Here is a 144179-nt window from a genome sequence, read left to right as displayed (position 1 = left end):
GCCACAACTTCTTCCAGGCTAAAATCTCTTCCTCTATAATTAACTTCTGAATGCCTCCATAAAATCCTTCAACCTCACCTCCTGCTTCATGATGACATTTCCTATTGATTGGAGCACGTCTCCATCGAGAACCAGAGGTATATTGATGAAGAGATATTGAATCTTATTAATATAACAACTAACTTGATAGCATTAATATACATTATGGATGAAGAGATATTGAATCTTATTATGGACCTTATCCTTGGTGGCTATGAAACGACATCTAACTTAATAGCATTAATTTTGAAGTTTCTAACTAAATGCCCTAAGGCATTGGAGCATTATTAAAAAAACATCAAGGGATATGGTAAATTATGTTGGTTTTAGACAGTTATAGTTATAGTTATATATGCGCTCTTATGATGATGCGATTGGGACTGTAAGTTTTTTTGTCACGTTTATCTGTTTGAAAAATAGATGAAATTATTGGCTTTCATTCCTGATAAATAATTATTTCCTAATTTTATTCTTCCCTGCAGGAACCAAAATTTTGACGCGCTGTGCCAATTATTGCAAAGCCTTTGCTCTCATAGGAGCCTTCTAAACTCCACAAAATTTGAGTTGTAAAGCATAATTGCTCGGTGGAAACAGGATATCGTGCACATTTCTTCCTCCTTCCCATTGTTTTGTCGTCAAATAAATCATTTGACGAACGAAACAATGGAGTGGAGGTAGAAATATGCATGATACCTTGACTCTCATGCATCAAGCAATTACGCTTTATAATCAAGTTTTGTGTAGTTTTGAACGCTCCTATGAGAGCAAAGCTTTCAAAAAAAATGGGACAGCACGTCTCAATTGCGACACATGTTGGTCTCAATTGCGACCAATATTCGTCGCAATTGAGACACCAAATTGGCACCTTTTACGTCGCAAGTATAGCACTGGCGTCGAAAGCTAAGGGTTTGTGGTCGGAATTCCGACGAAAAATTGGGCAAGTTTACGTCGGAATTGAGAAAATAACAGTTTAGGTTGACTAGAGAAATCGACGAAATTTGTGTCGATAAATCCACGTTTATGTAGTCGAAATTTCGACACGAAATGAATGTGGCGAAAAACCGACCATATTTGTGCGACGACGACTTTGGTCACTTTAGCGACCTACTCTTGTCGAAATTGAGACCTTTTCGCGTCGCAAATTAGGCCTAAATTTACTAGTGTGGAAAACTCAACCAAAGTTTAAATCTCTGGCATAGACCAGTTTGATTATCAACCAGGTCCTTCATTGATTGCTCCAACCTTTCCAGTCTGGCCTTATTGTGGTTGTGATTCCCTTTCTTCCCAGCATCTTTGGTGGTTTCTTTCCTAGGGGAAGTGATATCCTCCCCTCACTTCTAGCTAGGGTAGCCTCCAGGGTGTCAAAGATATGGGAAGGGCTAAGAGGGCTGGGGGTAGGCTTGTTGTCCTGAGGCAGTCTCTTCTTTCTTGCAGGCTTGACATCACTATCAAAAGAATCAGAGGTGGAATCATGCTTGGGGGGCACTTAAATTTATCTAACTAGAGATGTTTACTAGTTCTCCTAGTGCTCTGTGTACCCTTCCTAGTATCTAAATCTGACTCTATGAGGTTGATTTTCACCTCGGGGTCAATTTTGACTTATGGGCTAGGGGTTTTCTTGAATTTCTTGTGGCTAGGGCCAAGGCCTAGGTCTAAGGAGACTTGGGTGGTGACAAATGCCAAAGGGTTAACCAAGAGAGGAAAATTTTGGGCTAGATGCTAGATATACAGTTTGTTCAAAAGCCCCTAATGGATAAGGTAGAAAGTTTTACCCTCCTCATGTTTCTTCCTAGCCTTATAAATACAATCTTCCAACGAATGCAATAACGTAAATGGGAAAGAAATGTGGTCAAGATTTTTGAAGTGATTCAAAATAGGGAAGTGGTAATAATAAATTACCTGAAAGCGGTCTTCCAAGATGATATACTACGTAATTGCATAATAGATGGCATCCCAAGGTTTAGGGAGGGCTTCCCGTGAAAACCCACCACGCATTCATGTCAGTTCCTCCTTGAGTTTGAAAAAATTTTGCAAACTGGCTTCCTCATTAACCTTAGCCTGCTTCCACCATTTCTTTCCTTCCATAGTAAATTCTTTAACCCTCACAATGGTTTCCTCAAAGATCTCAAATCCCACACCATTAACAGTCACATTTTCATCCTTCCAAGTCTGGAAGAACTGCATCAAGACAATCTCATCATGCTTCACCATACCCTCCATATACGATAAGAGGCCACCTTCCTGCAAGTAAACCACCATCGCCTCACTGCTATGGATACCTTCCTCCACACCCACCGACTCAATGCGATTACTAATGCCCATGCCTTCTCCTAATTCAACCACTAATTTTTTAGACGGCATCGCCTTGTTGCAAGATTGGCAATTACCAAATATAAAATGAAAGGTCTCAATGATAAAAATGAAAAAGCATTGCATAATCATCATAACTCTACAAGGTTTCCTAAAAACAAAAATCCACCCTCTGTGACACATGTCAGTGATCTCTTTCCATCTGTAAACAGCTGGCACCAGCTACAATTTGTGTGAGAATTCAGCAACTTATCATTTTGATCATTAGTAGGTCATTCTCTTTATCTCGCTAAATCCACCCTCTGTGTCCTTTTTTGGTAGTAATCAATACTCATGGCAGTAGAAACATTAATGCATATCATCAGATAATCTTTCCAAACAAACCCTTTATGGAGCACCTTGTCCTCACACCCACGCGAAGAAATGAAAGCTTTCCACTTGTTTTATTTATTCATATAATAATATTGGAAGTTGTTGGAAATATAGGAGTAATTGAGAGGGGGGGTGAATCAGTTACCACTAAAATAAATCCCAGATCCCTTAAATGTTAACAATAAAATTTAAACTAAGAAAACTGATTGTTGTTGTTACTCGGTAAATGCATAGTGTGAATTACTTTTAGCAGATCTTAAAACATTAACAATAATTTATTTGCAAACATAAGAGAAATAACATGAACACATGAAACACCAGGATTTAACGTGGAAACCCAATTTGGAAAAAACCACCAATGTAACTAGTTACTATTTTTCACTCTTTTGAAGTGAGCCCTGTTAGGAGCCTACCCTATTAAAGGTTACAAAACACACGGTTAGGTGTGACCCTGTTAGAGAATTTAACCACCCTGCTAGGAGTAGCCTTGCAAGAGGTCTTAAAATAATTCAATGGAACTGCCACCTTGTTAGAGGATTTACAACTGGTTGTTAAACCAACTCTGTTAAGAGATTTTAGATCACTACTACAATGGTTAGAGAGTAACAATGAAATGACCTGAACATGATGCAACTGAATTGTTGAATCTAGATCTCTTTTCTGCTTAAACTTGATCCTTCCTGATCGAATATTACTTTTCTACTCCACAAGGATACCTGCTTATCCTTCAAGTTCGCTCCCTCTCTTTTCTTCTTAATTCAATCAACACACTTGCACACACACTGGAAATCTCAACTTGACCTTTTATTTATACCTTCCAGATTGTCAAATCGGCCCAAATTCAAATTACAATAACCAATATTCATCACCATAGTCAGCTAGAATCAATACATAAAGTAATTAAGCTTCATATGCCAAAACAAGAAAAATCCTTCGTAAGTCGACCCTGCTCGGTAGAAACTAACTTTAGAATGATTTCCTATGTTAACCAATGGAAGCTCAATTAACACTACGAACTTGCAAAAATCCTTTGGCAACCGAGTGAACTCAGTGAATACTAATTCTATCCAACTTTCCCTTCGTTAACCGAGTGAGCTCGGTTAACACTCTTTTCTTCCTCAATTCCTTTGACACCCGAGTGAGCTCCGTAGACTGCCATCTATTCAAAGTAAACCAGTGAATGCTTGGCAGACAAGGAAAACTATCTTCACTGACCAAGTAAGCTCAATAAGCATTGTCTGTAAATTGATATGACATTTATGTAACATCAAAGACAACACACAATTAATCAATTGTATCCAACAATCTCCCTCTTTGGCATTGATGGCAACACATGTCATAGCACAATGAAATTTTGAGAACAAGATTCCTTTGATAGAAAATTTCTCCCTCTTTGATTTTTCACAAGAACTTCTTCTTTATGTTGTATTCTCCCTTTGCATACCTCCTTTTCAAACTTCTCCCTCTACTAATGCCCATTACTAATGTCAATGCCTTCTAGTTCAACCACTTTTTTTTAGAAAGCATAGCCTTGTTGCAGGTTTAGCAGTTACCAAATATAAAATGAAAAGCCTCAATGATAAAAATGAAAAAGCATTGCATAATCATCATAACTCTACAAGGTTTCCTAAAAACAAAAATCCACCCTCTGTGGCACGTGTGAGTGATCTGTTTCCATCCGTAAACAGCTGGCGCCAGCTATAGTTTGTGTGAGAATTCAACAACTTATCATTTTGATCATTAGTAGATCATTCTCTACATCTCGCTAAATCCACCCTATGTATCCTTTTATGGTAGTAATCGATACTCATGGCAATAGAAACATTAATGCATATCATCAAATAATCTTTCCAAAAAAACCCTTTATGAAGCGCCTTGTCCTCACACCCACTCGGAGAAATGAAAGCTTGCCACTTGTTTTGTTTATTCATATGGCAATATTGAAAGTATGCTCCCTTTCCATCACCACTTGCAATGATGATGACAACAATACGACGTCCTCCCATTCCACTAATCTCATAACACCATGGCCAAATTTGGCCACCTCATCTGCCATGCCATTCCCTTCCTAATATATATGTGTCACTTAAATCTCATGGTAATCTTCCATCAACCTGCAGATTTCATTGATTATGACTTTAATTGACCAGTTGCACTGGCCCTCTCCCTTAGCAACCTTGGTGATAAGTATAGAGTCCCCCTCAATGGCTAGCTTATCGATTCCCTAGGCTCTCACAAATCTCAACCCCCATAGGAGCACCAAAGCTTCAACTTCATTGTTAGAGCCTCCTCCACATTCTCTAGTATAGGCTATTGGATACAATTGATTAATTGTGTGTTGTCTTTGATGTTACACAAATGTCATATCAATTGACAGACAGTGCTTATCGAGCTCACTTGGTCAATGAAGATAGTTTTCCTTGTCTACCGAGCATTCACGAGTTTACTCTAAATAGATCACAATGTCTACCGAGTTCAATCGGGCGTCGAAGGAATTTAGGCAGAAAAGAGCATTAACCAACCTCACTCGATTAACGAAGGGAAAGTTGGATAGAGTTAGTATTCATTGAGTTAACTCGGTTGCAAAAAGATTGCTACAAGTTTGTAATGTTAACTGAGCTTTTGTTGGTTAACACAGGAAATTCTTCCAAAGTTAGTTTCTACCGAGCAAGGTCAACTTATGAAGGATTTTTCTTATTTTGGCATATGAAGCTTAATTACTTTATATATTGATTTTAGCCCACTATGATGATGAATATTGATTATTGTAATTTGAATTTGAGCCGACTTGACAATTTGGAAGGTATAAATAAAAGGTCAAGTTGAGATTTATAGTGTGTGTGCAAGTGTGTTCACTGAATTGAAAAGAAAAGAGAGGGAGCGTACTTTAAGGATAAGCAAGTATCCTTGTGGAGCAAAAAAGTAATATCCAATCAGGAAGGATCAAGTTTAAGCAAAAAAGAGATTTGGATTCGACAATTCAGTTGCATCACAATTAGGTCATTTCATTGTTACTCTCTAACCATTGTAGCAATGATCTAAAATCTCTTAACAGAGTTGGTTTAACAACCAGTTGTAGATCCTATAACAAGGTGGTAATTCCATTGAATTGTTTTAAAACCTCTTGCAAGGCCACTCCCAGTAGGGTGACTAAATCCTCTAATAGGGTCACACCTAACAATGTGTTTTATAACATTTAACAAGGTTGGCTCCTAATAGGGCTCACTTTAGAAGAGTGAAAAATAGTAACTTGTTACATTGGTGATTTTTTTCAAATTGGGTTTCCATGTTAAATCCTGCTATCTCATGTGTTCATGTTATTTCTCTTATGCTTGCAAGTTAATTAGTGATAATGTTTTAAGATTTGCTAAAAGTAATTCACTCTACATTTACCAAGTTACAACAATTTTTGTTTGTTTACCGAGCATCAACAGTAATCAATTTTCTTACTCTAAACTTTACTGTTGACATCTAAAGGATCTGGGATTTATTTTAGTGGTAACTGATTCAACCCCTCTCACTTGCTCCTTCTGTATTTCCAACAATTGGTATCAGAGTTTTTGGTACTTGCTAGAAAGGTTTCAAGGACCTAAGCTAAAGATTATGACATCTTACAAGAGAGAGATTCAAAAGCTAAATAAAGACAACTTTTCAGCATGGCAGGGACTCATGAGACTTCATCTAGCCACCATTAGTGATTCAGGCTGTAAATACCTTGATAAAGAATACAAAACTCCTACTGGTAGGGTAAGTGCAAGAAGTTGGGACTTACTTTTGGGCAAAAAGTGGAAGTGTTTTTCCTATTTTTGAAATTTTTTGTCAATTGATGTTGAAATTTAAGGCATTTAGATATTGAATATAAAAAAACTTCAAAAATAAAAAATTTAGTGTTCAGAATCTAGTTTTTGAATATGTAATTTATTTGTATACCCATATGATAGACTATCTTTTGGTATCGATCTTTAAAAACCACTTTTTCAAAATGTTTATTTCAAAACCATACCACTCGTGGACGAACATTATAATTTGACAAAAATAAATGAATTTTCATAAATCCTTTTAACGAGAGTTACCTAATACACCTAAAACTGATGACAACATTTTTTCTTAATTTTGTATTTAATAATTTCTTTTTATTAATTGTCAATTGGCTATAAAGGTAAATTTTAAAACCTCTTGTGTATGGACACTAAAATTTGATCAAAAAAAAAATTTCAAAAATTATTTTTTTTAACCTCAAAAGAATTGTATGTACATTGATGACATAAATTAATTTAAGAAAAAATATAAAATAAAAAAATTATTAAAATTTTAGTAAACTTCACTATTTTACATTTAGGGACCGCCTTTTATTAAAAAAAATGCAAAAATAGCAAATAAAATCATAGCACTATAAAATTTATATTTCTGAAATTAGGACAATGAGATCTCTAATGGGTTTTTGTTTTATAAAAAAATTTGATGGGGAAGACCCTTTAAAAATTATGTCAAGGCATGAATTTGTCAGTTCAATGCCTTAGCCAAATCTTGAGAGGTTAAGGCATAGGCTTGGTCTCACCAAGCCTATCTCGAACCAAAATCCGAGGTAGGAGAAAAAAGTTTCGCCCAATGTTGTAAGAAATGGGTACCTATTATTTGAAATTCAAAAAATAGGTACTTGTTTTGACAAAGTCAAATCGGCATGTAAAATCCCCCCAAAAACAAAATTTTAAATTTTTAGAAACGGGTACTCGTTTTTGAAAAGTAAAAAATAGGTACCCATTTTTTGAAAATATAAAACGAGTACCCGATTTTTAAAAAATTGAATGCCCATTTTTTAAATCTTGGATCGGGCACCCAAACTAAAAACGAGTACTCATTTTTTTAGAAATGGGTACCTGTTTCTAGAAGAGCATGATCTCAATCTGTGGATTTCCGCGAAATTGCAACCCAACTTTGTGCTCTTACCCGATACATTATCTATTGGAGATCTTGCTAAGAAAAAGAACCATAACATCATGATGATTGATATTGCATCTACTCTCAACTATGATGAATTTGATGAAATCAAAGACTGTAAAACTGCTTTTGATATGTGGAACAAGCTAAAGCATATCTATGCTGGTGATGACAATGTAAGGAGAGCCAAAGCAAAAAGCCTTAGAGGATAGTTTCATCAGATGAGAATGAAAGAAGATGAAAATGTTGCCAAATATGTGGAAAGAATCAAAGCTAGTGTCAGTGCAATCAAAGCTTCTAGAGGAGAAATCAATGAAGAAACTATTGTAAGTAAAGTTCTTAGAACTTTGTTTCCAATCTATGCAATCAGAGTGTCTACTATTCAAGAAAAGAGATGTGATTCAAATAGCAAGCTAGGCTTGGATGCCCTAGTAGGAAGATTGATAGCTTTTGAGCTAGACAACTTAAGCTAGGCTTGGATGCCCTAGTAGGAAGATTGATAGCTTTTGAGCTAGACAACTTTGACAATTATGTTCTAGCTTCCAAAAATGGTGAGTCTGCAATTGAAACTAAACTTTCATTCAAAGAAAAAGGTAAGAAAACAAAGGACAATCAATTAGAAAGTGAAGAGGAAATAGAGGAAAGTTCTGATAGTGATCTTGAAGTTGTTGACACTTTACTTGCAAAGAAATATTCTAGAGATAGAGGAAAGTACAAAGGTAAAGTTCCTTTAATCTATTTTTCATGTGAAGAAATTTGTCATATTGCTACCAGGTGTCCAAACAAAGAAAGAAAGGATGAGAAGAAGAGCCACAAGTACAAAGGCAATAAGGAATCCAAAAGTCACAAATCTTTCAAAGACAAAGGTAAGAAGACTTATTTTATGGCTAAAGATTCTGATAACATTGAAGATGAAATAGTGTACATTGTTGTAAAAGATGAATCTGATGAAGAAGAAGATCAGATGGCACTTATCTCTCATGTTGGTAAAAATGATACATTACTAGTACATTTTAGCAAATATGTGATTGTGACTAAAACTTTTAGTCACACCACTAAAACCTTTAGTCATGTGACTAAAACTAATCACATTCTACTATTTCTTTGCAATTTACAGCTATATGTGACTAAATATGTGACTAATTTGATCAACAAGTAAAGTCACAAGATCAATTAAATAGAATGACTAAATAGACTACTAAATATACGACTAAATAATTGACTAGATAATTAGTCGCCTAAGCACAAACTACTAAATAAATTAACAAATAAATGACTAAATAAGTGATTAGGTAATTAGTCATTTAATTTACTTCCTTGAGGGCAACTTCATAAGAAGATTGCATTTGCATTTCAAGCTTGTAGGATTCCCCCATTCTAGCTAGCTTTTTGTGTTGTTTTTTTAAATACTTTCAATACGTATAATCAGAAATATTTCATAAAATCTTTATGAACTTTTGAAATAGCCATATAATTGAATCGGTCACCTGAATGAAACGTCCAATTTCAACATGTGTGTGCAAATGCTTTTTTTTTGTTCATGGAATCTATTTTCAAAATATTAGTGTGTATTTCAAATTTGAGCATTTCATATGAACATTTGAAAAGGCTTAAGTATTCTTTTAAGATCATTATTCACTTAATGAAGGTTAGAACTAATTCATATTTCAAGTATTTTCCTAAAATTGGACAAAGTTGCAACATGACAGTTTTGTCAATTTTTGCAATTTTACACTTTTTGCAAACTTGACAATTTCAATACAACTCTTGGCTTTTATTTATATATATGACCACCTTTGAGGACTACCTTGTTACTGGTTTTGATAATATTATAATAAATTTATTTCTAGTGCTATGTAAATTACACATTATTTGCTTCTAAATGCTTGGTCTTCTTACCCTCATCATAGTTATTAACATTTGTTATTCTCATGGACAGGTATTGAAGAACTTGCATGGGCAATAAATATTTTTTGGATAGGACTTGGAGACTTGTGAAAAGACGGGCAAAGAATTCAAAGGTAATTTGAAATCCAAAACATGCATATTTCATTCTAATTAGGTGGTCTTTTGAACAATCTAGGTTAGGATGTGAAAGGTCTGCTACTGACTCATTTTATATGGCTATTTAAACAAGTCAATTTTATAGGAATATCAACAACTCACAATGAAGATGCAGTAAAAGGGAAGTTATTTGTGACATGCATAAAATACATTTAAGAGATAGCATTACAACCATGGAAGTGATCAAGTTTTTATAATCGATCATGATAGTGATTCATTCCCAAGTGTGTAATTTTAATTTATAGAGACGCTCATAGTCTTCCAAAGATACACTAAAAACAAAAATCATTAGAAAATAGAACCAAGATTTGAGCTTAAATAATTAGAAAACTTGTTCTGATTGAGACATTAAAAAAAACATTAGACATAGAATAGTTTCCTATTGAACCTATATAAGCTCCTCACCAAAGCTATTTTGATTATATTTATAAACTATAAATACGTAAAACACACTAAATATAGTCCAAATCTCTATATAATACAGATTGTGTAAATATATTATTTATTATAATTCTTAATTAATTAATTAAAAATAAAAATCAAATAGTTACAAATTAGAAGAGAATGAATCTTATTTTAATTACTAATAATATAAATTTGAGAGATAAAAATGAATGGCCAAAATGATCTTTCAGTTCTAGCGGGCAAGGAATGCAGGAAAACTAGTATCTTAGCTTCTCGCATTGAAGGATTTAGCAACTATTTGTTTCCACATGCAAGGATTGAGTATTAGCTAATATTTTAGCTTCCCGCTCATGGATTGAAGGGTTTTGGATGGAAGGAAAGAAGCAAAGAAGATTTTTCAAAAAAGAGAAGGACTTCTAGTAGATATTTTACTCAACCTTCATTCCAACTTGTTCCTTGTAGAAATTTAGTTCAAATTTCATTCTACGATCAAACCTATTCCCAACAAGATTTCATTCAAGGTAGTGAACATGTTCTATTTTTTTCTCAAGCACTGGTCTTTTGTTCCTTCTTATTTCTCAAAATGTTATTGGTCTTAGATTAAATGGTTTTATTTATAACAACAAAATTGATGCCCTAAGCGAGCTATACCATGCAATTTCTTTTTGTTTGTGTGTCATTTCTTAATGCGATTATTTGCAGTTTTTCATGTCATTCTTTTATTGATTTCACCATCTTGTGTATGATCATGTATCATGATTACCCCATCTATCATTTTGGAGGAATTAACAGTCAATAACTTATCTTTGAAAGAATCATTAAATATAGCTGCGGGAGACTAGTAATTTAAGTGATATGCATCACTTTTTGGTTTTGAATTGTGGTAGTATAAATTTTGGGGATAACCTAAATTCTTCTATACCCTCTAACTCTCTATTTCATAAGAAATTATATTATATACAAGTTTGAGTCAATGCAATGAAATAGATTGAGTCAAAAGCATCAGCAATCCAAATCCAATGACTAGTCATTCAAATTGTCTTAAGATGACAAAAAATCATTTTGTTAAATTCACTATAACTAAAAAACTAGCCAGAAACATTTGTTGAAGCCTTCACTTAACATAATTTCCTTTCAATTTTTGAATTCCCAATCTTGATTAAAAAATATGTCCTTTTGTTGGGCTCAATCCTACATCAATAATATGTTTTAAATTTGTCTCTTTTTGGAAGTGATGTGGATCATCCCATTTCAACCCAACTCCTAGGTTACTCATTGACCCAAACACCATACAATTTTCTTAGTTTTATGGAATTGAGTCATCTTAAAAAATTAACATCCCTATTCTATTGGGAATTCACTATTAGGATCCACTCTTAATCTAAGGTTCTACTCACACAAGCACCCTTCTATTGTCAAAGAGATGTCTTTCCCATATGCCATCTCATGGAGTGTCATGGTTGTAGGATATGAACAAAATGGGTTATTTAAAAATACCATCAAGGTATTTAAGGAAATGAGATTGGCAAGTTTAAAGCTAAACTCTCCAACTATTGCCAACATCATCCCAGCGTGTGCCAAAATTGGAGATTTGAAACTTGGCATGGACATCCACCAAAACCTTCGCTTGTTTATCAACATGTACTTATGAAGGCTTAGTGGAAGATGGACAAAAATACTTGAATGGCATGAATGAGTCTTCCTACATTATGCCAACCATTGAACATTATATGTGCATGACTAATTTTCTTGGTCATGTTGGCTATCTTGAGGAAACTCTTAACTTTATCATCAAATTGCCAATTAGACTCGAGATGGTTATGTAACATGTGATGCAGAGCCACACCTTGGAAAACTCAAGAGGAATCAGTCACTCAACTGAGTTGCTTCAAGGGGCGTCTACAACCTTCAGGATCACACACGATATATTATAACCACCCATTGTGATTTGAACCAACTGTTCTTATCATTATTATTATTATGAAAACACAACCAGAGATACCTTAGACTCAACTCATAAGACTCCTATAACCATCCACTAGATTCAATAAACAAAACTTTGAAAATAAATCCCCCGAAAAATTTCTTCTTGCTGCCTCCAGATAGACCTGCACTCAGACATGAATAATTTTCGAACCAGAAAAGATTTACTCAATCCAACCGTTGAGATTTGGCGTAACTAGGTTTCAAACAACATATAAATTTTTTAGAGAAATCCAACGGTTCAAACCCGAGATATTGACCACGCATCAGAGTGCATTTTTCTGCAAAACATTGCTTCTTGCTGTCTCTAGATAGACCCGTGAACAGACATGTATAACTTTTGAACCAGACAATATTTTCTCAATCCAACCGTTGATATTTTGCATAACTAGGTTTCAAACAACATATAAAAATTTGAGAGAAATCCAACGGTTCAAACTTGAGATATTGACCCCGCATCAGAGTACATTTTTCTGCAAAACATTGCTTCTTGCTGTCTCTAGATAGGCCTGCACTCAGATATGAATAACTCTTGAACCAAATCAAAACTCTTCAATCGCTTTGGTGAAGATGGGCGTACTTAGGCCTATAATAACATATCTAAAGCTCATGAAAATCCAACGGTGCATTTGGGAGATATTACCCATGCATTGAGACTAATTTTTTGCAAACATATTGAATTCGACCCAAAACTAAAACTTTTTAATCTTCTGCAAACTATCAACTTGTTTCCAGTGAGAAGATAAGAAAAATCCGCTCAAAACTCAGACCATCGAAAACTTGCACAAAGACAAAATGAAAAAAACATTCCATATCTCTCCAAATTCGATTCATGTCTTACATAGCCGACTGGCTCACCCTTAAAACTGACTTTCTTTTTCCTATTAAAGGATGTGAAATGTTTTCTTCTTATTTTAGAAAAGAAGAATGTCTTCTATCCAAAAAAAAGATAAGAATCTGAAACGTTCTTTTCCTACCAATATTAGACAGTCTAAATCAGGAATATTCCAAAAAACTGCCTACTGCCTATTATTGGATTTTGAAAATCATTAAACACTCCACCTACGAATTAAAAACTATTCTAATTTAAGATCCACACACTTGGTCCTAGGTGGCTATATCTGGAGAGCTTATCGAACTGCTACTTTCGGTATGCCACCACATGTAGGATGTTATTACAAACTTCAAAAACTAAAAGCATTTAAAACATAACATTAAATTTCCTATTACATTTTCAACAATGTTGCCTCCTATAGTGTTTCTCTTCTCTGCCACTGCAGCAACATGTTTTCTTGATTCTTGTAGACCACATAATAATATAAAGTTAGGAGCATTAACAACAAACCTTCTCTTTGAGTTGTACCCTAATAATACTACAACTTATGCATTTCTATCAAATATGTATTCAAAAGTTGATAGGTGGGGTAATGCACAAATGGTGAGGAGATTGATGGAAGGTAGAGAAATAAAAAATATACTTGGATGTAGTTGGATTAAAGGCCACAAGATAATACATCTTTTCTATGCAGCAGACAGATTACACCTAGAGATACATGAGATCTATGAAAAAATGCAGAATTTGTCATGGGAGATGAAGGCAGCAAGTAATTTCCACATTCAACACATGTATTGAATGATGTGGAGGAGGAGGAAAAAGAAATCTTTGTCAAAATTTTGTACATCTGTTGTTTGAAGACTTGAAGTGTGTTGTTGTCTAACAAAAATCACATCTTTCCCTCCCATATTTATTCCACTAATAACATGAGTTCCATACTTATCAATGAATTTGAACACAATTAAATGTGTTCAGTGTCTATGTCCTATTTGTTAAGAACTAGAAAATTTTCAATTACATAAATCCCTTAAGAAAGCAAGGACACCCTTGAAGATAAGAAGGCATTCAACAAGCAAGAATAATAAAGTCGGCTAAAAAGCATATAAAAAACATGCATTTTTTCTATTCGGTGGAGTTTTCAAGGAACATTTATTAATTACATTATGTATTGAAATTTGGATAAAAATTAATGAACTTGTTTAGCTTGACTTCTAAACCATCCTAAGTTGAGCAAAGTCATAGCCAGTACATACAATCCAAACTACAAAGAAAGAAAATATGGAAAATAAGCAACGTTAAAATACAAAAAGACACCTCTAAGATTATATATTTCTTACAAACATATGTCAATAAGAGAAATAAGAGGTTGAAACTGTATACATGAAGGCGTTTAAGACTATATTTTCCCTACATCCCTTACACTATGCCTGCACACATGCACCATCACTATGCCTGCACACATGCACCATATCTATATCCTGCTAATGTTAAAATTAATTTAGATTACTTTTGGGACTTTTCAATCCCATACTCTAGTTTTTCAGTGTTTTAGGCTGCTGCAGACAAGGACAAAGTTTTCATCTTTTCAACCTTAAAATCTTCAACACTTTCAAATTTTTATGTATTGCTAGCTTTAATGGAAGATTTGCGATTAAAAACATAATGATGGTGTGTTGAAAAAACATACTTTCCCACACAAGGAAGCACCAAGAGTCACTCCTTACGAAGCCCTCATTTAGAAGATTATATGAATCCAATATTGTATTCAATGGTGAATGCCACAAGAAATTGCTTAGAGGGCACAAGACAAACTATGCATAAAAATAGGCAAGCTCTAGGCATTTTTTGCAAGCCATATTCAACTATTGAGGGCGCATCAAGAGCAATAGAGAAAATGACAATTAGAAGATTATATGAATTCAATATTGTATGCAATTGTGGATGCCACAAGGAATTACATAGAGGGAACAAGACAAATTGTACATAAAATTAGGCAGGCTCTACATTTTTTGAAAGCCACATTCAACTATTGAGGGCGCATTAAGAGAAGTAGAGAAATGGCAATCAAAGATTGCAAAATAGAGAAGCAGAACTAGTGCAGGAACACCAAGGTCACAAGCAGGAGGCAGGACGAGCAATAGGGACACTGATGGATCCCTAGGAGTTGAAGACAAATGGCCTTCAAAGGTCATCAAGACATGTAATAAGGCCAATAGAGCCTCTTGATAATGTTAAAAGCACTAAAAGTGCAAGATTTTGTAAATTGCCTATAATGGCAAAAATGGCCTAAAATGGGCTTAATGGAGTCAATTGGGTTAGTAAGGTTATAGGGTGATAAAGGTTGTCACTAAAACTTTTATAAGTCTAAAGATTAGTTTAAGAGTGTTATGTTGTCGAGTTGACAACTTTTGTTGTCAACTTGACAACTAAATCTTATGTTTTATCATTTTAATGCTAACTGTTGCATATAGTTACAAACAGTTATGAATAGTGCATATGGTTGGACAAACCACATAGTATCACTTAAGTCCCTAATTGAAAGGGTAACTGAGTTCCATGCATCTTGCATTGACCTATCAATGAATGTCATATTAGTAAGGCAAGAAGCTTCATTGACCGGAGGAAAGATGGCACAGGACGGAATGGGTTGCACAGTAAATCAAACTCCAAACCCTAATCTAAGGTTTGCAATCATGGTGTTGGGATAAAAGTTATGCCACGCCAAGAGAGAAAACTATGTTCCTAGCAACATAGCATGTGGAGTGGTTCAGATCATCCACAACAAGTCAAAGGTTGATCTATGCATATATCTACACAGGAAGATAATGGAGAGCATGGGAAAGATAATGAATGATAATCAAGATCAAACCCTATGGTACGAATCCATACTTGTATATATTCTAATCTACCTAGGGAGAGAATTCCATGGATCTCCAAACATCAAGTAGAGTGAAGACCAATCCGTCATGACTCAAAAAGGAGAACTTTATAGGAAACCGGAAGGCAAGGGGAATTCCATGTTGTGGAAGTATTTCAAAGAATCCAAAAGGAAATGAATCAAGGAGAGTGGAAAGCTACAAAGACAAAGTCTATTTTCTGGCGAGCATAGACAAGTGCATTGTGTGCTTAGCTCAATCAAGAACTCTATGGTTGACACTGTTTGAATACAAAGTAAAGGATGAGGAGGCTCGACCCTACATATAAAAGTTAATTGCATCAAAAGAAAGCCCCATTATGTCAAGGTTTGGCACCTACACAAAGATAAGAAACAAGCTTATCTTGGAATAGAAGAAAGCTCAAAAGCCAAATCCATAGAGAGTAACAAGGAGTCATGCACCTAAACCATTCAGAGAAATGTTATTCAAATTGTTAAGCACTGAGGAAATGGAAGAAGAATTAGCAACGAGTCCCCCTCACACAACTCAAGCACTAGAAAGAAGTGAATCATCACCAGATCAACCTGAGGCTCAGGAAACCCAACCTGAAGATAATTCTTTTGAAGCAACTACGATCACTGAAGCCACCAAAGAAGACGAAGCGGAACTCAGCAAGGTATTTTTTAGTGGCTAATATTCATCAATTGACTAATTTTAGAAAATTATAGCTGGTAATTTGGCTAATAATTTAATATTTAATGCAACCTAAATCGTCACATCTTTATAAAATTTAGTTCTAAAATATTTAAAATCGTTTAATACTTTATTTTATAAAAAAAATTAAACTCAAAGATTCACCACAATATTCAATACATGATTATATTTGATTCACCTAAATATTATATATTATTGGAGAAATTAAAAATAAATTCACCATTAATTATCATAATTATTAGTTACTTTAGGCATATATCACCAATTTTTAGTTTTTACTATTGTTTTAAAATATAATGTCACGGTCCTCATAATATTCAACAAGGTAAATAATGTTCAATTTCGATTTACAATATTCCACGGTGATTAATGAACTTCCTATTATTATTGAAATTTGCAAATAGTTTCTACAAAAATTATAATTCCAAAATAATCGCCAATATAAATAATATTTAAAATTTAAAAAATTGAGAGATTCGCCAATAGAAATAATTTTATTTTTCAAAATAATGAAATATTCACCAATATTTTATATCTTTTTCTAGAGGAGGGTTTCTTAAAGTTTACCCTAAGGGGAAGCATCATTGGCACCCAAGAAAGGTAAGAAGAAATACAAACTAGATCCAATAACTGAAATTGTAAATACAATTGTAAAGAAGTGTAATTATACTATTCGTAAGAATAGATTTACAAGATTTTCTAAGGAAAACATGACAAAAGCTATAGGGTTTGTGATGACTAGCTTGAGAATAATAGAAAGAAGGCCATATGATGTTGGGTTGTCATTACCCAAAGATCTATGAAAAATACTAAATGACAAATGCAGCACTAGAACAAAGGATTATAAGAAAATGGTGGAAGATTCTTTAATCAAGATGAGACCAAGGATGAACGAGTCTCAAAAGATGTTCTTAACAGAAGTATATAGAGGAAGATTTAACAACACAAGGAATGTTATAGACCTTATAATCGGTTGAATCAACTAGACTCAAGCAAGCATAAGTCAACATTTGAAGGAGTTCACTCTAGATATTGATTCTTATTTAAAGACAAATCAAGCATCGGGAGGAATAAAGGAACAATCCAGTTCAAAGGTTAAAGAAGCAATCAAGTCCAAGCTAGTAGAGGCAAAAACTAGTACAAGAGTGGAGTCGGAGAGGAAAGCTAAAGAAAGGAGACAAGAAATTCCCAGCCCTCAAAGGGAGGAAGATGTTCCAAAAGAAGAGGAATGGGAAAAGACCAATATAACTCACTAAGAGTCAACTATGCCCAAGGAAACTAAGACAGAAAAGTTTGCACCGAAAGCAAAAAAAGATGAGCAACTAGTAGTTGTCTCACTGGTTACACAAGCTGGTGAGAAAGCCTCAAAGGAGAGAGTCAAGTCGTTGGGAGGCATGACTCAACAGTAGATCGATGAGACAATCAAGACAGTGACCATCTCTATTGACTCATCACCGAAGAAGGATGAAGATGGTAGGGATAAATCACCAAAACTGGTACAAATACCAGAGGATGAACCCACAATGGAGAAGTCCTCGAAAATGGAAGAGGAGCTGGAATCACTATCAAAGAAATGTGAAGAGGTTGAAGAAGAAGAAGAGCCGCAAAGAGAAGATCAAGGTATTACAACCAAACCCGTATCCTTAAGATCAAGAGTGTCTGAAAGCAAGACACATGGACAAGAAAGCAAAAAGAGAGCACCAGGTACATCAAGGGCAATAAGTGGTGAACACTCAAGGAAGAAGATAAGGCCAGCTAGGCACATGACAAGATCATCTTCTTCATCATCGTCATCATCTTCAAGCTTTGAAGATGAAGGAGAATTCTATGAGAAGAATGTTGGAGCAGTTGAAGGCAAGGAGAAACTCGATGCACTCATAGTTGCAAAGAAAGAAATGATTAAAGACATGAGCCTGGAGGAAATCAACGAGTACAAGCAGTACTTAAAGAGACAGAGAGAACTCAAGGAGGAGAGACAAGAAAGAACATTACTAATCACCAAAAACATTATTGCAAAATTAGCCTCAGATGTCCAACATGATCCTAATATGGACCTCATAAACCAACTAAATGTAAAAGATGATCAAGGGAGTGTAGAAGCGCATGTAGAAAAGAAGCTTGAAGCTAAAAGAAAGAATACTTAGCAAAATCTGGTAGAACATAACAAGACCATCCTATAGGAAGCCAAGGACAAACTCAAAGAAAACAAGCTTCAGCACAAATCATGAAGAAGACATATGCTCCATGAGCACTCTTACCGAATCTGGAACAGAAGTTACCGCAAGCTCAATAGGAGCTGCAAACTCTGAAAGATAATTTAAATGCAGTCACTAACTCTGCAACTGACTATCTGCCCAAGACCCAAGGGAAACTAAACATCATTCATCAACTTAAGGATGAGCAGCAAAAAAGAGCCATCAGACTAACAGAAGTACAATGCAAGCTATACCTGATGACATGCACCATCCAAATGCACATTGCAAATCCAGATGCACTAGTCAACAAAGCTCCAGACAACACCTTGAGGGAACTTGAGACACTCTTAGGTGTTATTAAAGTGAAATCATTGCTCTCACAAATCTGAAGGCATCATGGAATATTGCCACCATACAGGGACAATACCAAGACATATTCAGCAACTTGTAGTCACCCTACAGAACCTTTTGTCATTAATGACAAAAAGGAGGAGAATGTACAAAGAAAAAGGTTCAGCACCAGAGGGAGAATGTATTAAGAGGAGAAGAAACAAAAGAAGGAAAGAATAAGGGGAGAATATAGAAAAGGGAAAAATACAAAAAAAAATGAAGCGGCACAAAAGAAAATTCGGACACAAAAGGAGAACAAGAAAAGAAGCAAGAAGACACTGAGACAAAAGAAAAACGAATAAAGTAAGATAGGCACATTGTTAGGAGTTTTTTAAAAACTTGGCCAAGTCCATCTATCAACAACATCTACTTCTACAAGGCAAGGAATGGTACCAAATTTTTCTATCAAACTAACCTCACAAAGCAGAAAGGGGGCATTTGATTGGCACAATGAGTGAACACCAGCCAAACGAAGAAGAAGAAGATGAAGGAAGTTGATAGTTACCGGTCACGAGTTACACTAGTGCACCTACGTTGGCACACTAGGCAATCAGAAATGGATAACAGTTGATCTTAGTCATCAACACAATGAGTCACTAATGATGTGACATAAGGTAAAAGAAAAATAGTGAAAGCAAGCAAGAATGAAAGGCCACCATTGGTTCACGGTAGGACTAGTAGCACTACCAATCTAGAACCCAAGCGTATGGATCACAAGTCTCTTGTGAACGAAGCATGCATGGAATTCAAATTTTGAATTCAAATGAGCAGGATAATCTAGTCATGGGTAATTGTGCCCTGACAATGAAGAAAGGGTATATAAAACTAAATCAGTTGTGGTAGTTGTTGTTGGTTTCTAGCACTACAAGAAAAGAAGGAAAGAACTACGAACAAAAAACTCAAAAAGAAGAAAACCAGCAAGTGTAGCAATTGCAGGCAAAGACGGAAAAATGACAAGTTGTTGCAGACAACCAAGGGAGAGGTGAGAACAAAGCATTCACCAAGCAAGCAAGAAGATAAGTGCATCTTCAAGGATACGAAGCTAAGATCTATACGGAAAGTCAATGCCACACTTGAGGTCAAAACACTTAGTATGCTTTCTTACCATTGAATCTATCCATAAGCTCCTAACAGAGAAAGCTTCACTAGGAAGCTTATTGTAAAATCCTTTAACGAGGTGTCTCTCAAAATGAGATTTGCAAATCCTCTAACAAGGTAGCTTTTACAGGCTTCTATAACCCTAACACATTGTAGGCATTCCTTACAGGATGCGCTCCCAAAAGAAGCACTTGTAGCTTAACAGAGCACACCTTTACATGCATTATAAGGGATAGTGGGTATATTATTCCCACCGTCATTTTCACCCTCTAACCAAGAGTTTCCATGTACAAAAACAATGTTTCATCTTGATGAATGCTTTTGAGTGTGAGCTTACTTGATCTTGGTTTTAGCTATAAAGTGGGTTACATAAAGATTGGTTGAAACAATTAGAGGAACAACCGCTTTTTGGATGGTACCGATTTAGCCTCCCTCTCAATATCAATTGGGACCAACATGATATTGGTTTTGATGTAAGACAAATTACTATCTATTGTGAGAGTTAAGAGTGCTATACGTTTTAGCAAAGAATGATACTTTCCATGTCAGAACACAGCATATTGATGCATTGTATCATTTTGTTCGTGATATGGTGGAAGATGGAAAGGTGAAGTTACAAAAAAATTGGTACTTTGGAGAATGTTGCAGATGCATTAATGAAGCCAATGAGCACTCAGAAGTTCATATGGTGTGTTGGTTCTATGAACCTTGGGGCATTGAGCAAGTGACAAAGTTTTGATTCTTAATAGGTCTTTGACAAGGGGTAGAATCTTACGATAAGCGTGTCTCAACCTTTGAGTCCAAACGCTTTCTTTATTTCTTTCTTTCTTTTAGCCAATTTTAGAAGACCTAAAGTTGAGGAGCTAGTGTCATTAGTTTCTATGTTGAATCTATGTAATGATTATGAGAGTTACTAGGTTGGTGGAAGAGTCATGTGGAGTTAATATTTCGCAGTATATATACATTGGAGTTCACTATTGACAAGTGGTGTAATGTAGGTGTTGCATATGGAATAGTGATCGTTATGGTTGAGATATAAGTTTCTATGTGCAATATGGCATTGGTTTAGCAAGTTGACACCACATACCTCTTTGGTGTTAGAGATGGTTTTGAAAACCATGGGCTCTTTCCACTTGTATTAAGCTCTATAAATATGTATCCCCTTAGTGCATTTTGTATGGTTGTTTTGGATATCATCAAAGGAGTGTTTATGTACCAGATGTTTATAGAACTCTTTGGTGTTGTAATTTCTCTTGATGAGAATTGGCTCAAGGATTGTATTGTAATTGTTGTTGTTGATAATACAATTAGTTTTGGCTTTTGGAGGGTGGGTGCAAGGGTTTTCCCACGTATAACTTGTGTTGTGAGTTTATTTTCTTAAATCTAATTTCAAAAGTGTTTATCTAGTTTGCAATGTTTTAAGGGTTTGTAAGAATTTTTCCAACGTCTTCGATCCTAATAGATTTGGCATTTGGAACTGTTTCTGCACTTAGGCTTCCTTTCACTTTTCTTCAAGGTTACCTTTTGATAGTGGGTGTTGCAGCTCCAAGTGAGTTGGTGCTCATAAAAGTAGATGTTGGAGCTTCTAGTAGGTTGGAACCTACAAAACATTGTAACAAAATAAGCTTATATAAAAAGCACTTATTTGTCATTGCTTTCTCTCGTATTGGGCTTCCACGTAAAATTGTATCATTGTGTTCATAATTGTTTATTTATGTGGTTTAAGGTATTGAGTGGATAAAAGTGTTTAAACGCATTTCTCTAACACTTTGAATGGATATTGTTACTCTTGTAACAAATTCAATGATAAAGCAATACACTGCAGAAAAAAGAAAGGAAAAAAATAACAAAACAAAAAAAAAGAACACTTCAAAACTCAAAATCCCTTTGTTCTGTTGGATGATCTTGATATTATGTATTCAAATTGAAACAACTTTGGACATGTTGCCCACCAATGTAGAACAATTTTCCCTGTGAACCTAGCAAAGAAAGAAGATCATCCTAACGAGAAGGTCTAGCAAAAGAAATAAAAATCATTGTTAGTTCAAATAGCTTGACATGCTCAAAATAAGAAAGATTGGAGGTATGTTGACGATGGATGTTCAAGACGCATGACAGGAGACAAAAGTAAATTGATTCGAACAATCACTAAAATCGGTATGAAATATAGACATTGTGCAGTTAGGAAAATACCCCTATCACCCCACAATCCACAAAGAATACCAGGTACCAAAACTAATAAACTATAGAATGAGATGTCAATGGTGGCTATATTGATAGTTCCAGTGTGATCAAATATGAAACCAACAACAAATATGGATCGAATAGGTAGGAACAATGATCAATATGCATACCAAGTACTTTTGTGGAAGGTCATTTCTATCTGACATCCAAACTCAAAAAATATGAATCAAACAATACCATTTAATAATCATTTTGAATACAACAAAGGAATATAAAGATGCAGCTCAATAAGGCCCCATTTACACTCCAAACAAAATGCACCAAAAGTCAACCAAAAAAAAATCTTTAGTTTTCCACAAACAAAATGATTTTTTCTCAAATTTTTTGTTGTTTTCAATTACAGAACATGAAGAACAAATGCTGAAAATTTCAACCAAATCCGGTGTGTCATCATTTTATTCAATTTTGGTCAAAAGTGCATTTTGTCTGGAGTATAGCCACATCCATTCAATAACGGCAATAAAATGGGATGATGAGTGATGGCGAGAAGAATACACTTTGGTATAACGCATGCTTGCAACACATGAATTGGTCCTTAAATGTTTGCAACGCATGATATTGGTCAAAGGTTTGTCTTGAATGTTTGTATGCTCAAATGAAATAAGGCATGTAGACAAAGGAGTCGAGCAATGCACGACAATAGGTGTTGAAGTTTCTAATATATACATTTATTAAAAAGGGCCTAAGTCCATGTAAAGAAAAGACACATCTATTATTAAATGAAGGTTTGATGTGTTGCAAGTTTATGAAATACTAAAAAAGGTGCATCATAATAAATTAAAGTAAGCCCGATAATTAGGGAGGAGGGTGGGTCTACTAAAGAGGTATCATTATAAACTAAAGATGTTAAAATGTTATTGGATTCTTACATAAATTAAAATGAAAAGTTATTTTGTTTGTAAGAGATGTATACTTCCAAGAGACAAACTCTTATTTGAAAGATATAAATAAAGGGTCATGTACAAGCAAAAAGGCAAGTTTTGTTAGTAAGAGACCTTTGCTTCCAAGAGACAAAACTCTTATTTGAAAGATGTAAATAAAGGATCGTGTACAAGCAAAAAGTCAAGTCAGCACAAAGGTGAAGAGAAAAAAAGTGAAGTGTTATTGGCTGACTTTATAGAGCTAAGAGCTACACAATATCCATCATCAATTGTAAGAGCAACAAAGACAAAGGTGGAAATTGAAGTAGGTGATTTGCTTCAAGGTTGGTGTCTTCTAATAGCAGTTACAATTTCCAATGAGTTGCTGCTCATAAAATTAGAGATAATTAGAGTTGGAGCCTATTAAACATTGTAAAAGAACAAGTTTATATAAAAAGCATTTATTTGTTGTCGTTTTCTCTTGCATTGGATTTCCACATAAAATTGTGTCATTGTGACATTATTTATATTGATTCACCCACACCAACCTTAGAAAACCACTAATGCATTCCATTCAAATTTGGGTAGAAATCACTAAGCCTATGAACTAGGGCTTGACAATTCAAAATGGTTTTCAAGTTATCAACATCCTTAGCAAAATAAAAACTATTTCAAGAGTAGTCTGGAGAGAGATTTTCAGAAGTTTAATTGAATAACAATTGTTATTATTTTGCTTGTAGGCATCAATGTGGTCAGGCCATTTAATCCTCCCTTTTATTAGATAACACCCCATCCTTCTTGACAAATTGTTCAAAGGTCCATGTAAGAAGGCAATCAAACTTTGTCCTCCCAAAAGCAAACGATATCTGTCAAGATGCCTTTAATGCATTCGGAAGAGATTGTAACAGTCACAAAAAATGAAAGGGAAAAGTACAATTTGAGGAAAATTGATGTCATTACCCAATACAAACTAAGGCACACAGCCACTCTTTGCCTGCAATTGACCAATCATAAAGACAAATCCTCAACAGCCTCCAAAAAGGGAGTTGCAATAAAATACGCAATAGCAAAACAGTGGTAAATTGCAAGAATGCAAAAGACAAAAACAAGACACTGGGAAGCATTTCATTGCTTGCAACTTTTCCTTTTGTTTTGGGCTCTCAGCGGTCTTGATGCAATGACATGTGTACAAGTGATGTACATAGATGTCAAAGTTGGCAATCAAACTTGAGCTACCTTGATCGTATCTTCTTAGATCTCTGAGAACTGGTCTTGACCTATAGTTTTAACTTTTTCCCTTTCATTTATATAAATCAATTCCACTGGCACAAAAATTAACATGATTCAATTCTGCAATGCAAATTTGACCCTGTAGGTTTTTCCTTCCATTTACAGAAATAAAATTCACTGGCACAAAAACTAACATGATTCAGTGCAAATTTGACTGTCAGTCTTTCATGTTAAAATTTGAATATGAGCCTGAGCTAACTCCATTCATATTAGATATTACTTGTTGACTTGAACACACAAAGTCTGATTGCACTCCTACAACGTATAAAAAGACATTAACCAGGTTCAGTCCATACATTATATAAACTTAACTCAGTGTCTGCATCATTAGTTACAGACTACACAATGTGTTCATCAAAATGCCAGTTTTCATTGCAGGTTTAGTATCGAGGCAAAAAGATTAGGAGGATCAAGAGTGTGCCAGTAATTTGTGCAATCAAAGGTCAAATACGTCGATGGTGCTTATATTCCATGACATTTTCACATGAAAGTGACAAAAATATAAAAGTAGATCATTTATCAGTCTAGAACAGCAAGCCGATCTGTATCACCTAAAGTACAATCTTCAGCAAATTACTCCATTGCAATTAAAGCTAAGCCCTTGTTCCACCCTTCATCATTTTGATCAAAGTATTTAGTGTAATTGTCTCAACTACATAATCCAGGGTATTTCTCGATTATTGCTATATTTGCTTAATTTATCACAAGATCATGTGATAAACTTTTATCTCCTTTCACTCCAAAGTGACGAGTAGTCTTCAGATTATGGCAAAAAATACTTTAATGAAGATAAGTAGGTCCATAACAGAGAATAACTAGTCAGCCCGACCACTAAAGATTGTTAAAATGATGGAATTGAAGAAAATGAATTGAGCAATTCATTAAGATACATTTAAAAAATGTTCTGGGTCAAATATCATAAGTAGTACCCAAGGGAACTGCTAGTAAGTCATAGATCCTACAAAATTATCCAAATATATAATGAGCCAGTGTGAATATGCAAGACATTTAGGACAACTTAGCCTTCTGGTATGTCTCTCACGTGTATTTACTCTGTAATTTATCCTCTGTAAATCTTGGACATGACAAGTAATACCAACACCCTTATATAACCTTTTTTTGGAGGATGAATGGTTGTGCCATTAAAAATATAAAATCAAAGGATTGTATGGTTTAAAACCTGTACTTCTCAATATAAATGGCTTTGCATTCTTGCACCCAGATCACATTCAGAAGAAAAGACACCTAAAGAACAAAATGGTATATGGGGGAAAGCATTAAGATGAAATACATACATTTATGCTTGATCAATCCAAACAGTTAAATAACTCCTAAATATAACTATTATTTATTTGACTGAAATTAATTTAAGAGTAGAAATTGTAATGTAAGAGAAGAAATCATGATGAGAATTTATGTAGACTTTCTATCACATTCTGACATTAACTGATGAAATAAATAACAAGAGCACAACTATATGCTTCCAATTAGCTTGTAGAAAATACAATTTAAACCATTATATGGTGTAATGTCCCCATCTTTTTAGCATATTAGTGGAGTTCTCAGCCTTTATGTTCTCCGAAGGCTAAGTGGAGAAATAAGGAGAAATTGATTAAATTAATTTCTTATAAAGTCAAAAAAAGAAAAAAAGAAAAAGTGATTTTATATTTAATTAATTTAATTTATTAGAGAGTGCATTAATTATTGGAAGGGGGAAGCTTCTAGTAATTTAATTTTTGAGAAGCACAATTAATTATTGTATTGCAAGAGAGAAGCATCTAGCGAGTGCATTAATTATTGGAAGGGGAAAACTTCTAGTAATTTAATTTCCTAAAAGCACATTAATTATTGGAAGGGAGAAACTTCTAGAGAATGCAATTATTAAATATTTGATTTCCTTCTAGAAGAGTGAAGGAAAAGTATAAATAGAGGTGACAGCTTCATTGTTTATCATCCGATTTTGTAAATTGCATTTGATATCAAGTTGGGAGAAGAAACTAAGGTTTCCGATTTCAGTCAGCGATCAGAGAACGTCAACTCTTCAGTGTTGCAACCATTTGAGGTGCTGAAATATCCATTGAATTTGGTATTTAGGAGAGCTTCAATTCAGGAGTTCTATTTGTGCTTAATTGGAGAAAAGATTTTGGTTGCTACAGTACACATGCACGATGCCGCGCTGCAGTATCTATGTTTGATTCATTTCCATTCTCGGGCATCACTATTATCATTGTACTTCATCAGCATATGATTTTGCTGTGATAATTCAGAATCCAAATTTTGGCATTATTGTAGTCATTGTTTTGCATCTAGTTTCCATGTATTTGCACTAATAATACCAAAAGAATTGCACTTGCATATTAGTTCCTTGTAAGAAGATATTACATTGGTATCAAAGCTTGCTTGCATAGTGTTTGACAAAATGTCGAACAACTATACTAGAGAAGAATCTGGTATTTGTTGAAGTTATAACCAGTTGGGGTTACTACATTGGTATCAGAGCTATTGACCTGCCATCCTGTTGGGTAGATTGGATATTGAATTAGTTAGTTAATCATGTTTACTTCAAGTACCCAGAAGCAGTGGGACAAGAATATGGAGAAGCTTAAACAAAGTTTGAAAAAGTTGGATGAAAATCAAAAAAGGATGAATGAATTTATTTTAGACCCTGCAAAACTAGACAAAGTGGCACGATATATGGTTTCCATTTTTAAGAGGACTACATCACAGAACAAAGAGAAAGAGAGACAAAAGGTCTCTATAGTATCTAGAAGCCTCTATGATGAATTCCCAACAGTTAGTGACCATCATACAGCTGACCTTATGGAGAGCAAAAATCAGACCTTAGAAAACGAATCAGAAAATTCATTTGATGACAATAAATCCCAAGATCATGGTGTAGATGGACACACAATCACCTTGGAAGTGGAAGTGCTTGAAGATATTGTTATATCAGCAGCTTCTACCTCGCCAGTTGAGCCATCCTATGAGGTGCATAGCAACAGAACCCTAGATATTGAAATGTGCATAGATGATAGCATACACGATGTTGCTTATCATATGGTGAGTGACATTGATTCAGCCTCATATTACAGTGCGGATGACAAATTGGAAGATTTGGGTGGAAATGTTGTGTCACAAGGGGATCATCATTTAGCAAGCCAATTGAAGGTTAATGATAGGATGGTTGCTACAATCGTTGAGCATTTTGATGTTGCTCGTCAAATGTTGGCCACCTATGGTTGGAGTACTCCTTTGACAGATGAGCATGGTGATAGTGTTTTTTCCCTTACAGAGATACATGCACTCCGAGAAGTGATTGGAATGATGAAACAAAGTTACCTACAACTACTTGCAGATAGAGATTTTCTTCTCGAGCGGGATTGCATTTGTTATGTTGCATTACAGGGAAAGGAGGAGAAGGTTGCTAAGCTCACTGATGAACTTGAGGTGACTATGGACTTGTTGCAAAGTGCCCAATTGGCCCTTCAAGAGTCACAATTACAGATTGAGAAGCTTACAGAGGAGTTGAGTTTGGCACAATCTCCACCAGCTATAGATATAGTACAGTTACATACAGAGGCAGTTGATAAGGATCTTATATCCATGGGTTGTAGTGGGGATGTGGTTACATCTATCACAGATATAGGTACAAAAGTTTCAGCTAGGATGAGTATCTTGGAAGTATCGAGTTCTCCTGAGGTTAGCACCGTGACAGTTGACACAGGACAATTTACTGGTAGCTCTTGTGTCACAATGGTGGATTCTCCTGAGAGTTGTGTGATAGTACATGATGCTACTTTGTCATCCACACAGGGCATTCGCAGACTGTCATCTGGTTGGGAGTATGGCTCTCATGTTGATTTGTTTTCATCTCCTGGAAGCAAATTTGTCACTTTATTCCATGCAGCTGATTTTGGATGCCAACTTGTTGTTTTTCAGAGTCAGAGGCATCAACTCCTTGATTCAAGTGTTGTTAGTGACGAGCCATTGACAGAGGTTGGCACATTTTACCTTGAATATACAGTGAGGAGTGCCCATCACTTTTCTTTTGACCCACGCACGGAGGACTTGATGATGAATCGATATGGATTGGTTCTAGAATTATACCATCCTGTGTGGGATGAGTATTCACCATCTTTGGAAGATGGGATTAGCGACTACAAGCGTCCGACTCAGCTGTTTGTGGGGGATTACTTGTAGGGACAGCTGTCAGTTATACACCATGTTGATATGTATCCAACAAGGTTTGCTACTCCTATATCACAAAGTTTTCTTATAAGTACATGGTTATAGGACGACTATGGTGTCGGTTGGCATGATGGTTTGGTTAGTTATCAAATCCATGGGAGTTTAGCGGGAGCTGTAGAGAGATGTTGTGTTATAGATACTCCTAGATATTTTTATCGCTATATGGCGAATGGATGTGGGGTTCGGTTGTTTTGGGATCCAGGTGGCGACAGGTTCGACAAGATGTATTGGATGGGTCCCATTGGTTTGCTTCACCACTTCTGGCATGGTGAAGTTGAGGTCAGAGTAGCACAGAGGAAGTCAAAGGGCATTAGAGCGGTGCTTATGCAGAAGAAGTACCCTATTGCTTATGAGAGCAGGGAATTAAGAGGGCCAGAGCGGAGCTTCAGCACATATGAAATGGAGATGTTAGCCATTATGTATGCTTTGGCTAATTTCAGGCAATATTTGGTAGGTAGCAAATTTTGTATCAAAACCGACCACAACAGCCTAAAACACTTTTTGGGGCAGCGAGATCTCAATGATAGGCACTAGAAGTGGGTGAGCAAGTTACAGTCCTATGACTTTGATATTACATATTTTAAAAGGACAAATAATGTAGTTGTTGATGCTTTATCACGTAGGCCTCATTTGAGCTTATTGATAGATATATCGGAGTATTGGAGACACTTGATCCTTGCAGAGTATGTAAAGGATGCGTGGACTGCCGGATTCATAGATGGAACTATTCAGGACAGCAAATACACCCTTGTGAATGAGCTCATCATTTACAAAGGGCGGATATTTTTGGTTCCAAGCTCAACAGTGAGGAGGATGGTTCTAAAATCTTTTCATGATTCACCTATGGCAAGACATCTTGGTTTCTACAAGACGTACCCACAGATTAGAGAGCACTTCACTTGGAAAGGGCTCAAAGCAAAAGTACTTCAATATATTAGGGAGTGTCCCACCTGCCAGCAGAGTAAGCAGGAACATTCCTATCCAGGTGGTTTACTTCAGCCACTTCTGATTCCTGATAGAAAGTGGGAGTGTTTATCTATGGACTTCATCACAAGACTGCCTAGAGCCCAAGGCAAGGACTGCATATATGTGGTTGTGGATCGCCTTACGAAGTTTGCACACTTCTTTCCGATCACTACTACACAGATGGTAGAGTTATTCTTCAAGGAGATATTCAAACTACATGGCTTACCTCGGAGCACTGTGAGTGACAAAGACAACAGGTTTATGAGTCATTTTTGGCAGGAGCTATTCAGGTTGTGTGTGACAAAGCTCACTCCGAGTACTAGCTACCACCCTCAGACAGACAGTCAGACAAAGATAGTGAATAAATGGGTGGAGGGATATCTCAGAAATTATGTAGCAAGGCAACAGAAGGCATGGGTAAAGTGGATTTATCTCTGAGTATTGCTACAATACCACTTATCACATGTCTATTCAGATGTCAACCTTTATAGCCGTATATGGGTATGAGGCACCCAATTTTATGGATCTGCTTCTGAGTGATATTAGAGTGCCCACTGCAGGTGATTTGTTACAAGAGAGTCAAAACATTGTTAAGACTCTCAAGGATAATACCAGAAGAGGACAGAGCAGACTTTTGAGGTTGGAGACATGGTGTATCTTATGTTGCCATCCGGACTTGAAGTTGCTTGAGGACAAGCAATTTCAGGGAGGGCAGACTGTAATGTCCCCATCTTTTTAGCATATTAGTGGAGTTCTTAGCCTTTACGTTCTCCGAAGGCTAAGTGGAGAAATAAGGAGAAATTGATTAAATTAATTTCTTATAAAGTCAAAAAAAGAAAAAAAGAAAAAAAATTGACTTTATATTTAATTTATTTAATTTATTAGAGAGTGCATTAATTATTAGAAGGGGGAAGCTTCTAGTAATTTAATTTTCTAGAAGCACAATTAATTATTGTATTGCAAGAGAGAAGCTTCTAGCGAGTGCATTAATTATTGGAAGGGCAAAACTTCTAGTAATTTAATTTCCTAAAAGCACATTAATTATTAGAAGGGAGAAACTTCTAAAGAATGCAATTATTAAATATTTTATTTCCTTCTAGAAGAGTGAAGGAAAAGTATAAATAGAGGTGAGAACTTCATTGTTTATCATCCGATTTTGTGAATTGCATTTGATATCAAGTTGGGAGAAGAAACTAAGGTTTCCGATTTCAGTCAGCCATTGGAGAACGTCAACTCTTCAGTGTTGCAACCATTTGAGTGGTGAAACATCCATTGAATTTGGTATTTAGAAGAGCTTCAATTTAGGAGTTCTATTTGTGCTTAATTGGAGAAAAGATTTTGGCGGCTACAGTACACATGCACGATGCCGCACTGCAGTATCTATGTTTGATTAATTTCCATTCTCAAGCATCACTATTATCATTGTACTTCATCAGCATATGATTTTGCTATGATAATTCAAAATCTAAATTTTGGCATTACTGTAGTCATTGTTTTGCATCTAGTTTGAATGTATTTGCACTGATAATACCAAAAGAATTGCACTTGCATATTAGTTCCTTGTAAGAGGATATTACATTGGTATCAGAGCTTGCTTGCATAGTGTTTGACAAAATGTCAAACAACTTAACTAGAGAAGAATCTGGTATTTGTTGAAGTTATAACCAGTTGGAGTTACATGTGGTGTCAGCTTGTGCGTAGCATGGTGATGAAGCAATCTTCAAATTGAAGAAAAAGTCTGCAAACAAAGGATCTTGCCCTACACTACGCTGGATGAAAAACATCTATAAAGTGAAAGGTCAAAACTAATTAAAGCATGGGTCCAATTTATCACGCACATGCAAAGAATAAGCAAAACAAACAACAAATAGAATGTCTTTGTCAAACCTCAAATTCATCTTGTATCAATTTATTGGGGAAAATTTTGTAGTGCACCACGAGAGATTCTCCTCTTTGGTCAATAATCATTATCAGTCCATGGTTTGTCGTGGCTTGACCCAGTGGAATTAACGCTTGAAGGAAACCTTCAATCATTTGCGCAGAGGGCAAGCTTGCTCAAATTGCTCCTGCTCTTTCCGGCATAGCTCTAACTTATTAGTATAATAGTACATGCAACCTGAGTAAGCATCTATCTCCTTTGGGCATTTCTCATAAAGATCTTTCACCCTGCAATTAAAAAATCTTATACAGTTAAATGTTTGTCAAATCCATAGGCCATATTACACTCGCAAATACCGAATCCTGGTCCACTAGTACAGAATGAACCAACTTTTATTTTTAATTAAAATTTGGGTTTTAAAGCATGACTTAAATACACCTGAAAATAGAAGTATTATAATACGGCAAAGAAATTATGTAAATAAAGTCAAAAGCACGGTGCAAAGGTAACATTCATGATAACAGTAACTAACTTGCAAGGCACAATAGCAAGAGGACATTATTTTTGGACGGGAAGAGAGGATTGTATCACCCAATAGTTTCATCATTCGGAAAGCAGTGGCCCTAGGTAAAATCAACTCTACTGATCACAATAAAATTAGTCTCTCAGGGCAAAAGTCCCCTATAAAATAATATGAAAAAGCTCTAACTATAAAGATGCAGCAAAGAGACACACTCCACAAGGAAACCTACTAAATTAACATCCTAATAATATAAGACAGCTCTGTTTAACAAGACCACATAGCATCCTTCAATTACATTAGAAAAATGACAATCTTCCAGAAATATTTTTAATATAGTTTAAAAATTTGCAGATAACCAGTAAAGGCGAAACTATTAAGGTAGAAACTGTTGCCATATGTCAGGCCAGTGTTGCAACTGCAAGCTTACCCAGCTGGTATTCAAGCTCCTCCAGTTGATTTTCTACCACAACTTTATCTGTGTCCTTTCAACTACAACTGCTAATTTCTTACATGGGAGACAATAAATTTGTAGATTGGGATGATATAAAATCCTCGTATTTGGCCAGTCATGTATGTGTGCTCTCCTTTATTTCCCCATCCTCCAAACTTCCCAATTGATCATCCATGCTCGGGCAATACCTGATTTTCCTCTAGTGCAATGCCAGTAGCCTCTTTGTAAGAAAAATATTGTCATCAATACTATACAGACAAGAGTTAACTCTGTCAACCCTCTTGTTAAAATGTTACCCTAGTGTTGTCGGGTAAATTATGTTTCAGGAATAGTTAATTGTGTGTTAGGAAGTGTTAGTTACCAAAGGCATTATGTCGCAACCATGGAGTTGCAACCCCTCAAGTACTACTTGTATGCTTGTCATGAACGAGAAAGATATCATCATTATCAATCTCTTGTTTGGTGTTGCAGTTGGATGTACTGTCATATTATGTACTTGAGAAGATATCAATGGAATAACAATCTGGTTTCTTGAACATTATGTTACATTTACTTATGTGTTATGCTTTTCCATTACTTTTGTAGCATGTATTGAAATCGGTTTACCCATGACAGTAAACCTTTGGTCCAATTGCCAACCGAATTTGGGAAGTGATAAAGGTCGTGAATACAGTGAATAAACATGACTTCTTGTTAATGAAAATATCATTACCAACAACAAAGGAGTTACAGAGGCTCTTTGAAGGGAAACATGCCCTAACCACAAACTTCAACATTTTGTTTCAGGCGGTCATCGAAACTTTTGTATGAAGGGAGCCTACAAGGGCGGAAGTTGTCAAAGATAATGTGTGGGACATGTTGAACGTAAGCCCTGCCACGAACAGGTTGTTGCATCACCTTCCCCGTCTGTTAGCAAAAGCATCCCTTGCTCAAACTAACAGATGGGAGGAAATTGAGTGGGAACAACACCAACAACAGATCCTACGAACTTTTGCTGGGAATAACCATCCCATGAACTATAAACCCTTGAGCAAAGAACAGAGAATAAAAAGGACACTGTAAATCTATAATGACAAGGTCACATAGTTGACCCACGTACGGAAACATGAATTGATAAAAGCGTTCCATTTAAACATGATGTTTTATTAGAGAATTTATGCCCAATTTATTGAATAAAGATAGGGATAAGAAGGAAAAATCGGATTCCTTGGAAGCCAAACATGAAGCTCTAATCCTCACACAACAAGTAGAACGTTGTTGGAGGTTAAGGCAGCTTGCCAAAGGACTTCCCTAAGGGGACCACAGAGGTGCCATAGAAGGTGACCATGGGGGTGTTATGGGAGGTGCAACAACTGAAGGGGAACGCACCACAGTTCGTCAGGAACCGGCAAATAAGTAGCAAGGAATTACTCGAGGAAACACGACAAAGGCTAAACTTGATTGGGGGGACATGAGAACAGTTTATAAACCTATCTCGCACACCACAGACACAAGAAACCCAAGGCAGGAGTGAGGTAAGTGAAGCGCGGAGGAAAGGGGGGGAAGTGAGGGAAGTCGAGGACAATGAGGCAAGGAGTGTTGGAAGGACACCGCATGGTGGTCAAAGCAACCCGACGAGATCCAATCCAACCAGTTTGGGAACATAACCATCGGGAGGCAATAGTAGTTAAAACAATCTATCAGAATCTAATCAAACTTGTTCACGCCAAAGAACCAAAGGGAACAGAAACAAGTCTCAAAAACAAAAACTACCAAAATTCACTGGCGACGGGAAAGAGGATCCTGTGAGACACTACTAGACATGCAAAACTATCTAGATGGCAAACGACATTACAAATAAAGATGAGTGGGTCCAATAGTTCCCAATGACCCTACGAGGAGTGGCCATTGATTGGTATTCCGACGTGGATAAGGGAAAAATAAGTTCATGGGACAATTTGAAGAAGGAACTCCAAGTGGAATTCGAACTACTTCGAAATGACAATGAAGTAGTCACAAAAATATATAGTTTGAAGCAACGGAAGAAAGAGTTCGTAAGAGCCTATAATAGATGGCTTAAGGAATTACTAGGAAGGATGGCAACAACTTAGTCGGTCGACGAACTAAAGAAGAGATGGTTTATTGAGAGATTAAATGCCTCCCTTAGGAAGAAGATGAAAATAGTGTCACCTATGTCGTACGCAAACACTTACAACAGCCATGAACCTTGAGAGTGAAAATAAAACATCAAAGAAGAAAAGAAGCAACTCTTCATCTAGAAGTGATGATTCATCTGAAGAGAGCAGGAGTGATGATGAACCCAATAAGAAGGTGCAAGCTCTCTAGAAAGACCTAGAAAGGATGATGCGAGAATTCAAAATGATTGGAAGCGTAAGACGAACTGTAGAGGAGTGTGAGGAGAGTGGCCACACAAAGAGGTCATGCCCAAAGAAATCATTTTGTGACATCTACTAGTGATGGGTCATTCCACTAAGGAATGCCCATGCAATATGAAGACAAGGAGACAATAGGTGCTCTTTCCACAAGAGCAATTGTCTACCTCCGGGGTAGCCAGCCCTAACGAACAGACAAATAATGCATCATCAGGAAAGTTTTGAAACAACCGATCTAGACAAAGAGGAGCTAACGAGAACAAGAGCCGAATACAATACAATTCAAAGGGATGGTTGATGGTCCAATGTCGAGCGTGTAGTCAGTAGGGCCACTTCGCCTTAGACTACCAAAAAGGTAACACACCACAAAAGTTGTGTCGATGATGCAGCCTAAGAGATCACAAAGACACTAACTGTCCGAAGCGGTACATGAACCTCCTTAACATTAAAGAAGAAAAGGTATTTGTCGTCACCTGGAACCAAGTGAAACATGTGGTATATCCTAGTCCCCGTACCTATAAATAGAGGGTACAAGAGGTAAAAGAAGAAATAGAGAAAGCCATGAAAGTAAGGAAGGATACAAACAAGACAGCAAGCACTTCTGAGTGGATAAAAGCAGAAAACAATATACTATGGTAGATGTTACAAATGGAGGTACCAATCAAAATTCAAGACCTCCATACAATGCCTCAATTGAAGATGGCATTATTAAATACTTGTCCCTCATAGCCTAGCACCACTTTTCAATCTAGCATTGTCAATAAACATACGTCCCAAGTGGGTCGGCAATGGACCTTGTGCTATTGGTGGTGAATAATGACAAGCACTGTCATTGAAATGGGCATTTTGGGAGGAAATCTTACAAACACCATAGTCGACAGTGACTTAGCAGTAAATGTCCTTCCAGAAGAGACAGGGAAGAAATTAGGGAAGCCTACCCTGTGGCCCCCAACCTTCAATTTATTGGGTGCAGACCAATACGGAATAAAATCCCTTGGAACACTAATGGCCCAACAAGTAACCGTCCGTGTTGGACTTTGTCGTGATCCCACTCAAAAAAAAAGGATAAGATGCCATTTTGGGTAGGGGATGGCTTGTGATAGCAACGGTAAATCATAATTGGAAGAAGAATACCCTCTCCATGGAAAGTGGCAGAAGAAAGTTTGTCATTGACCTTTGTACACGGATGGTAAGCAAAGAAATTGCATCATCTTCAGAATCTGAGTCCAATGGAGAGCATGCTGAAATGGATGAGGGTAGGAACTGAATGGAACCCAATGAGGAAAGTGTACTAGAACTCGAGGAATGTTTGGAAGATGACGAAAGTCCAATGAACGAACTCTTCCATTGGTGGATGGAAGACTATGAACTTTTTCATAGTTACATGTTGGGGGTGGAAGATATAGAACAAGGGTCGGAGAAGGAAGTGTTTCTACAAGAGTATAGGGAATATAGAGAAGGAGATGCTCATGTAAATGAGAGCCCAGCCCACAAATTTGACGTGGAAGGATAATTAAGTATGAAGAACGATCCCTACAAATTAACAACCGTAGGGATGAAGAAAACTCGCTTAACATATTGGTTGGTAATGAACAGAACCCATTACTAAGGCTGCAGCATTCAAAATATTCATGGAATATAAGAGCATATTCGCCTGGACTTACAAGGACCTTAAGGGTGTACCACCAAAGTTGTGTGTGCATCGTATAACTTTGGTACCTAGAGTTGTACCTATATGGCGAAGACCACACAGGATGAACAAAAATAAGCAGCCAAGGTAGATGAAGAAATTCAAAGCATGCTAGAGGCAAGGTTTATCTTCAAGGTAGAGACAAGTGAATGATAGTAATATCATTAAAGGAGGCAAACCAAATCAGAATTTGTGTCAACTTCACATGCTTAAATGTCATTACCATAAAGGATCCCTTCCTTATCCCATTTACAGACACAATACTCGGAGAAGTTGTCGAACATAAGATCTATTCGTTTATGGACGAATTCTCTAGATATAACCAAATATAACCAAAATCCTACCTGGGGCACATTGGTTATTACAAGCAGTTTATAGATAATTTTGCCCAAATATCCCACCCCATCGACACGCTGACACTGAAAGGGGAACCCTATACTTGGGGTACAACACAAGAGATGTCCTTTCGCGAATTGAAGACCAGACTTCTTGGAGCACCAGTCCTAGCATATCCCAATTGGGATAAAGAATTCCACGTGCATGCGGATGCTTTCAACTTTGCAATCGGTGCAACTCTGGTATAGACAGGGGATCACGACCTGGACCATCCCATCTATTTCGCCAACAGACTATTGTCGAGAGCCAAGAACTATAGCACATTAGAGTGAGAGGCACTTCGAATGGTCTATCGTGTGCAAAAGTTCAAGCACTATCTATTGGCAACACCGTTCACGTTTTACTTGGACCACCAAGCACTAATGTACCTAGTGAACAAACCAAGCATACAAGGGATGAAAAGTAGATGGTTGCTGCTACTTCAAGAATTCACCTTCACCATTATTGTGCGGCCTGGGAAAATTCATGTCATCGCAAATCAACTCTCTTGGATCAAGTCGGGAGAGCTGCCGAAAGGGATTAACGACAATTACCTAGACGAACACCTATTTCATATTACTATTCTTCCAAAGTGGTACAAAAGCATTGGAGAATATCTTTCAACTTCATAGTTTCCAAGAGAGATATCAGCAAGGGAGTGACGGAAGCCAGTACTGAGGAATAGAAAAGTTCAATTGATCAATGGACTCTTGTATAAAATGGCCTCAAACCAAGTGTTAAGGTGGTGTGTTATGGAGGAAAAAGTGCAAAGTATCCTAAGGGAAGTTCAATAAGGCTCAATAGGACATATGGGACCAGATACGACGACACGAAAAGCACTCTTAGCAGGGCTCTGGTGGCCTACCCTGTACAATGATGCCAAGGAGCAGGTGGTCAATTGTGATACTTGTCACAAAGCAAGGAAACAATTAAAATAGATTTTACGCCACTGAATCCATCACAAGCTCAACAATTGTTAGAATGTTGGGGCTTAGACTTAGTGGGACCTCTAAAGACAAGTAGGGCTCAGAGATGCTAGTATGTTGTGGTAGCAACCAAGTATCTAACAAAGTGGATAGAAGCACAGGCACTATCGGATAATTTGGTGGTAAGTGTGGCAAAGTTTATTTATGAACAAATCATTACAGGATATGGTATTCCTATTCAATTGACCAGTGATAAGGGAGGTCAATTTCTCAACAATGTCAATGTCATTTGACAACTCTAACATAATTTAAAATTTTCCATTCCTTGTCAAGTACGTACTATGGAGGAAATGGGGTTGCAAGCTTTGGGTTTAACTATGGAGGAAACTCTGTAGTTAAGCGCGCTCAGGCTGGAGTAGTACTGGGATGGGTGACCTCCCGGGAAGTCCCGGTGCTTCACCCCTGTGAGCATCACCTAGATCCAATGAGTGCTAAGTGTTCCATTTATTCTCGTGAGAGATGGATTCATGTTGAATCACTACTCATGAAACATGGGTCAATGAGTTTGACTCAAAATCACACAGTTAAATCCTGATATTCACATCACAACTTGACTTGCTGTGGAAATTATCTCCTACTTATCAAGTACGTACTACCTACACACCAATGGCCAAGCAAAGGCAAGGGATAAGATCCTGGTGACAGTAATATACAAATCATGTGGAGTAGAGCAAGCTGACCAAGAGAAAAAGCTACCATCTACAATATGGGCATACCGCACAACTTACAAAGTAACAACGAGATAGACCCCCTTCTAGTTGATATTCGGTCAAGAAGTTGTAGTTATAGCAAAATTTATGGTCCCTAGCCTCCAAATAGCGATTGAAACAAGCTTGGAGATATGGAAAGCCTCCAGAAAAGATTATAAACTTAAATAAATTGGACAAACAAAGACTGATGGCACAACGGGCCACAGAGGTAGCACAAAAGGGACACAAGGCATGACACGACAAACATCTTAAATGCGTTTGGTTTACCCAGGTCAAATGGTATTGAAATACAATGGCAGAAATGAGATCAAACCTAGGAAGTTCAAGGTGAAGTGGTTGCGTCCATTTTGCGCACGGGGAGTTGGAGCCAATGGAGTAATCAAATTATGGACGTTAGACAAGAAAGAGATCACAAACACTGTAATGGATCGAAGCTGAAGATTTTTATCATGAGAGAATTGACAATTCAAGAGGTGGTCACTCATGACTGGAAGGGCAAAATAGTTTAGACTTACGCAAAAAAATTTAAAAAATAAATAAAATAATATATTTAACAAGGAAACTCAAAAATCATTGAAAGGCTCCTAAAGGAAGACAATAAAAGTAACTTGAAGACAAGAATGGGCCCACAAGTAAATCCAAAAACCATAGATGAAGGCAAGTTTGAAAATATCAAGGAAAACAAAGAGTCCAACATTCAAATCCATTGCATGGACCATGTGAAGGGAAGAAAAACTTACGTTAAAAGACTGTACGGTCCTAATTTTGTATGAACCTCAAAGACCACCCTACAGTGACACAAAAAGAGCACGTCGACACAATAAGGACCCAAGGTCATATAGTCGGGAGGAATGAGGACATTGTACACTACCATAATATGCGGTCAGAAGAGAAAAATAAAGACACCATACGGTTTGGCCTTCAACCAAACACAATACACAACCTTTACCTTCCGCCAAAACTAAATACAAACACAATCGTACGGCCCGTGGGATAAGTATGCATCATACAGTCAATTGTATATTGTATAGCCTTAAGAAAGAAACAACATCGTGGGGACATTATAAGGAGAAATAATTAATAGAAGATAATTTTACTATGCAAAATAGGAGAGGTAAATCCTACCGTACAGCCTTGCAAACAAAGACTAAGAAAATAAGGGAAGATAATTTCTTTCGAGGTCAATTAAGCTACAAGAAGCACAAAGGGAAGACTGGAATGTCTGGATGCATCAAAACACCATATGTGTGAGTTTGAAAAGACAGCAAAACTTTGAAGCTCAACGCCCAACATCTAAAGGGTTGTACGACACATAAGAGAACGACCCATTCGTGTTGTCAAGGGAAATAGAAAAGAAGGAAACACATACCACTGATAGGAGGCACAAAGAACACCGTACTAGCCATAGAGAAACGGTTAGGAATGTCAAGCTAAAGCATAGCAGTCGGACAGCTGAAATACAATAGCCCTAACGGCTTTCCATTCTTTGCACAAAAAGAAAAACTAAAACCGTTACTATGAAATTAGCAAGTAAACGCACTTGGAGGACTCAGTTGCAAACTAGTGCCTCAAGTTTAAGTAGCAGCATGACAAAGAATGTGCAGGTTCTATCTTCTGGTGCTCAAGTTGCAGGGTGCATTGATTCCAGAAAGAAGGTTAGACAGGAAGTAGCGATGGCACCTGCAGTGTCGGACCATAACCTTCAAAGGCCTGAATGAGTTAGAATGCAGGAAGTGGTGGCAAGAGACGTGAGAGAGTGATCTAATAAACGAAAGATTAAGGTGGGCTTAGGTACAGTGGGCCATTCAAATGTCCATTTTGTATTAAGGATTTCAAGGTCCCCTGCATGCAATGATCGAGATATATGATAGGTACTCGAAAATCGACACAGTCCCCTACTTTGGTTGTGACATCCAGATTTCATTTACAGCCGTGGAATTTACAAGGGTATTCAGCATACCCGGAAAGGGGCACAAGATTGATTTGAAGATTGAGAAAATGAGTCTGGAGGCAAAAGATTTTTAAATATGACTGTTATGTTGGGACAACCTCTCGCAGGCAAAGAAACATTTTATTAGGATGTCTTCCAAAAGAAGAGTGAAGAAGTCCATCAAAGAAGGGCACTCGCAATGACTTATACATGTGGTCAAGAGCAAACTCACAAGAGCGAGTCGTGCCTCGGATATCTCCTTCCCCCAGATATCACTTATGACCAACTTTACGAGTGGTAGGGTGTATGACAAAGCAGGATTATTATTTGAACGCATGCACGAACTTATGACCTTGCAGCACAAAACCTTCTACATGCCACATTATGCTATAGGATGTTCTTGGATGTTACACTTAGATAGACTCTCAAGGACATACTTAAGGTCAGGCCAGGACCTATATTGCTAGGAGAACCTCTCATCATGTAATGGAGCTACTTAGACACACTTGGAGGATAGGTGGCCATGGGCCAGAAGCGGTCCAAGCAGGAAATTGACTCGGGATTGGATCATGCAGACAAAGATAGTGGACGCCAGGCCACATTTGATAGTGAAAGTATCACAAAAGACTGGGATAGCACTCATGTCGACAGAGAGGATGTGGAGAAATAGTTATTGAGCCTCTGATATTATTTGCACGACCTATCCTTTATGCTACTGCACATTTGGCCCCCACCACCAGCACCATTCTATCCCTTCTTTTGGGCAAGTCAGGACACCCATTGATATGACCTCGACTGTAGCAACTACAGAGACAGTCCCTATGGTGATAACTGAGAAGGAGAGGGCCCTGGTTGTGATAGCTGAGACAACCTAGATGGTAGTTGTTGGTGTTCTTGTGGGAAAGGGAGTCATGGAGTCTCGGTCTTCCCCACCCAGAGTTGAAGAGGTCGAGGTTATGGAGATCCCTTAAATGGAAGGCAGCATATCACATGAGCCGTAGGTTAGACTAGAGGTGGTAGGTCAGATATTATGGTGATGGTAGGTATTGCCTTGTTGAGCGAGTCAACGAAGGATAGTGTTGTGGGTATGACGAAGCTAGTGAAGGACAACTCCATTGGAACGGTAACTAGGCAGAGACACTTTGATTGTAGGGTGTGCCAATACCTACTTGATGGAGCAATTCAAGATCACACCAATCACACGAGGTTCTATTCAATCACCTATTAGGAAGACACCTACAAAGGTGATGGAGTAAGATAGTACCGACAGAGGAGAAGTAGTGCACCAACCGTAGGAGTTGATGCATCGAAAGGAGGATGCCATATAGGCGCAATGGAGGAGGGATTACCTGGCATAGAGGAGCAGCCAGCCATAGAGCCACAGAAGGATAGTTAATTCTCTATTTCTTGTTGTACTGACTATGTGGATGAAGTCGCCTCCCAACTATCCTGTGGTAGAACATTTGTATCTACAGCCCGCACTAAATTATGATTCATACTTAGTGCCTCTATTTCCCTAGTTGACATAGAATTAGCAATAGGAGGTGTGGTAGACTTATGCCTTTTGCTTCCAAATTCCTTATAATAGTCCTTATTGGGTGGATATTTTGCAACCGACATTTTTGTGAAAATCTGATCACAAAATAGGATGACCAACCATAGCGTATAAGACAAAGTCTCTCCTACCTTAAAGGGGAGGCTCCCCCTTCTCACTATTCCTTGGATCAACTCAAGGTAAGCAACGAGTTGAGAGATTTGTAAAGGGTGTTACTAATATTCTTTCCTCTTAGCTTTCAGGAATGAATCCACTTACCCGCAAAGCGAGTAATGGCCAACATGAAATCTCTAACTACACTTCTATCTAATAGTTGGAAACGGTAATACCGATAAACCAACACCAACTCAAAGGCTGATTGAAAGTGTATCGGTTTGGCTCTAGGTCCTGTTTTAATCTATTCTATAAGACTAACCTCTACCATTGTAGCACAAAGACTTCCAGAAGTACCGAATTCTAACTATTTTTGTGAATTGAGACAATAATACAAGCTATAGTCAAAGTTGCTAGTTTATGTATTACCAAAACCACTCCTAGTCAAAGCTTCGGCTCCTATTGCTTTTTAACTCACTATGATCTATGATTGAACACACAATAATAAAATGAATCAAAGACAATAGGCACAAATTACAGTCAAGGCTTCTAATTTGCACTATCACAATTGCTTCCAATCAAAGCTTTGAATCCAATTGCTTCTTTTATACACTTTTCTTCCAAATTGGTGTTACACAATTAAAGTTATGCTTACACGATTTCTCCAGAGCTTTGTTGCATACAATAAAAGATGATTTTTACAATGAGGGGGCACTCCTTTATATAGGCAACGAAGATGAGAAAAAGGAGGAAAAAGTGGGAGCAACTCAACCAACTTTGACCTTTTTCTAACAAAACAAGAGAAATTATTGGATTACATGTCATAAGGACATGTAAATCGAACTACATGTAATGACACAATTTCATGTAATACATCCTCTCCAATCTACAAACATGAAAAGGGAAAGAAAGCAAAAAACGGAAAAGGTTGAAACAACCCAAGGATTGTTCCTAAGTGCCTTGAACTTAATGATGACATCACGCACTATAGGAAGATCTGAGATTCCCATTGTCTTTGATATAGCTTCTATTTTGACTGTATCAACATATGCTGATTTTACAACTTTGCAATTTGCCGCAAGAAAATTTTGTAGTCATTTTGCTATGATTTGTACAAAGTGAAACTATTCAGTGTGAGAATCGGAGTTGTTGAAGAGATAGGAAGTGCTAATGTGTTTACTTCCGAGGCAGGAATGGTAGGTGTGAAAATAGTGGAGAATGAATCTACATCATCATCGATGACAACCAGAAAAGGTGTTTCCTAAATGGATGGAACTTGATGGTTTATTGGTCGTGGAGGGGAAATGATCGTAACCTCTCCTTCCTCTTCTTCCTCCTCATCAAGTTCTTCTCCAGATTCCTCCTCAGATTCTTGAGCTTGCACACGTGCTTGTGAGTGGAGGTGATTTAAACCCCTTTCTACCTTTCAATAAAATGGAGGAAGATGCACCATCTTTGCTTGAAATTTCCAATTGGGATTTCCTTCCAGGTGGTCCAAAACTACCATAGTCTACCCCGAGCTTAGTATTGACCCTCTTTAGGCCTTTGATCTTTAACCATTTGTTAGTATTTGCCAAGATGGACTGAAATCTATCAAAGATAGATACACCTTCCTTCTGCTATCAATGTATGAAAAAAGGGCACTACTTGTCAAAACCAGCACGATGGAATTTTGATTCAATAATACTGCCATCATCTTCAATCTAGAGATTGGATGAGATTTCGAGCATGTTAAGATCGATGATTTGTTGCAATGTGATCCTGTTGCAGTCCATCCTCGTGATGTCTAGCTCCGAGTGTCAGTTAATCCATATGTCCTCTATGCAATGGACATGGGTGAATGCTCTTTTGATTATTGAATGCATTCCTCAATAATCAAAATCATACCTAGCTTTGAACTTCTCCTATGTGATAAGCTTAAGTTTTGACTCCATATTTTTCACCTTGTAGATTGAATTGATCACATACTGACCAATCACCGGGGGCTTGGCTGTAGTGATACCAAATCCTGGCCTATGTTGAGTATTATGATACGACTGTACTTCCATGAGCTATCAGGCCAACTCCATCATTATGATTTTATCAATCGCGTATCTCAGTAGAGTTTATGGTTCTCCTTTGAAATAGCCAACTGTGAAATGAATGAAAGTTGGAAACTGCAAAAAGATAGCACCAAATTGATTTAGCCAATTCCAAGCTTCATCTGATACTCTCTTGATTACCAACTATTTATTAAGCCGATAGCTAAAATGTCCAAAAAATGCATCTTGGACTCTTATAGTGGTATTTGTTATGCACCAAGGTGATTTGGTCATAATATTCCCAAACACGAACTTGAAGCCAATCTCCTTTGGTTGAAAGCACTGAGAAAGATCTCATGGATGCAACTATGTAGACCAAGTAGGAGTTCTTGTAAAACAATGTTGAGGTTCCTGTTGGAGTTCTTATTGGTAAAGATCATATCAAGTGGGTTTAAACCTAATAACAGGAAACAAAAAGATAGGGACAAGCCTAAGGATCAGCTAAATCCTATATTCAGCAAGGCTAAATCTTAATTCTGGGCCAACATTAACAGAGTCATCGGGACTCACTTCACTTTAGACTTTGCAAGACCAAGGCGGGCAAACCTCAGGGATTGATCTTGCTAATTTGATACTCTTCTTCAAAGATTAATCCCTACAGCAGAAATGGTCAATATTCTTCTATGATTTGCTGAATAAAATTCTTGGACATAGTAACTAGCTATAACCAAAAACTAAATGCAAATAAGTGATGACCAGCACTCTAGTTCTAAGTACATAAAATGGTAAATATATTTGTTTGTTATGTATTTTCTGCAATCAAGTGAACTATCAGCTTGTTCTTGAACTTTTAATAGACCAGTGTCTTATCCAATGGGATATAAAGTCAAAGATTAGCAAATTTGGACCTTTTTTAATCAACTTGTGATTAAAATTATCAACATTGAACTCTAAATTTCATTCTTACCATATCCTTTTCACAAACCCTAAACCTTATCAATTACAGAAGGCAATTATCTAATTGTTTGAATTAGCAGCAATCAATAAGAGATATACAATTTGTGTAAATTGCATTAAACTTAATGAAACTTGTTCATATCAGTCTCAAGATTATGAATATATGAGAAAGGAGACAAAACTCAAAGGCAATGATATTTAAAGGAAAATCCTACTCTTCAAAATGTTTATAATGCTAATTGAAACTCATAATACAACTCAGAAAACAAGCCACTAGTACCAAATATTCATTTTTTATATTCAAGTATGCAAGAACTGAATTCATTCACATAACTACAGAACAAATGGACGGATTGTACAAATAAAACACGATCTTGAGAAAATTCTACAGATAACCGACCTCTACTACTCATCTTGGAAATCCATGTATAGGATTGCAACAAGTTACAGATGAGAGGAGGACACTTGTCAAAACAAGAATGGATACAAAATGTGGAAAGATGGGAACAAAAAGCTATATAGAACATTCCTCAAAAGATCAATCAAAAAAAGAAAAGTAGTTGAGATAGTAAGTGAACATTTATGTCATGCTTTTTGATTTTTCTCTTCTTTGTCCTTCACTGTCCTGTATGAGAAATATCTCAACCACTTCCTGCCAGCAAGGCTTTAATCTCTCCTATCGCCTCCCAAACATAAATTTCCCTTTTTGTGGGCCACTCTGTTGTTTGACCTCTTGTAAATCCTGAGTGGCTTTGATCCACCTGGCATCCATAATTGCTTTAGATTCAACAATAAATTTATTCAAATCTATTTCTGCCTTAAAAAGGGAATCAATTAATTTATTGTATGGGAAATCAAAAGTATATTCAAAAACTAACATTGTAGCCTCCTGAGTTAAAATGGCACCAAAAGAATTGGACCATTCCTACCAATCTATCATTGTGTTAGTGGCATCCAAAATTGATGGTATACAAGGTTGTACTCCCTGAGATAACACTTTTAATTTTCCTTGTATAATTTGTAATTTACCAATGAAGAAACCAATCAATTCCTTAACTATTTCCAAACCCTCCTTCACTGTGATTATTTTGTCAGGCAAATTTAGCTTCTTAGCAATTAGTACAATGAGCCTCTCCAAGAATTGTGTGTATGGCCCCTAAAGATTAAATGTGGGTGATATCCATGAAAGTGCCTCATTGCAAAATTGCTCAGCACTTTGTAAAGCAATGTAAAAATTATGAGCCTGTTGTGACATATTTTTCAAAATTTCAACCCTATGGCTCATCAAGCTCTTGAGGACAATTGTCCTTATCTCATCTCCTTATTGAGTAGATGGAACATCAATGCTCATTCTCCTTGGTTTTGCTGTATAGTCTTCCCCGAAATCATCTGTTTGTGCTGGGGCTTCAATTGTGTTCCTAGTTGGTTGTTGTTGATCTTCATGTTCCTGTCCTTGTCCTATAGCAACAACTTGCTCTACCTGTACAAGTTGCTCTCTGAGAGATGCAACCTCATTCTCAAGTGCTTGGACCTTAGTCTCAAGCTCTCCAATCTTCTCCCTATATACATGGCTCTTTCTAAGCTCATCCGCATAGAGCTTTCTTACATCAATGTAATCATGTATGGACTTAGAAAGTCTAGTGTCCATCTCCTCTACTTTGGCTTCAATCATAAATGAAAAATGTTTCATGGCCTTAGAAATCTCTGTGACAAAGGTGCCCTGTAGAGTCCATACAATCATATTACCTTGTTCAGTGCTCTGCACATCCATCAATTTTGGTTTATTTGATGTTGGAGCCATACTCCAAACTACCAGAGATTTGGTATCTATGTTAAAACCTGATCCTCTCTGTAATCCATCAGCACCAAATGCTTCATATGAAATGGCATTTTCTTGCCTTCTTATTTGATCAAGCATAAAAGCTTGCTCCAAATCCCCTCCAGGCACTAATAACATAACACTCCTCTGTACAAAATCTCTTGCCTCCTCTAGAGTCATGTTTTCACTCTCAGGATCATAGACTTGTAACTCTACCAGTTCTAGCTTCTACTCATCTAATTCTCCTAGCTTCATCTTCAATACCAGCTCACTCTGTTTTATCTTGTACAGAAAACTTTTGAACTCAGTAGATTTAATGAATTCATCATCTTCTAGGAACTATTGGGCTTGGATGATCCTATCATCCAGCCTTGCTACTGCTAGTTTTATGTCAGTGAGTGTACCCTCAGCAGCATTAATCCTATCTTGGAGGTAGTTCTACCTTAAGTGAGCAAAATACTGACTAGTGCCACGTAAAATTTGCAAAGTCCTTTGTTTCACCTCTGCTGGGTAATGAACAATTTTCTATCTTTTATTTCCTTTTGTGACCCACGATGCTTCATAGACATCATCTTCTTCTATTTCTAGGGTCACATCAGGTTTAGGGTTGTCCGGGCATACCCTCTCTTTCTCTCCTATAGGTCCTTTAGGCATCTTGGCCATAATCTCAACATGGTCAATGACCATCTTCCTAATCCTCTGAGGATAGGGGATATCCATATAGAATCCCATTAATTGGGGATTTTCTCTCTTCATTTCTCTTTCCACCCTCAAGACATCATCTAGCTTTGCTAGCCTATCAGCTGCCTCACCCTCTACAACTACGTTTGGAATAACATCCTCATGGGGTAATTTCTTAGTGCTAGGCAGTACATAATTTCTTATCTCTTTAAGGGTGACCCTCATCCAATTGTCAAAATCATACATTCTATAAGAACCGGTTGACAAATTGTAATGGTGGAGGAAGGCATGTATCTAATCAAGGGCCTCTTTTCCAATTGTAAAATCCCCAACCCTAAAACATCTACACAAGAAAGTGCCCTTATGCACTTTGGGTCCTAGATCTCCCTATTGACCATAAGCAATTGCCATATGAATTCTATTATACCCAACCTACGGGGGATAAACTTTGGTAATATATGGGGTGGTTGAGGACAACCATAGACCAGAGTAACGAGAATCGCCATAAAATCGCCTGAATCGGCGATTCGGCGATTAGATTCAGCAATGGTGATTTTTTTGGAGTCGGAAATCGCCATTGCCGATTTCTTCAGGTGAATCGCCTGAATCGCCGATTCAGGCGATTCAGACAAAAAATCGCATGAATCGCCTAGAAAAATCGGCAGGAATCGCCCGCGGCCAATAAAGTATAGAGTTGTAAAATTTTAAAAAATTGCTTGGTTTTTTTACTTTGTTTTTGACCATTTCTCTTTGTTATAACCCTAAAGGGCCTTCTATTTATTTAACATGAGTAGAAGAGAGGAAAAGTGAGAGAGAAGAAGAGAAAAGAAAAGCCATAGGTTTCTAACCGGCAAGAAGAAAGAGCACAAAAGAGATCAGCAATCCATTTGTGGAGGCCATCAATTGCATTGGGAGCATTAGGGAGCCAATCTCAACACTCCTCAACTCATTTGCAAGAGGTAAGTGCTCTTTTTTTTTTTGCATGTTAGTGTATTATGCATTTTTTGTTAAATTTTTATAGTTTTCAAGATTTTTAGTTTAGATCTTGAATGTTCTTTATTTTTACTAAGTTGCAAACTAGGGTTTGTTGTTTTGTAGCTTTTATTAGCTTCAAACTTTGATATTTTACATATAAATTTTTATTGCAGCAGCCTTTGCTTTCATTTTTTGCAAATTCGCAATGGGTAGAAAAGATGAATGTTCATGAGCCCATCTTACATGCGGGAGATATGGCTCGGCAGTCCTCTAGGACCTACATTAGACGCCTTGCTACTAGGCAGACTGGATACTCAGAGGCTGAGGCTGAGGCTGCAGCCGAGCTTCAGGATGATGTTGAGGATGATGATGATGACTATGAGTCTGAGGCTTGAGCTGGAGCCTTGTTTTTATATTTTGTTTACAGATATTGATACTGAATCATTGATAGACATATGTTTCAAACTTTCATGGATCTTCATCTTAGATTCTTACATACATTTATGATTTGATGTCTTATGGATCATCTTACATACATTCTATGATTTAAATCATTGTGATCATTTGATTTCTATTTACTTCAGCTAGCCTACAATTTACATTTTAGATAACATAGTTACATATGTGATGGATTTTATGTTCCATGTTTATGTATGTTAAGTTTTAACTTCTATTTGATGATGTTATAGTGTGTTTAAGTTATATTCAATAAAGGGTGCATGAAATAAGTTTTAAATTGTTAAAATCTTTAAATTTAAAGGGTTTTTTCAAATTTGCCGATTCACGATTCAATTCGGCCTTGCCGATTCCGATCCAATTCCGATTCTTGTTACTTTGCCATAGACTCATTAAAGAAAAAGTTGGAAATAAGAAAATGTCCCCCCAATTATGGTCTAACCTTCTACCCTCAGGAAGCAGGGCTGGTCTCAAAAGGCTTTTTAAAATCTTAGGTGCCCTAAAGTAACCTAGATCTAACATTCTCATTATTACAGCACTAAAATTATTAAAGAATGAAACAAAATCAGAAAAATGATAATTACTTTCCCATACTCGTGTCCACAACTAAACTGGTTGATCTCCATTTGCGTCAGAAGTATGATCGATGAAATCAAAACTCACATATCCTACATTCTTGTAGAGGATCAGGTGCATCAGCAGTGAATAGTGATGGAACTTGAAATCTTTTAATTCTCCACTCTGAGCCCAGGCAATGTTTTATTTCATCACCTCCAGAATGTAGTTAACAATCATACTCCCCCCATGGTAGGAGTCTTGCACATCTCTAGCAATTATGAATTCAGCTCCATAGACCATGTCAATTCCATCTTTGCAAATCATCTTGTGGACACCATATACTGTTTTTACAAAGTAATTATTAAATTTGTCCAAAGGCATCATTTTTTCTACCTTCTTAGGGTAATCACCCACATTCTTTAAATCCATGGGAATATGTTGTAGCATAGACTTCCCAGTGTAGGCCTTGGTATTCTCCTCAAACTTCCTCTGCAAATTCTTCAAATCTACAGGTTGGCCCATGGCCCCCTCCAATCCAAAAGCTTCAATGAACAATTCACTATCAAGTGTACAAAGAATAGTTCCATCTTTCCTATGGAAAGATTTGGTGGCCAGATTATAGAAATGAAATAGGGCCTTCATCAAGTCCACGTCCACAAAAACTTCTGGAAATATCAATTTAGCCAAGTTCTTCTTCCATGGATTACATACAGGAATCTTTTTCTCTTTGTTATAGTAGAAATATTTGAAAAGTTCAGAACCAGTGACACCAGGGCATACAACATCTCTACAAAGAGCATATAGGTCAACAAAGGCATGGTCGTCTGCAACATTAGTGTTGGAAGAACCAAGGAAAAGCTTAATCCATTCTTCAACCAACCTATTTGGTTTCCTGTGTTGCGAATTTCCAGCCTTAGAAGTTGAAGTCTCTACAACCCCCGCTTCTAACGATTGAATTTCTTTCACCTCTTTATCAGACATCTTGATAGTATGCTAGTAAAGACAATATGGACTCCGCTCTCAAGATCTGAAAACAATTATCTGTTTAGACTGACAGCTCTGCAACTGCTCAAAATCTCTTTCTCTATAAACGGTGAACTATAATTGACAAATAGGAAAGCCTTTATAACTTAATGCATACAATCAACGTTCATCTTTGCTTTGATTTTCAGCATGCTTGAAACATAAGGTCAACTTATTTTGTCGCCTCAGGGGAGCGTCACCATTACTATCTAGCAATGCACTTTTTGTACCATATTCAAATCTAATTGGTTGAGAAGCTTGCTGTTGTTTCCAGCTCAAAAAAGTGACTACCACGTTTTATGTCAAAATAGGGTCTACGATCTTACGATCATCACTGAAGAAAAGACTCCCCGTATTATCTTATAGATGAAGAAATACTTCCCCGATGTTACGAAACCTTGGAAAAACCCTTATCAAACAATCGAAAGCCATGGCAAAACCCTCTACGATCTTACGACACATTAGTTATTGTGGCATCGGAGATGACTTTTTCTTCCTTTACGATCATACGACAAGCGGCTTATATTGAAACGGCGTAGCATCTTCCCTCAACCCGCTTTACCTTACAATCTTACAATCGCGGTCATCTATCATTTCATAACATCTCTAGTTACCCTTCAAACTCTTACAATACTATGAGAAACCGTTAGCTTTCTCTATTGTAGCATTGTGGGCCTTGTCTTTTACATTTACGATCTTACGATCACGGCTTTTTCGTAGCATCAAAGCATTTTATCTATTAGATCGATATTTTACGATAAACTGTCTATCGTAAAATCGGAGATTGCAATATGCCACATAAAAGTTAATATAAAATTCCTTTCTAGTCCCACTGGTCCAACTAAGCATCCACCTATGTACGTTTCATAGTTTGATCAATCAAAACTGGACAACTGTCGCTTGTCTGACAGCATACTGTCACTTTGCCCTGTCATTTATCACCTTGTGATCCTACGATCATAAGTGCCCGTAACATCGCAACATTAAAACATTACCTTGACAATCTTACAATGCCCATAGCTCCATAACATCGTAGCACCTTCTTTCTCTGTCCCTGATGTCACGATCGCCTCCCTTGTCATAGCATCTCAGAAGAAGAATTGGATACTACTCAAACCGACATACGATCATACGATACAAAGGGAATCATAAGATCGGGGACTTTAACTTTCTCATCCATGATATTACGGCACACCACTTATCTTAAGATCAGGAAATTAAAAACATTTCACCGCGATCCTCCGCTAACCCCTTTGTCGTAACATCGTAGAAGATGATGTGAAAAACAAGTAAGCTCCAACCCAGCTATAAAACCTAGGGTTAGGGCTAGACTTTGATTTTTATGAAGATTTCTTGTAATATAGGATGGAAACAAAACCCTAGGACACCAAATTTCACACTTGGGCCAAAATGAAAAATAATCGAATTAGGGCAAAAACATGCTAGGGTTTTCACAATACTTTTTTTTATATTTTCACCATAAAATTTTGAAATTTAAGCTTAGTGAAAATATGGGCTATCAGTTCCCACATTGAGCAGTTGTTCACAAAGCACGGTATTGATAAGCTCTCCCTAGAAAATAGGTTTTTCATTATGAAAGATTTGGAAAATGAATTTGTACATCCATGGCTCAAAGTCACTGGAATCTTTGAGACAGCATACCCTGCTAAGGAGGGTAATTAAGTCCTTACATTCTGGCTTGAAGTTAGATCTATGAATGGTTTTGGGCCATCTTGAAATATTATTTCTTCTAATTTCTAACCAATATGTATTTATATACTTTTGATAAGTTGCTTTCTTCTCATTCCATAACTCCAAAGACATCTCTTTTGATAGATCTACACACACTGCATTTTGAGGAACTTTAAAGATTTGTTCAATAACCTCTAGGTCAAGGCTAATGATGACCTTACCATCTGCATCCTTGATTGTCTTAATCTTCGAACTGAAATGTCATGCACATCCTAAGATGAATTTTGGTTCCAAGACAGCCATAGGGAAAGTAGACACCAAATAAATGCTACTTTTCTTGATGTGTTTCATTTCTTGGCTTGAAGGAGCTTCGACCCTTTGTAAGAAATCAGCCATATCAATGTGCCCAATTTCTATGTTAAAAACTTGATCCAGAGGTGATGAAACCTGAGATGCAATCACATGGGCTAACTCTTTGTCAAATTGGTACTTCATCTTTCCTTTGGAATTGGTGGATCAAGGCATATCTTCTGCTAGAACATCAAAAATTCCAAAATGCGAACACATCATCAAAGGATATTAATTCCATAAAGATGTTGATTCTTGATTGGCAACAATGGATCTATGAGGGCAATATGCTCAAAGTATGGATTCAAAAGGTCTTATGCAATGGCTTTGAATGGAAATGGTAAGCATATTCAAAGGGCTGAAATGAGATTCAAAGAGATGGAATACATGTGGGTAAAGGACGGGTTCTTATATAAATGATTTGAGAGGTGTAGGCTAAGCACATGGGAATACGTGCAAATGATAACTTTTGGCTTTTAAAGAGTGACCTTTAAACAAAAATCAAGCTCTCCATATGTAATTACATGTAATAGTTGTTTTTGATGTGAACATGCAATTAGGTGTTGTAGTGCCTCTCCCATTTGACTTTTGTAAGTCGTCCTGATGGATGCAACCTTGATGATCTTTTGTTGTGATGGGATCATGAATTGACCCTGAGTGGTCTACACCGTTGAGGTGTTTGGATTTATGTTTCTGTATCAATTGCTTTGTTTATGCTTTTGACTGATCTATAAGATTATGATGTGATTTTTGGTTCACTGAGGTTTGTGCCAGTGGTTACCAGGATCGATGTGGTATCATGAGGTTGTTCCGTGATTACCCTGAGATGTGTGCATAGATTGCACTATGTACTATTACCATGCTACACTGGACTAAGTTCCTATAGCAGTGGTTAGTCATGTTTATGACTGTGTTTGCTTATGCATTTTAAGCACCTTTTTAATGTTGTTTAAGCAATCATTATTAAATGCATTAATGATTAGAAATGGATTGTTCATGTGGGATTATTTGGTTATGTGTTGCAAACATTTACTTTGTTATATTTTTTATCAGAGAGATATCTGTTCTTATGTGATGCTTTATATTTGAGAGGACCTGAGGGTCAGATCTGACACCTTGATTCCAATATCATAGATTTTAGACTACTATGTTGTTCAGTTAATCACATTGCATGACGATGCCATTTTGAGATGACAGTGTGTTTTATGATGATATCTGGTTATCTGGTATTTGGACATACCTCTGATTATGATATGTGATAAATTTAATGCTATGGTTATTTACTTCATTCCTGCGTTGTTATGCTTTATGCGAACATGAGTGATGTAAATAGATTATTTTAATATAATTAATTAAATGGTTAAATTAGGTGATTTAATGCATTTATTGCTTTGGCTATGTTATTATATGCAATTGCACTTGATCGTGTCGTTTAGTGTGCAGGGTTTATATCCCTGGCAGTGGCACATGGAATTAGTGATTCACCCTTTCATATTTTACCAATGTCGTCCTGGTATGGTCGACGTATCCTTAATTAAAGTGTTTAAATTAAACCTTTCGGTGATTATTAAATCCGAACTCATTTGCATTATGTGATTAGACCAGTAAGCGTGTCCGTGCATTTAGAGGTTCGCATTGTCGCGAAAGTTATTAAGGAGATTTATGTGTTTTTGGGTTTTCGAGCTTTTTAATTGATTTAATTTAATTTCTGGCAGCTTTGCCACAGATGAATTCCTATTTATAGGAATAGCCTGTTTTTGTTTGGGTCGATTCGAGGTTTAACTAGGTTGGCTGGTTATTTGCCCTAATCGATTATTCACTCGAAAAGTGAATAAGTATCCAAAGAGGAATTTAATTCCTCACTTCTCACTTTCAAATTGGAAAGTTGGAGAGTAAAACCCAAAATCCTCTTCATAAGGATTTACTGTTTTGTTCGTTGTGGGAGCTACGGGCGTGGGATCGTCGCGAGATTGGGCTCGTCGGATCCAGCTCGGGGAAACCTTGGATTGCCACGATTTTCAGCTACTTTTGCGGGATATTTATTTTATGGTTCAGATTCCCATTTTGCCCTTTTGGCTGTGAGGTAGGGCTTTCCTGTTTTATTGTTTCAACTCCGTTTTTGCTTCTATTTTTAGTAGCCGTTTGTTTGGAGGCTGAGAACTGGTGTTCCCCTCCGTTTCTGTATGCTAGTTCTACTCGGTTGGGTGGGTATGAACATTTCCCTATTTTTTGGGATGAGGGTTTGGGATTTTGCACCGTTATGTTGGCCATTTTTGCATACGGTGTCCGTTTTCATTTCTTTTTGGATTTTTTGGGTTTTTGAACCCAACGGCCAAATGGGTTTTAATTTTGAAGTTTTTCCAAAATTTGGGGTTTTTACCTCGTTTTGCGTGCCACCCTGTTTTCTCGAGTTTTCTTGGCACAATGTGGGTAGTGGACTTGGATGATCCGTTTGGATATCAGTCAGACCACTTTTGCACTTTTATGTTGCATTGGGATGCGTGTTGCATCCGTACTCCCGACTTTGTGTTCGATCGAGTGATTTGTTACCTATCATGGTTTCTTTTGGACCTTTGCTTTTGTTTCATGAACGCTAGGATTCGTGTAGAATCCATACTCTCGAATTGAGGCCGGTTGAGTGAGTTCATGATGTTTGGTCTCATTACATCATTGGGATTTGTGTAGAATCCAAACTCTCAGATTGAGGCCGATTGAGTGATTTCATGATGTATGGTTTTATTGGCTTTGGGATTCGTGTAGAATCCATCCTTCCCGTGTTGCTTTCAGTTGGGTGTTTTCTTTGCATTGTGTTCTCATTCTTGTCCTTGTGTTGTGATCTTCGTGATGGTGGTTCGCCACACACGAGTACGTGCGCGTACATTTGTCAGGTGACTTGCGAGGCTCGATCTTCCGTGGTATTGCTGGAAGTTATGATCATTGGGGTTGGGATGGGAGTATGCATGCCCACGGGCACTTGTCGTAGGATGAGCATGGGTAGGGTAGGGTAGCATATGGAGGGGGCTTCTATCTCGTAGCCTGGTGACCTTAGTCCCATAGGGTTGGCGGAGGATAGGAAGTTTTAAATAAGTGATAACTAAACAAAATGTGTGACTGGTAATAAAACTTAAGATAATAAAATGGTACTTTTGTGTATTGGCCTTTCGTTGAGGGAGTTGAGCTACACGGTGTATTGGCCTTCCGTTGAGGGAGTTGAGCTACACAAATCTGAGCTTGGGCTTTTGGATGCCAAGCGACTCTCCATGATGTTAGTCCCTACATAGTAGCCTATTGAGTGTCTGACCAGGACCTTTACTCCTTGCATTGTCTTAGGTTCGTGGTTCAGCCATCATACGGTCTGGCATGAGTGTTAGCCTTGGATGTTGTGCTTTATGTGTGTTTGTGGTTGGACCTTTATCTCCATCAGCAAGGCGGGTGTGGACCTACGGGTTCCACGTGGTTGGGAGGCGTAGCTACCTTCACCACTGCTAGGGATCGGTGTACACAGACGATCTTTTGTCCTAGTGCGACCGTTGCTGGATGTCTTCACTTGGTACTTCGGGTTCCAGAGTATGCTTTCTTGTGATTTATGCTTTCATTGGAATGCTGGTATATCATGTTTAGATGATGTTATTTTATTTGACACATTCCCCTATTATGATATTTAGCATATGATTAGATGCTGTGAATTGTTGTATTAGCCTATATGTTGCTTATTGTTGTTTAGCATGTGATAGGTGATGTTATCTACTGTAGGATTATCTTATGCTTTTCTACTAGCATGTTAGATTTCCTTATGCTTATTTTGTTGCATGTTTTTAGTAGTGACGTCCCTATTACGACAGTACCGACGATCTAGTCGGTGGCTTGGGATGTTACGCACGGGGGATGGCTAGGACCCACGATGGTCTTATGATGCTATTGACGGTTGGGAGGAACCGCGCACTTAGTTTGGTTGTTCAGTTCACTGCGATGTTTATTTCAGTGTGTTCTTTGCTGCTGTAGTTTAGATGGATAGATGTTCTTCTTTCTGTGTTGTTCTTGCACTCGAGTGTTCATTCCTCGAGCCTTTGTGGATCCGGTAATCCCTGGTGTGGAGGTTCTTTGCTCTACTTTGGTCCTTTTTGCTTCTAGGAGTGTTTTCATGTTTCTATGGGCGACATTTTGTCTGCATTGTGCGACATAAAAACGTATCGCATGCCCATGCAAACTGTGTCATACGATACTGTAAAGTATCGCACGCCTTCTTGAGAAATGTCGTACGACACTGGAAGAATGTCGCACGCCTTCTTGAGAAGTATCGTACGATCCTGTAAAGTATCGCACGCCTTCTTGAGAAATGTCGTATGACACTGGAAGAGTGTCGCACGCCTTAAGGAGAAGTGTCGCCCTCCCTTAGTAAAAAGTGTCGCACGGTTTTTGTAAAAAACCTACACATGCCATTAGCGGGCACTTTTCTTCGTGATCCGAACTTTCTGAGAGTTGTGTTGGATACCCTTTTGGGCATTCTTCGACCCTATGTTGTTGCATTTTGAATTCTGTCGGTTTCTCTTGAACTCCAATTTTCGTGTTTCTGTTTGAGTCTCTTGGGGTTTAAAATAAATCGTTTAAGTATAAGTTTAATTTCTTATACTTAAGATATATTTTAATATATGCGACGAATCTTTTGAGATAGGTTTCAGACCTCTCGGAGATAAGTTATGGATTCTAGGAAATTTCAGGGCTTCAGAAATCCAGACTTAGCCAATTTTCAGGGCTTCAGGATTTCAGGCTTAGCCAAATTTCAGGATTCTGCATTTTACCCCAGCTTGGTGTTTTGTTGATGAGTGGTCGTTTCTTGTGCCCTCATCTTGTTTGTGGTGGTTGTTGGCTTTTGTTCGCGTGTGTCAGTTGGTAGTGGCGTTCGAAGATCTGTTGGTTGTCGGGATTGCGGTGAAGTCTTCCGTTGCGATCTTTGTGATCCTTGTATGATGTTGTCAGGTGCATTCATACTTGTAAAAAAAAAAATTCTTTGCTTGTATTTCATCCTTGTTTCCAAGGATCTTCGAGCGGGGCATTGCAGGTGTGAAGGATGCAAATGCATGTAAATGGGAATGGAGAATGAGATTACATGTAAATGCATACAAAGAGTGAGATGCAATGTGCTTTGGCATGTGATGATGGATGTGAAGTGAAAAGATGCACTTGCATGAAACGGTGGAAAATGGAATGACAGGAGATGATCTCAAAGAACTTGCAACTTCTTGGGAAAGAACTTGCAACTTCTTCGAAAAGAAAAAAAACAAAACAACAAGCAAACAACCAACAAAACTAAACACAAAACAAAGACATGTCTTTGGTCTTTGACTCAAAAATGACAAGAACAAAGTTGCCCTCTTATGCAAATTCGAATTCAAAATTTGGGAAAATTCTAAACACTCAAAAATGGAAGTTCTCATCTTATTTAAAGAAAAATTGCACTTTACATGGCACATCTTGGGACAAATGTACAAGGATGGATGAAATGATGCAATGAAATAGCAAGGAATTGAAAACTTTAACTTACTATGTGATCAAAGAGCCAAATGTGGAGGATTGATAGGTTTGAAGAAAAATTCTCCTGCAAATTCGAATCCACAAACTACTATATTGACTCTTCAACTTTGCAAGTAATGGACATTAATGAGTAATCAATGGGCGTTTTTGCATGGATATGCCAAAAACATGCCCTCCAATCTTTAATACACAAAGCATTTTTTGCAAAATACCAAACTCTCAAATGTTTTTTGCAAAAATGTGGTCACAAGCTGCCATAACATGAGTTGGTTTTGGCATTAGGCAAAAACATGTTAAATGAATAGCAATGTCAAGGATTAAAACCCCAAAACGACTCCATCTTTGACAAAAACGTGATCAAAAATGCCCCAAGTAAGAACCTTTTTTGCAAAACCATGTCTTCAAAACACCATGAAATGTAACGTTTTTTGCATGAGATTCAACATCTAGTGCATGAGAATGCATAAAGGGGCAAAAACAACCTTAGTTTCATGGATTTCAAGTCATGGAATGGACAGATCTGAAGTTTTCTAGCAAAAACGTGATCTCCATATGCATGGACATGGACGTTTTTTGCCCTCTTTTGCAAATCGTTTCTTAAGATGTATTTGCATGTGTTTCAAAGGCAAATCGCACTCTATAGCCTCATTACATAATTTAGAATGCATAGGAATTGGTCTCATATGCAAATCACATTCTTGGAGTGCATTTGCATGTTTTAAAATACATGCATTCAGAGTCTAGATGCAAATCACATTCTAGAAGGGGCATTACATGTTTTAAAACTTGTCAAAACCAAGCATATAGTGCAAAATCGCACTCTCCAAGGGTCATTGCCCATTTTAAAAACAATGCATTTTCATGTCTTTGAGCCTTTAGATGCAAATCGCATTCTAGAAGACCCCATTACATGTTTTATATTACATGAGTTTACATGTTTAAGTATTTCAAAATGACTCTCTAGTGCAAAATTGCATTCACTAGAGGCAATGGGTTGGAAAACATGTATATGCACAACTGTGATCAATTAAGCACATGTCTAATTGATTTTTTAGGAAATATCACTTAATTGGGTCAAAAATAACATTTATACTATAATTGATATATTATGTGCAAATATCATTTCAAAAAGTAATATTTAACTTAGATGTTATAAATAATACATAAAGTAACTCAAAAATAATCAAACTACATAGTTAATGAAGTCACTTAAGTGAAAATTTTAAAAAGCAACTCAACGTGGAAATATTACATAAACTGCTCTATAGTCATGTAAGTGATAAAGTAACTTAATAACTAAATTGCCGGTTCTGATTCGAGTACAGATTCCAGTTCGAGATTCAAGTTTGAGTTTCATTCAAATTTTTTAGCGGTTGGGTTCGGATTCGTTTTGGGTTTGTCTGTCCAAGAATATATGTTTATATGTATATATAGATGCAGCAGCAAATAAGTTATACACCACTATGCTAATATTAGAGCAACATAGCAAAATACACCACCATATTAATGTTCCAGTTCAAAAACAATAATGTCAACATTAATAATCAGCCATCACAATCAAATATCGTCAAAAAAAATCAAGCAAATCATCATCACTCTACCATTGCAAATTAGAAGCACAAAAAGTGATGTTATTGGCCCGTTTAAGGCCAAGGTTGTGATTGTTACCATATTGTAAGCTTCACACATTAATTATCATACTGGATGATTTAACGAAAACAACTTTGGATCAGACTGAATGAAGCCAACAAAGCAGGCATTGGATCTTGATTTAACCATAGCAAAGATCTCTTTAGATTTTCTTCAATCCATATTTTTCTATACATGTAGCCTTTATGCACGAATTATGGTGTATTACATACATTCCATAATAGATGTGTGGCACTTTTATACATCCTGATTTTTCTCAAGTAGCATTTAATTCAAATTAAATATGATTAGTAATTTGAGTCTAATCATGTGCCAATAGTGGCATGTTGTTCTCGTTAAGTTGTTGATTTGTTATCCTTGCCATCAAGGGTCAAATCCAACGGGGATGAGGTCCCCCGTTTGTGGCCTCACTAGTTCATAGCTCTAGGTCAAAGTATTTACCCCTTTAAAAAAAAAAAAAATTGAGTCTAATCATGTGTTTGAGTCTAATTGTGGGTCTAGTTTGGCATTAAAAACTTTTTGAAAAAATAAAGAAAAGGGTGTTTTAAAATTTTCGACCAAATTCTCTGAAATTCTATCCTACTTCTTATGTTGGAAACCAAAGTCGACCAAAAGTCGTCTAAATTCTGCAAGGGTTCCTCTGAGAGAATTCCCAGCAAAATTCAATCTCTATGACATACATTTTACAAAATCTAAGGACCATATTTTTGAGAGAATTGAACCAGGAACTCCTAGGTCCAAGAGAGAATCTGGTAACTTAGCTTAAAAACATAACATAAAGTGAATTTATGTTATATTTTTCAAAATGTGAATGTCAACATTAAAATATAACATGGTATTTTAAATCATGCAATTGCATCTGGAGAGTCCATCTTTTCGGCACTTAAATGGTCATATATTTTGATTGCCAAGTCCGATTAAGCCCTAAGATATACCGAATCAAAGGGAAAACCAAAAGCAATGATTTGAGAAAAAATGAAAGACCAAAAGCAAACAAACACACTCAAAAACAAGAAAAAGGATGACAAAGGCTTCAAAAATCAAGCATAGGCTCAACAAACAGAAAAACTAAAAGGACTTGACAATTATATCAATTGGGGTCAATTGGTTGATCAATGTTGACCAATTAAATAATGAACTAACTCAAAGAAAAAGGAAACTAAGTTGAAAAATTTTCACACTATTACCTTCATTTTGTGGTGACAAAATGTGGTACAATAGTCCTACCATTTACAAGTTGTTATATTTCTATCACATTGTCCGCTCCCTTTGAAGTTTGTCCTTCATCCTCAATGTGTAATTTTGAAGATCCTTGCATGAATAAAGGTAACACTTTGTTTCCTTCACCTATTAACTTGCTTATCACTCCATGCTCTTGATCTATCCATCATTACTCTCATCAAGATCCCCAATTAGTAAGCTCTTCCCTTTGCAACTAATTGGGTGGTTTGATTGACTTGCTCTTTTAATATTTATAATCAAGATGAATAGGATTTTCATCATCCTCAACCTAATCACAAATAGGTAAAACAATAAATTTCCTCATGAAATCAATTGACATCATGGACCACATCTTTCTCTTTATAGCATGGACGTCCATTAGATTTTCCCAATAGTCCTCAATCTCAATCTTGTGCCTATATCTCCTACCCTAGTCCTCAATCTCAATCTTGTGCCTATATCTCCTACCCCTATGAGTGTAGATTCTTTGAAATAGATCAAATTCCCTTCTTCCCTTGTACATTCCAAGTTGATAAAACTATAACTCCACAGTTCTTGTTTCTGGTGCCTGCAATGAAGGACACGACTCAAGCATCTTCCCAAATGTGATAGGGGAAGGCATTACTTGTTTGTGCTTTTCCATTTACATTAAAAGGAACTATGATAATTGTCTAACCACTTTTAGAAAAACCATCTTATTTGTAGGATTCTTACAAAGTTTGAGAGGTTTTGAAGAAAAACCTTGGATCCCAACATAAGTAAAAGTGGGGAATTGAACAATATCCATACTGCTCAATCAATAGTACTGTGTCACAGGATTCGGCGAACTTCATGCATGAAGTTCGAAATTTTCCGAATTTCAGCATAATCTTAAAAATTCGTTTAAATTCGTCCTCTAATTCGTACAGAACCATTGACCAGCTTTTCATTTTAATCGTTCCATAGTTTAAAAAAATGAAGTCTAGCTAGGGCAGTCCATCGATAGAAAAGTGTTCACAGCAAATGATCTAGTATCATGGCGACTATCGAGCTCCTGCCGTCGAATAAATTGTCGCCGAATACCTGCTTATCGCTAGTGTTCAACATTTGACATTTAAGTTTTTGTTTAATGTTTAATTTTATAATTTTGCATTTTGTTTTGTTTTAATTTTTAATTTGTGTCTTATAATTTTTTATTTTTTTTGGTAATATGAAAGAAAATTTATTATTTTTCAAGTATATAATTTTTTTATTAAAATATTAATTTTTTTTTAATAGTTATTTATTGTTTATGTGTAATCTTAAATGTTGTAAATCAAAGTATTTTTTAATTTTTAATTTTTAATTTTGTTTAGAAAAATTAAAATAAAATATCAATATATTTTGAATTTATGTTATAAAATGATAAAGTTAAATTACTATAATTTGTTCTATAAGTTTAATGTTTTAAAAATTATAAACTACTTGTATTTGTATTTATTTTCAAAATGTGATTCTTTTATAAAGATTTCAAATCTATGTTGTAATGTTAAACTATCTTGATAATTTATTGTACATAATTATATTGTTTAAAATACTAAAAAAAAATTATAAAGCGAATTTAAAGTCGATTTTTTTTCGATTTTTTTGGCCTTGTCGAATTTCATCCGAATTTTATAGTCATCGAACTCGAACCTTGTGACTTGGATCAATACTATGACCGCCTTGGATAGTCTCCTATGTAATCCTTCCTTAAGTGTGCTTGCACTATTCATGGTGAAGATGTCATTGACCATCATATAAATTTTTCCCTCATGTAGTTGCAACTTGGGATAGCAATCATATACCTTGCATTGCTCTCTTCCATTTCCAATCATTCTCTTACCTATGAGGATTGGATACTCAATATTTCTTGAAAGCAAATAAATCACAAATGACCTCGTATAAAATTGCTTTGTTTTCCCCAAGTTCTTTAGTTCAGTATCTAAATTTTCACTAATAATCCTTGCCTGCTTGATCCTTACACTCGTTATCTTCTCAATGAAGTAATACGTCCAAGTCTAGAAGAAAGCTCCATGGGGCACTCTTTGATCCTATTCAAAATAAAGATCAAATCACTATAATCATCTTTGAAGTCCATACTTACAAGCTTCTTAGGCAACTTAGAGTGATGTTTCCTCCGTTCATTAATCCAGTTTTTATTGATGATATCCATACAAGTGTTAGGCATCTTGTCATACAATGCCTTAGCTTCTTTCTTAGTGCTAATTTGCATCTTTGGAAAATAAGGAATTGCTAGGATTGAAGAATAACATATAAAGTAAATAGAAAGTAAACTACAGCACAACACAAAAACAATCCAAGAACTTATAACAACATATTTTTGCGTGCAAACCCGGTTAAGAGGAAAACCGCAGTGGGAGTTGTGGCCCACAAAATTACTCTATAGAAGTAATTATCCTAACTAAAAGATTTAGTACAATAATGAACCCTGTTAAAGGTTTATAGAAATGCACAAGGCATTAGGCACTTGCCTGTAGTAGACTGCTCTACTACAATGTTAGGGCTACAACCCAATCTGATACAACAAAATGTGGACAACAACTCAATCATGACCTATAGAGTAGCATTACCTATGCTTGATCAATTCCATTATAGCTCTGCTTTGTATATTGTCCTTCGCATGACAAACTCTACTCTATGCTTCACATAAATCACATTACATATCATATCATCAATCATGTCTTGCATATCCTCCTTCGCAAGGTAAAACTCGCTCTTATATGATCATGACTCAAAAGTATAACTTTCTCAACTTTCCAAATGACGTGTAGAAACCTTTGCTGCAGTCCAACCAAATCATCAAAACAAAGCTTGCTGACAAAGAGTAATTAACTCTGATGTCAGCTCAACCAAAATATATCATTTACCTGAAACTTAACTTTGATTAATCAATCATACTGGTAAATATTTACCGAACTATTGTTCTCATAATAAGAACTTTGTCAACCCAATATTAAAAAATGAATATCTCCTACACACAATCACTTAAAGCACTGCGACCAGCAGAGAAAACATATGCATGTCTATTATCTATGTCTGAAATCGCATCTAATATCTCTGCAAAATGACTCTTATTTGATCTGTTCTTTTCGACTATCCTATAACTCTGCTTCCAGTAAAGTATCAAATCTTCAAATTGGCTAAAGTAGTTGCCATCAGTGACAACCTACAATTCATAACAATCACCCTTGCCAACAGTAATCACAAAAGTATCTCTCACTACCTCCTCATTTTAAAATGCAAACACCTTCCCTTTGGCTCTGATCATTTTTGTGTCCCAATCATAGTTCTTTGCACACTCTACTAGGAATTCATTGCACTAAATAGCTAAAGAAAACATAGCTGCATGATAAACGTAACTCTTCATTGTGCTAACTACTATGCTTGAAGGCAAATGGATCTCTAGTTCCAAATGTTCTTCTCTTTGATCTCTTCACATCGAGGTGCTCTATATTGGTATCTCCAACTTTTCTCCACTTAGAAGCCATTGAAGACAGAAGATAGAATCATTCGGATAATTTTCTTATCAGCATTGTCCTTGCTGCTATCCCTTTTCTTTTCGCCATTGTCCCTGCTTGAAGCACGAAGTTAGTATAATCTTAAAAGGACTTAAACAAAATGATAAATCAGACTTCTAGATCCTTGATTTAATATATGAATTCAATGCAATCACTTCGTAATTCTATCCATAGGAGGATATAAATAAAATACACATTTGGATTAGTATCTTAGGACAACAAAATGATCAAAACTTAGCCATAAAGTGAGACCTCTATCAATAAAGAAAGAATTCTAATTTTCTGAGAACAATTCATGATAAGTCTGAAAACAAGCTAAAATTAGTCCCAAGTCTAACAACTCACTAAATTCATCACACATCATGATCCATGGTTTTCTTTAAATTATGTCTATATTATGAATGAAACCATACTCAAAATCCAATTTTGCCATAAAGACCAACTCAGATTTTATGAGGACAAACGTCCAAATGCCTTCTTCCGGACTATTTTAGCCCTCAAACCTAAATATTTATGCACAGAAGAGCCTTCTAAACATCCAGCAACAATTTCCTTTATAGTTGGCCGATATTTCTTACAAATCACCCCTGCTTTTGGCACTTTCATACTTTAGTCTGAAGACAAAATTTAGGCTTTGGGATGGACTTAGAATAGCCTCTATAAGTCTGCAAAGAAATTTCATTATCCTCAAAAGCAATGAATAAACTTTAAAAGGGTTTGACAAAATTGAACCCTATGGGAAAAAAATCAGACTTGGCCTGAAAACACTAGATTTACTGCCTCTTGCATGCTTCTAAATTGGCCACAAACTTCAGATTTACCTCTCTAAATACCCTGGCTGAGTATTCTGGCTTTGGTCTGCACACTTGAGTTTGAGACCCTCCAATAGCCTTGAAATGGCACCGAAAGGTCTACAATGAGTATTGATTAGCCTTGAGAATCATTTAAAAGTTAAAACTCAGAAATTTTCCAAGAAAATCAAATTTATGGGGGAGTTCTCCGACTTAGTCTAAAAACTCACATATTCAACCCATTTTACGCTTGCAATCAGTCAAAAAAGATGGGTATTTACCTTGTCATTAATCCACAATCAAATTTGGAGTGCTTTGGGGATTTGCAGATTTTATATGAATTTCCCAAAAAATCACCCATTTTTCAGAATTAAATCTGAATACACTTATCTATCAGCCCCTTGACTCCTCCAAATTGGTTATAAAATCTCAGATTTTCACCTCTGAATTCTGCCTACAATGAAACCTGGATGAGTTTGCTTGCTTGCTTGCTTGGGATTTTCCAATAATTTTGCAAAGAATCACACCATACAGGGTAATGTTCAGATTTTGGTCTGAAGATGCCTTACTTGCAGCCCTTCCTTGGCTTTGTATCAGTAACAAAACTCAGAATTTGCCCCCTTCAATGATCCACAATCAAACACAGACAAATTTGATGTTTGTAAAAACTTCTGAAATAGGTTGCCAAAATCAGTGTCCTTCACTTTTCCTTCCTTCAACTTCGATTACTCAGCCAATTCCTTGTTTTCCTCATGGTTGTAGCTTCTCTTTTATAGTGGATTTTAATTGATCTTGCACCCACACAACCAATGTAGAATAAACTTTGCCCTCTTGAAGTTTGTACAACCACATTAAACTGTTTTCTCTTTTATTTAATTGTTTGATTTTGACCCCTTTAGGCAGCTCCCCCAACTTGATCCAGGATAATTGATCAGTGACAGCATGACTTCTTCCTAGTCTCACGATGATTGTGAACATGAACTCTCACAGTAGAAGTAACCATCAGTTCACGTACCCTTGAGTGATCTTGTTCCCAAGGCACATCAAGGCCTAATGGTCCTTATATGTGAGGGGGCATCACCAAAAGGTAGTGGCAAAATTTAAAACTGAGTGCACCATTCCCAATGCCTCTCTGTCAGTCATTTTATAGTTCCCTTCGACTTTTAAGAGTAGGCAGTTGACGAAAAATACTAGGTTGTCTAATCCTTATACACCCACTTGCGTCAATGTAGCACAACATAATTAAAGGGCATCTACATGCACATGAAATTCATTGTTCCAATATGGGTATGCAATGATATGTGCACTCACTAATCTTTAATTTTATTCCTCAAATGCCTTTTTTTGCTCATTTCACCACATGAACAATTGTCATTTCCTTCTTAGCATATCAAGAGGATAGGAAATTTGGGTAAGGTTTTTAATGAACCTTTGATGATAGCCAACATGCCTAACAAATTATTTAACTCTTATTACATCCTCTACGGCAGATTATTTGCCAAGAAATTTGCCTTGTTATACCATAAATATGCACTTTTGGGGGTTTAGTGACAACCTTGCCTTCTAACACGTCTTTATGCATTCACAAAGTGTCATCACGTAAGCTTCTTACCTGTTGTATATCAACTAGTCATTTAGGAATGCCTTAAAATCTCCCACCAACATCTATCCAAAATATGTAGGATTACGCGTTGGAAAATAGCTAGGACATTGAACATGTTGAAGAACATCTTGTTGTAGGCAAACACCCCATCTCCACCACAAAGTTCATCTTCTATTTGTCTTCGTTTAAAATACTTGTTTGAGTAGATCTGAAGAATCCAACCATAAAGAAACATATTTTGTGGCCTAACACCTCCTTGAGTATAGTATCTACTATTGGTGAACAAGAGTGAGAAGGAGTCTTTGATTGCTATTGTATTGAGGCATCTTAAGTCCACACAAATTGTCATCTCATTTGCCTCCTTGATCGTAGTTTTTAAATTTGGCGAAATATCACCAATCTCAAGTTATTTCACTGTACATAGATGTGAGTATCGCCAATTAATTGGCGATAATAGAAAAAATCGAAATTTTTTGGGGCCGGCGATTTAGTCGCCCCAAAAATTGCAAATTTTTTTGTAGATTTTTTCAAAAAAATTGTAGATTAATAGGCGATTAATCGCCTAAAAATCGCGATTTCTTGGAAAAAAATCGCCAGCGCCCCGCAGTCACATAAAGTGACGAAAAAACATATTCTTTTCATTCAATTTTTAAATTGCTTAGGGCATTTTGGACAGGAGAGGATAGACGAGGAGTTCTTGGCAAGCAAGAGGCGGAATCGAGTGCATTTGGAGGCCTTTTGATTCGATTTCTTCATTACTAGGTAAGTGACTTGAATCTTTGTTTTTTATTTTTGCAAGAGATTGTATTCTTTTTTCTTGCATGTAAATGGATAAAAATACATTCCTAATTAGTTAGGAATGCATTTGATGAATGTAAGCAAGATTAAATGCATTCATTTGCATTTTTTTTCCATTCTAGATCGAATTTATGTTAGAAATTTGCACTTTTTTGAAAAATTTGAAACCCTAGCAGCTAGTTTGTTTGAATGTTATTTGGATTTCAATTTATTGGCGTTGTTATTGGAATGTTGCTTGAATTCTTTGTTTAACTGTTAACTTTGATCTTGTTATAATTTATTTATAGTTTTTTTCTTTAAATTTGTATGCGTAAGGCAGCCCGCAACAGTTTTAAATGGCAGACAAATGGCCATTGACTCCATGCCCTTCAGGCTAGATTGGCACCACAGCCAAAGAATGTGAGAGATCAGGCATGGAAATATGCCTACGAAGCACTCGATGAACCAATCAAAGTGATTTGCATTCGATGTGAAAAAGTAATATCCGAGTGCATTTACCGGTTCAAATATCACATCGCAGGGATCTCAAAACATGATACAAATCCTTGTGAGAGTACAACAAAAGAAATAAAAAGTTTGCAAATGCCTTGCTCGCAGCTAGAGAGCAAAAGAGATTGCAAAGAGAGTGGAACAAATTGCATGTCAAGGCAGCCATAGCAGAGACATAAGGCAGTTTCGTTGATGTTCAGGAGGAGGAGGCAGCCATTGAGAGCATGGCCGGCTCTTATCGTGGGCCGCATGTCCGCAAACAGGGTGGTTTTTCTTTCACGAGTTTCGCTCCCACTCCCACTCCTACACCTCCTAGCACTTCTGCACCATCAGGATCAGCAGGTGCTTTTGGGATAGGGAGCTATTTTGTGCCGAGGCACACACCTAGTGCACAACCTTCATTAGAGGCCACTAGATGGAATAAGCAGGTCCATGACCAAGTCGACAATGCACTAGCAGATTTCTGGGTTTTCAACAAGCTTCCTATTAGTGTTGTTGACAGTCCCTATTGGGAGGCTTTGGCCACAGGGTTGACAGTTGCAGGAAAGGGGTACAAGTCCCCTTCTCGTTTTGAGTTGGGTGGCAGGTAAGCGAATAATTTTATTACACTCAATTTCCTTTTAATTTTTAACATTTTACTTAGTTCTAAATTTTAATTAATTTATCTAGAAATTAGAATGTTGATTACTAAAGTCTAAATCAATTTAAAATTACTAAGAATCTAAGACAACTAAATTTTGTTTTTGTAGGCTTATTGGAACTGTTGTTGAGAGGGTCAAAGCATTTGTTGAGGAACAGAAACAAGAATGGACAAAATTTGGTTGCACCATTCTTTCTGACGGGTGGACGGATAGGAAGAGCAAGACCATAGTTAATTTTTTGGTTTGCTGTAATGATAATGTGGTGTTCCTCAAATCAATCGATGCCTCCAACAAGGTAAAAAATGCTCCGACATTGGCATTGATGTTGGAGAAGATGGTCTTAGAGATTGGCATTGAAAATGTGGTGCAAATCATCACAGAAAATGCTGTTGCATATGTATTAGCAGGTAAACCGTAATTTTATGTTGCATGTGCATTGTGAATTTCACAAGAAGAATTTTTAATAGTTTGATATTTTTGAAAAGTTGGAAACTAATTAGTATTTGCTTTTACAACTGGCAAGAAAACTCCTACAGCAAAGGCACCCCACTCTCTCTTCGACCCCGTGTGCAGCACATGTCCTTGACCTTCTTTTGGAGGACATGGGCAAACTTGAGTGGGTCACTCCAATTGTGGAGGATGCAAGGCGGGTGACAAAATATATATACAATCACCCATGGGTCCTTAGCCTGATGAGAGAGCACACTTATGGCAAAGAAATTGTCAGGCCTGCCGTCACAAGGTTTGCAACGATTTTCTTGACATTGCAAAGCATTCTCGATAATTTGGTTTCTTTGAAGCAAATGTTTGTTTCCAAAAAATGGCTTGATTCCACATTTTCAAAGAAAAGTGAAGGAGAGAATGTTGTGCGGATTGTGTTTGATAAATATTTTGCAGATAAGGCTGATGAAATAGTAAAGGTAACTACAAAACTTTAAGTTTTAGTTTACACTTTACAACTTTATAACATACTAAGTTTGTAACTCAAGTAAATAATAATTTTGTAACTTGTCAACTAATTTCAAATTTATATTGCAGGTGTCTGAGCCTTTAGTCAGAATTCTGCGTTTGGTTGATGGAGACCAAACGCCAATGGGTGAACTATATGAGGCCATGCACAAGGCCAAAGAATCTGTAAAAAATTACTACAAGGGGGAAAGCATCAGATATGAACCCATTTGGCAAATCATTGATAGAAGGTGGAATCTCCACCAACCCATTCATGCAGCAAGATATTTCCTCAACCCACGTTTTAGGTATACCGTAAGCTCATTCTTACTCAAATTTAAGTTAACGAAGACTTGAGTTCATTTTGCTTTCGTAGGGTGTTGGGTGTGTACTAAAATTGCAAGACTTATTCGTTTTTGGTTTTTGGTTTTAGGGTTGATGGTACATATGCAGATCCTGATGGAGAGGTCATCAGAGGCCTAAGTGAGTGCGTCCAAAAGATGGTAACCAGCGAGGAAACAAGATATAAAATCATCGCTAAGTAGGAGATCTTCACTTCAGCAGGGGGCAAGGCGTTCTCCACTCCTCTCAGCAAGAGAGCAAGGCTTACACAAACCCCAGGTAATACATTTGCAAACTTGTGAATCTCAAATGCTAAATTAACATTTATGTTTCACTTTTTGTTGTCTATTAGTATTTTCTAACTTGTACAATTTTTGTGATGCAATGGCTTGGTGGACCACTTGGGTTGCAAGCACTCCAAATCTTGCAAAATTTGCTCTCAGAATCCTATCACAGCCTTGCAGCGCATCACATTGTGAGCGCAACTGGAGTTTGTTTGAGGCCATCCACACAAAAAAGAGAAACAGGTTGTCCCAAAAAGAGGATGAATGACATGGTTTATGTGCAATATAATCTTAAATTGCGCATGAAAAGGGCACAACAAGATCCTCTTGGGCCAATCGATTTGGATGAGATAGATCCTTATTATGATTGGACGGCACAGGAGCAACCTCCCTTATTTGCACAGGAGGACATCTCCAATTTGGAGAGGGAGGCCGCGGAGGAGGCTGTGGAGGAGGAAGGGGGCGGAAGTGGATATGACATCGATTTGGATGACATCGAGGAGGGCAATGATGAAGATGATGACATTGAGTTTACTACAGAGGACCTTGACATCTTGCACGCAGTGAATGTGGAGCTACTAACATCTAGTTCTATAGCTACACCATCTCCTGCATTGGCACAGACACAGACACAGACACAGGCACAGACCCTGCGGGGTTCTAATTCTAGAGCTTTACCCTCTCCCGCACTCACTAGTAAAGCGACTAGGAAGAGGAAGATGTAGTCCTGTATTTGACGTTTGTACTTATTTGTAGTCATGTTGATGTGCTTATTTGAACTCTTTACATTTGACACTTTATTTATGAGAATACAACTTCTCATGTGTTGTGAACTTGTTAGTTGTTAGTAATTTATAGCTTGTCACTACTTACTTGTAGTACCGATTAATAACTCTTTTTGCATTGATATATATCTAAACATGATTGTTTCTTATGTATTGTTAGTAATTAAGTCATTAGATGCAAAAAAAAATTGAATTTTGTAAAAAAATCGCATTTTTTAATTAAAATTTAGTGGTTTTTGAGTTCCCAATTTTTTGCCCGATTTTTTGCCGATTTTTCCTGATTAAACTTTTTCAGGCCTAGGCGATTAATCTCCTCAAGCGATTTTTACATCAATGATTTCACAGAGCACAGACCTAAGCGATTAAATCGCACCAAAAACCGGCAACAACCTATCGCAAAAAAAGGTGACATCTATTTCGGAAAATATTGCGGTATACGCCAAACTCGCAGTCAAATATCATTGATAAGTCTTGGGCGGTACATTGTAGGTTTGATATTATGTTAAAAAATATTGGTTGAAAAGTCTTCCACTCATTTGTCTTCCTGATTGTGTCTTCTAAAATAGTCACAAATAGATATGAACACCATTAAGCATATACTACTGATAACATATAGTGAATGCAGAAACCTTTACAATGCAGTGACTCATCCTTCATTTTATCCATTTCCTAGAGAAATTTCTGCTGTAGACTTTTGATAATATCCTCAAGATTGTTAGGCTTTATTTAGGAAAATCTCACTGCTTTTTCATATTTTACTGTGGTTAATAATATCTTTGTTCGGGCAATCCAAGCAATGTATTGCACAATATTAATAGCTGCCTTGAAACTTGTCAAATATCATAACTTAGCTTTCTTGTCATTTCACGTTCATACCATTGACATTGATGATAGTTGTACTGACAATCTTATCCTTGCTAGTGAAGCCCTTTGACATCAATGACAATTCTTCCATCAATCTCCCCCATTGTCATTGATGGCAATACTTCCTGATTCCTTCTCACTCTCCTCATTCCTCTTTCTCTCCCCCTTTGACATCAATGGCAAAGTGATGAACATCATGCTTACATCTGCAAACCTGTCATCAAATGCTTCACCTTGTAAATGTTCTCAAATACTCCCCTTGAGAAGGATTTTTCAATGCTCTCTAGTTCTGCCCTTCTTTGAAGGTTCCATTTACAAACTTCGACATCAATACAGCCAGCTTTCTCTTTTCTTAATGTGGTCAACTTATCTCACTCTTTTCTCCAAGGGTTTGAATACTCTCATAAGTATCCCCCCCTAAACTATGCATCTTCTCTCAACTAGGAGGTGTATGAACTGCAAGTAGCACTTTCATTTGTTTCTTCTTCACTTTTAATTATCTTCTTTCTCCATACTTTTGTAGTTCTTCCCTTCTGATAATTCTTTCTTGAAGTCCATAAGGATTTGCTGTTTTGTTTGTCATTGTCAAATTTCTTTCTCCATATAAAGAAAGATCCTTCTTGTTCTTTGTATAATTCCTCTCAAATTCTATATGAGATTCCACAAACCCATATCTGCAATGTTATGTTAAGTGCCCATTATTATTGCATAAAGTAGAATATGGATTATAATAAATGCTTCTCCATCGATGAGGATTTCTCATTTTTGTTCTGCATTGTCTTGCCTTGTGATCGAAATAGTTGCATGAATAACGATATCTATAGAAGCTGGTTTATATCCTTGCTTTCTGCAATCCCTTTTAAGTTCAACTCCTTTAAATTTCATGGATGAATCGCCATTACTACTTCCTTCCTTGACAAAGCCTTTGAATATACAATCCTGATTGTTTGACTCTCCTTCATAACCTACTCCCATTTTGCTTGAAGATGGTCTTTGGCTGTCAATGATATTAGTCAGAATTTTAGAGCTCTTTTCAAACTTAAGACCAGTACTCAGTTTGATAGTGTTTTCTCTAAATCACTTTTCAACATGATGACTTCATCCTCTAATTTGGCAAAATCCACTGCTTTTGAATTTAACTTCCTCGCATTATCATCCTTCAATTGTTTGGCATCTTCTAATTGTTCTTTCAAATTTTCAATTACTTCACTTGACTCTTTTAGGCCTTCATATAGTTCTTGAATTTGTGATCTTTGTTTTGCATTCTTTTTCTTAAGCTTTTTCTTTTGTTAGTAAGCATAATGAAGTTCTTTCATAATATCAACATCCTCTTCCTCGTTGTGGGCCTCTTCTTCATCTTTTGTATATATTGTAGATCCTTCTTTATGCTTTCCATCATCCAGGACTTCTTTTGTATCGGATTCATTATCTTCTTCTATTATTTCTTTTTCATCATTCACAATATCATTTTCTATTTCCATGTGTTTTTGAAGTGCCGCTTTATCACATTTGTTAGCTTCCATATTATTACAAGTATTTCATTCTATAATATCAATACAATCAACATTGCATATAGAGTCAACTCTTTTTTCAAAGAATTCATTATTGATCACTTCATCTCTAATATTTGATGCATCACTATTAATACTCTTTTTCGAAATTCATTTTCTCTTAATTTCCCTTCCTTTTCCCATTTGTGCTCGAAGGAACTACCTTCAAGCTATTAAGCTTTATATAAGGAACCCGCTATGATACCAACTGAAGAGCACACAATTATATTGAGAAGGGGGGTGAATCAGTATAATAAAAACTTTGCCAATTTAAAAAATTTATCCAAACAATTGTTTTAATAACTTTAAATGCTGAAATAAAAAATTATGCATATGAAAACAAAGAGACAAAGATATACATCGAAACCCAATGCAAGAGAAAACCATGACAAATAAATATTTTATATTAACTTATTCTTTTACAATGTTTTGTAGGCTCCAACCTACTAGAGGCTCCAACCCCTATGTTTATGAGTACCAACTAACTGGAAACTCCAACTCCCACGCTTCACCGACTCCGACCTACTGGAAGCACCAACCTCCACTACGTTCTTCGTAAGCACCACGAAGAATTGTTTTTATAACTTTGAATGCTGAAATAAAAAATTATGCACATGAAAACAAAGCCACAAAGATTTACGTTGAAACCCAATGCAGGAGAAAACCACGACAAATAAATGCTTTATATTAACTTGTTCTTATACAATGATTTGTAGCCTCCAACCTCTATGTTTATGAGCATCAACTCATTGGAAGCTCCGACTCCCACAATCCATACACTCTGACCTACTAGAAGCACCAACCCTCACTGCATTCTTCATGAGCACCAACCCACTGCACACAAACTGTTTTTCCACCTTAACTTAGTTGCTTGCTTCAACTAATGATGGATACATTCTTAGCCTCTTCAAACATTTGTTCCATAACTCTGCTTGTGCATACTTCTTTTAGTCTGCTATATTCTTTTCTTTAAGGCTATACATTTTACCCTCTTATCTCATGCTTTCCATATATATATAAAATTTTATTTTATTTCTTTCTCAAATACTTCAATTACACTCTCTCAATTGAAATATATCAGATAATAAATCTGCATATTTATATTTATATTCAGCACTTCTACATATTTCTTCACCGTTACATAGATTCATTTACTTTGCTGCACCGATCTGCCCTACACTCTTCTTCTTGCACCTTATGTCTTAAAAATATACTTCAACATATATATATATATATATATATAAAATTTCAACAAGCATACCTCTTTACTTGAACGGTCATATCCTTCCAATGACGTGGCCTTTCCATTTTAATGAGTTACTTAGAACAATATTAGTTAGGGACTTATTATAACTATTTGTCTTAAGTGGCACCAAACTTTTTGGGGTTTATTCAAATAATTTTACTATTGCATATCAAGAAAACAAAAAGAGTTTTACACGGTATGTCCCAATTGTTAGCACTAGCCAACCAACCAAAAAAGATAATAAAACTAGCCCTTGGGCTGACATGGAAAGTTTAAAGGACTAGCATGTTGCTTATACAATAAAACATAAGGATCACTCTTCCTCCTCTTCACTTGACTCTGAGGTAGTAAACCTCACAATAGAAGGCATAAATGGCATAGGTGTATCCTCTCTTTCCGCTGCTTGTGTCCTCTAGTTACCTTCCCTTTGGATCTTCTGCAAGTGCTGCATCAAAGGCACATTGAAGTCGTCCTCAAGGGTGTTGCTTTCTTTCTCCTTCATGGTAGTAAACCCATACTAGAGATCATTCTTAGTCAGCAGTCCTTCACCTTTCACCATGAATTTCCGAAATTGTTCCTCCTTCAATTTGAAGATGGTTGTTACCTACACAACAATGTCAGCCCTTGTGAATCTCCTCAGAGACTCAGTAAGAATTCTTTCAGTTACGTTATTATTCCTAAATTTCCATAGACACCAAAGTATAAATGAAGAGAGAATAAACCTAAACACATTCAGATTATTGTTGCCACAACACATTTTACCATATATAATGTTCTCAATATTTAAATTGGCATCAAATACAAAACCAAACATATACAAGATATCCTGGGCCGGCAAAAGGGCATTGGAAGAATACATGAGCAATAGATTCAGGATGAGCACAAACAGCACAAATATTGGGTTCCCCTCCTCGCTTAGTGAAGGGCAACTTATGCAGAAATAATCTCTAGAGAAAGCAAACAGTTTTAGGCTCAATAAGCCTAGCCCAAAGATGGATAAGGATTTTTTTCCAATCATTATGGGCAAGGGAGAGATTCCATCTCGAATTAAGATGATCAACGATAGCAGTGTTGGAGGTAAAGACTGAATAGACATACTTGGACTTAACAAGGTGCAAGGGAGAGGAGTCGGGTCGTTTCAATTGGAACGAGCAAGAGTCACTAGAGCAACAGCCCCTTTTGACCCCTAAAGCATCGAGAGCATTTATAATCATAGAGAAAGTTTTCCTTTGGGATTCTTGCTAGGAGTATTTGGACTTAAGCTCTATCCAATCTATAACATTACCATTGCACAAAATGTCTTTAAAGGTCTTTATACCAGCTTTGGCCCATTTCTTTGTTGAGCAACCCTATACCAGGGCTAGAGAACTAGTAGTGCTTTTCAGGTTCCACCAAATTGAACTATTGCCACACCAGATGTTACCATCCTTTGTTCTCTGAATAGTACCTAGCAGGAGTCTCACTTTAGCCCAACTTTTCCAAATTGCTTTGAAAACATTGGATCCCCCAACCGCTGTTTTACATTCCAGAACTAAAAAATCTAATACATTCAGATTATTCCAGAACTTTACTCCACACAGATAACCTCTATTCAAATTATGTCTGATACGAATTTTCCAAGGTTCATCCCCTTGTGTAGCTTTAGCAATCCATTTCACAGCTAAGGCTATGCCTTGAGCTCTCAAGTCTTTCAATCGAAGACCCCCTAATTCCTTACTTTTTGTACACACCAGTCCCACCTGATAGCATGAGTCTTAACAATACCCTTCCCATCAGACCAAAGAAAGTCTCAGATGATATTTTGCAGAAGTACAAATTGATTAACATTAAAGAGCCATGCTCATGAGAAGTAAATAGAATAGGAGGAGAGAATCTTCTGATAGACCTACACTCTTCCTACCAAGGATAGAAACATAGTGTTCCATTTGTGAAGTTTGCCACAAATTTTCTCTCTGACCCAATTCCACATGTCATTAATATTGGGGTTGATGGCAAAGGGAATTCCAAGATATTTAACTACCTGGTTAGGGCCTCCCCAACTTATTAAATATTTTCTGCACCACGAAGGAGGATTTGGGTCCCAGCCCAAAAGGATGGACTTAGAAATTGATATTTTGCTTTCAAAGGCTATACAAAATAGATCCATTTTAATCATCGGGTATTTCATATTAGCCTCATCAAGTTTGAATAAAATTGTTGTCATCTACAAATTGGATATTTGATATCTTAATCCCATTTGGTAGGAGGGGGTATAAAACCTGAGACAGAGAATTATCCCTTAGTAACTAGTGTAAGGCTTTTGCAGCTATTACAAAGAGTGTTGGGGCAAGGGGGCATCCCTGCCTGATGCACCTTGAAAGTTCAAAGCATTTTGATCTCATACTATTTACCTCTATGGATGCATTAGCATCTTTCAAGAGAATTTCCACCATTGCTTCTTTGTAAAGTAGAATAGCTAGGACAGGGCAATGACAAGAGAGAGCTCTGCAACTAAAGATCCGTAGAGCTCTCGTTACTCTCCCCCATATAGGCATTGATGGCCTCGACCTCGCCAGGGATCAAGAAATCTAATCGTCTGAGGCTATTAATTTCGGCTGCTTTCAAAAATCACAATGTGAAGGAGAATCACAGCCAACCAATTACCCAACCTCGTGCCTTGGATTGTCATAGAGAACAAAGGGAAGGCGCAGAGAAGTCTATCGATGGAGGAGGCAAAGCGTCATTCAAGCAAGCGCTTCAAGGAATCCCCCCTATCCCAGATGGCGCAAAATTTATTAAAGGATTCTCTTCCTCACCCGCTCAACCCGTTGATCAAGGAGATGGAGGTAAGGAAAATTCTTCACGCTGTATCATTGTTAAGCCTAATGACCAAATGGTAGTAGAGTTAGATAAAGAACATTGTTATTTTCTTTGTTGGTATGGATCCCATTAAGTTGCCTTCAAGAAATTACCTCAAAGACTAGTTTCATAGGGTTTGGGGTCACAAATTAGGCCACCATTTTTCTTTTTGTCAAATGGTTCAGAGAGGGTTATTGTGATTTTTTGTAACCTTGATTCCCAAAAAGCCGTCCTGGATTTTGGAAAGTAGGCAATGTAGAGTTTAGGTCTCTGGCATGGTCCCTAGCATTTACGTAAAAATCGCCTGAGGAGATTAATCGCCTAGGCCTGAAAAAGCTTAATCGGGAAAAATCAGGAAAAATCGGCAAAAAATCGGGAACTCAAAAACCACTAAATTCTAATAAAAAAACGCAATTTTTTTACAAAATTCAATGTTTTTTTGCATCTAATGACTTAATTACTGACAATACATAAGAAACAATCATGTTTAGATATATATCAATGCAAAAAGAGTTATTAATCGGTAAATTACTAACAAGTAAGTAGTGACAAGCTGTAAATTACTAACAACTAACAAGTTCACAAAACATAAGAAGTTGTATTCTCATAAATAAAGTGTCAAATGTAAAGAGTTCAAATAAGCACATCAACATGACTACAAATAAGTACAAATGTCAAATACAGGACTACATCTTCCTCTTCCCAGTCGCTTTACTAGCGAGTGTGAGAGAGGGTAAAGCTCTAGAACTGGAACCCCACAGGGTCTGTGCCTGTGCCTGTGTCTGTGCCTGTGCCAATGCAGGAGATGGTGTAGCTATAGAACTAGATGTCGGTAGCTCCACATTCGCTGCAGGCAAGATGTCAAGGTCCTTTGAAGTAAACTCAATGTTATCATCTTCATCATCGCCCTCCTCGATGTCATCCAAATCGATGTCATATCCACTTCCGCCCCCTTCCTCCTCCACAGCCTCCCTCTCCAAATTGGAGATGTCCTCCTGTGTAAATAAGGAAGGTTGCTCCTATGCCGTCCAATCATAATAAGGATCTATCTCATCCAAATCGATTGGCCCAAGAGGATCTTGTTGTGCCCTTTTCATGCGCAATTTAAGATTATATTGCACATAGACCATGTCATTCATCCTCTTTTGGGATAACCTGTTTCTCTTTTTTGTGTGGATGGCCTCAAACAAACTCCAGTTGCGCTCACAATGTGATGCGCTGCAAGGCTGTGATAGGATTCTGAGAGCAAATTTTGCAAGATTTGGAGTGCTTGCACCCCAAGTGGTCCACCAAGCCACTGCATCACAAAAATTGTACAAGTTAGAAAATACTAATAGACAACAAAAAGTGAAACATAAATGTTAATTTAGCATTTGAGATTCACAAGTTTGCAAATGTATTACCTGGGGTTTGTGTAAGCCTTGCTCTCTTGTAGAGAGGAGTGGAGAACGCCTTGCCCCCTGCTGAAGTGAAGATCTCCTACTCAGCGATGATTTTATCTCTTGTTTCCTCGCTGGTTACCATCTTTTGGACGCACTCACTTAGGCCTCTGATGACTTCTCCATCAAGATCTGCATATGTACCATCAGCCCTAAAACCAAAAACCAAAAACAAATAACTCTTGCAATTTTAGTACACACCCAACACCCTACGAAAGCAAAATGAACTCAAGTCTTCGTTAACTTAAATTTGAGTAAGAATGAGCTTACGGTATACCTAAAAAGTGGGTTGAGGAAATATCCTGCTGCATGAATGGGTTGGTGGAGCTGATTATTCCACCTTCTATCAATGATCTGCCAAATGGGTTCATATCTGATGCTTTCCCCCTTGTAGTAATTTTTTATAGATTCTTTGGCCTTGTCCATGGCCTCATATAGTTCACCCATTGGCGTTTGGTCTCCATCAACCAAACGCAGAATTCTGACTAAAGGCTCAGACACCTGCAATATAAATTTGAAATTAGTTGACAAGTTACAAAATTATTATTTACTTGAGTTACAAACTTTGTTATAAAGTTGTAAAGTGTAAACTAAAACTTAAAGTTTTGTAGTTACCTTTACTATTTCATCGGCCTTATCTGCAAAATATTTATCAAACACAATCCGCACAACATTCTCTCCTTCACTCTTCTTTGAAAATGTGGAATCAAGCCATTTTTTGGAAACAAACATTTGCTTCAAAGAAACCAAATTATCGAGAATGCTTTGCAATGTCAAGAAAATTGTTGCAAACCTTGTGACGGCAGGCCTGACAATTTCTTTGCCATAAGTGTGCTCTCTCATCTGGCTAAGGACCCATGGGTGATTGTATATGTATTTTCTCACCCGCCTTGCATCCTCCACAATTGGAGTGACCCACTCAAGTTTGCCCATGTCCTCCAAAAGAAGGTCAAGGACATGTGCTGCACACGAGGTCCAAGAGAGAGTGGGGTGCCTCTGCTGTAGGAGTTTTCCTGCCAATTGTAAAAGAAAATACTAATTAGTTTCCAACTTTCCAAAAATATCAAACTATTAAAAATTCTTCTTGTGAAATTCACAATGCACATGCAACATAAAATTACGGTTTACCTGCTGATACATATGCAGCAGCATTGTCTGTGATGATTTGCACCACATTTTCAATGCCAATCTCTAAGACCATGTTCTCCAACATCAATGCCAATGTCTGAGCATTTTTTACCTTGCTGGAGGCATCGATTGATTTCAGGAACACCACATTATCATTACAGCAGGCCAAAAAATTAATTATGGTCTTGCTCTTCCCATCCGTCCACCCGTCAGAAAGAATGGTGCAACCAAATTTTGTCCATTCTTGTTTATGTTCCTCAACAAATGCTTTGGCCCTCTCAACAGCAGTTCCAATAAGCCTACAAAAACAAAATTTAGTTATGTCTTAGATTCTTAGTAATTTTAAATTGATTTAGACTTTAGTAATCAACATTCTAATTTCTAGATAAATTAATTAAAATTTAGAACTAAGTAAAAAGTTAAAAATTAAAAGGAAATCGAGTGTAATAAAATTATTCGCTTACCTGCCACCCAACACAAAATGAGAAGGGGACTTGTACCCCTTTCCTACAACTGTCAACCCTGTGGCCAAAGCCTCCTAATAGGGACTGTCAACAACACTAATAGGAAGGTTGTTGAAAACCCAGAAATCTGCTAGTGCATTGTCCACCTGGTCATGGACCTCCCTATTCCATCTAGTGGCCTCTAATGAAGGTTGTGCACTAGGTGTGTGTCTCGGCACAAAATAGCTCCCTATCCCAGAAGCACCTGCTGATCCTGATGGTGCGGAAGTGCTAGGAGGTGTAGGAGTGGGAGTGGGAGCGGAACTCGTGAAAGAAAAACCACCCTGTTTGCGGACACGCGGCCCACGATAAGAGTCGGCCATGCTCTCAATGGCTGCCTCCTCCTCCTGAACATCAACGAAACTGCCCTGTGTCTCTGCTATGGCTGCCTTGACATGCAATTTATTCCGCTCTCTTTGCAATTTTTTTTGCTCTCCAACTGCGAGCAAGGCATTTGCAAACCTTTTTATTTCTTCTGTTGTACTCTCACAAGGATTCATATCATGTTTTGAGATCCCTGCGATGTGATATTTGAACCGGTAAATGCCCCCGGATATTACTTTTTCACATCGAATGCAAATCACTTTGGTTGGTTCATCGGGTGCTTCCTAGGCATATTTCCATGCCTGATCTCTCGCATTCTTTGGCATGGTGCCAATGTAGCCTGAAGGGCATGGAGTCAATGGCCATTTGTCTGCCATTTAAAACTGCTGCAGGCTGCCTTACGCATACAAATTTTAAAAAAAAACTATAAATAAATTATAACAAGATCAAAGTTAACAGTTAAACAAAGAATTCAAGCAACATTCCAATAGCAGCGCCAATAAATTGAAATCCAAATAACATTCAAACAAACTAGCTGCTAGAGTTTCAAATTTTTCAAAAAGTGCAAATTTCTAACATAAATTCGTTCTAGAACGGAAAAAAATGCAAATGAATGCATTTAATCTTGCTTACATTCATCAAATGCATTCCTAACTAATTAGGAATGTATTTTTATCCATTTACATGCAAGAAAAAGAATACAATCTCTTGCAAAAATAAAAAACAAAGATTCAAATCACTTACCTAGTAACGAAGAAATTGAATCAAAAGGCCTCCAAATGCACTTGATTCCGCCTCTTGCTTGCCAAGAACTCCTCCTCTATCCTCTCCTGTCCAAAACGCCCTAAGCAATTTAAAAACCGAATGAAAAAAATATGTTTTTCCATCACTTTATGTGACTGCTGAGCGCGGATAATTTTTTTCCAAGAAATCGCGATTTTAGGGGATTAATCGCCTATTAATCTATGATTTTTTTGAAAAAATCTGCAAAAAAAATCACGATTTTTGGGGCCACTAAATCACCGGCCCCAAAAAATCGCGATTTTTTCTAGTATCCCCAATTAATTGGCAATAGTCACATCTATGGTCCCTAGAATCAGTTAATGATGAAGTCTTGGCCCTAGCCAATCGAAGATGGATAACGGTAAACAACCTTCCCCCATACATTTGGAATTACATTCCTCAATTGCTTGAGCCTATTGGAAAGGTTCTTAAAATTGATTGTTCTAACACCCTAATCCCCAATGCTAATATTAGAATTCTTATCTCCATCTTCCCTGGTGTCGATGCCCCTGAGAAAATTTGCCTAGACGTGGGTTCCTCACCCGTGGGGTGTCCTATTGTCTACATGGGAGGGCTAAACACATGCTACCTTTGCAGACGAGAAGGTCATAAGAGAAAGGACTGCCCTCTTTTGGCTGGTATAAATGCTCATAATCGTGTCTCCTTGCCTCCCCCCGCACCGCCACCTAAACTCAAATCGGTTATTTGCTCTACCCAAAAAAGATCCACCAAATTTCCCTTGACCCGCAGCCCTCCCAATAAATGAAAGACTAATAAACTTATGGCTTCTCTAGATGTCCTGAAAGACCAATTTATTCTGCCCTCAGGGGACCCTAATGTTCAGGAAGTTCAGGCCTCATTGGGAGAGCTTAAAACCCTTCCGGAAGTTTAAACTTTAAATTTTGGGCTTGATCCTAAGCTCTCTTCTGGTAGTTCTAAGCTATTGAATGCCCAACAGCTAGCATTGAGATCTCTTGAAGGATAAGGCGAAAAAGGTTGTCAAAAACAAGTCCCCCTCAATTGTTAAGCTCTTCCCCACTTTGAACAAGAGCAGAGATGAGGTTGCCCCTCCTCTAACAATTACCCCTTGGTTTGAAGTTGGCCCAGAAAATCCAAATAGCCTTGTTGGAGATACCCTTATCATACACAAATTGGATTGCCTAAATGAAGAGGAAAGGCTTCATGATTATTCCCTCATTATTATCCCAGCAAATTATGATAATCTAATTATTGATAGGAAAGGGGATCTTTCAACTAGTCTGGAGAATAATGTGCTAGACTCCATTTCAATTCAACAAGAGGATAATTGCATTACAGAGGTGCAGCCTAGTGCTGCTCTTGAGGTTGGAGTTGGGGAGTACTCCAAGATGGACAACATGACAGAGGAGGACTTCTATGTCTTCTGTGCAGAAAAAAGTAAAGATAGGAGGAATAATAACCGACTTGCTTTAGAGAATGGAGAAGTTGTTAAAAGAAAGGGGAAGACCCCCTAATACAAGTGGAAATACTAGGGATTTCAAGAGGGCAAGAACCAAAATGCCCGAATGCTTTAAGGGTTTTGAGACCCCAATAGACACTAATAAATAAATACTTCTATGGATAAGTTGAAACTAGCTTCCTGGAATGTTAGAGGCCTAGAAACATCAAATAGAAAGTACAGTGTCAAAAGATTCTTAAGATGGGCCAAAAATATTGATATTCTTTTAATTCAAGAAGTCAAGGCAACAGGCTTTACCCTTGAAATTGCTTTGAAATGCATATAGAAGGACACAACTGTCTTCTCTACCAAACATCCTAAGGGGGAACAACCATTCTGATTGGTCTTGGTTGGAGAAAGAACCAAATGGAGCAACTCACCTTGCAACAGAGCCTCATGGGTTTCTCTCAAAGCTGATAATTTTGAGTTTGGTATATGCTTTGTTTATGCTCCTAATGATCATTTGGATAGAACCAAATAATGGCAGCGGTTAGCCGATTTACCCAATATCCCTTGGATTGTGGCAAGAAACTTTAACATGATAGAGAGATAGCAAGATAAATCCGATGGCTTAAAATTTGGATGGAGAGGAAATGAACACTTCTACTAGTCTAGAATGTTGAGCAAGCTCAATCTCATTGATCCCCTTGCTGATTTGAAACATCAATCCCTAGGAATCTGTAATGCCCCTCTCTTTACAGAAGATTTAATCAAAGAATGATAATATAATAATGACATAATATAGATAAATGATATTATTATATAATTATTAATAATAATATCTCAAATATAAATAAATTGATTAATGATTAATTTAATATAATGATAATATGAAATATCATGAAATATAATAAAATAATGTAACACATATTTTATAATATCTAATATTTTTGCTAAAATTTCAAATATCAAATATTACATATTATATTAATAATATTACATTAAATTATAAGTGTATCTAATTATAATAATAAGATTACTCTACCCTAAGGGTCATGACCCCTAAGGCATTTAAGGAAGATATTAAGGAACAATTCAAATATAGAAACATGTAAAAGAAAAGACCATCAGAATATCCTATCAACGGCTATACGCGGCAATTTAAATTAAAATAGAGTGATTGCAACAGGTGACATGCGGGAGCATCACATTGGAGGAGGGGTGGAAGTCATTAGTTATCCAGATTGGCCAAGCATAATTACATGGACAACAAATGATCATATACAGAACGTAGAATTTAGAAATACAGAGAAAAGATTTGACTGAAGAGGAGTCAGGGAATAGAAGACAACATGGGAAGAGATTAGAGAGAAAATGAGGGGACTACCTATTTGAAGGAATAAAAAATATACTTGTCGACTTATTATATATGATGCAGATCAGAATTTTATATAATATAAAAATGTTTCGGGGATTCTTCCTAAATCATAAATAAGGCCTTGGCAGGAACATTATATGTTAGAAGAATAAATATTTCATTCTCAGAAAATAGACAAATAAAATCATAGCTATGTGGAGATTTATGAATATACAGAAAGAAACGAATATTACATACAAAATAGAGGGAAGCAACATTGAAGACCAACAATAGTTTGGAAGGTGATCAACACACAGTTATCACAGAGAGAACCACACATCCGGTGAGCAGCCAAAAAAACAATGCTAGCGATTAACTATTTGAACCAGCAATACATACACAGATTCAATACAACCAATCAACAAACTAAAGAAGAGCACTCCACGATGCATTTTAATTAGGAATTAATATAATTAAAAGCAGTATCTTCAAATCATATATCTTAGGAAAATCTGATATACAAAGAAGAGGACAATAGAACGGGAGTCATTGAGAAATAGAATTTAAGAAAATTGGGATAATTCTGAAGACCAATACCAACTAGCTATCTGTCAATGAGAATGATTAGGAATGAATCGTAATTTGGTCAACCGATATGTTCAAGCATCAACTCTAGAAGATATCAAAACTGTATATTCTAGTAAACATAGTTCAACTTCTCATTCTCTGCCACTTCTCGGCAAGGCCAAAAAAAAAATCACAGCAAATATCGGAGAGAAATCGGCAACTTCTCGAGAAAATATCGGGAATTTTAAAAATGACTTTAATTTAATTTAAAATGCATTTTTTCACAAAATTCAATAAGTAAATGCATGTATTGAATCAATAAATGAGTAAACAAACCAAACAAGCTGATCTAGATATATATAAATGCAATAAAAAACAAAATCACATCCTCATGTGGAATGCTGATGTAGTCACAGAATCTAAACAAGCTACAAATAGTAAATACCGAATTGTCTTTGTCAAAATATAAGGAGATACAAATTTCAAGTTCAATATGAAACAAGTCTACATCTTCCTCTTCCCCATCCTAGTAGTTCTAGTAAAGTTTTGATCCTAATCCACTAGAAATCGCTACAAATCAATGCCAAACACTTAGGTGCTGCTCCAAAACCCTTCTCCTCCACCCAAGACGCTGAATGCAACACACAAAACAATAAAATAACGTTTTTTGTGTGCAGGTATTTACTGGACGCCACTCGCGAGAAAACTGCAAATTATCACGAGAAATTGGTGATATATTGCCAACTTCTTGCCATGAGAAGTGCAAAATCTCGGTCCCCAACATCAGCGATAAAATCTCAAGTTTCCTCGCCACCTGGAACTTCTTGCGAGAAGTTGATTTATCAGCGAGAAGTTGAACTATGCTAGTAAATATCGACTCGTTGATAGAATCATCACAGCCTCATTAACTTGGAGGAGAAATCTTGAACGAGTCATAAGGAACTTCAATCAGTAATATTAGTTGCACCATTGAATAGAAAATAATAAAAAGAAGCAACACAATGGTAGACAAACTCGTTCCTAGCAGGGGTCTCATATTTATTGAAGAGGAACAAATCAGAGATGTGATGGAAAGGAATCTGATCAACATCTTAGACATTTAGCGGTTGAACTCCAAGTCAGTGATAACCATATAAAAGAAAAGAACAAGACCATCAAACAAGAGACTTGTAATCAATTTAGCATCCAAACAAAACTTAAAATCAATGCCAGCCAGCAAATTGGTGTTGAAACAATAAATATAGAAGTTTGGTATACATTATTATTAGTCTAAAATCATCTGGGCATTCACGGGAACAATTCAATTTATGGGCTACGGATCAACTATTATGGTGGCCATGAAGTATAAATGATATGAAAACCATTGTTAATTATAAGAAGTCATTATAAGAAAGGAGTCTCATAAACTCAGATAATAACTAGCACAAACGATTTAGTAAATACATAAAGGAAATGTGTAAGAAGTGTGTTTACACTTTTATGAGAGTTATGAATTAAATAGTTACTTACATTGGATGTGGAGGAGGAAATATTAAAAATATCACATCATGAACTTAGTCAGTCAGAGATTTTTTTTTTTTAATGTATAATTCAATTAAATGACCTTTTTGAAAGGAAGAAACAATTAGAAATAAAAAGATAGAGAAAGGAATACCAATGATGAAGCATGGAATGATATATAAAATATACGAACAAAGAACTTATTGAAACCAAACAAAGTGGAATACAAATTCTAATCGAGAATTATCAAGTAAATTAAATATGCTCCTAATAGGGGGCCATTACAAAATCTGGTACACTTGGTCAAACTTTCAGAGAGGGGATAAGAGAATATATTCCAGACTTGATAGATTTTATTATGATAACAATTTCTTCAGCTGTTTCAAACCTTCTGATAACAATCCTATCCAGGTTCTGCCTTTACTCAGAGACTCTCTGACCATCATCCTATTCAAACAATTTTAAGGACCCAATACCTCTGTTTTTAACTTTTTATATTATACTGGCTATTGTTCCAAGCGTTTTTTATTATTTTTGTATATAAGACAAGCTTTTTCTTGTTCAACTTTTGTCTTCATTTGCTATTGAATTTTTGTCTTTATGTGCTGCATACAAAGAACTTTTTGATCGATGCCTGAATATTTTAATTTGTTGACTGTACTGCTATAGATTGACTGGTGACTGGGATTACTGCTTAACCTTTTATGGGATATGAGGAATATTATTATCTCTGTTTTCCATCTCTGAATAACAAGGATATACAGGCCACCGCTATGTAAAAACAACTCTATACATATTCCTTTTATTTTAATGGATGTTCATTTTCAGTGATGCTTATGCAAACTGTTGTCAATGAGCAATTCTTTCAGGAGTCGATGTTGTCCTAGTTAAATCAGCATCTTTGTTATCTTCCATTTCCTATGTTGACAACTACTGTCGTAAATACTAATATATATATAATTATTCTGTGTCCGTTCATATATTTTTGCTGCCCATATATTATTCTTGTCTTCTTATTCTTGTCAATCTTCCATTGATCATCCTACTTTCAAACCCCATTCTGTCTTTATCGACATCTTCACTATAAACTCATATTGAAAACTCCCAGCTTGTTGACTTCAGAAGTTCTTTGATTCCTATAGATGTATATTGACTATACCTTTGAATCAAGCTTCAGATATTATCACACTCGAGTCTCCATTCAGACTCTTGTTTCCCCTCAACCATTCATTCAATGTTGTCCAATGTCATATGGCTATTCTAAATCGAGATTGCTCCTTGTTTCTCATCACTGCTTCATATAGCCCATCATAGATATTATTGCAGCTTCGTATATACCATCCAACTTTATTATTTATTCCTATAAATTGATATTTCTTAAGTTTATATTATTTTAATTAATGTTGTGGCATTTGCAGACTTTCTTGCTCGTGTCTTCAAAAATAGTCACAAATCGATATTGTTAAATGGATATTTTGCAACCGACAATGTGAAAATCCAGTTGTAAAATAGGATGACCAGCCACAGCGTATGAGACAAAGTCTCTCCTACCTTAAAGGGAAGGCTCCCCCTTCTCACCGTTCTTTGGATCAACTCAAAGTAAGCAAGAAGTTGAGAGATTCGTAAGGGGTGTTACCAATATTCTTTCTTCTGAACTTTTAGGAAAGAATCCAGTTACCCACGAAGCAAGTAATGGGCAAGATGAAATATCTAACTACACTTATATCGAGTAGCTGGAAACAGCGAGATCAATAAACCAATGCCAACTCAAAGGCTGATGCTCTCGGTCATGTTTGTCTAATTTATAAAAAAAATCACTACCATTGGGGCACAGAGACTTCCAAAAGTAGATGATCTCTATTCTATAACTTATTTTTAGTTTTAATCTATTCTATAAGAAAAACCTCTACCATTGGGGTGCAAAGACTTCCACAAGTAGGGAATTCTTACTATTTTTCGTGAATTTGAGATGGTAAAGCAAGCTACAGTCGAAGCTTCTAGTTTACGTATTACCAAAACCGCTCCCAGTCAAAGCTTTGGCTCCGATTGCTTCTTAACTCACTATGCTCTATTATTGAACACACAATAATAACATGAATCAAACACAATAGGCAAAAACAACAATCAAAGCTTCTAATTTGCTCTATCACAATTGCTTCCAATCAAAACTTCAAATTCAATTGCTTCTTTTATTCGCTTTTCTCCCAAATTTGTTCTACATAATCAAAGTTATGCTAAACAAGTTTTGCAGAGCTTTCTTGCATACAATAAAAGATGATTTTTACAATGAGAGGGCACTCATTTATATAGGCAAAGGAGTTGAGGAAAAAGTGGGAGCAACTCAACCAACTTTCACCCGATCAAACAAGGTGAGAGAAATTATTTGATTGCATGCCATAAGGATATGCAATCGAATTACATGCAATTTACATATGCAATTCATCCTCTCCAACTATAAATATAAAAAACACTAAAAGAAAAAGTTGAGGTTGTTGATTCTGAATGAATCAATCTTATAGCTTGTCGGCAAAGGCCTTGTCCTTGATAACGCAATCTTGGATGATCATAGGATCAGAAGTTCCTACACTTCGTGCCACTGCATTTACTTTGATAATCATGGTGTTGTGTCTTTTGATAACCTCTAACTCTCTTTGATGAATTGCCCATTGTCATTTGAAAACTTGATGTGACCAAGCTTTTTCTCGTTCGAGTTGTCGTGAATTCTCCTTTGTAGATTGGCACATTCTAGAGTTTGACATTTTTAAAACCTTCTCGATGGTGTCCGGATGTAAACTTGGAACAACTTTCCATCAACACCTTTAACTCTCTTTTTTTTTTTTTTAAGCAAACGGCTTGGCGCATTCCTACATGAACTCAGGTTCTTGGACAGCCATTGGAAAAGTGGAGACCAAATGAATTACTGTTTCCTTTGATTTAAAGCATGCCTTCTTAACGGGATGTCTATGTTCTTTGAAAAAGTTATGACATATCTTGAAGAGTGCACCATAACATGAAAATGAAAACATCTTCCAATGAGATTGGCTCCATGAAAACTTTAGAATTTCAGTTACAATGATGAATACGTGAGGGATGAGTATTTGAAGTATGGATTAGATACTTAAGGAACACATGATAGCTGGAAATGAATCGGAAAGCATATCTATTTGGGCGAAAAGGGCCGAAATCGGACTCTCAAGGATGGATTACATGTGGGCAATGATGGGCTTTTGTGGGAATGGCCAAGAATGCAAGTAGAGATGCATATGGATGTGTGCAAATGGCGACTTGGTGTTAAAAGTGTGACCTTTTACCAAAATCAGGTTCTCTGGATGTAGTTACATGTAAATTGGGTTCGGAGGATGTAATTATATGTAAATGAGTTCAGAGGATGTAATTATATGTAATTGGGTTTAAAGGATGGAATTACATGTAAATGTGGATGGATGATGGAATTACATGTAAATGCTCTTGGAATGTAATTGCATATATTGGGAAATGGACGTAATATGCTTTGACATGTGTTGGTGAAATATGGAAAGATATGATGCATTTGCATGGAAAGGTGGAAAGTGAAAAGGTGTGATATGCTCTTGCATTCTTGGAAAAGAATCCTTAACCTTTCTTAAGAAGGGAAATCAAAACAACAAGCAAAAATATGCACAAAGCAAAAAAGATACTTTTGGTCTTTGACTCAAACATAACAAAATATCAAGTTGCTCTCAATTTCGAATTTGGAATTTGGGAAAATTCCAAGCATTTGAAAATAGAAGCTTTCATCCTATTTAAAGGAAATTTGCAAAATACATGGCATGTCTCTAAACAAGTGTATAATAATAAGCCAAAATATGCAACAGAATAGCAAAGGTTTGAAAACTCTAACATACTTGGAGCTGAAAGAGCCAAATGTGGAAGATTGAGAGATTTGAATAAATGACTTTCCTCCAAATTCAAATTTCCAAACAACTCCTTGACTATTTCAATGCTTGCAAATGCGATCTCCGTTGGTCTATGCATGAGGCATTTTTGTATGCAAATGCCAAAAACGTAATCTTCAAACACCAAAATGCAAAACGTTTTTGATGAAATGCACCTATTGGGGCATTTTTGGGCAAAAAGTACCCTCCAAATGCATGTAAACTAGTCATTTTTGGAGAAATTGAGCAAAAACGTCGATTCTAAATGCATGTGTATGCATCCTGCCAAAAATGTGCCCTTGTTGATAGATTTCATGGCTTAGAATTGAATATTTCTGGGCGTTTTTGTTAAAAACTTGGCTCTAAAATGCATATATATTGGTCGTTTTTGACTTGGGAATGCAAAAACAGCTTCCCCAAATGCTAAAACATGGATCCAAATTCAAAAACATGGCTCTCTAATGCAAAAATGTGATTATAAATCCAGATTTCTAGGCGTTTTTAGCAAAAACATGTTCCTCCAATGTATTTGCATGAGTTGGAATGGAGAAATCGGACCCTATAGATGCATTTACGTGTAAAAAATGTATGCATGTGATGGGTGGAAGTGCAAATCGCACTCTCAAGGAGCCATTACATATTTGCATTTGGGCACTTTGGCTTGAGAGTGCAAAAACGAGGTCTTGGAGAGTCATTACATCTATGTTCCCTCAAGTTTCCAGGAGGGGGACGGCGAGATGGGTTTTTGGGATGGCAAAATTTTCTGGCGATTTTGGGGACAGGGACGGGGGGGACGGCAAACAAGGACAGCTATATATATATATATATATAAAGAAATTTTAAAATATACACTGAAATTTGCAAATATACATGTCATTCCTCTGAAACTAAGCACAAAGCATGTCATTTAAACATTATAGAACCTTAACATACACCATTTGAATACCATCTAGGAAATAATAACAAATTTCAGTACTCAATTGTCAATATGCATATCAATATGTGAACAAAAATATTTAAATATAAGTTTAGCAGTGAACAATATCATAAAAATCCAATAATCTAAATATGCCCAAAGGCTAGAGGGCTGCCATAAAATTTCATCATCATATTCAAGTTTTTGTGTTTACTTTTTTTTGTTTTTGTGTTGAAAAAATCAGGACGGTCAGCCTTCTTGGATGTGCTGATTCCTTTTCATCTCATTATTGCTAAATCTCTCTCTTTCTTCATCATTATCTCTTGCATCAATCCCTCTTGGACTTTTGATTGCGCCCTTCTTGCTTTAAGATTTTCATTGGTCCCAGCTTCCTTTCCTTTGGCTGCTTGCCCATCTCCCTTTCTATCATGTGCTGGTGTAACCTTGATCTACTTGGCTTGAGGTCTCAGCCCTAGGGTGTTTCCAGCTCCTCTATCCATATCTAGGCCTGCAAATTAAAATTTTGCTTCACTTAACTAAATCTGGACTGAAAAATCAAAGATTTGGAGAGGCTGACAGATTAAACCAGACCCTTTGATGCTTATACCAGACTTACAAAATAGATCGCATTACACCTTAAAACATTCAAAGAATTGTCTTAATTACATTTCTAAGTGTCCTGCTACTTATGCCAACCTGATTTCATACCATGTTAGCCCAAAAAGATACAATTAAAATTCAAAATGAGGTCTGGCATAAGTTTTGAAAATAAAAATAAACCTCAGCAGATGATGTTGAAACTATGATGTAAAGCTGCAATCAAGCTATGCTCCTTGGATCTAAAGCCTGCAACCAAGTTCATCTTGCTGGTGAATGCTTCCAAAAATCCCAAAAAATCAGAAATTAATGATTTGAAATGGAACTTCCTTGAAAATGGCTGCCTGAAGTTGGGTTTTGAATGACTGATATAAGTGTCTTATTGTCTTGATTTGCACATGTAGGCCAAAAATGATGGATCTGATCTCTGTTATTTTCAGCAATCACATTAAACGAAACAATTTTTCTCCAGTCTACCTGAAGAAGTTCGATTTTTCTGCCTTTATTTTATATGTGCAACGAAAATTATCTTCAAAATGAAGGCTAACTGCCCTGCTTATATAGTAAAACGTTTGGACATGGGGCAATTATTAGTGCAATTAAGTTTTAAATGCCTGCAATTTTCATTAATTGGAAATTGCAGCGGGTTTTGAGTCTACGAGATTTAGCATTTAATTTGTTTCCTTATGAAGTTTGAATTTCAAGATCTTGCATTCAATCGAACTTCATAATTGATATTTAATTTAAAGCCTTCATTTGTTAAGCTTGAGGCATTACTCAAATAACAAGGGCCTGCATCGAGTGTTGTGTCCAGATCAGCATTTAATCCCTTTATCTCTGTAATGGCATCAAGTGTTGTGCCTGATTTAGCATTGAAGTTTCAATTTGTGATCTCGCCTCGAGTTTGGCACCCAATATCTAGTTATTGAAACGGATTAGGGCCTGGGCGATTTAAATTGAAAAACCTTACGAGTGTAAATATTAAATTAAGCAAAGAAACATAACAAAGAAGACGAATACACAAACACAAGATTTATCGTGGTTTGACAAAACTTGCCTACGTCCACACTTGAGCAGGGATTACTTTATTATGAGTAAAATGGTATTACATGGGCTGCATACAGCCATTATATAGTACTGTATGAATATGAAGAGTCAATAGGGAGAATGAACAGTCAGTGACAGTTGGGCTTCATATCCCAACAATCTCCCCCGTGAAGTCCAACCGGTACACCCATGTGTATTAGCATCCCTGCTTCCCAATTCCAATCTCATAGAACAACCAAACCTTGAGAAGATCTTAACTTTTCCAGAATTCGTTCCAGCACACTCCAAATGAGTCTTCTCCAAATCAAATCGGAGTCGAAAATATCTCCTGTGCCATAACTTGCATCAATTTTACGGTTGTTCTGATTTAAGACAACATTATTTCCATTATTATTATTCCTTGAGCCACCTAAATCACCACAGAACAGTAGCTTGTTTTGAAATTGACAGGAAACAACCTGCGGTGAGTTTATTTTAACAGAAATTTCCATTCCTTTTTCCCTAAGCAACCTTAGTGCTGCACCAACACAGTCATAATCCAGGGCATATCTCCCAAACATTCCAAACAACAATGACCAGGTGTTTTGATCAGAACGATCACCAGTAATGGGACGTGGACCTTCAGCCAACCATGCTCATTAGACGTATCACAAGGGAAACCTTCCAAGACAGAGTGAGGTGGACTCCTCGCAGGAGCCCTATCTGGGGTCTTTCCCTGCCCCTCCTCATCCACACCAGCTTGGTACCTGCGTAGTCCATACATCTGCAAGTTCTCTACAGGGTCCTTATTTCCCAATCCATCATTTGACCAAAAGCCGATGTCATTAAATATTACAACGCTGTCACCTTTGATCGGTGTCCTGTCAGCATCCTCATCTCCAGGTTGAGCAACAACTTCAGCGACATCCTGACCATCTTTTTGGTCGACACATAGGCCTTTTCTTTCAACTGTGTCTTCTATCATGTGAGACACATCTTCTGCTCCTTCATCCATCCCTTCACCACCTTCTTTCTTAGCAGACTTTTCATCTTCTTCTACTGGAAACTTTGCATGCTCTTAAAAGTATTCTAGTTGCAGCATCCTATAAACTCTTGATGCAAAATTATTTGTATCTCTGAGGTTGGAACCAGATATTAGAGAATTCATTTTATAATATGCCAACACTAGGCACTTTACAGACTCACCAGTCTTATCTTCTCTTGTCCGCTTCCGTAATTCTTCCATCACTACTTTCTTATCCGCACCTGTGTGCTCAAGAATTGCAATAAGCTCATATTTAAGAGCTTTTAAATCTTCTGGTTCAGCTTTAGGCTGATTTTCCCAGCCATCCCACCAGTGCACATGGTGGATTCTTCTGCTCTTAGCAGGCACAACCTCATTTTCTACCAAGCCCAAATTTCCAAGAAATTCGTTGATGATAATATCAACTTCACCGTCTTCCATCTCTACTCTAGCCTCACTTCAGCTCTGATACCAATTGTAAATATTAAATTAAGCAAAGAAACATAACAAAGAAGACGAATACACAAACACAAGATTTATCGTGGTTTGGCAAAACTTGCCTACGTCCACACTTGAGCAGGGATTACTTTATTATGAGTAAAATGGATGTATTACATGGGCTGCATACAGCCATTATATAGTACTGTATGAATATGAAGAGTCAATAGGGAGAATGAACAGTCAGTGACCGTTGGGCTTCATATCCCAACAACGAGGCCACACGTCTCATAAATTGGGGGCGAATTAATTTTGTTTAACTCTAATCCAATCCCTAATGCCATGTGTTTAACTTAAGGCCAGTTTGAACCCATTTAAAACCCAGATCTGATCATTATTTAGGCCCATATGAAAGCCACACGCTTCGTCTATAGGCCCTTAATTTGGAGACTCAATACCACACGCCTCAAATAGGACCTACTTTAAATCCAATCACTTTCAGATTTAGGCCTGGTCTGATGCAATTAAGGGCAGATTTGAGTTGTGTTTAGGTCCAAATTGAAGTTCGAAATCACATGCTATAAAGTAGGGTCATTTCAAACTTATTAAATTCGAATCCAGGCCTTGGCAGAATTCTAAAGCCTACATGTTTTATCAAAAGGCCTCAATTAGCAAGTTTTAGGCCTTCCCAAGCCCATACGCTAGCCATGGAGTAAAAATTTTAAGCCCAATTCTCATCAAATTATGGAGACCAGGCCCAAGGGCTGTTTCTATTGCATTAAGTGTTGCCCATGGGCCTAAGGTTGCATTTCCAGCTATCAGGCCTTTGTACCTAGAGTTTTGAACCATTTAGAACCGAATTTTGGGCCCCTCTTGCTAGGATCGAACTCATGTCTCATCCTCTTCTTCCTTTACTAATCCTCTTTAAATTGAGATGAGAAGGTGCTTCATCTCTCCTTACTAGAGATGGGAAGGGACTCATTCAGCTTACTAGAGATGGGAAGGGACTTTGTCTCCCTTGCTTGAGATGGGAAGAGGCTTCGTCCACCTTGCTTACTTGAGATGAGAAGGTGCTTCATCTCTCCTTCTTAGGTACAAAGAGGTGTCTCATCTTCTTCTTCCTTTGGAACAAAGAGGTGTTTCATCTCCTCTCGACTTAGCCAAAAATAGTTCAAAATTGTTCTTTTAAATTTCTAATTTAGCAACTTTGCTAGTTTTTTTGTAAATACAAAATTCGACCCAAAAAGGCCTTCTAAATTGCTACTTGTTGCCAAATTAACTCTACTACCTAAACCTACCAGCAAAAGAGGGTCCCCATTTGCAATGGGGTGATGGTGTGAAAAGCACACAACATCTATCACCTGCCCAAGGAAATGTTCTTGAAAATCTCAAGAATAATTTGTTACAAGCTAGAGTTATTGTTGCACCAAAAGATCGACTTGTTAATGCTCAATACAACCACTAGACTTATAGAACACAGGAGGCGGTTAAGCCATGTCACAAATCCCGAAGGGGAAGGCAAGCGGTTAGTCCAACAATTCCCCCCTCAGCGTTACTCGAGGAGATTCGAACCTATGACCAAGCTTTGATACCACTTGTTACAAGCTAGAGTTGTCGTTGCACCAAAAGATCAACCTATTAATGCTCGATACAACCACTAGACTTATAGAACACAAGAGGCAATTAAGCCATGTCACGAATGCTGAAGGGGAAGGCAGGCGGTTGGTCCAACATAATCCTCGCTTAGAACCAAGGATTTTTGATCAACTCCACTTTCACCTATCAAATAACTAGAAAATGCACTCAAAATGGAACAAACCAAAAGTTGAGCTAAGAGTCCTCATCCCCAATTACTCACATGTGTGCAAGTGATTCATTCCTTGCTTGACAAGAACCTAAGAAGCCTCCTAGATCCATTGGACCTGGCTATTTTAATATCCTTACTCCAAAAGCATCTTGAATAGAGCCTTGCCGACACGCATGAGTCCATAGCCTCGACAAGGTTATCATTGTGGTCCACCACAAATATTGCTCTATCTTTAGTGATTTTTATTGAGTAGTAACAGCAAAGATAGTTGCACACTCAGAGCCAAATAGCTTTGTTTTTCCTTACTTCTCATTTTTTCCTTTTTCTTTCTTTTCTTTTCTTTTCTTTCAATCTTTTGTTTAGCTTACATGCAAGTGAAGCTTGTTAACGGTTTAAAAGATCACAATGACTTTGAAGCAGGTCTATGATTTTCACTAATTCCAAATTCACCTTGAAAACTCCTAAAGAACTCAAGCAATTAAGTGTGAGTAAATTATTGTAACTAAAAGACTTTGATACTCAAAACACAACTATGATCCAATCCAAATTTAGGACAACCTTTTTGCAAGATAAAGTTATTAGGAATGCAATCACCAATTCTTGAGAACGTCACAAAGAGATATCCAGGAAATGAGCCCAAACAAATCTACAAAGGAGAAATACCGAAATGTGTTGTCTGACACCCCACCTTTCTCGCAAATTTGAACCCCTCCAACTAAGCTAACCAAGCAAACTCCTAAACTAAAGCGCACCAAACAGATAAAGAAAACAACCACTTGGATCATACGGCCCAAGATAAACCTACAACTGACCCAACCACTAAATGGATCTCAAGTCAACTGACTCAAGGCAAATTAATCCAAGCTCAACAAAACAACTATTTTAACTAGCAAAAAGAAACCTACTCTAACCCTCTTGCACCAAATGGTTCAAGATGAACTTACTCTAACTATGTACAAGACTCCCAAAGGGATGACACTGAATAGACTACTATATACACTTGATCTAGCATAGTTTCTCAAAATGTTTAGGAGCACCAAGGCTTGTGTGATGGTTCTCAGTATGGAAAATTCATCTTTGTACTCAAAAAAATTGTCACCTTACATTCAAACTCGAGAGAATTATCATGTAAAATCAACAGCTAGAGAGGCTCATTTGGTCCGTGATCAATCCACAAACATGTTGTCCTTCCTAGATCTTCATAATCAAAATAAAAGCCTTCAAAGCTTTCAAGAGTAAAAGCATGGAAAGAAACAACCTTGTGTGCCTTGAATGGTGAGTCATGTTCAAACCATTGACGATCGTCCATAGCTACAGGAGGTCACAGATGATGATGGATTATGCCTCTAGCATCAGCATCAAATTCATAGGGGATCAAGGCAAGATCAATGTTGAAGTCAAGCCCTTGGAATACAACTTTCGGAGGCCCATCCTTGTCCAATATGAACCATACATCCTTGTGAACATTGTTAAAAGCATCCTCAAATATCAAAGAGTCCTTGATGATGTCTCCTTCAAATATCTCCTCGAATTGTTCAAATCCAATATCCATTGTAGCACTAACCAAAATACTCTTCCTCTTCTTCTCCCATGGGGTCACATGCACAAATTTTTCTTTAGGAACACCTTGCAATTCTTCATGTAGTAGAACCTCATAAGTCCTAGAATCCTCAAAACTCAAAGGAAGAATATTACCGAACATCATTACGAGTTCATTGAATTCAATCTTAGGTAGCAAAGACTCTGGAGGTCAAAGTTGGTGATGAACCAAGCCACTCGCAATAATTTGATTATCTTGAAATACCATTGGAAATAAATCAACTTCATGATATTCTTTAGCACCCCCCCCCCCAAGACCATGGTGGTGATGATTTTTTTAATGCCTTGTCAAATTGTTCTTCATATTTCAATTCATTTGTGGTATCTCGCAATTCCTCGTTACTATGGTTGTGACTCTTTCAAAGGGTGGTAATTCTGAAATGTTTTGCCTCATTTAAAACTTAAAAGGCATAAAGGATGAAGAGTTGCGACTCTTTAGAAAGTTTGGTAATTGTAAAAGGTTGTGACCTTTGTAAAACACAGCCATGATGAAGAGGTGGGACTCTCCCCTACATTGGAAGCTATAAAGGGGAGAATGTTCCATTGAGGAGGACATTGAAGGAAGAGTGATTCGGAGAAGACTGTATTATTCTCAATGGGTAATTGTAAAAGGTTGTGACCTTTCTAAAATGCAGCCATGATGAAGAGGTGGGACTCTCCCCTGCATTGGAAGCTATAAAAGGGTGAATGTTCCATTGAGGAGGACATCAAAGGAAGAGCGATTCGGAGAATACTATATTATTCTCAATGGAAACAATGAAAAGTGGTGACACAATTCGAATGAAAGGCGCTGACCCTTCCAACAATAATTAGATTTCATCCCAAGCAACAAAAGGAGCAACAATAAATGAGTATTATTTAGATTTTGAAAGCAAACTGAGCATAAAAATTCTGTTTGGAGATCGATCTAAGAGACCAACCTGATATGATAAATCAGACTTCAGATATTCATACAACTTATCTTATTCAAGTAATAATTACATCTATAACAACATGTTTCTTCCTATTTCATTTTGGATTTGTAAATTTAGGGCAAATAATAAAGTGATCCCCAAAAGGGAACATTATTGCATGCGTGAACTGGTACTTCCACCAAATTAAAGGCCTGGACAGCATTTTATCTTTTATACAGACTTGCGTAGTAATTCATTTTGACAAGAATCTATTGAAGCATTGTCATGTTGTAGGCTTGTACCATACGATAAATGTGAACATGGGTTTAATGGATGTGGGGATTGAATAGAATGTAAAGAAAAGATTAAATAGGATAGAAGATCATAACTGTTAGAACCCTACATCAAACCAAGTATGCTTGTTGTTGTTGCAGTCTAGAACCCTTACCTGTACGGACTTCATCTTCTAACTACTACCTCAACTACATACATTTGGATCAAATAGTCCATTTGGAAACATTTGTGTCAACTTTTCCAAAACTGCAAAGTTTTCTAATCAATCTGATGAAAATTGACACAATTTGCTTCACAAAGGACAACTTCATAAAAAATCAGATTAGTATTTCAAAGAGCAGATTCAGAGAAAAGTCAAGGATTGAGAGCTTTCCAAGCTTTTGTAAAGCCAAAGAATGAAAAGAGCAAGTGACAAATTGGGAAGACTCTTGAATATGTGTACGTGTAAGGTATTACAATAATAGATAGTTTCTATTATCTCTGTTTACTATCTAATGGTTATCTATTGTAATCTTCTGTAAATATTAGAATGTTTCTAATATTTAGTTTTTTGTTTCTAGAATAGAATGTTTCTATTATTTACTATTGTTTCTTAAGGCAACATCATTCGGTCTCTTGTATAAATTGATCTCTTGATCACTATTGATAACAAGCAAATATTTTCCAATTACTTCGTAATATGGTATCAGAGCCAATACTCCAGAATTTTTCGAAAATAATTATAATTTCTTGGTTGAAATTATCTATGTTTTATTTTTTAAATTATTTAGATGCATATTTGCTTCCAACTCTCTCTATAATCCGATTAAGGTTTCCTTTCTGAGAGATTTGAATCCGCTGACTTCTAATTCTTGATGGTTTTTTTCGAGAGCTCAACTGGGTTGTCAAATTTTTCTAGGTGCCTCGATTTTTGGGCCTCAACTTTTGAGCCAACAAATCCAGAAATCAACAACATACTTTTTCTAGGTTTTTCGAGCTCTCTTCCGAGTACGCTTCAAATTTTCTCGGTCTCTATTTTTTGAGAGTTGCATGTACTTGCATGTTGTTTGCATGTTTTGCTTTATCATGCAAAGTCTCATGTTTTGCCTCCCTTAAAAATTCTGGTGGGTTTTCATAATTTGTTTCCTCAAAATTAAAATTCTAATGGGTTTTCATATTTTTTTCCCTAAAAAACTTATGGGTTTCTATAAATTCTCTTAAAAATTTATGATTTTGTAATTCGCAAAGTTGTGTGGGATTCCTTTGTGGGTTTGTAATTTTTTCCTCAAAAATTATCTGTTGGGTCTTACCAATTTTTCTATAAAAAAAACCAAGTTATGTCATGTTGGGTTTTGATTGATTTTTCACCACAAAAATTATGTTGGGTTTTAAATGATTTTTCACCTCAAAAATCATGTTGGGTTTTAATTTTTTTTCACCTCAAAAATCATGTTGGGTTTTGATTGATTTTTCACCACAGAAATCATGATGGGTTATGATTGATTTTTCACCTCCAAAATCATAGCTTTTTGCAGTTTGTTTTGGAGCATTATGCTCATCTACAAAGTTTTGGAGCATTATCCAAAGTACCATCATCAATTTTCTCAGCAGACATCCTCTGCTTCAGATTCAGAAGGCTCCCAAAAGAAAAAAATTCAATGCAACTATTGCCACAAGTTTGGGCAAATGAAGGGTGAATGTTGAGAGCGCTTAGCTGCCCTATCTAAGCAATTTGGTTTGCAGCGCACAACAAATAGTGCGGAACCCCTTGAGTAGACAAAATCTGTCTTTTACGTTTTTTGACAGCTTCGTGTTCTGGATAGATTAACCATTAAGGGAGGGTATTACAATAATAGATAATTTATATTGTCATTGTTTAGTATCTAACAGTTATCTATTGTAATCTCTTGTAAATATTAGAAAGTTTTTTAATATTTAGTTTTATGTTTCTAGAATATAACGTTTCTATTCTTTACGATTGTTTCTTAAGGAAACATCGCTCAGTCTCTTGTATAAATTGATCTCTTGATCACTGTTAATAACAAGCAAATATTTTCCAATTACTTCGTAATATAAGGAACATACAAACACATTACCAATACTCAATGTGCAAATAGATAAATATAAGTGACATAACTATCCAAAAGGACTTGGATCAAGCAACAATAATCATCCTATATAATGCACTTGCATATTGAAACGGAACACTGCCAAAAAAAATTTCACAGAAAATTGAGTTCCAAGCTCAACAACATAAGAAGAGGAACTAATAAGTTCACAAAATCTCAAAGCTTCTATTTCTCTCATAATTCCATTGCTATTTTATTTTTTCCTTAAATAATGAATAACTACACTGAACACATACAAAGGTCCACCAAATATGTATACAGCATATTGAATAGCATATTGAGTAATCAATGATCCTTTCACTTGTTAAAACCTATATTACTCCAAGTTTCAGGGACAGGGGAATGGGGCAGCAGGTTTCCAGGACATTTTTGTTCTACTGGAGCAACAGATGGAAAAGGACAGAATATATATATATATATAAAGGGGAAATCTAAAATTTCAAAAATATTTATGAATTATATAACATTGTAACCTTCATCATACCAATATAATAACATTTATAAATCTAAAATCAATGATCATTCATCAAATCATAGAACATAGCATCAAATGAATCAAATCAAATCATCATAGACTAAGAACATAGGATAGCATCAAATGAAAGTTCAAATTTCAATTTCATACAATCGTAGATATAATTATTGAAAATCTGAATTTTCAAATATATTAATGAATTATATAACATTGTAGCATTCATCATAGCAACATTATAATATTTATAAATCTAAAATCAATGATCACTCTTTGAATCATCATAGAACATGAATCAAATTGAATCATCATAGAATAAGAACATAGGATAGCATCAAATGCATTAAATGGGAGTTCAGATTTGAAATTTCATTTATTCATAGATATAATTTAAAAAGTATCATATCATATCATTTATCATTTACAAAATGTGTAAAGGCTGCAAGTTTCACCAACACAAGAAGTTAAAGACTTTAAATATCATATCACATATCAAGATTCAATCATCATTGAATTAATGTATCATATAATGTTAGAAGACTCAAAGTCTCAAACTTCAAAATCAAAATGAAAACAAAAATACTATGTTGCTGCCCCTAAGATTTGGTCTGAGAATACTAAATATTGCTCAGATTTACATTCTCAATCTGCAGATTTTTGCCAAAGACTTCCAGCATTCATAGATAACTTTGTTTACATTCTAACAGCAGCAAGAACAAATGATTATTCACTCAGGTCAATCAATACGCAAATTGCAAGGAATACACGATTTGATATTCCCAATCATATGCTTCAGATTTGATATTAGTATAACCATATTCTAATATTTAGGCTGCCTTGAGGTGTGGGGCCCACAGAAGAGTAAAATAATTTGCAAATATTTTATAAAATTATCTTAACTTCTGCATCCCACTGCCAGAAATGCCTGTCAGCCCCTGGAACGGTTAGGGGACAGCTTGACTGTCCCCAGACGTCCCAGGGATGGTGAACAATTTCCAGAACCTCCATTTGGCTGCCCCTGAGTTTCTGTGACAGTTTCCAAAAAAATTGCTTCATCAGGGATAGCTGAGAAACGTTTCAGGCCATCCCCCCATCCCCAAACCATTTTCATTTCTGAAACGGGTGCATTTAGGGTGGAGACTCATTTTCAGGTAACACTGGCTAAAACTTACACATCTTCACCAAAATCTTAACAAGTACATTTGTACCATACATGTAGAATAGGACATGAAATACCAATAATTCTTTCACTTTTAGTTTTTTTCAATTATCATCATGTCTCTCTACCACAAGCTTGAGAAAAATTTAATATTTATAATACATCCCTATCCAGTATTTGTTTTAAACATACCCCTAGCCAGTATTTACAAATCTGACTCAGAGAAACGTTGACTTCAGTCAAACATTCCCTCATTAGAAACTATACTAACGCTTGCGCCAGATGAGGTGCAATGGTAATGCCGATAATGACATATGCTAAATGTTTGTCCTTTGTTCACCTCTTAATTAAGATTCTGCATTTTGAAATGCATACAAATAACAATGAGGTCACCTCTTAATTAAGATCCTGCATTTTGATAAGCATTAAAATGACAATGAAGTTCCATGTTTCTACCGAGCTTATAAGTCTTCATCAAAACCTACAGACATCTCTGTTATCACTTGATTATTCAGTGACAAAAGCAGTATATCACATCACCACTACAAGGAATACTGACAGCATATAAATCTTTTTTTACAGAGTTGATCCTGGGAAAGGTTATGATTCTGAAGAGTTAGACAGAAGGACTCCATCCTTGGACGATTTTTGTCCCGAACAAACTTTCAGGGCTCATCAATCCCCATTGCTTCCAGCTTTCCTTTATTGAATAATGGCCTCTTCCAGATTATCGCCAATTGAGGGCATCTTTATTTCTTCCATTTTATAGGAATCCAACAATTATTTCAGCCAGTTAGCTCAAGGTGCATGACTTATGTCGAAAAGTTAGTTTCCAAGATCAGAAAATAAATAGGCCTTTCTCCTCCATTTGTATCGACTATCTTACAATTTATCCTTGTAATTTATCCTTTCCCCTCCATTTTTTTGAGCAAGAAATTTGGAATGTTTGTATTTAGATACATGCATTAACAGAGTCTTATATTTTGAGGGGGAGAATTTCTATAGAGCTCTTCAAAATTTCCACAAAACAGTGGAATTTATATGATAAATGAAAGACAAATACCTTGAAATGGCAAAACATTTTCTCTGCAGAACAGTCAGAGAACTTGGAATTGAAATGTTGGAATTACATGGTAAAATCTCAACATGGCATTTGTTTAAATCTTTAACAAGCTTACATGCCCATTCAGAGTTTAACAATTGAACTGAAAAGCTAATTGTCTGTGTCCTATACAGTGACAACCATGCACTCGATTGCTTTTTATTATCAATTGTTTCCGGGCAATAATGTTATAGCCATGCACTCAACTTATTTTCAATTTTTCCCTATGTTACCCCAACTTCCCGGGAAAAGGGGACGGGGGGATGGGAAAATGGGTTTCTGGGACATTCTTTTTTTTGCCAAAACAGGAGACGGCAGGGGACGGCTGTATACATACATACATATAGCGCAATTTTCAAATATATTCATCAATTCTTCATTCATCACAGCAACATAGTTTAAAATTAACAATTCCATTCTTCAAATAATGATTCATCAATGATCATAGGGCATAGCAATCAGCATCTAATCGAATCATCATAGAAAATTCTAAATAGCATCATTTTCAATCATCATCTAAGTACTTAAAATACCATTAGTACATAATGAAATGAATCAAATATGAGAATGAAAAACATCAACTCTCAATAGAATGGAAACGTTGAAAAAATAAAGACTCAAACTTTAAACTTTTAAAGTATCAACTATAGTCTATCAATGATCATATTGATACATGATCATTCCATCAATGTATCAACTATCAATGATCATATAATGTCAAGACAAAACACTCCAAAGTCTGAAACATCAAAGTCAAAATGAAAACAAAGATACTATGGCAGCTGCCCCTAATCATCCATATCAGAGTCACTATCACTATTATCCTGAGCCTCAAAATGAAAACAAAGATACTATGACAGCTGTCCCTAATCATTCATTTTATAATATATTTTATGAAAAAATTGACTTACACAAGTCCGGGCCCACAGATGACTGGAAAATTGTTTTTTTAAAGGTTTGTTGAGTTTAATAAATTTTTAATAGGAAACTTTTTATGCAGTCCCTGGGACATTAGGAAACGGAAAAACAGTCCTCAAAACAATCAACGTGGTTCGGAAACTCGTTGACCATTTCCGAAGTTTCAGGGATACATTTCCTATTTTCTTCTCTAGGTGGGGACGTCTAGGAAACGTCCCCTGCCGTCCCCCCGTCCCTGAAACCATCCCCATTTCTGAAACTTCGGGTTTTGGGGTGGAAACGCGTTCCCGGGTAACATAGATTTTTCCTAAAATTTAATAGAGCACATCATAAGTGACACTCTTTAAGGAATAGTTGAGCAGCCTCCATAATTTCACAGGCCAAATAGACACATTCCTTCAAAGTGTTGTCAAGGAATTTGAAGAAGGGCTGTTCAAAAACAAAGTTGGATTGATATGCATTCAGCCTACTTCATTTCCAACCGTTTTGATCTGTTGCTTGCAGAGGAAGCAGTAATTGGCCTGTTATACATTTAGCCTTTTACGTAACTTCATTTTGAAGGCTGTTTTGAATTCTTATACTAAAGTTATACAGTTAGCTTGCTTCATTTTTAAGGCTGTTTAGATTGCTTATACCTATCATGGCCTATTACTTATAAAAACAAGCAGTTATTGGCCTGCTACACATCTATCCACAATGTTTTGTACATGATATTGGTGGAGCTCCAAGCTTTTAAGCTTTTCAGTGTATACAAAAGAGACAGCAATTTCAAATATTTCAGGTTGTATGTTTCAGATAAATGCAAAAAACTGCCTGAAAACTTCATGATTCAGAATTCAGACAGATGAAAGAAAATCAGTCTTAGAGCTTCACTAAAAATATCCTCAACAGTGTACCACAATAATTACAAAAGAGCTGCTCACCAAATGAATTCAAAAGATTCTCCAAAAGTATAGAATTTCATTGAAACAGAATTCGCTGAAATAATGTTTTAAAGAACCTAGAGTTAATCCAGCTAAAAATAATGTTTTCTTTTTTTTAATTTTCTACTGTTTTTGTTTTTTTATTTTTTTGCCTTGCTTGTTCAACTTCAAAACATGAATTCTAATCCTAAAGGTGACATCAAGGCACAAAAAATCAGTTTACCTCAGTTCAAATGCAAATGACACAAACCAAATACACCTGATAAACTTTCATTCCTGCTTGTTATTGTACAAATAGAGTTATTGATTGTTGAAGGTTCCATAGCCATTGGATAGCTATTTCTATAGGTGTGCAAAAGTCCATTCACTGCCAAGCAGATTGTACAAGTCAAATTTTGGATTCAAAGTTCTTTCCTTTATTTTTCAGTTTACCAAATGAACTCTCTTGTTTCGTATTTATTCTTCTATGTTTATTATATCAATGAGTTAGAGTGTACCTATTTTTTGTTTTTAATTGTTTAAACTGTGTTGTTTTCCAAAGTTGTTGCCATTGCAATTATAATGGTAGCCAGTTTATATGTCAACCTTGGTTCAAAACATACTTAAATTTACTGTTGTGGAAGTACATTGACTTGATACAATAGGTTATAAGTAGTAGAGATATGTTTGAGTTTGTAGTTGGTGTGATGTGAAAATACACAAGCTCATACAGCTAGGTGAAATCCAATCGGTGAGGTATCCCTGGAATGCGCATAAAAAATATTGTCTAGACAAGAAGGGTGCACTAGGGGCAACATCTTAAGTGGTGGAATATATAAAAAAGTAAGACCAAGCAGAAAATGTAATTGCCCATCGAACAAGTCATCCTTTGGCAAGGAAAAGATGAGCTTAAGGGGATTCCTAATGAATGGTTCATAAGGCACAACACTTGGTGAAGGTTTTGCAAATGGGGTTGTAAGCAGAGTGGGTTTATCCATGGAGGGAACTCCGTAGTTAAGAGAACTTGAGCTGGAGTAGTACTGGGATGGGTGACCTCCTGGGAAGTCCTGGTGCTTCACCTCTGTGAACATCACCTAGATCCAATGAGTGCTAAGTGTTCCATTTATTCTCATGAGAGATGGATTCATATGTGAATCACTACTCATGATACACGGGTCAATGAGATTGACTCAAAAACTCCAAAGTTAAATCCTAATAGCAATATTACAATTTGACTTGCTGTGGAAAATATCTACTACTTATCAATTGATGAGCTTAAGGGGCTTTCTAATGAATGGTTCATAAAGCACAACACTTGGTGAAGGTTTTGCAATTGGGGTTGCAAGCAGAGTGGGTTTAACCATGGAGTGAACTCCGTAGTTAAGCGCATTTGAGATGGAGTATACCTCCCGAGTAATCCCGGTGCTTCACCTTTGTGAGCATTACTTAGATCCAATAAGTGCTAAGTGTTCCATTTATTCTCATGAGAGATGGATTCATATGTGAATCACTACTCATGATACATGGGTCAATGAGTTTGACTAAAAAACTACACAATTAAATCCTGATAGCAATATCACAAGAAAAAGATGTCAAGAAATGCCACCCCCCTCCTTCAAATCTGTTCCTTAAGTAGTGGTAGAAGGCCAACTATTATTGGCTACATATTAAAAAGAACCTACTTCACAAATGAGAATTCAAGGACCATCGAATAAGTCATTTCCAGTGTAACACAAGGACATGTCCACCCAACTAGACCCCTGCATTCTAGGGACAGAGACACCCAAAACAAGGGGACATGGACAGGGTGCCCGAATCCCCCCCCACCAATCGCTCTTTTGCCACCATTCTATCACAGGAATGGCACAGTGTCCCCAAACGGACGTGAGGACGTCCAAGGATACCTCAACCATCTTGGGGACGTTTGTGCATCCCCTATTGACTGATAGCCATAAATATGATTTTTTTAGAAAAATTGCATGTTTTTAAATTTTGTTCAAACACATCAACTTTGGGAAAAAAATGCTTCAAAAAGGAAGAATCCAAACACCACACAAGAGGGAAAATGTGCTTGGCAACGGAGGCACTACCTTTCAACCTCGCCCATATCGCAATCAAGAGTGTGCTTTGGGCACTGTCCCTTGACCCCACTAGGAGGTTGTTGCCCCCAAAATCCTACTTTTGAATTTAAAACAAAAGAGGAAATTGAACCATCAAATCAACTTGATGTTTTTATACCCACTAAACTAAGTTCAAGTGATGAAGAATTCATCTTCAGTAATGATTGGAGGCCTCTCCCTTCACTACATTTTGACAATTTGTACTTGTTTTAATATCATCACCCCCCCCACCATCGCCCTTTTGCCACCATTTTGTCACAAGAATGGCACAGCGTCCCCATGTCCATCATACCTCAACCATCTTGGGGACGTTTGTGCGTCCCTCATTGACTAACAGCCATAAATATGATTTTTTTCGAAAAATTGCATGTTTTTAAATTTTGTTCAAACACATCAACTTTGGGAGAAAAATGCTTCAAAAAGGAAGAATCCAAACACCACACAAGAGGGAAAATGTGCTTGGCAATGGAGGCACTGCCTTTCAACCTCGCCCATATCGCGATCAAGAGTGTGCTTTGGGCATTGTTTGTTGACCACACTAGGAGGTTGCTGCCCCCAAAACCCTACTTTTGAATTTAAAACAAGAGGAAATTGAACCGTCAAATCAAGTTGACATTTTTATACCCACTAAACTGAGTTCAAGTGATGAAGAGTTCATCTCGAGTGACGATTGGAGGCCTCCCCCTTCACTACATTTTGACAATTTGTACTTGTTTTGATATCATGCTACTCACTGTAATCATCTTTATGATATTTTTCATATTATTACGTTATAAACCTTCCATTGCCGATTTGACATTTTTATTTAGTACCTCTAATTTCTAATTAGTAATTTGATATTCAATGTTACACTGTTCATTGTTCATTGTTCAATGTTCACGTATTTAGTATTTGGCATTTGCAATTTTGCTATTTTACTTCTTGTCAAACATCTTGACATAACTAACATTTCAAGTACTATATGTATGGTATACCCACTACACTGAGTTCCACTGATGAAGAGCTTGTCTTGAGTGATGATTAGAGGCTTCCCCCTTCCCTGCATTTTGACAATCTGTAGTTGCTTAGATATCATGCTACTCATTGTGATCATCTTTACGATATTTTGATATAATATAAATATTCCATTGTCGATTTAACAATTTTATCTAAGTTGCCAGTTTGGGTTCGGTTCCAAGTTCGAAGTTCGAGAACTGGTTTGCAAGTTTGAAAAAATTTTGGGAAGGGGTTTGGGTTCGTTTGGGTTCATTAGTACAAAAACATGTAAAAATTTTATATATATATATATATATATATATATATACATTTTTATGAAGCATGAGTTAAAATTAGAATGTGGCATAGTAGCATAAACACATTTAAACAACAAAAACTTTAAAACACCATAAACAGTAACATATCATAGTGATCATACCATCATATAGTAACATAGTTCAATCAACTTCAACATCAAAGATTCAAAACATTTAAAATATCAAGTTCAAGTATCATTGTTTCACGTTCATTGTTTAACTAATGGAATGAAAATCTATTTATAATACGTTAGAAACCTTGCAATTGTCTCAACTAATCATATCTTGTAGCATCTGAGATTTCCTTGTTCAAGAGGATAGAATATACTTATTATATTTTACTCTGTGTTAGTGGCCTGCAAAACCCTCATCAATACTATCCTAAGCAATGGTCCTAAGGTATTAGCAACAATTGCAAACTTGTCCAAGGTACATGCACAACTCCACTTAGAGCTGACAATGCTAGGCTAAGGGATACAAGCTCCCTTATACCATAGTTCATGACTCCATTTTGTAAATTTTTTTTTAAGCCGTAAGTATCACAAACTATGAATTGTGTACGCCTTAAATACTTGATAGCGTTCATATATCTAAAATGTTGTTTCCTTCAGCTAAATTTTGTTTTTATACTCATTTGATCAATGTATACTTGTGTCATGTGATCGAATTAGTTTCTATCTGGTTGGTTATTGTGGTTTCAAAAGTTATTTATTGAACAGTACATAATACAAGTCTAAAATTGTAATGGTTGCCCTTATATTAACAGTTTTTTTTTCTTTGTTTGCTTGTTTCTGCAAATATGAAATTGACATTTGAAACCAACTAATACATTGAACATATAACAGCAATTTAAATAGCGGCAAATATAAATAAAACCAAACGAAATTTTGCAACCATTAAACTGTAAGCAGCACTATGAACATTCAACTCATATTACAAGTCTGATATACTTTGTCATTAGTCATCAATGGATACAATGTAATAGCTTACTATGCTCAACTTAAGGGATTAGACTGTAATACCACTTATTGCTGTCTAAACTCAATTCAGACCTGATATGGACATTTCCTAGGTACGCACAGCACACACAATTCAATAAAGACCCCATGCACCACCCTTTCCCCCACCTTCAAGATTGTACGGCACCTTGCTGCTACTATCTAAACCTGTACCACACCCAGATTGCAGTCGTTCACCAATTACAAGCAGTGGGTTCGAACTGGGTTCAATTTTTTTAAGGTGGTTTGCCCGGGTTCGAACCCAGTTCGAACCAGATCAAACCAGGTCTGAAAAAAGAGGACCCTGGTTGAACCAAGTTCAGACCAGATCCGAACTTCGAACCGGTTCGAACTTATCTTGGTCCGGGAGGGGGGGGGGGGGGGGAGGTACCCATGCAACTTAGAACTTTATTTAGTGTTCTAATTTCTAATTTGTAATTCGATATTGAAAGTTCCACTGTTCATTGTTCAATGTTAAAGTATTCAATATTTGGCATTTGCAAATTTGCTATTTTATTTTTTATACAATTATACATCTTTTCATAACTAACATTTCAAGTACTTTATGTATAGAATATCGTATGTACAGCACCACCCCCTTACCACTATCCCCCTAGCATCCCCAAATTGAGGCCCTTTTTCCCCTCAACTCAAAAACCCGATTCCCCCATCCCCCTTAAGTAACCCTGGTCATTTCCAAATAAATCCTAATATATAGTCAATCAACATGTTACAAAATGCATCCATGCAAGTGGTTTAGTTTCTAATATTCTTCACTCACCATGTTATAGTAAGAAATGGTGGCAAAATCTATTAAGCTTCAAAAGAGTATAAGAGCTCAGCTTAAGATAAGATGTGAAGCACCTATTGCAAAGGAAGTGAAACATGTACGAGATTCACTGAGGCCCATCACAGACTTATCGATTAAAACATGGGTGTCCATTGTTTCCAATGGATGGAAGGGTGCCAAAAATCAGCCTTAAATTAATGTGATTGCAGTATCTATTAGAGGGGCAACATCTTTGAAAGTTGTGTCTTATGAGTAGATAAGGAAGCATAATTATTGTTAACAGCCTCATAGAAGCCATGAAGGAAGTGGGGCTTGGTAATGTCTTACTCAACCTTAACCTACAAAAGATGGGCAACAAAATTGATTGAATCAAACAGGTGTACGTAGAGTTGAAGAGATTGAAATGTTTATGAGCCAACACCACATGTTGTAGTGCACATTCAAATCATTCTTAAAACTGGAACTGCTAGAGGTAAGTGAAATAATACAATTTTATGTTTGACTTTCGTTATTTATTTTTTAAATCTTACATATATCTCTTTGTTTTTTTTTTATGTACTTATTTTTCAAATAGGTTTGTTGAGACCTAATTTGCCTCCAACACATCTTGACAAAATTTTGTGAAGATACAAAAGGCAGTTTCTAGCATAGAGTCAGGACTTATTGCCAGAATGGGAAGACAGATTTTAAAAGTTTGAATGAAGATTTTCATAAAGAAAAGAGGTCATGATCCTCAGGAAACTTTCTTCAAAGAAATGCAATGAGTGATGAAACAAAATGACCACCTTTGATTCAGTTCCCAAGTAGATTAAAGGACAAACATTTAAATTAATGTTTAACCTAAAAAAATTGTAGAATATGCATAAATAATTCTACATTAGCATGCTGATACACATTTCAGATATGCAGAAGACTTTGCAATGCAATTTTATTGCATGAAAGAAGATTTAATAGTGTTATGTACATACCAATTGGTTTGTAGGAATTCTATATGTAACTTTTATAGGGGAGGTATTTATTACAGGTGATTGTCAACTAAGCCCTCAACATTATGTTAACGAGTGCCATACACATATGGTGCACTTTAAATTTGGACTAGAGTGTGATATGTGTATGGTGCCAATTGTGATGCAATATAAGGTGGTACAAGGTGTCAAATATGTATGGTGCCAATTGGTTGGCATGATCATGTGGCACAAGTGTTGCCATGAACCAGAAATGTAGTGTCAAATTAATAGCTAAGTAAACATATGTGCAGGGCTACATAATGTGAGCAAGCAGTGTTGCGCAAAGCTGTGTAAGGGCAAAGTAGTACACAAAGTTGCATTACACAATACAATGATGTGCAAAGTTGTGCTAAGACTGCATGGTGCAATTGGAGTGGATGGAGACAAGTGTGTGAATTGCACAATTGTACAAGGCTATGGGTGTGATTATGCCTAAGATCCTTCACCCTTTTTTAAAAAGCAACAATGTAATGTCCCCATTTTTAGCAGGTTCCTTCAGTTGGCCAGGTCAATTCACCATCGCAACCCTCGTGAGCTGACAGTGGGATTTGATGGTCTCAATTGTGTGGTTATAGGCTTTCTAGAAGCCCAGGGTGTGTTTTGGCTCTATTTGAGGGACTTACTATTTATAATAAGTCAATCTGTTGGTTCCAATGAGCTTAGTTGAGTTAGAGAAGTTGGAAGATGCTCTCAAGTTTTATTTCAGGCTTCCAGTTTGAGCTCCAAGAATCTTGGAGGGAGCGTCTATTTATAGTAAGTCACCCCGTCAAGGTCATTCATCGTCTTTCATCATGAGGATCACTTTGGTGTTGTCAGATTTTGATTATGATGCCTCTTTAGTTGTTTTCGCAAGACAGGTGAATTATTATTATTATTAGTATAAATACGTTGAGGTTGTTATTTTTTATAGTGTTGTTAGTTGGTCACCTCAGTATCATAGCTCGTTGGAACCGGGATGAAAAGTTTTAAATCATGGGAACAAGAAACAGTGGCCTTACGTTTCAGAATTTTAACGTTATGGTGGAAAAGGTTATTTTCGAAGCCAAAAGTAAATAATAAATTAGATTATAATGGCACTTTATTATATTTTAATGTTGTGTGTGGGAAGCTTCTTAAGTGAAGTTCATTTGGGAAACTTTGTGCCATTTGGAGATTATAAATATGAGCCCATTTGATGAGTAAAGCATCCAATTATTTGATTATCTTATTTTGCTCTTGTTGTCTTTGTGACATTTCTGAGTCTGAAATTTGTGCCCTTGTTGAACTATAAGGGTTTGGGATCTACAGCTGAAGTATTGTAGATTTAATTCTGAGAATCCACAGTTGAGGTATTGTGGACTTTTGAGTTTTATTATCGTTTCCTCTTTCTGCATTAACTGTGGGTGAGGAGCATTTATACAATTGAATATTATAATTTCTCTGTTGTTGGACGAGGGTTTAGTCTGCAGATTGGAGTTTGCTTTGGGAAGCATTTGTAAGGGTGGACTCTGAATGCCAGATTGAAATGCGGCTTTCAGTTTGACTTTGCAATTACATTCTACGGCAAAGACCAGATTCTTAATTTGTAAAATTCAGTTAATATTACATAGTTTGAAAGTAAACGAGTTGGCTTCGAATTCTGATTTATAATCAGCCAACAATAAAATTCCCTTTTCATTATATTGCTATATGGTTTGTTGATGAATGAATTTAGAGGCTGGTGTGAATAATTTCAGAATTGTTTATTGGCGTTTGGTATTTATTTATGCAAAACTTATACGGCCAAAATTATATAAATTTGTGATCAGTTTCCTGTACATCCTGATATTGTGTTTGAAAATTTATGACATCATATATTCAGTGGTAATTGGGTTGTTTGCCAAGTGTTTGACAAAATGTCAAACCATTGAAATGTGAAAGAAATTGATGTTTGATTTAGCTATAACCAAACAGGGTTACTACAGTGGTATCAAAGCGGTTTGTTGCCAGCTTGCATGAATTGGGCTCAGTTTTTATTTTGTACAATGCTGACTTTGAAGATTTCCATCATATCTGATTTCTAGAGTAACCAGCACTTTATTTTCTCCAGCTATGGACAGACATAGGACTGGCAGTTGTAAAAGTCAGTGGAGTAATGAGGAAGTTGGCAAAAAAAATGAATGCCTTGCAAGAGAGTTTGGAGAAACTGAAGCTTCATCAACAAAGGTTGGCAGAGAGCTTGTTAGATCCCGCGACAGTTAAGAGGGCAGCAAGGTATATGGTTTCCGCCTTTAGAAAGCCGGCATCGAGGTTGCAAGGAAGGAAGCTTGAGTTTTCCCTGACAGGTTGCCATGATGCTGATGTACCTATATTTAGTACGGCACCTGCTAGCGCCATCCGCAGTGTTGATGATGGACTCATTTCACAGAGATCAGTAGATGTGTCATGTAGTTCCTACCCCTAGCTCGCATTTCTGTTATCATTGTCAAACTCTTTTAGGCTAGTTTTATGCTTGATTACTAGTAGTATTGTTTTGAGATTATTGGATATTGTTTTACATTCAGTTGAATATATGATGAGATTACTTAGTACTTTATATTTCATGTATGCATGACAATTATCACAGTGTTTGCAATTATTGATGATGATTAGTTAGATGAATTATTATGTGTTTTCTTATGGATACTTACCCCATACTGCATGTGTATGGTGTGTGTGTTTGTTTTCTTTATGTATGGCGTTTCTGATGCGGTTAAGGAAGGAAGCCGTAGTCACCTGCTAGTCGGGATCTACACAATGCACCACTTCTTGCCATTGCCTGTTTAGTTTAGAATACTGTATTTGTACATGCGTGGATTTTATGCAGGTTGCAGGCACCAGATATAGACTTCCCTGAATTGCCAGGATGAGCATACCCTATTGCATTATCTCAATGGTAAGAAAGAGGAGATAAATCCTTAAGTCCAAATCCTAAACCTTTAAGCCATTTGTCCTAATTGAAAATTAGGACAAGTATCTGTGTTGGGTACCCTCCGAATGCGTCGAATGACGTTAATTCGTGATTATAACCTTTTTAGTTTGATTTTGCATGTGTTTTTTTTTATGGATTTTCGTATGTTGTTTTATGAGTCTTTGGTGAATTTTCTATTAACTAAGTCTAATTAAAAGATTAAATTAATGATTTAATTAAATGGAAAATTATTATGATATTTCAATATTTAATATTTAATTAATTGAGAAATTAATTAAATAAAAAGAATTAAATTTGAACATAAAAGTCATAAGTATAAATTCGAAACATGATAATATTTATTTAATTTAATAATAATATATTTAGAGATAATTTTTAAATAAATGTTAAATATTATTATTATTTAAGTTAATAAATAGTTATCAAATTTAATGTTCGAAAATAAATTTAAAAGTGAAAAAAAATTAATTTATGAAAAGGTTTTAAGTTCATATGATGTATGCATGAGATTAAAATATAAGAAATTAATTAAAAAGATAAAACAAGTGAAATTAATAAAGAAATCTTAATTGCATAAAGTACGCATGTGATTAAAAGTTAATAAATTAATTAAAAGTGAAGTCAAGTAAAAATTAAATAAAGTAATTTAATAATTTAATTAATGTGCATGGAAAAAAGAAAAGAAAGATTAAGAAAAGTTAATTTGGAGTTCGAGTCTGGTAAGCATGGAGTTCTCTCGGGTGAATGCACAATTAGTGCCCTGATTTAAGGAGAGGACTCTTTATCTCAATTTGAGAGTTCATTTTTGAGGGAGAGGAATTTTGGACACAAATTTGGAGAGCGAATTCTAGAAGGAAAATTTTGGAAAAATTTTTAGAGAGAAGATCTTGGATAGGAGTGAATTCTCTCGCAAATATTTTGGGTGGTTGCAATCTTAGCATCAGAACCAGGTAGGTTCTTGAGTTTTATGCACCTAGTTAAAATTATGTTATTTAGATAATCTTATCTTCTTCGTATTTGTTGAAATTGATTCTCTGGATCTTGTTGCATGAATTCTTCACTCTCTTGTTCTGAATCTTTGATATGTGTATTGTATCTCATTTGTATAATATGATTGAAAGAAAAATAATTCAATTTGAAACCTCGTCCATAGGTAAAAGAAAATTGCATTTAATTCAGGAGGGTTCGAAATCAACAGAAGTTTAGTTGGAAAATTTAAATGGGTTACCCAAAGTTTCCTATCCGAATTGTAATAAGAAATTCTTTATATATATATATATATAAACATTAAAATATGTTAATTGGGGATTTGTTTTTAAAAAATAAATTCTTAATAAAATAAAATTATATAAAAAAACAAAATTTATACTAAAAGGAAACTTTAAAAAAAAAAAAAAATTAATATGGGTCGGGTGGGGGAAACCCGACACCCTCCCCCTCTTTATTGTTTCCCACGTCGACGGCAACCGACTCTGCTGCTGAGGCAGCATGTACAGTTACTGTCGCAACGTACTCTGTTACGGCAGCAACAGAGTGCTGTGTGCCCCATAAGCGGACAGGCCGAGAGGCCTTTATAAACGCTTCAAATTGATATGCGTTTTTTTTTTAATATTTAATTCATTTTAAATTTTAAATTTTAGTAAAAAAATAATGTGATATTTTAAATTGTAAATTAAATAAAACTCATTTGTTAATAATTAAAATATATATATAGTGTTATAAATTAATTATTTTTGGTAAATTAATATTATTAATTGATAATGTAGTAAACTATTATATATATTTGAATATAGTTATTATTAATTTATTAATAGTTTTGTTAAATATTAATAAATTGATAATTAAAGAGATATTAATATAAGTGTTAGTCTGAGGATTATTAATTAATTTAATTAAAATTAGTTTAATTAAATTTAATTAATGATGAATAAAGTTAAACGAAAATTGTGGATTTATTTTAATATTATTTTTAATAATACTGTTTAGATTGGAATTACTTACTTATCTTAATAAGTTAAATAAATAACTTGCCTCTAGATCATTTTAGGAAATCGACCTAAAACAAATAGGGATAATTCTATAAATGAATGGGTTGACTTGTAGGACAAACTGGAAAACTTATATATTAGAAACATACAATGAAACAAAGACTGAAAACCTTACTTTTAACTCAACTTTGTGTTTTCAAAATCAAACCAAACTATGAGACTATTATGTTTTTTGTGTTGTCTATGCTTTGGGGTTTCAGGGTTTGTCCTAGAGGGTTGACCAATTTAGGTGGTTACCAGAGGCTTGGGAGTATGTGTTTGTGATGTGTGATGTTTTTGATCTCGATCTTTTGAACCCGACCATGGTAATGTGATGGTATCCTCTATGATATGGTTGTATTTACTGTTATTATTGCTTTCCAGTCTTCTTGTATGAAGTTGAGGTGTATGTATATGAGATACTTGACTTAACCATTTTTGAGTCCTCGATCAGTTGTACTTGGGTTACTTTCTAGTCGCCTTGATGGGACTGAAGTGTTTACTATGTTCTTGATGATGTCATGTTGTGACATGTTTGACTTATCCATTTTGGGTCTTTGGTCAGTATTATTGGGATACTTTCTAATTGCTCGTTGAGAACCGATGGATATTGTGCTTTATTATTTGATGCCTTTCAGTTGCTCATAGAGAACTGTTGTGATTATTATGATTATCTTTTGGTGCTTTCCAGTTGTTCATGAAGAACTGATGTGATATTGTGGATTATCTTTTGATGCTTTCCGGTCGCTTGTATAGGGCTGAAGTGTTTTTATATGATTCTTGGATTTGTGATTTTATGAGCCTGGGGTAGGTTATCTACTTGTAGTGTTGGGAAGTGGCTTGCAATGGGGGTCGGGGGCCCTAAGTAGCTCCGAGGGTAACCCATTGTAAGTTGTTTAATAAGTGAAAACATTACACTAAATGGGGATTAAAATGAACCTAATAAGAGTTAATTGTATGTTCTCGCCCATGCCTCGAGTGCTAGTACAGAATAGGATGGGAGTAGAGAGAACACTTGGTTGCAACCTTGCATTTCGTAGTATGCCTTGTCAGTACGAGAGGATACTAGTGGCCGCAGTGGGATCACTAGGGACCCGGGAGTCCTAAGGGACTGCTCAGGTAACTCCGAGCGTGATTCATGCGATGACACTTGCCCGCTTACATAGTAGGTTTCTTATGTGTCTTTGTGTGCCTCTAGAAATTAAATGTCGATCTATTTTAGAACCTTTGAGTTAGATTGCTTTTAGAATTTCCTGGACTTAGAGAGTATTTTGATATGTGATTTGATATCCTGTTTTGGGACTTGAGACTTATCTCCTCAGCATAGTGGGAGTGGGTCATTTAGGTTCCACGCGGTCAGGTGGTAGTGCTTTTTACTCTTACTATTGAGATTCGTCCGTAGTCACCATGGCTGGAGCTTCTTGGGATGCTGGTTTATCATGTTTAGATGGTGGTATTTACTAACACATTTCCTCATATTGATGATTAGCATGTGATAGGTGATGTTATTTACTTTGTAGGATCATCTTATGCTTTATTCTAGCATGTTAGATTTCCTTGTGCTTATGTTGTAGCATGTGTTAGTAGTGACATCCCAATTATTATAGTACCGATGATCTGATCGGTGGCTTGGGATGTTATGCGCAAGGGATGGCTAAGGCCCACAATGGTCTTATGATGCTATTGACGGTTGGGAGGAACCGTGCACTTAGTTGTGTTTTATGATGGATAGTTGTATTTCATGTTGGATGTTTATATCTTTTATGATGGATGGATGTATCATGTATGGTAGATGGTTTCATTTATTTTATTACTTGTATCATGGATCTGAGGAGGATGATGTATTTCTATTTTTACATATGTATATTCTTTTAGCCTTTCATACCCTGTGACATGTATACTGGATGATCGAGCATTCCGAATTAATTTGCCAAGAGGTATTCGGAACAAATGTATATTATGGACTTTGAACTTTCTATTATTCTTTCATGTGGATGTGGTAGTTGTTAGACTTAGTATTAATTAGATATAAATGTAATTCAACGTCTTGTGATCCTTAAGAAATGTAACCTGTAATGCATGCTTTAGTTGACTGTATGTTATTGCTTCTGCTCCTATGTGTCTAATGTGTATGATGTATCTTTCTTGTTTAAAAAAATAAAAAATAAAAATGTTTGGAAAACTTAGTAAAAACTTTAGGTCATTTCTTTTGGATCACTTGGCGAGGCGTTACATGTCAGTGCCCTTGATGGATAACAGCACTAAGCTTCAACAGGTTGAGGCTCCCAGAGGAGTTGTTGTAGTTAGTGTAGAGACAGTTGATGCAATTGTTACTACTGATACTTCACACTCTCTCGAGGACGGGATTATTATTGGAGATTTGTATGTCAGTTGTCATAGTGTTGCTCCGGTGCAAGAGGCAATTGCTTACTCAGGTGAGACCGATGCATATATGCAATCAGCCAACTTTGATGTTGGTGATTTGGGTGATACAACAGAGTCAGTAGATGAGGGTTTATACTCTAACATTATTGATTCACAGGTTGACGCTGAGTCATGTGTGCACAGCCAGGTGTCAGCAGTTGAGGCTTTATTAGGAGATGTGGATGCAAATAGTATGGACACATCTGATGATACATTTGATGATGCTATGAGCTGCACCGGATATTATATCCCTTGCCAAGTATCAACTAATGAGTTCAAGAAGGTTTTGGTTGGGTCCCACGATCCGTGTTTACAAGATCTATCCTTTGAGGTGAAAGCTGAGACGTGGGGATATTAATATTATGAGGGCTTCCATTTCTTCAAATGAGGAGTTAATTGAGGTACGTAGTAGTTGTATCTCAGATGCAAAGTTGTGCAAGGTCGATAGCACACATGCAGCGAGTGATCTTGTGGTGGGCAGTTCTGATTCAGTTTCCTATCACAATGCAGTTAGTGAGACAGGGAGATTGCATAGGAGTCAGAGGTTATAGAGACATCATGTGACGAGTCAGCTGAAGGTGAGTGATAGTGGCATTTCTTTAGCTCTTGGGCATCATGATGATGTCTGTCAGATGCTAGCTACATCTAGCTAGGGTGCTCCTATGTCTGATGAGAGCAGTGATAGTACTCTTTCTCTAGCAGAGGTTCATGCGCTTGGAGAGGCTGTCAAGATCTTGAAACATAATTACTCGCAGCTAGTTGACTGGGATTAGCTTCTGGAGTGGGGTAGCACTTGTCATGAGACATTGTTAGAGAAAGAGGAGGTGGTGGAGCTCACCCAAGAGCTTGAGGTAACTGTGGACTCTCTTCAGTGTACTCAATGGGCTCTTCAAGAGTCACAGTCACAATTGGATGAGGTGACCATGGAGTTGGAGCATGTTCGGACCACACCAGCCCCAGATCCAGTTCAGTTGCATATTGTGGTTGGTGGTGAGTTTGCTTCTACGGTTAGGGATGATGGACGTGATGATGTGGCCGACACATCCGTCCAGGATATGGGTGTAGTAGATACAAATGAGATGAGAGTATCAAGGGAGTTGGGCTCTCATGCTCATTTGCTTCCTTCTACTGGAAGCGAATCTATTTCTTCATCTCATACAGCTAATAGCATTGGATAGTTGGTAGTGCCACATTTTCAGAGGGATCAATTGTGGGTTGCAAGGGAGCAGGTTGATGCTTCCACATATAATTTCTATTGCACAGAGTCCTTCATGGAGTATCTATTGGAGAGTTCAAATGTGAGGGAGGATTCATATAGAGTGTCTGAGGGTACTCTCATTCGAGGCTCTCGTGCTATTCTGAGGTTACTAGGAAAGATTGTAGAGACTTTGTCTACCATGCTTCCCCACAAGGATTTCAAGGTTGGGTTTGCTGAGAGGGTTGCCTAGGATCCTTCTTGACCAATAGTTTGGAATCAGAAATTGGAGCCGTCTTCTGATTCCCAGTTTGATGATGATGAGCCCTTGACAGAGATCTGGAGTTTTTATCAGCATTACACTGTGAGGAGTGCTCATCACTTTTCTTTTGACCCACAGGTAGAGGACTTGGTTTCATGTCAGTGTGGGTTGGCTCCAGTTTCATACCATCCAATATGGGATGGGTTAGCACCATCTTTTGAAGATGGGATTGATAGCTGCAAGTTAGACCCCTTGCAGTATCTACACACCCTGGACAGTTTGGCAAAAGTTGGAATTGGTGGTAGTGTTTCAATTACCTATGGTTATTACCATCTCCACAATGCAGTTGGGTGTGAGTATCAGTTTGATGGGGACTCAGGTGTGGACAAACTTGGTATTTCAGTTGGATTGAGTTCCGATGGGTTGTCATCACCATCAGCATCTACAGTCTGTTTCCAAATGATTCTGCCATTCATATCAGTTATCTGGGTGCTAATGCTACAAGAGTTTCTTGTACACAGTAGGGATAGTACGCAATTCTACCTTTGGGATCCAGGGGGATTGTGATGTTCATTTTGCTCCGGGATTGTTGGGGACAAGCAATCTTAGGGAGGGAGGACTGTAATGTCCCCATTTTTAGCAGGTTCCTGCAGTTGGCCAGGTCAATTCACCATTGCAACCCTCGTGAGCCAACAGTGGGACTTGAGTGTCTCAATTGTGTGGTTATAGGCTTTCCAGAAGCCTAGGGTGTCTTTTGGCTCTATTTGAGGGACTTCCTATTTATAGTAAGTCAATCTGTTGGTTCTGATGAGCTCAATTGAGTTAGAGAAGTTGGAGGATGCTCTTAGTTTTTATTTTGGGCTTCCAATTTGAGCTCCAAGAATCTTGGAGGGAGCGTCTATTTATAGTAAGTCACCCCGTCAGGTTCATTCATCATCTTTCATCATCACGATCACTTTGGTGTTGTCAAATTTTGATTTTGATGCCTCTTCAATTGTTTTCACAAGATGGGTGAATTATTATTATTATTCATATAAATATACTGAGGTTGCTATTTTTGATAGTGTTGTCGGTTGGTCACCTCAATATTATAGCTCGTTGGAACCGAGACAAAAAGTTTTAAATCATGGGAACAAGAAACAGTGGCCTTACATGTCAGAATTTTAAGTGATGGTAGAAAAGGTCATTTTCGGAGCCAAAAGCAATTAATAAATCAGACTATAATGGCACTTTGGTATATTTTCATGTTGTGTGTGGGAAGCTTCTTAAGTGAAGTTCATTTAGGAAACTTTGTGCCATTTGAAGATTATAAATATGAGTCCATTTGATGAGCAAAGCATCCAATTATTTGATTATCTTCTTTTGCTCTTGTTGTCTTTGTGACATTTCTGAGTCTGAAGTTTGTGCCCTTGCTGAAGTATAGGGGTTTGGGATCTACAACTGAAGTATTGTAGATTTAATTCTGAGAATCCACAGCTGAGGTATTGTGGACTTTTGAGTTTTATTATCGTCTCCTCTTTCTGTATCAATTGTGACTAAGGAGCATTTATACAATTGAATATTATAATTTCTTTGTTGCTAGACAAGGGTTTAGTCTGCAGATTGGAGTTTGTTTTGGGCAGTGTTTGTAAGGGTAGATTGTGAACACCAAATTGAAATTGGACTAGGCGGCTTTCAGTTTGACTTGCAATTACATTATACGGTAAAGACCAAGTTCTTAATTTGTAAAACTCAGTTAATATTACATAGTTTGAAAGTAAACAGGTTGGCTTCAAATTCTGATTTATAATCAGCCAACAATTAAATTCCCTTTTCATTATATTGCTATATGGTTTGTTGATGGATGAATTCAAAGGCTGGTGAGAATAATTTCAGAATTGTTTATTGGCATTTGGTATTTATTTATGCAAAACTTATTAGGCCAAAATCAAATAAATTTGCGATCAATTCCCTGTACATCCTGATATTGTGTTTGAAAATTTAAGACATCATATATTCAGTGGTAATTGGGTTTCTTGCCAAGTGTTTGACAAAATGTCAAACCATTGAAATGTGAAAGAAATTGATGCTTGATTTAGCTATAACCAAACAGGGTTATTACAGTGGTATCAAAGCAGTTTCCTGCCAGCCTAAACAATCTCCATTTTGTGATATACAAGTGTCCAAAAATGCACATAGAGTTGCTCCAAGTTGTACCACTTGGCCTAATCAACATACTATGGAGTCTTGACGATGCAGAATAGTCATGAGCACCTAAGAAAGTATAAGCTATCACAGTGACAATGATAACATCCTTCTTTTTTTGGGCCAACACTGTCTCAGTATATTGTATCTCTCTTGTCAAGTTGTATGCAATTCGAGTGATAAGGAATTTGCCACAAACTTTGGAAATGGGCGATGAATTGAGATATTAGATCATTGGCCAATTGTAGTTTTGAAAATATTCATTATTTTGAACATTAAAAGAAAAAAGATATTCAACATTATCATTGTCCATTCAAACCATTATCAAAAATATTTGAGCATTTCAAAATCTCATATTTTATTCCTTGTCTATTTTTTTTTAAAACTGTTTTTTTGAGTGTGCATTCAAGTGAAATTTGCCACAAATTTTGGAAATGGGCAATGAATTGAGATATTAGATCATTGGCCAATTGTAGTTTTGAATATATTCATTATTTTGAACATACAAAATTAAAAAGATATTCAGCATTATCATTGTTCATTCAAACCATTATCAAAAATACTTGAGCATTTTAAGTCTCGTATTTTATTCCTTGTCTATTTTTTGAAGTGTGCATGTGTATCAAAACCCAACCAATCCACTCCACCTTTCTTGAGACTTCGTGGAACAATGGTATAACAACTTTTTTATCTATACACAACATGTTTGAAATGAAATAACAAAATTAGTTTCTCTTTGTTTTTATTACAAGTACAAAGTTATTTGTTTCCTGAGTTTAGACAGGTTTGCCCCATTCTAAACCTGGGTAACTTATTCCATTTACACTAATATGGTGTCAAGTAAAAGAAATGCTAGCATGGGCCACCCAACCAATTCACATTGTCCAAGCCATGCTAGAAAGAGATGCACTATGTGAGAAAAGCATATTTATCAATCAATTCTAATGCTAAACTAAAATCAAAACCAATTAAACTATATACCAGGGAAACAAAAGCCAAACTATTCAGCCCCCCTTAAAAAATTACAAATTGCAAGAATGCCCTCAGAATGTCATAAATCAATAGAATTTCCTACTAGAAACAAAAATCAGATTTACTAGAATCAAAGGGCAAGGACCTAGTGAAAATGTAGTGTGATTGCCTTGATGATGACTCAGATTAAATCCACACAGACCATGGTCCTAACTTTTCAAAGCCATGGTATTAATATGGTCAACACTCAGATGAAAATGGCTAAGTACTTGACAAATGATAGTATCAAAATCCCTAACATCTGCAATCTGAAACAAAAAGTAGTGTAAACTTTATGGTTTGTTCCCGATGCAGTACAAAGACAGCATAAGAGTGTCACAGTTTACCAAAACAAAAGAATCACAAGAATTTCTTTTAAAAGTTTGGATGTACTAACTGTTGACATCCTACAGCTTACTCCTTAATGAGCAGTAACTATAAACAGCTCAAAAAATTCAAGGTATCAATTACATTATACCCCAATGCCATGCAACCAACATTTCTTTTAACCTAGACACTTATATCAATAGTTCCTTAAATGCAGGATGTTGGTATAGACTGATAATCTCAGTGGAAAAAAAGAAGATTTTCTGAGAATGTCAATTTGAACTCAAAAACCCAATCTCACAGGTCAAGATCTAGCAGTAAAGAGAAGCCAAAGGTCATTACAATGGCCCAATTCCAAGCCCAAATGAGCATGATCCCAATGTTATAACATCTGAAGCAAAGTGGGCGATGCCTGGATGAGCCTGGTTACAGGATCCACCAAATTAAGGTGGGAATTAAAATCCCAATGACTTTGATTACGTGGGATTTATTTAGTCTATACTCTTACATTGTAAATCAACGGCTCTCTTTGGGCATCAAACCATGCTATCGTGAAACTCTACTCTAATGGGTTCCTCAGTTTCGTTAAACAAAGTTATCGTGAAACATCTTAACAAAACTGGGCAGACATTAACCCCCTCAAACAAGATGTTTTAAGCTTGATACTGCATTCCCCACTATTTAGTTGATAAAAATGTGAATTACAAGATTGACCAAATCAAGATGATACAGCTTAAAATCCCAGAGATTTCAAAATGCTGATGGCCACGCTTCTCTAGGATTCGTTAAATTCTTTAATAGCATAAAATGTGCCACCGGATATATTATTGCTCAAACGCACTTCTATTAACTTTTTATGTAGGAACGAATGAATTGGATAGTGATGGCCAGCAGAAACTTATAAAAGCATGGCCCCGTTCAAAGCAATAAAGGGTCTAATAATTTCGCCGGCATATAATAAGCCGTGGGGCAAGGATTATAAGGTGAGCCAATATTTACAAACCTCCATAACGCGATACAAATTTCCTCTACATTACTTTATACACGATTTATACCCTCTCTTAAATTTTCCTAGGCAAACTTTCTTCAAAGGCTTACGTCTACAATCGTAGTTCCAAATCAGCAAAACCAACACAGGAGACAACAAGGGAAAAGGAAACAAGTTTCAAATGGGTTTACATCAAATAAAATGAAGTATTCGTAACTGGAACTTGCTTTTCACTGAATGTAAAATTTATATCTGGGTTCTAACTAGAAAGACAACGCATAATCTATAATCAGATTTGCAATAATTCAAGTAATTGAAAAAAGAACCATGATGCCTGAAGAGACTCACAGGCTGAACATGCATTTCGTAACATCCCGACCTTTATCCAAACACTTCTCGGGATTCGGGTCAGTTTTCTTGCAATCTAAAAATGCTTTGGTATGTGCCCTGCAGCTCCAGGCAATGTGCTTTGAAGCCGCAATTAGAAGCGCAGATGTTGGAATGGGTTCTCCATCGGCATTCTTGACTTCAGTTGCCATTGAAAATTATCTGTTTCGATAACCCAAATCGCTCTCGGAAATTCCAACAGTTATGAACTGAAGGTCTGCTTGTTGAATCCGTTTCTATTACTTTAACTCTGAGAGAACCACGGATCACCTATCAGAGATATTTCCCACCGTTGTTCTTCTTCACCCCAAAATTGTCCTCGTGCCCAAATGTGCCAACGACTTCTCAGCACCTCAATTCGACCGATTTCTCAGGAGAGAGACGTTGCATCTAGGGAGCGGGGTTGAACACGGCATAAATTGTAAGTTCCCTAACGTGAGAATGGATGGGAGCGAAGTTATTGAGAATATTTGAGTATCTCTACCATACACAACTAATGGAAAACAAATATTACCATTAATCACAATTAGTGTGTAACATGCTTGTGAGATGAAATGAAAGAATTTTAATGATGTGCTATTTTTTAAGTCAAATTGTGATGGGCTTATTAGGTTTCAATTCTATAGTATTTCAATTAAATCTATTGATCCATGTTTAACGAGTAGTGGTTCACAAGAATCTATTTCTCATGACAATAAAAAGAGCATATAGCACTCATTGCATTTGAATGATGTTCACAAAGTTGAAACATAAGAGATGGGTTCAATAAATTGTTACTCATGAAACTAAATAGTTGAATTTTTATAGCAATATGCAATTTTAATGATGTTCACAAGATTAAATGATCGTTGAAACTAAATAGTTGAATTTTGATAGCAATACACAAGTTCAATGATGTTCACAAGATTAAATGGTCTAAGGGACCAAAAGTCACAACATTAACACATTTTAATATTCATTTCTATTCGGCTCTTCTATCATGAATATTGACTGAGAATTTTATTGACTTGTGAAACCTTGTCAACTCAAAGAGATCATTTAGACTATTTACCTTCAAATTTAAACTGCTTACAAGGATTATTGTATGATGCACGTTCTACGATGAAGTGCCACTTACTTTTAATTACATCTTTGCTATAAAAGACATAAATTTTTTCCTCCCACTTTTCTTTCGAGGTAGTCCATCTACCTATTTCACATTTAAGGTGATGAGTGCATTCTGTAAATAGACACAAAATATGAAAGAAATGTGATATTTGTTAGAGTTTGGTAATAAAAAGTATGATACTAAGTATAGTTAGCTAGAGTTTTAAAAAATTGGTTATTTTAAATGTTAAATCAATAATAAGTTATGTTTCTTCTTATATGATCTTCTTCTCTTTCTAAGGGAGATGTGTATTATCTTACATCTAAAAATTATATTAGGAGTTGAAGCTTAGGGAGAGGCACTGATAATGGTGAATGTAAACACCATAAAAGTAAAGTTAATGTTCTAGACCCATATGATTGTCCAACTTAACAATATGGGAGATTATCATCCTAAAAGTAAGCACTTGATTTGTTCTCATTTTACGACCATTTTGTGTGTTTCCTATGGTGGGACCTCATAGTGTACTTATTGCATACTTAATTAAAATATAGGTCTTCCTCTGCCTTCAGTATTGCTTTAATTCAAGGTTGGCTCTCACTTCTAAGCATGATTTCTCATTTTTCATCCAATCCCACAATACATCCCTCACCTACCCTTGCATTTATTTTTGGGATTCAAGATTTATCATGACCTCACAACAACCCGTATTTTTTCATTCTACTCCTTCTTACCTTCCCTAACATCCTGTTTGATTTTGAGCTTGTTTCACATAGGAAAATTTGAGTGATCAACTTGTCCCTAGGTTTAATAGTCTAGATTTTTTCCAAGGCTTGATGGAAAAGTTGTTCTCCAAGGTTTATATTTATGGTCAGCCTTTATTTGATTTGAGCCCCAAAATGAGTATAAAAAATATCTTATGCTCTCATTTTATCCATCCACTACTATGAAATTAATTCATTATCATCTACAATCAAGAAATCTATCAACACCCATATTCAAGAAGTACATTCATTATTATGCATCCATAATCAAGCAATCAAGAATTCCAGTGCAAGTGAGTGATCGAGAGCCAGCAAGTCTTCATTACTATCATGTAATCATGGTGTTTTCTTCAATTGATCTAGCTTATTTCCCCCATTGGAGACCAAGCAAAGGAGTTTGTTATCAAGGAAGGAGGTCTGCATTCATTTGTCAAGCTTTATTTTCTCTCTCGTCCCCACTCAAACATTATGACAAATTACAACATCTATTGCATGAAGTTTTATCTTATATGATTTCCTTTTGAGTTTCTATGTTTATTCAAAGGTGAGTCAAAGTCATTCACAACATAATTGATCACTTTTAAAGAAGTAATTGCATCTACATGGTATGGTATACTTTATATATCTAGACCTAGCCTTTGCTACATGACAACACACTTTCCATTTATTTCATTATCAAGGTTGATTTGTGTACAAGAATTTGACTCCAGCAAACCCCTCTCTTCAACCATATTCCTTATTATTTTGTGTGTAGGAATAGGTTACAAAGTTGAAGATTTAAATTTGAGAAGTATAGATTACAAAGTACAATTGTAGGATTTGAGAAAGTTTATTAGATTTGGCATTGTATTGTCTTAAAATGAATGCAATTGCCCTTTTAACACCCTTTCCATTATTCCTTTCTCAGACCATGGATGGACTTGTGCTCGATGTCTTTTTTTCTCCTCTCCCCTTCCATTTCATGCTTCTTTGTCATCTCTTGTCTTCTGATATGGTCTTCTAGGTGTTTGTTTGTCACCTTTTTGACCATATCTCCTAATCGGATTGTTATCTTCTAGTTTCAGCTCCAACCCCTTCTGAGCTTTTTTGAGGCCTGCTTATCCTTCATACCAAATTCAAGATCTACAACATACATCATGATAAATCTGTATTGATAAGAGTTTCTACAAGAAAGTTGAATATTTACATTTATCTTGTTTTGTTTACATTTACAATTGATTCCTTAACCTATGGCTTGACCAAGGAAATCCCTTCCCCAAAAAAACCCCCCAAAAGCCTTATTTTTTGTTTTAATTTGTAGGATACCAATCGGAGTTTACAAACCTGGAACCTACTCTTCGAAAGCTTTTTGAAGAAATTGGTTGCAAGTTGTCGAACTATGTCAACCTAGTTGTAGAGTGCCTTCTAAGTCGACCTATACCTTCAGTGCCCTTTTCCAAGGAGATTTAATGGTTTTGTTCCTTTCATCATTTCATTATGAGATTCTTGGATGGATATTCAGAAAAAAGAGTTCAGATCCATGACTTTTAGAGCTAGAATACATCTTCCTCTATGCACTTGAAGGTGAGTCTTTCATATTTTATTTCCTTTTATATCTTTTGTGATGCCCTGCCATGTGACCCAAAAGAAATTAACCTAAAGTTTCATTAAGTTTGTCAATTTTTTTTTTTTTTTTGAAAGATAATAACTAACAACAATAAATATAAATATAACAGAAGCAATCACATACACATAAGCACATATCATAAAATAGATTACATCTCCTAAGGGTCCCATGACATTGAATCACATTTGATTTTCAATTAACACTAAATCCAATATATAATAAATCCACATCAAATAATAATATACAAGTATGAATCCATTTAAATAATATATAGTCATCTTGAATGTCACTTGGCAATAATCATAATGCACCATCATCCACTGTACAGGTCATAGGGTATGAAGGACTAAAAGAATATACAATATAAAATAGGTTACAAAAATATCCCATAAGATCTATGAAATCAATACAATACAATAGATATAACCATCCATAATAGAAATACAAGATCAGATAGAAAGGAACATCTACACAAACACATCCAACAACGACATCTGATGGTTGGATCTCAATGGTATAAGAAAAAGCACTACCACCTAACCTCGTGGAACTCAAAAAGGTCCACTCCCATCGTGCTAAGGAGATAAACTCAAGTCCAAACAGGATAACAAACTCAAAAGTTAGAACCAACATCTAGGTTCAAGGAATCACCTGAAAGCAAACTATCTTAAAGTACCAAGACACAAGTATCAACTAAATCTAGAGGCAAACATAGACACGTATGAAATCTATTATGCACGTGGGCAAGTGTCACCACACGAATCAACTCTAAGGTTACTCGGCTAGCCTTTTAATCCTTCGACCCCCTAGTGACTATAGGACACTAGTATCCTTTCGTACTGACAAGGCATACTAACAAAGCATGGTCGCAACCAAGCATCCTCTCTACTCCCATCCTAGCCTTTACTAGCACTCGAGGCATGGGCAAGGAAAACAACGACTCTTATTAATTCATTTTAAACCCATCTAATGAAATGTTATCACTTATTAAGTAACCTACAATGGGTTACCCACCAAACTCTTTAGGGCCTTGGCCTCCATTGCAAGCTACTTTCCAACATGACATATATATAATTTACCCTAAGCTTAGTAAAGCAAAAAGAATCACAAAAGACCACATACCATACATCAGTTCTTAAACAAGCAACTAACAAGTACTGAAAATCATAGATTCCACCAATACGATCATCCTAACAGGATTGATCCCAAAATCAAGTATATATAAACCAATCCATGTCATAACATGACATCACTGAGAACAAATCATGCAAACACCTCAGTCCTATACAAGTGACTAGAAAGCAATCCAAATACAACTGATCGAAGACTCAAAGGTTATATCAGATAGGTCACACCATTCACCCCAGTTTCACATAAGAACATTATAAAACAATAATAATCGATAGATCAAAACACCTCATAGAGTATACAAGACACATTACTATGGTTGATTATAAAAGATTGTATACAATGCATCATCATGATATCACAGACAAAACTCCCAAGCCTCTGGTAAACATCCTGATTTGGTCAAAGCTAAATCAACCCAACACCTAATAGTAAAATCACACGTCACAAAGAGTACATACAAAAGTAACTTTCTCACTTACTAGTTTCAAGTTTTTCAATTTCACTTTCAAGCAGAAGATTTATATATACAAGAATAGGGTTTCAATTTTCATCTCTCTAGTTACCAGATTCACTAAGGTTTCTCGAGTTCGCTAGAATTCTAAACGATTCAACAAATCATATAAAATTGTTTAAACATTGTTTCATAGTTCAATTCGTTATCAAAACATAAGAGTTCAGTGAACATACACATCACAATTTTCATCTTTTTAAAGTATGTTAATCACTAAGATTTTTGAATAAGAAAATTTCCCAAGTATTACAAATCATTCCCATATATCTAAACCATATAAACACATCCAAGTCTATAAAAGAAAACATTAATTCTCCCAATTAATTTATTTAATTTTTAATTTACTTTAGAATTATATTTAAATAATAAAGTAATAAATCAAATTTTCAAGTAATTAAATTTCAAATTTTAACAATACTTATTAAAATTATCAATAATAATAATTATCAATTATTAATATAATAATTTTAAATTTATTAAAGGCAAGAGCCTACAACACAATGGTAAATTGTGAGCCTCTTATCCAAGAGGTTTTGGGTTTGACTCTACACAAGCTCAATATTAATAATAATTGATCACATCACATAATAATAATGAATCTTGGCTTTGACCTCTTACCGATAAAATAAAATAAAATTTAAATTTATTAAACTTTGGAAAAACTTTCCCAAAAAGGAAACCTACTAAAAATAGAAACTTTTCAAAAATAGAAACCTACTAAAAATTAAAAATTTTCAAAAATGGAAACCTACTAAAAATGAAAACTTTTCAAAAATAGAAACTTGCTAAAATAGAAAATTTTGAAAATGGAAACTTATTAAAAACATAAACTTTCCAAAAATAGAAATCTGTTAAAACTAGAAACTTTCCTGAAACAAAAACATGTTAAAATATATATTTTCCCAAAATGAAAACTTTCCAAAAATAGAAACTAATTAAAAATGGAAACTTTTCAAAAATGAAAACTTACTAAAAATGGAAACTTAAAAAAAATAGGAACTTTCAAAAAATAGAAACTTACTAAAAATGGGAACTTTCCAAAAACAAAAACTTACTAGAAATGGAAACTTTCCAAAAACAAAAACTTACTAAAAATGAAAACTTTCCAAACTAGATCTGATAGAGCAACAAAATTTTAAACAATTAAATTTAATAATGTAAAACTAGTTTTCTTTTTAGAACCCCTATCTTGAATATAATCAAATCCATTACAAATCACCCAATTTAAATCAAACGAGGGTTTCCAATCTCAATTTAACAAACAAGGGTTTTGATTTAATTAATTCGTTCACAAACAAAATCAAGAACAGAGAATAGTGAATTTCAACACAAGGGTTTCAACCAAATCTAAAATCTTGAAAACAGATTTATCTAGACACGAAGAAGATAAGAATTCGAAGAATTGAAATCCACTGTACAATTAAACCATGAGATCCCACCTGGATATGATGCTAAAATGACAGACGTACAGAATGCACAACAATTCCCTTTTTCTGAGAACCTTCCTCTCTGAAATTACTCCTCCAAAACTTGTGTAATTACAAAAAGAGCTCTAGAGCTCTGATAAAGAGTTCTCCCTTAATTTGGGGCTCCGATTGTGCAATCACACAATCTTTGTTAAAGAGTCCTCCCCTAAATCTAGGGCTCTAATTGTGCAATCATGAGAGGGAACTCGTTGATCAATTACTGTTTATTACTTTATTACCTTTTACATTTTCATGAACAACTTTTAGATGTTTAATAATTTATTTCTCTCTTTATTTAATTTATTATATTTTAATTTCATGCATACGCTTTATGCAATTTAATTAAAATAAACTTTATTAAATAATTGCTTACTCTCTCTTATTAATTTTTGAAGTGTTTTTAATGTATTATTTATTAACTTAAGTACTAATAATATTTAACATTTATTTTAAAGTGAACTCCTAAATATATTATTATTAAATTAAATAAATAAATATTTATTTATTTATTGATCGGTAAATGACCAAAGCCTAGATTAATTATTGTTATTTATTGTAATTAATTATTTTAATGTGTTAAGCGAATTCGAAATGAAGACCTCTCACATGAGAAGCTCACAAGTTACCGTTGTGTTGTAGGCTCTTGCCTTAAATTAAATAAATATTATCACACCCAAAATTAGACTATAACTTTATCTTTAAATGAATTCTTTTATTTAATAAATTCATGAGACGTTTTAATAATATATTTATTGATTCAACTGATAATATTATTTAGAGTTTATTATTTAACATAAAACTCCTAAATAATAATTATTAAATTAAATAAATATAATTACGCCTAAATTAGAACCATAGCTTTATCTTTAAGTTTCATTTTTTTATTTAAATAAATTCACGAGACATTTTTTAATAATATATTTATTAACTTAATTAATATCATTATTTACAGTTTATTATTAAAATAAAACTCTTAAAGAATTATTATAAAATTAAATGTAAATAAGTCAAAACTAGAACTTTAATATAATCTTTTAAATTTTATTCTTTAATTTAATTAATTTTTTAATTAATTAAATACAATTAAATATTGGATTTTCTTTATAAAATTTCTATTAAATTAAATCATTAAATTATATTTTAATTTTGATTTAATTATAATAGAAAATCATCACACACCCACAAGACTGAATATGAAAACCCATCATACATAACATAAAAGTAAATCAAACACCAGGGTCAAAATCATGACTTCACGTCACTTGATGAATTTGGAAAGGTGAAACTAACTCAAATACTTGTCCTATTTTCTAGGACAATTGGCTTAGGATTTAAGATTTGGACTCAAGAGTTATCTCCCCACTTATACTATTGAAATACTGCGATAGGATACGCTCATCCTGGCAATTCAGGGAAGTTGATACCCGGTACTTGCAATCTACATAAAATCCACGCATGTACAAACACAATATTCTAAACTAAACAAGCAATGGTAGGAAGTGGTACATCGTGTAGATCCCGACTAGCAGGTGACTATGACTCCCTTCCTCAACCACATTAGAAACGTCAAACATAAAGAAAACATACACACACACCATACACATGCAAGTATGGGGTAAGTATCCATAGAAACCACATTAAAAATTATCCATCTAACCAACATCATTAAATAACTGAAATCACTAATTGAACATGCATATATCATCATTGAAAGGATAAACATAAACACATGAAATAATTGAACAACTCCTCACATAAATCAATTGAGTATAAAATAACATTTAATCAAATTCGGTAACCAAGCACCGATAATCATAAAACATAATCAGAAAACTGATCTAAAAGAATACAACACTACAACATAAAAGTCAAGTAGGGGTAGGAATTACATCTTTACCCTAGATCTATATCTTTATTGGGCAAATTGTATTCACATAGCATCTAGATTTACATTATCTAAGCAATTAGTTCAATTTCACATTCACATTATCCTATTAAGGGCCAAACAGTACATTTGCTTTGCATTCCTCTTTATAGTTAAATTTTGTACTGGCACCCTTCTTCCTTTGGGTCCTAGCTAATCTAATTTGGATTATAAGTGGAATCATATTTGGAAACTCCCCTCTTTCCCTTTCATACATATTCAAATGACTTAGTGGCCCCAGAAACAAAGAGACCTGCAGTCCTATTAAAGTACCTCCCTTTTCCCCTAAATAGGCACTACCAAGATCAATTCGACTACTTGACTTGTCCCTACACCATTTGACTAAAAATCTTGTAGCAAGAAATTACAAGTCTCAACTTCTTAGATCTAGAGATACAACATATTTTGACATTCTTGAAGTCAAGAAATTTAGATCCAAACTTTAGTTTTCCTCATATTATTCTAAGGTACATTCATTCTCTCACTTTTTCCCTTGTACTCACTTTCATAAATCATAGTTGCTATCATTTATCATATCATATATCATACACCATACTTTTCTACAACTACTAAATACCCCCTTCAACATAGATCTCTCATTAGCACCCTTCATTTTTTTTGGTTGTGCTAATCAAATTTGTTTAAGGGTGGGTTCATATTCCAATATATATTGCTAGAATTTTGTGATTAATTTAACTCTTCACATTTCTCACCATTTTCCTCTATGTAGGAATAAACTCAATTCAACAAGAAGCAAGAGCCTAAAAAATCTTATAAAATTTATTTAATGAAAGTAAAAGACCATTAGTCATAAATCTCTCCTTTCACAAAATCTAAGGATTTAAAGTTTTTATGTTTATGAAGTCCTTTTACAACAACTACTTTCCATTAGGTTGGAATTTATTATTTTGTTCAATAGTAGTATAATAAAAATTCAATTAATTGGTATCATACAAATATTATTGGCAAGCTCGGGTGGCCTAGAAGATTGTTGGATAGATCTAAAAGCATCTGAGGCCAAATTTAATATTATGTATATATCCAAGCTATTAAATACATGAGCTTGCAGACCATGGTAGACCCTAAATTATTCAATTAGAAACTCATGTTTTATCCTAAGGATCAATAAAAATTGAGGAAAGATTTCAACATGTCAAGCTCCTCTGAGCACCATCTTAGAATTGTAGACTTGAGAATATGATAACGACGAACTTGAGACCATGCATTGAGTTTCATTGCATAATATTTCAAGGGTGTACTAAGAACATGATCATGAAGTAAAGTGGACTTTAGAATGTAATTCACCCTCTAGAATGTGTATAATAAATTTTGATACTTAATCCACCATGTACTAATAAAATCAATATATTGTAAATAGTGAATACATAACATACATAAGATGTTTGTCAAATAAGAATCATTAACACCAATATATGTAGAAATGGAATAAAATGTTAAGGTCTAGCATAATGATTCATATTGCACTTTATGGAATAAGCTACTCCATATTATATCTTAAAGAGATCTCAACATAATCTCATGCTCATCACATATCCTTACAATTTAGTATCCCTTTTTTTATGAACTTTCTCTTAATAATATAATGGAGGGATACAATAATATTAATGAGGCGCTACATGTTGTATAACATAATTAATTAAATAAGTTTACCATTTTGACCTTGTCTAACTAACTTAGAGATGTGTATCACATGTTAGCAACTCCATACACCTAAATACATTATAATATCATATCCCTAGGTACATAACATGTCATCATTCACATGTTTTATTCTCTATACTCAAAACATGAAGAGAAGTCAAATCATGTGACAATCACAAGTCATTACAACACCACAACCAAATTCTTAACTATTTATAGTTAATATTGTGGTTATTTTTTAGGTTAATAGTAGGTCTAGATCCTATCTTTTATCAAATCACATTTCATCCATTTGATTCTATTCCTTTTTAGGGTAAGTATAGTTTCCATGAATAGCCATTACTTTTTTTTTTGTCATGGATTGTTATAGTGCTCTCTCTAATTCTCTATTGGTCTATGATGATTGACTTGTTGATTCATGACAATTGACATGTTGAGTTATTATATCATTTTCATGATCGCAAATGTATTTTTTCCTCTCATAATCGTGGGGATGCTATGTGACCATTCTTTATCAATATAACCTTCTCTTGTTCATCACCATTTGTGTGACTTATTTTTTCATCTAATTACGTATATCTTTTTTTTATCTACATATTTTCCCTCTTCTTAGCCCTTTAATCATTTGGTAAAGCATTTTCTATAGATTCCTAAGCTTGCCCTTCCTTTATAATCATTTGGGTTGTATTATAGGTAATATAAGACAATATATCATTTTCCCTTCTATATAAAAGCTTCCACACGTATATTTTTTTTGTCAAAAATTTAATCAAGAGTGACTAAGAACAATCTCCAACTCATGCATATATCCTAAACATGAAACTTTAAAGGCTCATTTGGTTGTAGACATAGAAATTGAAAATATGAGTGAGAATGGAAATGGGGAATGAGAATGTAATATGACAATTCTAGTCTCGTTTGGTTCACCTAGAATTTGATTAGGAATATGTTAATCCTTATTTGGTTGTACAAAACTAGAATTGGAACAAGGGGCGCAAGCACCAAAGTTCCTACCTTTAGTGTGTTATATTTTGAGTTAAGGTTTTGATGGGTGGAATAGTACACAAATACCAAGAGGTGCTTTTAATGTATGAAGACTAACTAATTCCTAGAAGTATGATTGAGTGCTCTTTGGAACACCATGACGATGGTAACAACACAATGTTGATCAGGGTAAAGAAGTTATTCATATTTATTTAACAAATGGTAAATTATGAAGTAACCAAATTCATAGCTACTTACATGATGATGTGCCATAAGTTGATAGTTGATAGTTAAGCAGTTCATGCGTACAAGAAAAGGGAATAAATTTAATAATATTTTATAATAAAATATAAATATAAAAATCTTTTATTTTCATAAGCCACTTCCCAAAAAACATTTAAAGTGAACAAATGCAGTAAGCCACACATTTAAGTAGTTAATTTTTTTATTAATGATATGCATAACTATTCAATTATAGAATGCAAACTAAAATTACAAATGTATGTTTAATAAAAGTCCATCTAAAATGCATTAGTTAACTTAGGAAAATACCAAATAATTTAATGGTGCCGCTAAATCATAGAAATGAAGAAATAAAATATGAAGTTGTTGTTGAATCCACCTTTAACTCCAAATTCCCTAGAGCAGTCTGCATGTATGTATGTATGTGACATCATATATATAGCTCACTCATTAGAATATAAGCCAATAAAAATTTGAATATGATGAGTGTGTATACATTTGTATCATGTGAGCTATAGAGAATTTCTACAAGTATTGTGGTGTTCTAGAACTTTCACATCAGTGTATTTCACAAGCTTTGTTATTCAAAGAGGTGATATTTGTGTATGTTTGAGAAGAAATATTAGAGACAAAGATGTTTTGGTGGTTGGGATTTTTGTTCTCTAGATATACATGTTTATTTTAGGCAACAATTGTACCTAATACCTTTACCTATTGTTGTTGTATTGAGTTGTTAACTTAAAAATAAAGTGTTATTCTTTGAAGTCAAATTTATGATCACAATCATGCATAAAGTCTATATTGCAATAGAAAACCCCTTTGTAAATAAATGCATGTATGTACTTCCATTGTAAATTATCCATTCACAATCGCATTGTTTGTAATCTCATTTCATTTTAAAAACTCGCGGTTGTACAAAGACACTACATTATTTTCTCACTGATTGGAAAATACAAGATGTATTAGAAGAACAAATCGAAACAATTAATTTAACTATGAGTAGACTAAAGGACCATATCATTTCCACATTATCTTCTAGTGTTGAGTCTACAATAGCAATCTTAGATATTGAATATATTTAGCACAGAAACAAAAAGAATTCATTAGTAAATTAATATTCTTGTTTTTAAAAATTTAAATTGTTGACATTTGATAGAAAAATAAATAAAATTCTAAAGCAAACCTAGTGACATTTTTTCTTCATCACAATATTTAATAAACCTCAAAATAATTTTCTTAAGATTAGACACTCCAAAAGAAATAATAGTGTAACTCTTGAAAACAATGGTGCATGTACCAAAGCAATCTTGTGAGCCTAGTTATTGTTAAGAGAACGAGCTAGTTCATCTATGATTATTTTAGCCTGGTTTTTTAAATACAAGGTGGCCTATGATTTGTCAAATTGAACTCTCATCAAGCTTAGAATCACAGATGTTTAGGTTTGATGAATGGAAAGAACTCTTTTATTACTAAAAATTTGAATCAATGATGCTATTCATATCATTAAGTGAAGGGGAAGAACTCTAAAAAATTCAGATGAAATAAATGGCAACTAAATGTGAAAATATTCTAAATTCTATAATACATATGAGATCACAACATAATGAAAGGGAAAAATTAAAATTCGCAAATCTAGAAAAGTTAGTTCATAGATTAAAAATTGATGGAGCATAACTTACAAAAGAAAATGGCTAAATGGGAACCAATTACTATTGTGAAACCAAAGAACATGTTTTCTACTAACTGATAAATTAATAGAGCATAAATGAGCTTGTCTATGCAAATTCCATTGCAGTGCTAATATTTAAAAAATGGATGACACATTATACAAGTTTCACCGAGATTTTGATAGAACACTTTGCAATCTAAAGTTAAATTTACAATATCAGTGAATATAAATGCTATGGCTTTTTTCAGTTATAGCTTTCGAACTTAGAAAATAAAATTGAAAAGTTCTAGAGCTTTCATTACTGAGATCATTAAAGACAATGTTCAAGAGGAAAAATTTAAAAATATCTCAAGGCCAACACTAGAAAATTATACATGGATATCAGTTTATCCTTTCAGAATTATGGGCTGGTTTACCATACCCAATCTTGCCAAGTCTACACATCGCTGAAATCCATTGGAAATAAAATGTTTGAATATATTATTTTATCTCTGAAAGAATATACATAGAAGGAGAGTTAATAAACATACAGGGTAAAAACCTGATGTGCTGATAGACATTTATTGTTTGAATGTTTTATGTTTGATTATTATTAATTTATATTTTATATTAGAATGTTTTATATCAAACATTTAAAATTATCTGTTTATTTAATACAAAAATAGGTATCTTAGGTTGAAATTTCTTTGACTGAAAAAGATTCGTCTTATTGAAGTTATTCATAATACAATCTCCACTTCATCTTTTTAGCAAGCGATTGATGATAAAGAGTCATTTTGCTAAACTATTTGAAGATAGAGTTTTCATTCTATTGTTCTGATATAAAGATTGTGTCTGCAACAAATCTTGGTCTCTAATCGCAACAAATTTTGATCCCTAATAAACTATTTTAAAAATTCATACTTTTATTGAACAATATTCTACTAATATGAATTCACTAAGGAAACTATTTGGCGTTGACACAAGTTTGTGTCATTTTCTACATTTATGTTTCTGGACACAATATTTTGTTAGAAAAACACTAGAGAAAGAGAGGATAACCAATTAAAGAATGGTAGTCGGAATCAAATAGGAGATGTGGGCGATTCATTTTCACACTTCAATAATTTTTAAAAAAATATTTTATATATTGGTAGTACATTGTTAAACATTTTGTTAAATGCCGATGACACATGGCTTACATGCAGAAGAAAACATGTGCCCTGTCTATGTTTTCACATCTTACACTTGCAAGGGAGAAAAAGCTGGGGAAGTAGAAAATTAGAGCATGAGCTGTGAATGGAGCCATAATTTATTGTATCTTTTCTCTTTTTTGTGTGGTTGAATATGACAGGAGACAGAGCAAACCCAATATAACACACATTGTTTTAATCATGAATCTGGCTTTTCCTTTGATATTTTTATTTATTTATGGCAGTTTCTACTTCGATTTCAGTGCGACATATGTGGGGGCAGGTATTGTGAAGCTCCCATGGATTCTTGTGATCATGTCTTTGAAGTTACTAAATGTTGATGACATTTACTTTCATAACATTGGACATGTGGGTTATTGTTATCTTGTCTTCAAACTTTTTGAATATGCAAAGTTTTGTGTCAGAACATTGGATATATGGGTTCTTGTGGTGTTATATTTGTAAATTTATCTTGTAGCATTGTATGTTTTGAGGTTTAACAATGGAGGAATGCATAACATTGTCTATTTTTTAGGTTTAACCATGGCAGAATACGCTACAGGAAGATAAGCCCTGGATGACCCAACTCGCAGCTGTGACTTGCTTATCCTTGGCTGCCAAAGTAGAGGAGATTGAGGTTCCCTTCCTCCTCAACCTTTAGGTAATTCAAGTTTCTATGTAGTGGGTGTGAATATAGAGATTATGAAGATTTAAACAACGTTCCTCTTACTTTTCATTGCGTTGTAATCTCGAAGTTGTAACAAATGTAGACAATGTGGGTGTTTTGGGTACCAATGGCGGATGACCTCTGTCACAAACCTTTCTTACATTGAATTTGTCACTCCAATGCTTGCTTTGAAGAGTCCCCACTAATGGATTTTCACAATGCATTGCAACGATCTGCTAATAAACACTCTCAAAGGTACGTTCTCAATGCACTATGCTTATCTAGTGAATGACAAATGCCAATTTCAGTTCGTCCATAACCTTTTTTTGGGTTTCTTATGGAGGGTTTTAACTTTTATCCAATGTAGATTTGAGGTTTCTAGGCTATCCTCCATCAATTGTAATGGAGGATAGCCATGCCACATAATGCTAGGGATGACGCAATGGAAATAGGAGCCTTGGAAACAGTGGAGCTTGCCTAATTTTCCCATGCTCTTCTTGCTAGTGCAAAGTACCCATAAATTATTTACTGGCTTAGGTGTCATGTCTTTGAACAACCTCATCACAATTCACCCTGGTCGTGTGCAACTGACGAAATAATCATGTTTTGACCTTTCATGAAGCATAATGAAATTCTAGAATTATGTTTAGGCTAGCAAGGACTTGCCACTTGTGAGAAGCTTCCAGACTTCTCAAAATATCCAACACTACATTAGGAAGAGTTTCAGAAAATTATGTAATTATTTGCAACAAATATTATGTTTCTCATTGCCTTTTTTTCTCTCCACCAATAGAGTTCAAGATAATTAATTTATATAATATATTAGAAATATGCATAAATCTATAAAGATAGGACATGTATAAGTGTTTAAGTGTGGATTTGCATCGACCGATTCCATTAATATCCTGCCGCAGGCAGGCAGAAACTAATAATAAAGTTTAGTTTATATATTATGATGAACCATTGTAAATATAAAAGGAAATTATTTTGGGACCCCTCAAAGAAACATTTTTCACATTTAATCCATTATTGAAATTATTGAATACCATTGTAACAGAGGGAAGGCGGCTGCCCACTGCCCAATATGGTAAATATTGTAACATCGCTGCATAATCGCCGCTGTCCAATTATTGAAAAACCGACCACTGATCCATTGCATTCGATGTTGCATAGACACGACAACTCCCACAATCAAAACAATTTCAACATTAAGGAAAGCCAACCAACAACTACTCCATTTATCCAAAGACAACGTTCCAGATGAAATACCCCAACAATACATTATGCTTCACATATTCCACCTTAACTGCAACAGACTGTTCGTTATCATATCCAATCCATACAAGCCCAGAATAGCAATAAGCCTCGGCTCCAATTCCCACATTACCCGCACTATTGAGCGTCCATGAATATCCATAAATGGCCATCCCCATAACAATTTTCTGCCTGGAAAGGCCCCACATTCAACCAAGATTCAATGCCATAACTGGTGCTAAATTTCGAGTTGGGATCATACAAAATAGCATGTTCCCCTGTTTCGTTAATCTGATTTGGGCTGGTGATTCCCAGTTCGCCAATTTCATGTCCGCCAATTTTCCCCCAGTTTTCCATGTCCACCACGGTTTGTGGGTATTCCCAGTCGAGATTGGAGAAGTGATATTTACCATTTTAATCCAAGATTTTGAGAGAAGCGGTGAAATATGGCAAAGGGCAGAGGAAAGACTATGGGAATCGAACTGGGGACAACATCCAATTGCGTTGCAGTATGGCAACATGATCATGCTGAGATCATTGCAAATGATCAGGGCAACACGACTACGCTGTCATATGTTGCCTTCACTGATACAGAGCAGCTTATCCATGCATCTTCCCGCACAACCACGGACCCGAAAATATAATACAATCTGAGAAAGTCAGATTGAGAACCAAGAACATATATTTTTAGTTCCTGCCAAGGCAGGATAATATAGCATTCATTGAAATACAACTGTTTCATTTAATTGTTCAATAAGATTTGAGTATTTTTTGACAACTTTTTAGATCTCTAAAGTTTTAATATATATTGAAGTTTTTAGAATTATAGAGAAAACATTTATCTTCAATATGATTGGCTTCTTTTTGCTACAGTAGTGTTTTTGGCTCACTTAGGAACTTTATACATTCCAATGTGGAAAAAAAGAGAGTAATAAATAAAGTTGAAAAAGCACCATAAATATCTTGTACTTATTCTAAAGACAATAATAAACGAATTTTTAAAAGTATCATAAATAGTTTGTACTCATTTGAGAACAATAACAATCTTGAAATTTATTTATTTATTTATTTTCTACATTCCACAATATTGTTGAAGTATTTTTATTTCAATTTAAAACAAAATTGGCACATAGTGACAAAAATTGTACCACAAGATAGATCAATGTAATTATCCAAACAAAATGAACCTACCTCTACATTATTTTTCAAAAACTATTATTTGTCTTGCTCATCATTAATTGCTTAATACAAAGTAGACATTCTCTTGGTCACATATGATTTAAATGTATTTCTATATTTTTCTTTTACCACAACAAAATCAATACACGTTATGTATCAATGACATTTCATTTTTTAAATTTTGTATTAGCTTATTAGTCAATGTTGTATTTGCATATACAAGTATAATACAATTTATTTTTTAACTCAAATTTTTTTACGAACTAATTGTATGACTAATGCAATAACAAATTATACATCGGCAGGAACTAGACGCTATGCGTCCTTGTTTTGGAATGGAAATAAGTTCATTTTGGGATCAAAATGGGAATCCAAGTTCCTATTGCCAACTCTAATTTGATGCACCAAAGAGAGAATACAAAATTAAGTTCTAATTTTCTATTCTTATTCCTATTGTATTACAACAACCAAACGAGTCTTGAATGAAAAACATAATTTTTCATGCAAAGCTTCAAACCTTTCAAATTTTGGACATCCCTAGAGGATATGTGGTTGTCCTTGATGTACTTTTTTTGTAAATTCTCCAAACCAGCTCTATATTGATGAATTTCTAACTAGCAATCACACCTTAGTGTGCAATAGGTACACCATATAGTTATGGTGTTGAAGCTAATCAGACTCAAAAAATGA

General features: G+C 35.8%; 1 protein-coding gene across 3 annotated transcripts; it reads right to left on the bottom strand.

Annotated features, from left to right (window-relative positions):
• Positions 1–31355: 31355 nt before the first annotated feature.
• LOC149560965 (NADH dehydrogenase [ubiquinone] 1 alpha subcomplex subunit 8-B-like) lies at positions 31356–126623 on the bottom strand. Of its 3 annotated transcripts, XM_089824905.1 has the most exons (6): positions 126132–126471; positions 80610–80908; positions 80097–80494; positions 79759–79982; positions 79446–79633; positions 78621–79339 (listed from the first exon to the last, which is right to left on the bottom strand). In XM_089824905.1, exons 1-5 carry the CDS (start codon positions 126320–126322, stop codon positions 79522–79524), a joined length of 1224 nt encoding a protein of 407 aa, XP_089681031.1. In that variant the 5' UTR covers positions 126323–126471; the 3' UTR covers positions 78621–79339; positions 79446–79521. The 3 variants fall into 3 exon arrangements, with proteins under 3 accessions (XP_089681032.1, XP_089681033.1, XP_089681031.1); XM_089824906.1 differs by lacking the exons at positions 78621–79339; positions 79446–79633; positions 79759–79982; positions 80097–80494; positions 80610–80908 and adding an exon at positions 31356–31993 and having other exon boundaries at positions 126132–126623; XM_089824907.1 differs by lacking the exons at positions 78621–79339; positions 79446–79633; positions 79759–79982; positions 80097–80494; positions 80610–80908 and adding an exon at positions 64208–64916 and having other exon boundaries at positions 126132–126600.
• Positions 126624–144179: the final 17556 nt, after the last annotated feature.

The sequence above is a fragment of the Cupressus sempervirens genome, chromosome 4 (genome assembly GCF_028749045.1).
Source record: "Cupressus sempervirens isolate cs-2001-9-10 chromosome 4, ASM2874904v1, whole genome shotgun sequence".
Taxonomy (NCBI): Eukaryota; Viridiplantae; Streptophyta; class Pinopsida; order Cupressales; family Cupressaceae; genus Cupressus; species Cupressus sempervirens.
This window is presented reverse-complemented; position numbering and strand designations above follow the sequence as displayed.

Bases quoted from the DNA above. Each gene is read 5' to 3' on its own strand.
- LOC149560965 (XM_089824905.1), bottom strand. From the start codon at position 126,322: ATGGCAACTGAAGTCAAGAATGCCGATGGAGAACCCATTCCAACATCT. The intron at 80,909-126,131 runs GTGAGTCTCTTC...TTGTTTTTGTAG, and splicing joins ACGAAATGCATGTTCAGCCT to GCTTATTGGAACTGCTGTTG. The intron at 80,495-80,609 runs GTAAACCGTAAT...TACAATTGGCAG, and splicing joins TGCTGCATATGTATCAGCAG to GAAAACTCCTACAGCAGAGG.